The sequence below is a fragment of the Phascolarctos cinereus genome, unplaced genomic scaffold (assembly GCF_003287225.1).
Source record: "Phascolarctos cinereus isolate Bilbo 61053 unplaced genomic scaffold, phaCin_HiC Scaffold_1;HRSCAF=81, whole genome shotgun sequence".
NCBI classification, from domain to species: domain Eukaryota; kingdom Metazoa; phylum Chordata; class Mammalia; order Diprotodontia; family Phascolarctidae; genus Phascolarctos; species Phascolarctos cinereus.
This window is the reverse complement of record NW_027555514.1, coordinates 70,380,667-70,524,845: the sequence shown is the minus strand read 5'-3', so window position 1 is coordinate 70,524,845 and position 144,179 is coordinate 70,380,667. Positions and strand designations below refer to the sequence as shown.

Sequence of the window (144,179 nt, the reverse complement as noted above, 5' to 3'; positions counted from 1 at the left end):
AAAAAGAGTTTGTTCACAATCAGGAGCAGTCAGGATGCTAGAGAGGATCAGGGAGAGGGCAACAGCAATGTTTTATTCTTTATATATATACATATAAATTTACTTATTTTTAGTTTTCAGCATTTACTTCCACAATATTTTGAGTTCCAAATTTTCACCCCATTTAACCCCTCCCCCACTCCAAGATGGCATGCATTCTGAATACCCCTCTTGAAAATAATTTTTACTTTTTTAAAAAATAAATTTTATTAACATCTCTTTACATGTCCCCTCATGTCCTTACCCTCTCTCCTCCCAGAATCTAACCCATATAACAGATAATTTTTAAAAGGAAAAAAAATAATGAGCACAAAAATTAGCAAAATTGACCAACATATTTTAAAAAATCAGACAATAAATACAATTATTCATAATCATAGACCACCTATCTCTGCAAAATAATAGATGGAATTGTTTTATCATATCTCTTCTTTGGGATCCGACTTGTTCCTTATAATTTTTCATTTATTTTCAGTTATTTTGCGGCCATTTTTCTTTCCATTTACATTGCTGTGTTTATTATGTATAGTTTTCTTAACTGTGTTTACTTTGCTCTGCACCAGCTCATGTAACTCTTCTCATATTTCTCTATATTCATCATATTTCTCATATTCTTAAAGCATAGTAATATTCCATTATATTTATGCACCACAATTTCCTTAGTCATTTTCCATTCAATGGACATCTATTTTATTTCCAATTCTTTGCTGCCACAACATGTTGCTATAAATATGTTGGTGCCAATGGAGTCTTTCTTTTTATCAATGGCCTTCTTGGAATCTACACCTAGCAGTGGAATCTTTCGGTCAAAAAGTATAAACATGTTAGTCACTTTATTTGCATAATGCCAAATTCCTGTCTGGAATGGTTGTACTGATTTGTACCTCCACCACCAATGTATTGGTGTGCTAATCTTTCCATAATTTCTCCAATATTAGTTACCCCCATCTTTTCTAGTTTTCTGGGAGTGAGGAAAAACTTCAGGGTTGTTTTGATCTGTATTTCTCTTATTATTAGCAACTTGGAACATTGTTTCATATGATTATTAGTAGTTTGCAATTCTTCTTTTGAGAACTATTTATTCATCTCCTCTGATGAATAATCTATTTGAGAATCATTATTTATTTTATATATATATATATATATATATATGCATATATGTATATCTTATAGAGAAAGCTAACAGATATATATAAAAATATATATAATATACATAACACACATATATGTACATATATATCTGCTAGTTGTTTCTCTACCTTACCTTTATCTGAAAATTTCTATATGAAGATTTTTTTTAACAACTGCTTTCTTTCTTATCTCCCACATACTTTGTTTGTACAGATGATTTTCAATTTCATGTAATCAAAAATACCTATTTTATCTTTTGTAACCACCTCTGTCCCTGGTTTGGTTACTTTATATTCTCATAGTGTATTCATAACCCCCATTTGATCTTCCTACCAGCTCTGACAAGTAGGTGTTATCATATTAACATCCTTGAAAATACCATAAAATAAAGAACTTTGGTTACTGTGGGATCCTGATAATGCTGCATCAATCCTTAGATGTTCCTCTTTTATCCAGATGGCAGCTCAGGGTAGGGGGTGGGCAGGTACAAGAGTTCAGGTATGGAAGGTTGTTAGATTAAAGAGACAGTAGCAGTAGGCTCTCACACCCTAAACATTTTTAGAACTGTATCAGCTGAAAGCCAGGTCAACAGTTAGCTTTTATAGTCAAATTAAGAGCTTAGATGACCTATGAGAGAAAGAGAGTAAGAAGTACATGGTCTGAAATGGAAGGTAGTAAGTTATCTTTGTATTTCAATTTTTTTTAACTTCTAAATCCAATTGAAAGAGATTTTTTTAAAGAAAAAAAAACAAAAGAGTTTTTGACAACTAAAGGGCATTTTCTTTTCTAGAAGAACCAAATATTTTTCTAAAAGCAAATTTTATTTTCCCAAATATTTGACAGGAGCAAGCTGTAAAATTCTGAAGAAGTGTAGTCAGCTGTGCAGATTGACTTTTGAAGTGTAAAATAAACCTTTACTTAGCAGATGTCAAGATGAGACTTTGCAAGATAATGACAGTTTTTATAGTAGGTTGGTGGCAAGATTTCTGAGAAGGATGAATAAAGTTTTGGTGCCAAGTCTTAGGAAAAGAAAATGACAACATGATTATTAACAATTGACTGAATTCAGGAAAGCAAAAATCAGGGTTTTAATTTGTATGATTAGATGGCACAAATTGCTCAGTAAATAACAGTAGGATACAGTGATTTTTTTAAAGGACAGTCTTTTTTATCAGGTAGAAATTAGAGCTAATCTAAATCCCCAGCTTTTAAAAAATCACTCTGAATAAGAATGATTTAAGAGAAAACTCAAAAAGCTTTGGGCCAGGGAATAGAGAGCCATGGAGGAATTTTTAATCACCATGTTCAGAATCTGCCCCTCTGGCAGCAGCAGTGGAAAACAGAGAGGGATTCTTAGAATGTCAGGTCCAATTCAATTGGAAAATGCTTCAGACACTTACTGTGTGATGTTGAGCAAGCCACTTAACCATCATGACTCAGTTTTCTCATCTGTAAAATGAGGAGGTAGGATGCTAAAGTCCCTTTCAATCCTACTTATGAGCCTATAAGAACTCTGTCATCTCATCCGGAACTTCTATTGACTTTAAAGTTGTAATCCATTCTCTTTTTTCTTTCCCTGGAACAGTGAATCCCAAACCTGGTTTTGCAGCACCCTACAATATCTCTCATTGTTTCAGGGGATATCCAGAAATCCTCCAATCAAAGCTAACTGAGTCAGTTTAACTTCAGCACAGCGTTTTAGGAGGGCAGAGTTATCAACAAAAGAATCTCATAGCTATTAAAGCTGGAAATTCATGTCCTGGAATATCAGGGCTTATTTTCTCAAGCTCTTTTAGCTCTTCTGCATGAATCAGGTTCTAGATATTCAGGAAAGGATGTAGTTAGACAAGTAAAAGCTGGTGTTGATGGTTTCTAGGTTCAATTGAATGTTCAAGGCTTCTGCTTTTAACAGCACTTGCAACATCTTGCTGGTCAGGTACTTATAAATATCATGGAAGAAATATACTTTCATAAAAAAATCTCCTTATAATAACAAGACTAACATAGGTGGAATTTCAGCACTGATTCTATTGAAACTCATTTAACCAGAGCTTCCCCTATTAACCTTTCAATTGCCTTCTCCTTTGCATTAAAGAACACCACAATTATAGGATCATGGGATTTAGAGTTGCAAGGGGCCCCACAGATAATTGAGTTGCATCCCCTTGTTTTCCAGATGAGATGAAGTAACTTACACAAGCCCACCCAATCTGTTAGTTGAAGAGCTTAGGTTGGAATCCAGCTGTTTTGATTCCCAATCCAATGCTCCTCCAACAGCACCATGTAACAGCTGATTACATGGAATCAGGGTCCAAAAAAATGAGCTGAAATGTACTAAATCCATTGTAACATTAAACAGTGACAAATACAATGTCCTAAATTTGGGAATCCCAATAAAACTGTGCAAGTATAGGGTGGGGATGTTTGGCTAGAAAAGTTAACATGAAAAATATCTGGATATTCTCATTGTGTGCAAAAGTAATATGAGTCAATAGTGGAATAAGGTAGAAAAAAACAAAACACCAACAAACCTAACTTAAAATCATAGACCTGGAAGGAAAGTCAGAGTCCACCTGGTCCAGTCACTATCCAAATCATAAATTTCATTCACATAATGAGGCATCGAGGTGCAGGGAAGAGAGTGCTGAATTTGGAGCCAGAAAATCTGACTTCAAATCTGCCACTTACTTATCTCCGCCATCTTAAGCATATCATTTAACCTTTGTTTCTCATCTTGAAAATAAGGGGTTGGATTAGATAACTTCTAAGGTCCTTTCCAGCTTTAGATCTGTCTATCTATGACCATCCTTAAGGAGCTGGAATCCAGCAAGCTTAAATGCTTGCTGATTAAACTAGCCTCTGGAAGATGTTTGATAAGACTTTAATAAGATGGAAGAATCATTATGTTCCCTTTCAACCCCACCCCAAGATAGCCTATTCCATTTCTATTAGGAGACATTGCAGCATTAGGAGACAGTGTGGTGTAGTTGATAGAGAATAGACTTGGAAGTCAGGAAAGTCCGGGTTCAAGTCTTGCCTCTGATACATACTGGCTTGTGTGACCCTAGGCAAATCATTTAACCTCTCATTCAGTCAACAAGAATTTATTAAGTACTTATTAAATGTCAGGCATTCTACTAAGTGCTGGGAATATAAATAACTGTAGAAAGAAAAATTGCCCTCGACCTCCAGGAGCTTACATTCTAATGAGGGGAGATGGTACATAAAAGGAACCTGAAAAGGGAGAAAAGGAAGACAAAGATGTCCAGAACAGAGTGATGGTAGAGGAAGTCCAGAGCACAACCTGGAGAAGAAGGAGATATGTCTGGCCTATGGGCCTCCCTTAAATGGAGGTCCTGGGAAGAGCCATCCAATCAAAGAGAGGAAGCAAGGGCAAAGATTATTTCCAGCATGAATTCCAAAGCTAGAGTAAGGCTTCAGGATGAAGAGCTGGGCCATGTAGAGGGAAGTCTAGAGTACAGACTGGAGAGGTTCTAGGTAACTCAAGAATATACGTTGCAAAATAAAATAAAATAAAAAGACTATACGTTGCAGAAAATATGCCAACCTGCATCAGTGTAAGGAGTTTCTTCACCTGGGAGTTGTCTACACCAATGGAATCACAAGCCAGAATCACTATCCCTACTGTGGCGTAGTCTATCGAGAGCTGGCTTCAGAGTTAAGAAGATTGGGGGTTCCTAGTCCTACCTCTGGCTGGCTGTATGAACTTGGACAAATCACTTCACCTCCACTTAGTGCTCCAGGAAAATCACTAAGGCTAAAATTGCAAGAAGGTACTGACATGCATTCAGAGAGGGAGTTCTTCACTGGGAGCTTCCTAAATTAATTACAGCCCCCTTCCTTATTTAATACCCAAATGCCTTCATTTATATCACACTTTCAGTTCTTTGGGGTTTTAAGATATTGACTAAAAAATAGAAGGGATTCACAAAAAAGACAGTATCCACCAATATTCATCTCCTAATTGTTTTTCCTACTCAGCTACAGAAAGAATTTTATATGCATCAGAATCAAGGTAATGTGTGGCTATACTCTCTCACAAAAGAGTAGATGGGTGGTTTGAAAGTCCACACACATGCACACTCTGACTAGTCCAGTTGAAGTAAAATATGATGAGTGGCCCAAGGCTCTGCTCACACCTGTTTCTCTCAATGCTCTCCAGCAGGAAGAGGATGGGCTTTCATTAAGACTGATAGTTTTCACCACTTGGTGAACTGATACATGGCCACATAGACATATAGCTTAGAGAATACAGGTGGATACTTCTATGGGCTACCAGACCTCATATTATGGTGAAGGTATTGAAGGCCACAAAAATCTTATTATCTCTATCTCCGAAGCCTCACAACCGATTTCAGGAATTTGTATGAGATTGTTGGCAATTGAATGAATTCTGACAGACCAAGTTCTCTGTACAGTTTCCTAACCATGCATGGTTTTCTAATTACACTGTAGATAAAATCTCACCATTCAGAGTGAACTGACTGTTTCGGTGGGGAGTGGAGCCTTGCCTCAAGGAGAGAGAGTGATTTTTGATAATTTGATTTCAGCTGGTTGCAGTTACAAGAGGGTCTGAATGGCTAGATGGGACCACTTGTAACCAACTGCCCATAATTGTGTGCAGATAAGCAATGTTTCTCTGGGAGGAACAAGAAAGTCTCTTTTAAAGAAAGAGCAATGGGGCAGCTAGGTGGCACAGTGGATAGAGCACTGACCCTGAAGTCGGGAGGACCTAAGTTCAAATCCGGCCTCAGACCAAACACTTGACACTTACTAGCTGTGTGACCCTGGGCAAGTCACTTAACCCCAATTGCCTAAAAATTAAAAAAATAAAAAAGAAAGAACAACTACTACTAAAAGAGCAAGATCCCTAAAACTATCACTTGCCCACCTCTCCCTCCCTAACCTAGGGAAGGTTGTTTAAATGTATAATTTCTTATCTATAATCTTTTCATAGTGATGGTTCCCATCAGGGCCATATAGAAAACATTTTATTTTAATGGTCCCCCAAATAGTTATGGAAGCACATAGAAAATAAGATAGGAAACCACACACCCTCTTACCTTCCACCAATGTCAACATTGAACTGTCAACCAGCCTCAGGCCTTCCAATGGTGATTTAATTGGTTGCTATACTTTGCTTATTTGTCTGACACTGACAGTTCAACCAAAGAGTGACGTTGGTGAAAGGGGATAGTAACGGGGCAGCAGAAGAATGTGGGAAAAATCACACATCTCAGAGTTCTAGGTAAAGCTCTAAGACTATAAATTGAAATAAGGGGTTGGCCTGCACTGGTAGAAGTCCCCTCCCCTGGGAGTTCCCTATACCAATGAAATCTATTCACTATTCTAGTTTAGTGACAGTGAAAGCTGTTAGATGTCAGAAGAATTTACTGATGAAGGTTATACCACTTCTTTTCTACTTAAAAGCTAATAGAAAATTTTGCATCCCCCTCAGCCCTGATATACTTTCATATCTTTTTGTTTGTTTTTTAATTTTTTTATTATTTTATTTTGAATTATCAACAATCACTTCCATAAGCTTTTGAGTTTTAAATTTTTATCCCCCTTCCTCCCCACCACCCTCCCCAAGACAGTACACAATCTGATATAGGCTATATATATATACATTCCTATTAAACATATTTTCACATTAGTGATGTAAGTAAGAATTAGAACCAACAGGAAGAACCACCACAAAGAAGAAACAAAACTCAACAGAAGAAAAAAAATAACAAATAATATATTTCGATCTGCATTCAAACTCCATAGTTCTTTCTTCTTTGTGGATAGCATTTTCCATCATGAGGCCTTTGGAGATGTCTGAGATCCTTGTATTGCTGAGAAGGGTTAAGTCTGTCTTAGTCATCACACAACATGGCTGTTATTGTGTACAAAGTCCTCTTGGTTCTGCTCATTTCACTCAGCATCAGACCATTCAAGTCTTTCCAGGTTTTTCTAAAGTTAGCCTGTTCATCATTTCTTATAGCACAATAGTATTCCGTTATATTCATATACCACAACTTGTTTAGCCATTCTCCAATTGAGGGGCATATTCTCAATTTCCAATCCTTTTGCCAACACAAAAAGAGCTACTATAAATATTTTTTGTACATGTGGGTCCTTTTCCCATTGGTATGATCTCTCTGGGATATAGCCCTGAAGTGCTATTGCTGGGTCAAAGGGTATGCACATTTTTATAGCACTTCGGGCGTAGTTCCAAATTGCTTTTCAAAATGATTGGATCATTTCACAACTCCACCAACAATGCCTTAGTGTTCCAATTTTCCCACATCTTCTCAGACATCTATCATTTTCCTGTTTTGTCATGTTGGCCAATCTGATAGGTGTGATGTGGTACTTCAGAGTTGTTTTGATTTGCATCTCTTTAATCAATAGTGATTTAGAGCATTTTTTTCATATGACTATAGATGGCTTTAATTTCTTCATCTGAGAACTGCTGTTCATATCCTTTGACCATTTATCAATTGGGGAATGGCTTGTATTCTTATAAATTTGACTTAATTCTCTATATATTTTAGAAATGAGGCCCTTATCAGAGAGACTGGTTGTAAAAATTCTTTCCCAATTTTCTATGTTGCTTCTAATCTTAGTTGCATTGGCTTTTTTGTGCAAAAAATTTTCAATTTAATGTAATCAAAATTATCCATTTTGCTTTTTAATGTTCTCTATCTCCTGTTTGGTCATGAATTCTTCTGTTCTCCATAGATCTGATAGGTAAACTATTCCTTGTCTCCCAGTTTACTTGTAGTATCAGCCTTTATATCTAAATCATGAACCCATTTTGACTTTATTTTGGTATATGGTGTGAGATTTTGGTCTATGCCTAGTTTCTGCCATACTCTTTTCCAGTTTTCCCAGCAGTTTTTTCAAAGAGTGGGTTCTTATCCCAGAAGCTGGGGTCTTTGGGTTTATCAAATAATAGATTACTATAGTCATTGACTACTGTGTCTTGCATATTTAACCTATTCCACTGATCCACCACTCTATTTCTTAGCCAGTACCAAGCAGTTTTGATGATTGCTGCTTTATAATACAATTTAAGATCTGGAATTGCTAGGCCACCTTCCCCTGCATTTCTTTTCATTAGTTCCTTGATATTCTGGACCTTTTGTTCCAAATGAATCTTGTTATTATTTTTTCTAACTCTATAAAATAATTTTTTGTAGTTTGATTGGTATGGCACTGAATAAGTAAATTAGCTTAGGTAGAATTGTCATTTTTATTATATTAGCTCGGCCTACCCATGAGCAACTGATGTTTTTCCAATTATTTAGATCTGATTTTTTGTGTGAAAAGTGTTTTGTAATTGTGTTCATAGAGTTCCTGGGTTTGTTTCAGGAGGTAGACTCCTAAATATTTTAATGTCTACAGTAAGTTTAAATGGAATTTCTCTTTCTATCTCTTGCTGTTGGGCTTTGTTGGTAATATATAGAAATGCTGATGATTTATGTGGGTTTATTTTATAGCCTGCAACTTTGCTAAAGTTGTTTATTATTTCAAGTAGTTTTTTACTTGATTCTCTAGGATTCTCTAAGTATATCATCATGTCATCTGCAAAGAGTGATAGCTTTGTTTCTTCTTTGCCTATTCTAATACCTTCAATTTCTTTTTCTTCTCTTATTGCTAAAGCTAATGTTTCCAGTACAATATTGAACAGTGGTGATAATGGACATCCTTGTTTCACCCTCAATCTTATTGGAAATGCTTCTAGCTTGTCCCCATTACATATGATGCTTGCTGAAGGTTTTAGGTAGGTGCTATTTATTATTATTAAGGAAGACTCCATTTATTTCTATGCTCTCTAGTGTTTTTAATAGGAATGGGTATTGTATTTTGTCAAAAGCTTTTTCTGCATCTATTGAGATGATCATGTGGGTTCTGTTAATTTTGGTGTTGATATGCTCAATTATGCTGATAGTTTTCCTAATATTGAACCAGACCTGCATTCCTACCTGGTCATAGTGTATTATTCTTGTGATAAGTTGCTGCAATCTATTTGCTAGTATTTTGTTTAAAATTTTTGCATCTATATTCATTAGAGAAATTGGTCTATAATTTTCTTTCTCTATTTTGACTCTTCCTGGTTTAGGTATCAGCACCATATTTGTATCATAAAAAGAATTTGGTAAGACTCCTTCTTCACCTATTTTCCCAAATAGTCTATATAGTATTGGAATTAATTGTTCTTTAAATGTTTGATAGAATTCATGTAAATCCATCTGGCCCTGGAGATTTTTTCCTAGGGAGTTCATCAATGGCTTTTCAATTTCTTTTTCTGAGATGGGGTTATTTAAGTATTTTACTTCCTCTTCTGTTAATCTGGGCAATTTATATTTTTGTAAATATGTATCCATTTCACTAAGATTGTCAAATTTGTTGGCATATAGTTGGGCAAAATAATTTAATTATTGTTTTAATTTCCTCTTCCTTGGTGGTAGCTTCACCCTTTTCATTCTTGATACTAGTAATTTGGTTTTCTTCTTTCTTTTTTTTTAAATTAACCAAAGGTTTATCTATTTTATTGTTTTTTCATAAAACCAGCTCTTAGTTTTATTTATTAGTTCAATAGTTTTCTTAATTTCAATTTTATTAATTTTTCCTTTGGTTTTCAATATTTCTAATTTGGTGTTTAGTTGAGGATTTTTAATTTGTTCTTTTTCTAGTTTTTTTAGTTGTATGCCCAATTCATTAATCTCCTCTTTTTCTATTTTATTTATGTAAGCATTTAGAGATATAAAACTTCCCCTAAGAACTGCTTTTGCTGCATCCCATAAGTTTTGGTATGTTGTCTCATTATTGTCATTCTCTTGAATGAAATTATTGATTGTTTCTATGATTTGTTGTTTGACCCAATCATTTTTTAGGATTAGATTATTTAGTTTCCAATTATTTTTTAGTCTATCTTTCCATGGCCCTTTATTACATATAATTTTTATTGCATCATGATCTGAAAAGGATGCATTTAATATTTCTGCCTTTCTGCATTGGATTGTGAGGTTTTTATGCCCTAGTACATGGTCAATTTTTGTGTATGTGCCATGTACTGACAAGAAAAAAGTATATTCCTTTCTATCCCCATTCAGTTTTCTCCAGAGGTCTATCATACCTAACTTTTCTAATGTTCTATTCACCTCCTTAACTTCTTTCTTGTTTATTTTGTGGTTAGATTATCTAGTGCAGAGAGGGGAGGTTGGTCCCCCACTAGTATAGTTTTGCTGTCTATTTCTTCCTGTAACTCCCTGAACTTCTCCTCTAAGAATTTGGATGCTATACCATTTGGTGCATATATGTTTAGTAATGATATTACTTCATTGTCTATGGTGCCTTTTAGCAGGATGTAGTTTCCTTCCTTATCTCTTTTGATTAGATCTATTTTTGCTTTTGCTTTGTCTGAGATCAGGATTGCTACCCCTGCTTTTTTTACTTCAGCTGAAGCATAATATATTCTGCTCCAGCCTTTTACCTTTACCCTGTGTGTGTTGATCTTTTTCAAATGTGTTTCCTGTAAACAACATATTGTAGGATTATGGTTTTTAATCCATTCTGCTATCCATTTCCTTTTATGGGAGAGTTCATCCCATTCACATTCACAGTTATGATTACTATCTGTGTCTTTTTTCCATCCTTTCCCCCTTTATGCTTTTTTCTCTCCTTTTCCTTTCCCCCTTCACTAGTGTTTTGCTTTTGACCACTGCCTCCTTCAGTCCCTCCTCCCTTTATTATCCCTTTCCCTTTTCTTCCCCTTTACCTTACTGCTTCTTCCCTCCCTTTTATCCCCCCTCCCTATTCTTTCCCCTTTTCCCTCCAACTGCCTATAGGGCAAGTTAGATTTCTATGCCTAATTGATTATGTTATTCCCTTCTTGAGCCAAATCTGAGGAGAGTAAGGTTCCAACCTTACTCTCTTTCCCTCTGCTCTTTTTGTGCCTTTTCCTTTAATGTAATTTACCCTTGTCTTCCTCCTCCTTTCCTTTCTCTCAGTATATTTTCTTAGATCAGATTAATCTTACTTGGAACCATTTAAACCACAAAGTCAACATATATCCATCCCCTTTATGTATACCTCTTTAACATGGCATAATAACAATACAGTTCTCAAAAGAGTTGCAAATGTCATCTTCCCTTGTAGGGATGTAAACAGTTTGCCCTTATTAACAACATATTGTATCTTTCTGACCCATTTACCTTTTTATATCTCTCTTGAGTCTTGTATTTGTTTTTTATTTGTTTGTTTGTTTTTAGGCAATTAGGGTTAAGTAACTTGCCCAGGGTCACACAGCTAGTAAGTGTCAAATTTGGTCTGAGGTCAGATTTGAACTCAGGTCCTGCTGACTTCAAGGCTGGTGCTCTATCCACTGCACCACCTAGCTGCCCTTTGAATCTTGTATTTAGAGATCAAATACAAGCTCTGGTCTTTTTATCAGGAAGGTTTGGAAGTCCCCTATTTCACTGAATATCTATTTCTTCCCCTGAAAGATCATGCTCATTTTCGCTGGGTAGCTGATCCTTGTTTGTAATCCAAACCCCTTTGCCTTATGGAATATTATATTCCACACATTACGGTCTTTTAACATAGAAGGTGCAAGGTCCTGCGTAATCCTGACTATGATTCCATGATATTTAAATTGTTTCTTTCTGGCTGCTTGCGGTATTTTCTCTTTGACCTGGTAATTTTGTAATTTGGCTACTATATTCCTTGGCATTTTCAATTTGGGATCTCTTTCAGGAGGTGATTGGTGAATTCTTTCTATGGCTATTTTACCCTCTGGTTCTAGGACCTCAGGGCAGTTTTCCTTTATGATTTCCTGAAAGATACTGTCCAGGCTTTTTTTTTTTTTAATCATGATTTTAGGTAGACCAATAATTTTTAAATTGTCTCTCCTGGATCAATTTTCTAGGTCCGTTGTTTTACCAATGAGGTATTTTACATTTTCATCAATTTTTCTTTTCATTTTTAGTTTCTATTTGACTAATTCTTGTTCTCTCATAGAGTCATTAGCTTCCATTTGCCCAATTCTAATTTTTAACATATTGTTTTCTTCTATTAGATTTTGTACCTCCTTCCTCATTTGGCCAATTGTATTTTTTAGAGACTTGTTTTCTGCAGTGTACTTTTTTCCAATTGGCCAATTGTATTTTTTAGGGACTTGTTTTCTTCAGTGTACTTTTTTTCCACTTGGCCAATTGTATTTTTTAAGGACTCTTCTACCTCTCTCATTTGACTTTTAAAATCCTTCTTGAGCTCTTCTATGAAGGCTTTTTGGACTTCATACCAGTTCATATTCCCTTTTAAGGTTACAGATGTGGGTTCATTAACAATGTTGTCTTCTTCAGAATTTCTGCCTTGATCTTCACTGTTCTCATAATATGAATCTATGGTAACTTTCCTTTTACTCATGGTGTTTGCTTATTTCCTGGCCTTTGAAGAGATTGAGCTCTCCTGCTAGGGAGCAGAGGGTACTGACTGATCCAAACTTCTTGTGTTGGAAGCCTTGGGCCTGGTCTCTGGTTTGGTGTGCTGGGGCCTCCAATGTTGGCAGTTGGAGGCTGTAGGGTTCTGGCAGCTTACCTGGTGTTGGGCTGGAATCAGCACTGGAACTCTAGAGTTGGATTGAGTACCCTGGCCCCTGGATGTTGCTTGCTTTTCCTTTCCTTTCGCTTTCTTCAGCTCCTTTCAGATGGATGTTGCAGGATGTTTATCCACCTGGGGCCCCTTGGAGCCCTTCACAGATTTTGGCTGAGGCACTAGGAGACTGCTATAGAATGCTGAAGCACCTGGTGGTTTTCTGAGCTGGTTTCCACCAGTTCCCCCACCCTCACTGAGGCACTTGGAGGGTCCAGGTGTTGGTGTTTGCCTGTTCCACCACCTGGGCTTCAGCATCTCCTCCTGGTATGCTGAAGTGGGGCTTTCTCAAACTACCGGGGCTACTGGACTGCTGTACCCATCTTTCTTCAGGTTCAGCTGTTCCAGGGTTTTTCCTGGGGCAATATTTTCTAGGCTTTCAGAGATTGATATGGGAGGGTGAGAGCAACTTACTTTTTACTCTGCCATCTTGACTCCTGGAAGTGGAAGTCTATACTTTTATATGTCTATACTTTTATACCTTGATGAAACATAAGAAGGGAGCAGGAAGATTGTAAACAGGATTTTCCATAGCAGACCTCATTTTCACAGTTGGAGTTGACTAACTAGAGCATACCAATCTTGCTGTACCTATCTCTTATTAATGCCAAAAAAGCAATTGACTCAGTAGAACTTAAGCTGTTTTAAAACAGCTTAAAACTGAGTTTAAGATCTCCTCTTTAATAAAAGTGTACCTACACATATGCTAAGTCCATGCAACACACTAGGTGGCACAGTGGGTAGAATGCAGGGCATAGAGTCAGAAAGACCTGAGTTCAAATGTGGCCTCAGACACTTACTTACCAGCTGTATGACCCTGGGCAAGTGACTTAACCTTGTTTGTCTTAGTTTCCTCATCTATAAAATGAGCTGGAGAAGGAAACGTCAAACCACTCCAGTATTTTTGCTAAGAAAGCCCCAAATGGGGTCATGAAGAGTTGGTCACGATTGAAATGACTGGAGAACAAAAGCCAGAGAGATGACTTTGTTTAATGATCTTTTCATTTACTAGTGGGTAGGGCATACAAACAATGGAAAGAGCACTGTGTCTTAGAGGAAGCAAATGGTAAGTGGTACAAAGACCCTTCCAGAGATGGGTGATGGGTGTAGTTGGGCAGCATATTATTAACTATCACTCATGTACAAAAAGTGAAATAAAGGCAAACATTAAGGACACAGATGACGAGAAGAGGAAACAGCATGAGGGATGGTTGACATTTCAAGTGTTACACTGGTATTTCAATAGCATTGGAATATTAAGAAACCTTGAGGAAGTATTTCCAGCCTACTGAATAGATACTGTCTGGAGAATTTAAGGAAGCACTTGAACAAAAGTTGTACAGGATATCAACGTTCAGATGAGGGGTGGTTTGCACCATTTTTTAAATTGATATTCTTGATCTTTTGTTCTTCCAGATAAATGTTGTTGTTATTTTTTCTATTATTTTTCTAAAATAATTCTTTGGAAGTTTGATTGGTATGGAACTGAATAAGTAAATTAACTTAAGCAGGATTTTCATTTTTTCATTTCATTTTTATTATATTGTCTTAGCCTACCCATGAGTAATAAATATTTCTGATTGTTTAGATCTGTCTTTATGTGTGTAGAAAGTGCTTTGTAAGTAAATACAATCCCTGGGTTTGTCTTGGGAGGTAAACTCCCAACTATTTCATGTCATCTACAGTTATTTTAAATGGAATTTCTCTATCTTTTGCTGCTGGGTTTTGTTGGTAGCCTGTTGAAATGCTGATGATTTACTTGGGTTTATTTCATATTCTGCAACTTTGCTGAAGTTGTTAGTTATTTCAACTAGTTAAAATGGATGGTTTATTTGATCATCTAAGGTTCTTTGAGTATGTCATCTTATCATCTGCAAAGAGTGATTGTTTGGTTTCCTCATAACTTATTTTTATTTCTTCAATTTTTTTCTCATCTTCTTGATACAGCTGGTATTTTGAGTACAATATTGAGTAATAGTCTTATCTCTTCTTAGCAATGCAAGGATCCAAGACAACTCCAAAGTATTCATGATGGAAAATGTTAACCACATCCTGAAAGAGAACTATGGAGTCTGAATGCAGATCAAAGCATATCATTTGCTCTCTCTCTTTTTTGTTTGTTTCTTTTTCATGGTTTCTCCCATTGTTTCTAATTCTTCTTTAAATATGACTAATGTGAAAATAAGTTCAATATGAATGTATATGTAGAATCTATATCAAATTTTGTGCTGTCTTGGGATGGGAAGAGGGGAGAGATGGGGAGAAAATTCAGAACTCAAAACCTTATGGAAGTGAATGTTGAAAACTAAAAATAAATAAATAAATGAAATTTTGAAATATTAAGTGATAATTATGATAAAGGGCATTCTTGCTTCACCCTTGATCTTATTGGGAAAGTTTCAAGTTTATCTCCATTACAGATCATGTTTGCTGTTGGTTTTAGATAGACACTACATGTCATTTTAAGAAAGGCTCCATTAATTCTTGTGTTTTGTGTGTTTTTAATAGGAATGTGTATTTTACTTTGTGAAAGTCTTTTTTGGCATCTATTGAGATAATCATGATTTTTTTTATGTTGTTATTGATATGGTCAATGATGCTGATAGTTTTCCTAATATTGAAGCATCCCTGCATTCCTAGTAGGAATCTCACCTTGCCATAGTGTATGATCTTTGTCATACATTGATACAATCTCTTTGTTAGTATTTTATTTAAAATTTTTGCATCAATATTCATTAAGGAAATTGGTCTATAGTTTTCATTCTCTATTTTGGTACTCCCTGGTTTAAGAATCAAAACCATATTTGTGCCATAAAGGGAATTTGGTAGGATTCTTTCTCTACCTATTTTTTTTTCAAATAGTTTATAGAGTATTGGCATTAATTGTTCCTTAAATGTTTGGTAGAATTCACTTGTAAATCCATCTGATCCTGGGAATCTTTTCTTAGGGAGCTCATCGATGGCTTTTTCAGTTTCTTTTTCTTAGAGTTATTTAAGTATTCTGTTTCCTTTTCTGTTAATATTGACAATTTATATTTTTGTAAATATTCATCCATTTCACTTAAATTGTCAGTTTTACTAGCATATAATTGGCCAAAATAACTTCTAATATTTGCTTCAATTTCATCTTCTTTAGTGCTGTATTCACCCTTTTCATTTTTTACACTAGCAATTGGGTTTTCTTCTTTTTCTAATCAAATTAATCAATGGCTTATTTATTTTATGTGTATGTTGCTTTGGTTTATTAGTTCAATGGTTTTTTTTTTTACTTTAAATTTTATTAATCTCTACTTTCATTTTCAGGACTTCCATTTTGGTTTTTAATTGGGGATTTTTAATTTGTTCTTTTTTGATTTCTTGATTGCATGCCCAATTCATTGATCTGCTCTTTCTCTCTTTTATTGGCATTTAGAGATATAAAAGAACTGCTTTGGCTGAATCTGACAAATTTTGGGATGTTGTCTCATCATTCTTTTTCATGAAATTATTTATTATTTTTTATGATTTGTTCTTTGGCCTATTCATTCTTTAGGATTAGATTACTTAGTTTCCAGTGAATTTTTAATCTGTGCTTCCATAGCCCTTTATTAAATGTAATTTTTATTGTAATATGGTCTGAAAAGGGTGAATTTAATATTTCTGCTTTTCTGCCTTTAGTTGAGAGGTTTTTATGCCCCATTACAGCTTTGAAAAAGGTATATTCTTTTCTATTGCCATTCAGTTTCCTCCATAGTTCTGTCATATCTAACTTTTCTAAGATTCTATTCATCTCCTTGACTTCTTTCTTATTTATTTTATGTTTAAATTTATCTAGCTCTGAAAAGGGAAAATTGAGTTCCCTGATAATATACTTTTACTATTTAGAGGCTAGGCTATTTGGTGCCTATATGTTTACTATTAATATTACTTCATTTCTACAGTTCTTTTTTATTTTTAACATTCTTTTCTTTTTAAAATTTGACTTCCTTATTCTCTACCTCCTTCTTAGCTCTCCCCCACTCACTGAGAAGGCAAACAGTATGATATCAATTATACATGTGAAATCATGCAAAACATATTTCCATGTAAGTCATCTCACCAAAAAAATAATGAAAGTTGGAAAAATTGTACTTTAATTTGTACCCAGAGTCCATCACTTCTCTTTCTCTGGAAGTAGATAGCATTTTTTTCATCATGAATCTTTTGGAATTGTCTTGGACGATAATATTTGAATTGCTTCTTTCTGGCTGCTTAAAGTATTTTCTGGCTGCTTGAAGTATATTCTCCTTGACTAGGGAGCTCTGGAATTTGGCTATAATATCCTTGGGAGTTTTGATTTTGTAATCGCTTTCAGGAAGTGATTGGTGGATTCTTTCAATTTCTATTTTATTCTCTTGATCTAAGATAGCAGGGAAGTTTCCTTGATAATTTCTTGAAACATGATGTCTAGGCTCTTTTTCTGATAAAAGATTTCAGATATTTTAATAATTCTTAAATTCTCTCTCCTCTATCTATTTTCCAGGTCTGTTGTTTTTCCAGTGAGATATTTAACATTTTCCTCTATCATTTCATTCTTTTGACTTTGTTTTATTCTTTTCTTTTTTTTTCTTGGTGAGGCAATTGGGGTTAAGTGACTTGCCCAGGGTCACACAGCTAGTAAGTTTCAAGTGTCTGAGACGGGAGTTGAACTCAGGTCCTCCTGACTCCAAGGCCAGAGTTCTATCCACTGTGCCACCTAACTGCCCCATTGACTTTGTTTTATTGTTACTTGAAGCATCATGGAGTCATTAGCTTTCACTTTTCCAATTCTAATTTTTAAGAAATCATTTTCTTCAGTGAGTTTGGCAAATTCTGCTTTTTAAGGAGTTATTTTCATTAGTGAATTTTTGTACCTCTTTTTACATTTGGCTCATTCTTTTTTTAAGGTGTTATTTTCTTCAGTATTTTTTGTGCCTCTTTTACTAAGCTGTTTATTGTATTTTAATAATTTTCTTCCTTGGCTTCTTTAATTTTTTCCTACATACTCTTATTTAATTTTAAAAATAATTTTTTTAGCTCTTCCAAGAATTTTTGTTGGGTTTATTTCTAATTCACTTTTTTCCTTTGAGGATTTATTTGTAGCCATTTTGACTCCATTGTCTTCTTCTGAGTTTCTGTCTTAATCTTCCCTGTTACCATATTAGTTTTTTTTGTGGTCTGTTTTTTTTTTATTATTTGATCATTTTTCCACTCTATTTCTTCATTTCAAAATCCAAATATTAATTCTGACTCTTTCCCCTTTCTCGCCCCAATCAAACAATGTTCATGTCTTACCATTTCTATATCCACAAAATATCTCACACCTATACCCTTCTCTGCACTCACATAAGCTATTACCTTAGTCCAGCCCTCCATTACTCCAGTTTGGGCCCTCATCACCATTCATCTGGCCTATTGTAATAACTATATAACTGGTCTCCCTGCCTCAAATCTCTCCCCAATCCCATCCAGCCTTCAACTAGCCACCCAAATAATCTTCCTTAGGCCGAATCCGACCCATGAAACCTCCCTGCCCAAAAAACAAAACAAAACAAAAAAACTTCTGCATTTCTCTGTTGTCTCTAAGATAGCTCATCAGTCTGACATTTACAGCCCTGCACAGTCAGGCTCCAGCCTGCCTTTCCAGTCTTATTTCATCTTAGTTACTTTCATGTATTCTGTGTTCAGCCCAACTAGCTAACAATTTTCTAAATTCAGTGTGTCAACATATCTCCTACATTCACACAAGCCAACCCCTATGTCTTGAATACACTCCTTCCTTCCCTCCAGTCTCTGAATCTTTATGTTCCTACAAAGTATAGCTCAGACTTCACTTTCTCTGTGAAGCCCTTCCTGATCTCCTCCAGCTGTTAAAGTTCTTTCTTCTCAATTACCTTGTATTCACATACTAAATGTATATTGTTTACTGGCTGTAGAATGTAAGCTCTTTGAGGGCACAACCCATTTTGTTTTGATCTTTGTATGCCCACTCTTTAGCAGAATGCTTTGTTTTATTTTGTTTTTTTTTAACTTACTAGTTGATTAACAGATGTGTTGACTAGAAGTGATTTATCTATCTTTGTCTAGTTCTACCCCTCCTGGTGGCAGATGGGCTTTCATAGCCCAAGGAGACTATTAGCTATGCTGTGCAAGGTTATGCAATATAAACAGGTCATAGTGAAGAGTTCTGACAAAAAGTGATCCATTGGAGAAGGAAATGGCAAACCACTTCAGTATTTTTACTAAGAAAATTCAATGGACAGTATTAAAATGATAGAAGATGTGACACAAGAATATGAGCTCCTCAGGTCAGAAGGTGTCCAGTACACTTCTGGGGAAGAGCAGAGGACAACCACAAGTAGCTCCACTACTAATGAAGCCTTTGGGCCAAAGCCAAAAGGAAGCTCAGCTGTGGATGTGTCTGGTGAGGAAAGTGTCTGATGCTGTAAAGATCAATATTGCACAGGAACCTGGGATGTAAGGTCTAGGAACCAAGGTAAACTGGATGTGCTCAAACAGAAAATGGAAAGATTAAACATCAACACCTTGGGTGTCAGTGAACTTAAATGGATGGGAATGGGTGAATTTAATTCAGGTGATCACAAGTCTATGTTCAAACCACTACTGCTGAAGAAGCCAAAGTTGATCAGTTCTATGGAGACCTACAACATCTTCTAGAGACAACATCAAAAAAAGATATCCCATTCATCTTAGGGGATTGGAATGCTAAAGTAGGAAATCAGAAGATAATTGAAATAACAGCAAAGTTTGGCCTTAAATGAAATGAAGCAGGGCAGAGACTAATAGGCTTTTGTTGAGATAACTTGCTGGTCATAACAAACACTCTTTTTCAATAAACCAAAGGGCAGCTCTACACATGGACATCACCAGATGGTCAATAATGAAATCAGATTGATTATAAGTTTGCAGCCAAAGATGTAGAAGCTCTACACAATCAGTTCAAACAAGAGCTGAAGCTGGCTGTGGCTCAGATCATGAGCTTCTTATTGCAAAATTCAGACTTAAGTTGAAGAAAGTATTCAAAACCATCAGACCAGATAGGTATGACCCAAATAACGTCCCTTATGAATATGAAGTGGAAGTGATGAATAGATTTAAGGAATTAGATCTGGTAGGTAGAGTGTCTGAATGACTACGGGCAGAGGTTCACAATATTGTACAAGGAGACAGCAACAAAAACATTTCAGAGAAAAAGAAGAGCAAGAAAGCAAAATAGCTGTCTGATGAGGCTTTACAAATAGCTAAAGAAAGAATGAAGTCAAAAGGGAAAGGACAAAGGGAAATACATACCCAACTGAATGCAGAACTCCAGAAAACAGGAAGGAAATATAAGAAAGTTTTATTAAATAACTGAAAAGAAATATAAGAAAACAACAGAATGGCAAAGACAAGAGACCTCTTCAAGAAAATTAGAGTTATCAAAGGAACATTTCATACAAAAATGGTAGGGACTTAACAGAAGCAGAAGAGATTAAGAGGTGTCAAGAATATAAAGAAGAACTATTCAAGAAATGTCACAGATAACCACAATAATATAGTTACTTATAGAGAGCCAGACATCTTGGAGAATGAAGACAAGCAGGCCTTAGGAAGCATTGCTAACAAGAAGGCTAGTGGACTTGATGGAATTCCAGTTGAATTATTTAAAATACTAAAATATGATGCTGTTAAAGTGCTGTACTCAATAAACCAGCAAATTTGGAAAACTCAACAGTGGTCACTGGATTGAAAAGATCAGTTTACATCCCAATCCTAAAGAATGGCAATGCCAAAGAAGGTTCAAATAACCAAACAATTGAGCTCATTTCCCATGCCAGCAAGATTATATATAAGATTCTGCAAGCTAGGGTAAAATAATATGTGAACTGAGAATTACCAGAAGAGCAGTCTGGTTTTCAAAGAGGCAGAGGAACTAGAGACCAAATTGCCAACATTCCCTGGATTATGTTGAAAGCAAGGGAGTTCCAGAGAAAATATTTGTTTCCGCTTCATTTAACTATGCGGATCACATCATAACATGGCAAGTCCTCAAAGAGAAAGGAGTGTCTAATAATCTTACTAAGAAGCAGCAGTTAGAACTTAACTGAAAGAACTGACTGGTTTAAGATTGGAAAAGGAATACAACAAGGCTGTATATTATTACCTTATTTATTTAACTTGTTTGTAGAATATATTGCGCAAAATGCTAGGCTGGATGATTCAAAAGCTGGAACTAAGGTTGCCAAGAGAAATATCAACAATCTCAGACATGCAGATGACACCTCTCTGAAGGCAGAAAGTGAAGCAGAATTAAAAAGCTTCTTGATGAGGATAAAAGAGGAGGGTGTTAAAGCTGGCTTGAAGTTTGATGCAAAACAACAACAACAACAACTAACATCATGACTGGTCCCATCACTTCCTGGCAAATAGAAGGAGAAGAAATGGAAGCAATGTCAGATTTTATATTCTTGGCCTCTAAGATTATTGCAAATGACAACTACAGCCATGAAATTAAAAAACACTTGCCCTTTGGAAGGAAAACAATGGCAAAGCTGTACAGCATACTAAAAACCAAAGACATCACCTTGCTGACAAAGGTCCATATAACCAAAGCTATGTTTTTTCCATGGCAATGTATAGTCCTGAGAGTTGGACTCAGGAAAGCTGAGCAATGCAGAATTAACTTTTTTGAATTATTGTGCTGGAGAAGACTTTTGAGAGTCCCTTGGACAGCAAAGAGATTGAATGAGTCAATATTTAAAGAATAATTCAGACTATTCATTGGAAGATCAAATATTGAAGATGAAGCTTAAATACTTTGGTCACAAAATGAGAAGACAGGAGTCACTGGTGAAGGCCCTAATGTTAGGAAATATTGAAGGCAAAATGAGAAAGGGATGGCAGAGGAGAAGATGGGTAGTGTCATGGAAGCAAAGAACATGAGCTTGGAGAGACTTAAGGAGATAGTGGATGATAGAAGGGCCTGCCTCACTATAGTCCATGACATTACAAAGAGTCAGACTTGATTGAGCTACTAAACAACAAGTCTGGGTTTAATGAAGTGAGAACTACATTTGCTCTCTCATCATCCATCTCTGAAGTCTGGAAACTTTGACAATCAGTTATTTAGGAGTCTTTTTATCTAAGCCCTTTTATAGCAATCCATTACAGCAATCTATCACCAGAGGTGCAAGGACAACAGCTATACACACCTCCCTGATTTTTTCTCTACACAAATATTTGAATATGTTTGAACTCATTTATGTGGTATACACTGGGTATACAAATATAAGCAAGCAAGACAGTCCCTGACCCTCAAAGAGCTTCCATTCAAATGGGGAAGACATAGCACATCCATCATCTAAAGCCCCTCTGAGTTCATCACACTTTTCTGCAGAGAGAATACTATGTCAGGGTCATTCTTCTCTCCGCTGCATTCTGACCTTATTTCAGATCTATCCTAGGGATAGATGGAAGAAATGAAGGAATTCATGAAAGGAACGAAGATTCATATACAATAGGAGTTTGAATTTGGAACTTGAAGGGTTAGTTATTGCAAAATAGAAATGCTTTATCCCACTAAGTGACTTTGGTGATAGAAGTCACTTGATGGAGCAACTTATCAAATGAGTTTGGAATATGCTATCCTTTAAGAAAAAGTAAAACTTTTCTTTTGGCCAAGCAGGCCTATCTGTCAGGAAAGGGGATAATGTTGGTTTGGTATTGGAGGGAAGAAGGAGGTTGGATGGGTATATTTACAAGTGAAATAACCACTCTCCTGACAAAATAGGAAGTTTTTCTAAACTATACTATTTTAAAATATTATCTCTATACTACTTACATTCAGTTATAGTGGACTTTTGGCTTGGCCAAATGCACTGTATTGGATTCTGGTCCCCGACTCTGTCACTAATTAGTTATGGGATCTTGTCCAACTCACTGGGTGGCCTTGAGCCTTAGTCTGCAAAATGGGAGAACTATACTAGATGGTATCCAAAGTTTCTTCCAACTCTAGTCGTCTATGAATCAATGATTTTACCAGATTGAAAGTGGAGAAAAGCATTTTGTTTGAAAGAACATGTGGAATGTGTCATTTTACCAACTGACAAAATAATTTTTTAAAAAAAGACATTTGTAGTGGAATGTGTACTTGTTTTAGGGTAAGAGGTCATTGGTTTTAAATTCTAATTCTTCTAATCACTACCTATAATACATCAGGCAAACTCTCTCGGCTTCAGTTCCCCATCTAAAATGAGCTGATCGAGCAAAATAGCTCAGGTCTCTGCCAGTTCTAAATGTATATTCGTATGAATTTTAAGCTTTAGAAAAGGGTACCCAGTTTGATTTTGAAATGCAGTTTTAAAGTGCAATTCAATTATTGCTAAAAACAAAACAAAAAAACCAACCTACCTTTGTGGAGCTATAGTCTGGTCTTGGCCCTCTAATTCACTCAAGAAACAGGGGATGACCATGTTTTGTCATCATTTCTAGCCCTGGAAATGGTTCCGAATGTGGCTGAACAGAAAGCGCTCATCAGCACCAACAGGTTCGTGAGCCTCAGGCGATATGATCCCCCTGCCAGTCATGGTCCTCTAATCTGCATGCCGTTTTCACCTCCACAAATGAGCACCACCGCTCTCGGGCCCCCACTACATCTGTTGTACAATCTTCAGATCAGAGCTAAAGAGTAGGAACCGATGCCACCCACACTAGTATACTTACCGCTTTGCCAAATGTTAGCAATTGTTCAGGGAATGTTTTCCCCTCTTTCTGAAGCTTTTAGTTCACCCATCAGTGGAACACTGGAGCTGACAGGTAGAGACAGAGATTTTTGCTGCCAAGCCTACTCCCAACCCCAGGTGCTGAAAGTAATGTTGTCATTCTTTGGGATACGGGAGAGAATTATACAAGGGAGGAGATATACACTCAATGACATTGATCCCCAGACACATTTTTTTATAATAGAATTAGAGGGCTAGAAGTGACCTGGATGGGCCAAATAATCTATTCACCTGCCTTTATACAAGGCTGTGCCTAAACCACTCTAGACAGAGGAGATACTACCTCATTTATGAGGACACCTATATAGATCTCCCATCCTCCATGCTGCTCTTTCACAACTCCTGGGCTGGGTTTAACTGAGATTAATGTCTGCCGAATCTTTCACCCAATAATTATATTAATTCTCTCTTTGTGCTATAGGTATTCACGGAGCTAGAGAAGGGAATAATGACCAGTCAGTATCTTTGATACCCAGTTAGGAGGCTTGGGGCTTGGGAAAGATGTTTAGATAAAGAGTTGGACAAAAAAGAGAATACACCGATTTTGCCCTTAAGCTAGTATGCTGCCATCCATCTCCACCTGTACAAGTTTGCTTTCTGTACCACATTAGTTTGCCACCATGTGGACTTGCCTTCATTGCCAAGAAATCTTTTCCAGTGTTAAGTCCCTCAGGCTATGATAGTTTGCCATATGTAGTATGTATGAAAGTGTCTTTCTAAACAAAGAAATTATAGGGGAATCCTGGAAACAGTTGTTAACCTAGCTGGTATGCACAATTCAGCCCTCTCCCAGAAGTGATCTATCTCTTCCTCTAAGAAACAATGAATGGAATAATGAAGCATTTGTTAAGTATTCAATATATGCAAAGCTCTGTGCTAAGTGCTAGGAATATATCACATATATATATACATACACATACACATACATGTATGTTTCTGATTTATTTTTAAAAATTTTGACTTCCAAATTCTCTTTCCTCTCCCCTCATTTATAAGGCAAGCAATTTGATATAGGTTATACGTGTACAGTCATGCTAACATATTTCCATATTAATCATGTTGTGAAAGAAAACATGGACAAAAAAACTAAAGTGAAAAATAGTATGCTTTGATCTACATGCAGTTTTATCAGTTCTTTTTCTGGAAGTGGATAGCATTTTCCATCATAAGTCCTTCAGAATTATCTTGGATCATTGTATCACTGAGAACAGCCAAGCTGTTTACAATTGATCATCATCGTACAATATTGCTGTTACTGTGTACGATGTTCTCCTGGTTCTTTTTTCTCTTTTGGAGGTTCTTTTTAAATTTAATTTGTTTATTTCTTTTTAGTTTTCAACATTCAGTCTACATATACATTCATATTAAACATATTTTCACATTAGTCATGTTGTAAAGAAGAATTAGGACCAATGCGAGGAACCACGAGAAAGAAGAAACAAAACAAAACAACAACAAAAGAGAGCAAATAGTACGCTTCAATCGGCATTCAGTCTCCATAGTTCTTTTTCTGGATGTGGATAGCATTTTCCATCATGAGCTTTTTTGCATTGTCTTATATCCTTGCATTGCTGAGAAGGGGCAAGTCTACGAAAGTTAGTTATGGTACAATGTGATTGTTACTGTGTACATGTTCTCATGGTCCTTTTCACTTCACTCAGCATTGGTGCATGTAGGTCTTTCCAGGTTTTTCTGAAGTCCACTTGCTCATCATATCTTATAGCACAATAGTATTCCATTACATTCATATACCACAACTGGTTCAATCATTCCCCAATTGATGGGCATCCCCTCAATTTCCAATTCTTGGCCACCGCAAGAAGAGCTGCTATAAATATTTTTGTACATGTGAGTCCTTTTCCTTTTTTTATGATCTCTTTGGGATATAGACCTAGGAGTGGTATTGCTGGGTCACAGGGTATTCACAGTTTCATAGTTCCAAATTGCTCTCCAGAATGATTGGATCAGTTCACAACTTCACCAACAATGCATTAGTGTTCCAATTTTCCCACATCTTCTCCAACATTTATCATTTTCCTGTTTTGTCATGTTAGCCAATCTGATCGGTGTGATGATACCTCAGAATTGTTTTGATTTACATTTCTCTAATCAATAGTGATTTAGAGCATTTTTTCATATGACTATAGATAGCTTTAATTTCTTCCTCTGAAAACTGCCCATTCATATCCTTTGACCATTTTTCAATTGGGGAATGACTGGTATTCTTATAAATTTGACTCATTCAGACTTTATCAGTTCTTTTTCTGGAAGTGGCTAGCATTTTTCATCAGAATTGTCTTGGATCATTGTATTACTGAGAATAGACAAGTTGTTCACAGTTGATCATCATAGTACAATATTGATGTTACTATGTACAATGTTCTCCTGGTTCTGCTTACTTCACTTTGCATCAGTTCACGTAAATCTTTCCACGCTTTTCTGAAAGCATCCTGCTTTTCATTTGTTATAGCACGATAGTATTCCGTTACAATCATATACCATAACTTATTCAGTCATTCCCCAATTGATGGGCATCCCCTCAATTTCCAATTCTTTGTCACCACAAAAAGAGTCGCTACAAATATTTTTCTTCATATACATCCTTTTCCTTTTATTTTGATCTCTTTAGGATACACACCTAGTAGCGATATTGCTGGGCCAAAGGGCAAGCACAGCTTTATAGCCCTTTGGCATAATTCCAAATTGAGAAGCTTTCTTTCTAATGGACAGAAATAACACATCTGGAAGGTTTCAGCTACAAGTCAGATGGAAAGGTCCAATGGTCCTTAGGGTACAGCAGCAAAGCACATGTTAATGCCATATCTGTAATGTGATTTCCATTGAAAAAATTATATCAGTTTGGAATGTTGAACTATTTTTCAATGTCAAGGACTTTCATGGCAAGAACTTTCTTGAATCTAAAAATTCTTAGGGAACTGGGTCTGTATCTTGCAAGCGTTTTTACTGTCTACCTTGTAATATAGTTATTTGTATGCATTTCCTAGTCCCCTTTATTGGACTGTAAGTGTTTTCATGGCAGAGCCCATAAATTCTTTATCTTTGAATCCCTCACAATGTCTTGCCCTTAGTAGGATATCAATAAATGATTTTTAAGTTTACATGAATTGGACAGAAAGAGCTCTGTGTATATATAGGGAGAATATAAGTTCTAGTACAAAGAAAATTCCTCAAGGGTAGAGATTGGTTACTCTTGTCATCACATTCCCAGAGACTGGCAGGTATAATAGGAGATTAATATATGTTTGGTAAATTAAATTAAATGATGGTGCTGTTATTTGTCATTGTCAACCGAAAAAAAAAATTGTTTATTCTGTGCATTGAGAGATGAAATATGTAAAGTCCTTAAAATCTATGTAAATGTGAGCTGTCATCATCCACAACTTCATCATCATCAACAGTGACCACCATCAATCATCGTCATCATCATCATCTTCATTATCATCATCATCATCGTTTCTATGTGCAAATTGGAGAGATCAAGCTAGGTTCTGTGGGGGAAACAGATAGGAATTAGACACACTCTCTACTCTAAAGATGCTTAAAATCTAGTTAGAGATTCAGGTCATGTCTGATGAAAAGATAAATACCTGAGAACCAGATGAGTAGATTAGCCAGGAAGAGCTCTAGGGATTTAAAAATGAAGCAATATCCATACCAAGCACAGATATCATGAAAAAATGCAAAACAGAATGAAAATCACCCATTGCACGTGAGCCTTTTTAAGGAGTTTTGGGTTTGGGTTTTTTTGGGCCTGGCAATGCATTCATAAGCAGATCCACTACAATAACAATCAGAAACTCTAAGCAATGTATCTTTCATCATTATCTACACAACATCTTAAAATAACCACAGACCAAGATCAGACAGTGAATTTGTACAAATGTGGCTTTCCTGTGGTGCATCACTGCCAATAACAAACATATCTCCATGCATATCACCTGTGACTAAGTCTGAGCCCAAAGTGGGAAGAAGTGGGAGGAAAACCAAGAGGATTCTCTTTCAGCAGCAGAATTCACTGGGGAGCAAGGCAGGTAATTTTAGGTCATTGCTATTGACCTTACAGTTGAGGTGAAGATGGGCCAGTAGGAGCCATAAGTCAAACCTGGAGAAAGTAGAGTTAGTTCTGCCCTTTTCTAGAGAGACCAGGATCCAGAGATTTGGAAACAGGATAATGGAGAAGAGACCAGGAAGTTGGAGAACAGCAACAAAGACAACAATGATAATAACTAGTACTTATATAGCACTTTAAAGTTTGCAAATAACTTTACATATAACATCTCATTTGATCTTCACAGTAACTCTGAGATAGGTGTTGTTATCCCCATTATACAGATAAGGAAACTGAGACTGAGAAAGGCTGAGGGATTTACTCAGGGTCACCTAACTAGGAAATGTTGGAAGCAGGATTTGAACTCAGATTTTCCTATTTCTAAGCTCAGCATTCTATTCACTATTATCACCCACCCAACCCCTTTCCAAGTATTCTTTCATCTCAAATGATATTACTTGCTGAATTTACATTTAGCAGAAATATTCAGCACTCCATCAACTGAATGCTTGATTCAATGATTCAATTCCCTCCAGCAACAGCACTACACTGAATGGCACTAACCACCTGCAATAAATATTAAATAATATAAGCAGCGGTATCCTTTTATGTCTATGAGTTACTTCAGACATCCTGTGGGCTGTCCATTTGAATGATGGAAAACAACAAGGTAAAGTCAGCATTATCTTGACAAGTTAGCCTTTGAATGCTTCAGTGCCCACTCAACAACTGAACTCTATAAACAGAATTAGAATGCTTGAGGGGGGAAGGGACCTCCCAAGCAATGACATCCCCAGGACTCTAGGTAAGCCTGTATCCAAAGAATCCTAGCAAGATCAGGCATCTGTCCCATTAGAAAAGAGAAGATTCCACTTCTGACCATCTCCAGTCATCCTGTTCAATATCTGGCCACTGGACCCAGATGGCTCTGGAGGAGAAAATGAGGCTGGTGACTTTTCACATCCCTCCTTCACTCAAATCAAAGTCAATTGCAAGTCACATCATCATCTCCCTGATGTCATGGTCCTCTTTAAAAATGAAGGACAAACCACATGGCAGTAGTAGTAAAATAAATTACTCTTGGATGGCTCATTTCTGATTCCAAGCAGAAGACCACAATCCTGTTTTTCTCCAATTTTTTTGCTTTTTTTCATAATCAGATTCTGAAATATCCCTGCCATTGTTCATACCTGTCCACTCTCATGTCCCCTCCTTAATTCTGGCCCTCATCCCTTTTTTCCTGGTGTCTCCTAATTGTCTCATTCCCCTCTGGTACATCTTTCACACTGGTGACAAAAGCATTACCCAGACCACTGGTCGGATCACATCACTATCTTCACAAAAACCTTTGTTAGTTTGCTATTGTCCATTGAGTTTAAAAAAAACCATTGGCCTGGTGCTCAAGGATCTGCACAATCTGGCTTTAACCCACTGTCCCAGCCCCCTTATGGGCCTTCTCTTCACGATCTCTAATTCCCGGCCAAGTAGACTCTTCATTGTCCCCTGATCTTGTCCTTGACATTATGTGAGCTAAGACCTCTGTGTTTGGAGAACTCCAATGCTCTCCTCCCCATCTATGCTTACTCATTCATTTCTCCTCCTTTCAATTCAAGCTATGGTGCCACTTCCTCCATAAGCTTTCCCTGATCTCCCACCATCATTCTCTAAGAATGATCTCTGATTCTACCTTCATTGACTATTTAAGCTCTGTTTGATCTCTTCTATGCTAACCATATTTTGCTTTACACAACAGCTTTTTTGTCTTTGGTCTATAAACTTTATCCTCTCAGCAGGCTGCAAGCACAGTCCATGAAGTATGTCATGGGCTGTGTTCTTTGCCATTTTCATTTTGCTTTTCCTGGCCATTGATTCCCTATAGAATAGCTCTTCCTTCTTAAAATAGTCTTTGTCTTTACTTTCCACAACCCTGCCCTCTCCTGGTTATCCTATTACTACTCTGACCATTCCTTCTGTTTCCTTTTTGCTTAATTATTCATCCTCTTCTTACCTCTTTAAATGTGAGTGTTCCCCAAATTCCCATGCTTGGCCCTCTCTCTTCTCCTCCCTTTTCCCCAGCCTTCTCCTCTCCTTACTACTCTCCACTGGTGATCTTTCAGCCCAATGCTTGGTACATAGTAGACACTATAGAAATGTTTATTCCCTTTCGCCTTTCACATGCCTTTTTTTTTTTTAGCATTATATCATATTATTCCCCATCAGATATTTTGCATTTCAACTGAGGGAGATGATTATTAATAACCAGTGATTTGGGGAGAGATTTCCTTCTTTTCTTCCTCTTATCCTCATTTCAAGACCTCAGCCTCTGAAGGTTGAGCTAATTTTCTTCTCTATCCAGATTCCACACAGGCGGGGAAGCCATTGTGCTCTACTCAGGTTTGGGTGCGGATAAATGCTTTGAATGGATTGCCCACGTCTGGGGGTAACTTAGAAGTAAATGGTACAATCAAAGTTCAGGTCCAGCCACTCATTGTAATATTTAGTCTCTCATTAATTGTTAAACAATCAGTTAACTGCCACCCTTGGGAACACTCCTCTTCCAATGGTCACATAAGCATAATAAGCCCACTGCCATGATTGTCTTTGGTGTTAAGAGAGAGGGGACCGAATGACTATTTTTTTATTAAAATGCTGGCATTATTACTAAAATGATTAAATTACCCAGAAATTATGTCTCTTGAACTTTTTTATTCACCATACAACCAAACTGGACTTATTGTGCACTTCCAATTTCTGACTTCCCCACCACATCCCTCGTTCCTGGTGTGGACTCTCCATCCATAAGTCTTTGTTGAAAGTCCCTTCTCCTCCATCAAGTCTCCCTCCCTATCCCCATCTAAAAGTGACCTCTTCCATCTAAAATGTTTGCCCAGACCATTCATTTGAATTTGTACTTATCAAACTGTTCTTTATATAAATAGCTCTTTATGTACATGGCAATTCCTCTTTTTTAGATTTTAAGTTCCTTAAATCAGGATTTGTACCTCATTTACCTTAGACATGCAATTCCTGAGCTTAGCATAGTGCCTTGAACATGGTGGGCACCTAATAAATTCTTGTTGAATTTGTATGCACCAAACCTAGCACATACTAGGAGTACAATAAATTTTGTGAAATTGAATTGAATTTGAATAACTGCTACACATAATTAGATGAACACACTATTTTATTTCTTTCCAGAAAAAGAGAAAAAAATAATATGACATTATTCAATCAATAAGCTTTCATTAGATGCCTACTATTTGGAGACATTCTAATTGCTGAACAAAGTCAGAAATGAAAAGCAATTCCTGCCCTCAAAGTCTATACATTCTACAGGAAGAGATCCTCCCCCTTTTATTAAGCTGAGCCTTGTATAGAGGTAGGTGGCTTCACAGACCTAAATGTTCTTCTTCCTTCTTTGATTCACTTTGCTGAGTAAATCTTGTTAATGGGCTCTAGGATCAGCTGAACAGCCCAGTAGCTAAGGCCATCATTAGCTATTTGCTTGGCTAAGACAGTAATAACCCCTAAATTGTCTTCATTATTTCCAATTACCTAGGAAAATATGTGGTATTCCAAAACCCTGATAGGAACAGAGATGATATAATGTTGATGGGAAAACCTGGCTCACAGTTTTCACCAAGCTCTTCATTAGGGGGAGTGGGAATAGGGGGACATAAGAAGTGAATAGGGAATATAAGAGGTAATGTGTTTTCAGCTTAGAAAGTCAGAGAATCATAGAATTTCAGAGGTGGAAGGAGCCTCAGAAGCCAGCTGGCTATATCTACGCCTATATAGGAAGAATATTACTCTCCAAAACATACCTAATTGGTTATCTGAGTTAAATTCAGGTAAACCTATTTCACCTAGGTAGCAAAGTGGATAGAGTGCCAGGCCTGGAGTCAGGCCAGGAGTTCAAATCTGGCCTCAGAGGCTTACTAGCTATGTGACCCTGGGCGAATCACTTACCCCCATTTGTCTCAGTTTATTCATTTTTTAAATGAGCTGGAGAAGGAAATGGCAAACCCCTCTGGGATCTTTGTCCCAAATAGCATGGCAAAGAATCAGACAAGACTGAAACAATTCAACAACAACAAAACTTAAATCTGCTTGAAGATCTCCGGTGAGATACAATGTAAATACTAGCTCTAGCATGAAAGCTTTTGGGTTCAATTACAACTTCTGAGTCTCTGCATGGCCCTGGAAACATCAGTCCCAAGGCTCTGTTTCCTCCTCTCTAAAATAGAGGAGTTGGATTAGATGGCTTCCAAGTTCCCTAAAACCCTATTACCCTTGCACTTGCAGATAGCACCTGGGCTTAAGGGGATCTCAGTTCAAATTCTAATTCCCTTGAATTCCCTTATCAGGGCTTCTTAGCCTGGAGTCTGTGAACTTTTGGATCACTGCGTTTGAACATACTTGGTCTCTTTTGTAATCTTGCATATTTCATTTTGTACATTTATAAAAATTTACTCTGCAAAGGTTTCACCAAACTGCCAAAGGGGTCCATCGTATAAAAAAAGGCTAAGAACTCCTGACTTAGACTACACACTCTTTTGTTGAAAGGGCTTACTTTTGAGTGCTTCAGGTAAAAAAAAAGGAGTACTGGCTCCTTAGCTGCACCGTTTTATCAATCAATTAATAAAAATTGATTAAGTGCCTACTGTGTGCTACTACATGATGACTTAATGACTATGGCTGACTTTCTAGTAGATATTTTCAGGTAGCAAACTTCCATAATAGGCTTCCTGAAAATAGCCCTGAGGCAAGTGGACTGAATACTGTGGATTTTTTTTTTTTGGCTCCTTATTAGAAGTCAGCAGAAATTCTTTCCAAGAGGCAGCTCAGGAAAAAGGCCCAAGGTGACCTGGTGCTGCTGCTGCTGCCAGCTTTCCCGAACCGTTTACACTACTGTTTGTTTAAGTTCTTTGACTTAACCACGGGCAAAGAGACTTGTTATTTGAGCTCTGGCTAGAAGGAAAACAAGGCTTTGTTATTTACTCTTTCCTTTCTCATTTGACTTCTCTGGTAAGCAGAGCTGTGGTTCTGTGCCTGGGTGGCAGTGGGCATTTGCCAGCCCACTCTGATCCTAGACAGTTCTGTGGCAGGCCCTCAGTGCCCCCAATGAAAGGCAACCAACCAGCTTTGTGGGTAGGGGAGGAAGAGCTTGCTGGTCCACAGGGCCCTGTAATTTTCCTGTAGGGGAAAAAAAAAGTATATTCAAGGCCTTATTTTTGGGAAGCAGAAGTAGCCAGTGATTATTTTAAGGACAAATTCCAGCAACACTGTGGAGACATCCCTGGGAGGTCAGTTCCTGAAAGCACTTACACCTTCCCCCATGGCCCCCACCCACTGAGAGGCATTTGGACTAGAGTGTGATCTTATACAAGTTGTGGACAAGTCAAGACAAGTAATCAATATTTCATTTCTATATTTATAACTGCCATGATGCAAGACTGATAAACTGAATGTTCCATTACTTTTTTAAGAGGAAGGGAGGGAAGGAGGGAGAAGAGAGAAACAGACAGAGATAGGGAGACAGAGGCAGACAGACAGACGGAGAAACAGAGGGGGAACCAATAGATGAAGGCCACTGTGTGCCTTCCATGACTTCCTGCATATATTCATGAAAATGAACTAAAGCCACATCCTTAGAAGGGTTCGTTATATTCAGGTTAGGCCTCTTCCACTTACTGAATAAAGTTCTTTTTGACCATCCAGCAATTAGTGGTGTGTCCAAAAGGTTATTAAAGGAGAATAGGGAAACCAGGAGAGCATCCAGCCTAGGCCAGGTGAAGAGATGCTGTCTCAACTTACATTTTCCCCAGCAATTTAAAACATTTAGAGGATAAATTATGGATTAGCCCTTCGTTTTGATTTACTAGACTTGAGATTACAAACTACTCCTTTTCAGAGGCTTCTGAGCTCCATCTTGGAGCTGTAATAGAAGTAGCAGGGGCTACCTGAGCTCCTGGCTTTTTCTGGTTTCCTTTTTAATAGGGTTTAGACAGCTTTCAAAAGTGAAAAATACAACATGTGTCAAGTGGAGTGGAGAATATACCAGGGTGCACATACTAAGTTTCCCAAGACTAGTCAGCTAAAAGATGTTTTTCAAGAACTTCTCTGCACCAAGACAAGTGTAACTTTAGATGGACATGCCTAAATTCAACTGGGCAGTTGTGGATTTGGGTGGCACCAAGAGCATAAAGGGTAGGTGGGAGAAGGACAAGACCAGTTCTCCCTTCTTTACAGTCCCTGCTCTGTGTCCATGTCCATGTCCGTATCTTTGCATGTGTGTGTGAAGAAAGTGAGACTTGGACATTTCAATAGTTTATCTAAAGTCACAGAGTTAGTAAATTAGCTGAGTCAAAAGTCAAAACTAGGCTGCCCAACCCCTAACCCATTGCTACAAATCCACCGACTTTCTTTTCTTTCTTTCTCTTTCCTTATTTTTGGTTTGGTTTTGCTTTTGAAATGTATATGGTTGTTTGCATTATTCTGTCTAGTATTTCTCATCTGAGATTCTACGCAGAAAGCAGAACTTAGAAGAAAAGTGTAGACATTTCAGGGAAGCTGATTTAGGCTTGATGAAAGAAAATACTTCCTAACATTCAGAGTTAACCAAAAGTGAAATGGGATGTCTCAGCAAAGCCTGAGTCAGAGGTATTTGTCAGAGTTGATTTTACAATGGATTCCTCTTCAGGTAGGGATCCAGGGGTGAGGAACCCATGGTCTCAAGGTGGCCCTCTAGGTCCTCAAGTGCGGATTTGTGGTGTGAAGTTTAGGTTCAGTCAGAGGACCACACTTAAGGACCTCTTAGAGGGCCACATGTGGCCTCATGGCTGCTGGTTCCCCAACCCTGGCATTAGACTCTAAGGCCTCCTATGTCCCTTCCAGCTCTGAGAGTGTGGTTCTTTTTCCATATTTCCTCTTCTTTTGCTCCTTTAAACATAACGCTAAAGTGAAAGCCCCCAGATTTCTTCTTTTTACCATATCTGAGTGGTTCTTATATTCTTTCTGTCTATCTGATATGGAAAAGAGATACTCCCTCAAATGTGGCCAACATCTGGCAGTTAGGTGGAATGGTGGATAGCACACTGGGCCTGGAGTCAGGAAAAGTTCAAATATGGCCTCACTTACTTCATGCCTATGTGACCGTTACCTTCTGTCTACCTCAGTTTCTTCAACTACAAAATGGCAATAATAATAGTACGTACCTCTCAAGGTTGCTGTGGAGATCAAATGAGATAATATTTGTAAAGCGCCTAGCACAGTACCTAGAATATAGCAGGTGCTTAATAAATGCTCATTTCCTTTCTTCTTTCTTTCTGACACGGAATGAAGCACCTAGCCAGCTGTAGGTAGATGCCCGAATGATTCCTCTAGCTTTCCATCCTCATTCTTACCCAACGCTATCCTCTTCCACTTGGTTTTCCTTCTTCCTTCCTGCCAGCTACTCCCTTGTGAAGCTGGTTCTCAGCATTCTTTAAATTCCCTTCAACACTAAATGGGCTCCAATTTCCCACACTGGACTTCTGTGGCTGGTATATTTGGCTGTAAATTGAACAGCTCCAAATAATGTTGCTCTTAACCTAAGATGGTGCAATCCTCCACTTCAACAGAATGAGAATAACAGGACTGAGAGTGGAAAGGGATCTTAGAGGTTACTTTGTCCAAGCCCCACCCCCAACCCTTATTACACCCCCTCCCTCATCATTTTCTATATAGGAACTAAGGCCTGGAAAAGAAAGCAACTTGCAGGGCTTGCACAACTTGTTTTATTGCATTGTTTCATTCATGTCCAACTCTTCATGACTCCAGTTTGGAGTTTTCTTGACAAAGACACTGGACTGGTTTGCCATTTTCTTCTCTAGCTCATTTTACATGTGAGGAAACAGGTAAACAAGGTTTAGTGACTTGCCCAGGGTCACACAGCTAGTAAGTGTCTGAGGCTAGATTTCAACTTCTGACTGCACAACCTAACTGCCCCTTACCTGGCTAATAACTGGGATTGTCTGGATTCCAACACAGGTCTTCCGATGCCAAATCCAGTGGTCTTTTACCAGGTTGCCCTTCACATTGGAGGGCTGTTAGGCCTAGGCATCAGAATAGGATAAGAGAAATATGTCTTTTTTCCCTCTTGGAATACAAAGGAACTTCCAACTAATTTTTCATATTTACAATTACATAAATCAGATTTGGAAAGGCCTTATTAAGCCACCCTGTCAGCCTCGCTGAGGGCGTTATTGCTCCCTACCATGCATCCTACAGTGCTTTATCCAATACTGCTTAGACCTTTCAGACTAAGTTTACAAATGAATTTTTAAGCTGGATCACCTCAAGATAAATTTCTGTGCTCAGGGAGATGTTAGCAGCACATTCTTTGGGGGGTGTGAAATGGGAGTTTAGTGAGGTTAATTTCTCTCTCCCCTCCTCTCCTTAGGCTAATGATGGAAGAAAGCATTTGCAGACCTGGGACTCCTCATAACTCATCCCTGCCTCCTGCTCCTCCAGAGTGGGGACTCATAAATCTCTCTTCGTGACCACATAATCAGTTGCTCAGGAGTATGTACAGTGTTGCCAGCTGAGGATTACAGCTGCAGGCAGCCGGTGAACTTGGTTGCATTTGGTGAGTCAAAAGCCTTTCTTTTGTCAGGGAACCCACTCTAGACTAGGGTTAGCTACAGCAGCAGCAACCTGGAGACAGAGGTAACTGTCCCACTGGGCCAGTGGGGGACATTTAAAGACAGGATCAAAGGATTGGTCTAGATTCTCATCCAAAGTGAAGGTGTCTCAAGAGAAAACCTGGACTTAGCAAAAGTTAAACTTTACATGGACTCTAATCTCAGAAGTTCTGGGTTCAAGTCTTACCATGAATAATTCCTATCTCTAGGACCTTGGGCAAGTTATTTATCTAAGCCTTAGTTTCCTCATTTGCCAAATGAGGGGGTTGGTCTAGAATCAGGGGTGGGGCCTTAAGGCCACAGGTTCCCCACCCCTGGTCTACCTGGCTACTAAACCCTTCCAACTTTAGATTTATGATGCTAGGATGATAAAAATTGAACCTGGATAAAATGGCATGCTTTCTCTCCCTAAATGAATAGAATAAATACATTAAAACTTTGTCTATATCTCAAGAGAAAGGACAAATTGGGCCATTTTTTTGGTCTCAATTCTTGCTTAGTCCTTAGTCATTGAATGTGCATTGCCTCAGGAAAATTGAAGCCTGGGATGACCTTGATTTAGAAGGGCCAAGGCTATCCACTGCATCCTGAGTCATCACCAGTCATCCTAATTTTTGCCTTGCTACTGGACTTCAATGACTCTGGAAGACAGTGAGGCTGTTGATTTTGTGTAACTCTGCCTCACTTAATTCCAATTCATGTTCAAGTCAAGACATCATCTTTATGATATCATTGGTTCTTTGTGATACCAAAGGCCCAACAAGAAAATAAGAGAAAGGATGAGCAAATGAAGTAGAAAATATGCTATAGACTCTTAGGGACCTTAGAAATCATCTACCACAACCCCCATATTTGTCAAGTAGAGAAGCTGAGGCCAGAACAAGTTAAAGGATCTGCCCAAACTCTTACAGCTGTGACCACAAATATACACACACATACCACCACCACCATTACTACCACCACCACCACTACCACCACCACATCGAGTAGCATAGTATTAAGAAACAAAATAAAAACAAACCTTACTAATTAAGATTCTGACAATAATACAAGCATACAGGGACATATTTGCTTTCCAAATACCAAATTTCAAAGAAACACAAAGATGACAATAGCCATGGCCAATCTGTATTTTTACTTCTAGTGAGTCACATGCATAGCATATTACCCTGCCAATTTTTTAAACAACAAAAATTTCTTCAAATCAATTTTTTTTTTAAAAAACTATTTACTTAGTGGAAATGATGGGTTTTTTTTATTATTGGTAAATGATTTATTCATCAACACGAATATGCCAAGGATTTGTCACTGAATCCCTGTGGGATTCACCTAGTGAGATACTTCACACCAAATGTTCATTTTCTCCTTTACTTTTGAAAGTTTTCATGTTGTCACACTTTCACTTTAAAATTTGAGAAGTTTGTTTTTAATTTTACTGTTCTCTATTTGTAAATGCCTTTTTCACTTTTGCCAAGATATAGATATAGATCTAGATATAGAATGCCTTAAAAAATTTGGCAGGGTAATGCACCACACATGTGATTCACTAGAAGTAAAAATACAGATTGATTATGGCTATTATCATCTTTGTGTTTCTTTGAAATTTACTATGTTCCTGGATGTCAGAATCTTAATTAATAAGACTTTTCTTTTTTCTTAATGCTATACTTCTTAATTTTATACACATTTGCAATTAGAATTGACAAATATATATATATTTTATAATTAATACAGTATGTATACATATGCACACACACACATATATGTGTATATGTATGTATATATATAGTGAGGTTAGGAATATAAGTAGATACCAATTATCATGTATGAACAAACCAATTGTCTACTGATTGCATATAGTATATTATAGGGTAAGTTCAGGTATTTATTCTAGGCCAAGAAGATGGTAAGGTTTTGGTCAGGTGACCTATTTATGCCAGTATCCAATGACTCTCCCTCCTACCTAGATGTGCACATTATATATGGGTAATAGACAATCAAGTGGGCAGGTTTCCTGTGTGACCCTGGGGGTGCCCAAGTATGGGCTGCTTTATAAAGCCTAAGGATTCTATGGAATGCCACTCAGAAAAATCAGCATTAGGTGAATCTGACAGAAACATAGGTTTTAGAACAATCCTATTAATAAGAATGAAATCAGTGCTGTTAGAAAGGAAAATAGATCTGGACCCATCATTTTCACATAGAAAATGGAAAACAAGGTCTCCTTCAAGTAGCATATCTCAATGGCTGCATGCTCAGTTTCATCATCTGTAAAATGAGGGAGGTGGTAATCTAACTAGATGGTTGTCAGGTCATTTTTAGGTCTAATGTTCAATGATTCTATGCACCTAAATCCCTTGGATCTCCTTTCTGAGATAGACCCTTTTCCCACCCTGAGACACTATTCCTTTAGAACCTCAGGTAGTTACTAATGCTACACTTTCACATGGATGGGAAGGGAGGAAATGCTGTCTTAAGGGCCATGTATCTGGGCCAGGCCAACCTCACACCAATCCAGTGATTCAGGCTTAGGACTGGAAATGAATGAAACATTCAAGATAAATTTGCTCGCAATAAGTCAAAAAGGATAACATTTACTGAAAATAAATGTTGCCCCCTCCTCTGCCTCTCCATTTCTCTGGGCCAGACAGATGTACTGTAGGGTAGAGAGAACTCTGCCAAACCTTAGTAATACCAGTGCCCGATGGGTTGGAATTTTTACGCAATAGTCTTCTGAGCCAACCAAATCATAAGGACAACCTTTTCCCTTAATGGAACCCGTCTCAGTCTATCTGTGTAAAAAGTATATTCTACGTAACCCTGGCTCTGTTCCTCAGTTATTCCCTCTCTGCCACGGGTCTAATTCACATTGCTGCTGCCTGTATTTCACAATGCAGCTGTGACAATAAGTGTCTAACTGAATCCTTCATAGAAAGACTGTACAAAAATGGACTGCAACTGAGGAGTAGCAACATAGAACTAGCCAATAGTACCGGCGCCACCACCGCTTGGTCGTATGCGTCAACTCGGCTGACTGCAGCCAGTAATTAATCCTAGGTTGGCTCACCTCTGCCACCCCAGATTCATCTGGGCTCCTTTGCCCTAGTGGCAGTTGGTTTGTGCTCAGAGGAAGAAGCTAATTTTAATTTTGGCCTAAGTCAAACATAATTAGGAAAGTAAATCAGCAGCTTCTGCGAAGAAAAACATCCCCCCAGCTAATTATCAGTGATTTGGGGTTGAGAAGTGGGGAGAGCAGCCATTATCTGCTATTTCGGGTGCCTGGGTTAGCACAGGTAACTGAGAATCGACTGTAATTAATTTTCTAAAACCTAGAGAAAGGCTCTATTGTAGAATAAATCTTGGTTTAGTTTCTCTGCAGCTGGATGCTCTGCCCTCCTTCTCCCTCAGATGTAAACATTGTGGGTGAAAAGCTTCTCAGAACAGAAAGAAAAGCTTCCTACCATTTAGCACCATCTGAAAGCCCATTGAATTCTGCCAGGAGCTGGTGCATTCCCTGTCATTAAAAGGTTTCAAACAAAGACCAAGCAACCAATTGTCAGCTATGAAGCACAGTGGATCAGGAGTTGGCCTAGATTGTCCCTAAAGTCATTTCCAACTCTGAATCTGAGTGATTATATGAATCTATTTAAACAAGGAAGGAAGGGAAGGAAATAAGCATTTATATAGCACCTACTGTGTGCTATAGTACTGTGTTAAGTATTTGACAATTATTATCTTACTTGATTCTCACAATAATCCTGGGAGGTAAGTGTTATTATGATCCTCATTGTACAGTTGAAGAAACTGAGGCAAACAGAGGTGACATGGCTTGCCCAGGGTCACGCAGCTAGTAAATATTTGAGGTCAGATTTGAACCCTGGTCTTCCTGACTCTAGCAATCTATTGTACCACCTGGCTAAATTATAGCATGAACATCACATTGTGACACTTAACTTTAACATAGGATTACTAACCAAGAGCTTTACCTTAGAGGCCACCTAAAATAATCCTCTCATTTTATGGATGAGGAAACTGAGTCACAGGGAATTAGTTAACTTGTACAACTCAAAGCTAGTCAGTGGTAAGAGGCAGGATTAAAGCCTGTGGCTTTCAAAGCTAGAGCTCTTTTCAGTATCAGTAAAAAAAATAATCTTCATGCTCCCTATGGCCCCGGGGCCATTTCCCACCCTTAATCCTAGCTGGGCTCCATTCTCCCTTGGCCACGTGATCCGGATCCCAGGAATTCTGTTCACCCCAGTTTACTGGCCACTCCCTTCCAGATCTCCTTAGACCCCTCCTCCAGCCATCCCAAACTACTTGGCCACTCCTAGATCCCTCCCAGTTTTTCTGTATATAAGGTCCATCTTGTCTCCATTAAGGTCCTCAGATTCTTATAGTCTAGCCAATAAATAGCTTGCTAATGTTCAGACTCCTTAAGAGTCTGCCCAGTATAACAGATGTTCTAATAAACCTTGTCTTTGGCTAAGAATAATCTTCATAGGCTATTTGCCCAGTTTACCTCCCCATTTGTCAGTCAGGCTAAGTGTCCTGATAGGTATGGGGTTGGGATTGAGCAGAGTAAAACTAAGAATTCAGCACATCCTGACTCTCATCTGGCTGCCTCTTTCCAAGTTAGGAATCTCTGTACAATATAGGTGAGTGGGGTAGAGCGGGTGGAGAACAGGATAGGAGCACCCTGAAGAAGTCTGTCCTGGGACCAATAAGAAATGCATTAATTACCACATTCCCTACTGCCACATAGCATCTGAGCAGTTAAGGGCATTCCCTGCAAGGAACAGAGAGAAAAGCGGGTGCCAGGCCCAGGGGCCTGAGAGAGTCCTCTATCCGTAGATAACAGTGCAGCTATGCAGTCCCTCACTTCTAGTCTTGCCTTCTATAAGGGAGTGGTGACTGTTTTTATATGAAGAAGGAGAAATTAAAAGATGACTCAATAACGGAATTAAAATATTTCTATAGTTTTTATGAGAAATTCTGTTGATTCTCTTGAAATCTCCTGGGGATATGAGGCAATAAAGTTAAATTCAAGCCAGAAAGATTTAGATTAGACACAAGAAGGAACTTGTAGGAGCTATTACTCCATAGTGAGGTACATAGTCTCTTGCCTTAGCCATCTGTCATTAAATTCAGTCTCCTTCACCTACCTATTTGTCTGTCTGTCAGCATCACCAGGTTTAGGGGGAGGGACATGGGGAGAATGGTGCTCCCACTTTTTTTGGTGACTTTAATTCCAATCCTGTATTTCTGGTCCAGGGTAGACCATTCCAGAACAGCCTGCCCCTCTTCTCCTGCATCTTCCCCTACTCACTTTAGATTCCAGTGTAGGTCACTGTTGAGAGGAGCCAATACCATTTCCACTCCTACCCTACCCCTTACACACGTATTTCAAGCCATACATGTCTCAGAGGCATTAATTAAATTATGGAATTGTAGACAACCTGAAAAACTTAGCAACTTAGTCACCCCCTCATTTAACAGATGAGGAAACTGAGGCCTAGAGAAGTTATTCAGCCAGTTAATGTTGAAACCAAGAAGAGAATCCATATATATCTCTGGGCTCCTGGGCCAAATGTAAACCACAGTACTATATGAGTGCAGAAGAGTCAGATAATTCTGGGTTGGGCTAGGATTCATTTCATTCCCTGCTACCTGACTAGGAACTGATCTTCAAAAGACAGAGGGCCCCAAACCTCAGTTTCATTTTTGACAGCATGTCTCTGGAACAAGTTAGATATGGTCTGTGAGGAAGCAAGGGTTCTGTATCAGGTGGCATTTGGGGATTATTTCTTAGCCCTTTTCCACCCATACTACAAACTTATTCATCTCCCCTCGACTTTATGCAAACTCCCCCAACCTCATGGCCTGACTTCACCTAAAAATGTCAGCAGGAAAAAAGCTGGATGATAATGATAATTGGACAAGTACATATAATTATATTGTCTAAATGTAACTGAAAGTTACTTTGGGCTGGAGCCTATGAATGGAATTGAAATGTCCTCAATGAGTGACATCTGTATAAACTCAGACAAAAATTCACCGATGAGGAAACATTGAACAAGTGTCTGAGTCTTACATATTTGTTTGTAGAAATAGAAGGGTTTATGATGGAAATTCCTGACCAGGTCACTGATATGTGAAATTATACAAGGAGTCCAGACTGAGTGATTAATGCAGATTTAGGAAGGGGAACAATAAAAGCAGTGAAACATAGCACTGAAGTCTATAAACTTTAGCATCTACTAAATACCTAGGAAGATATGACATGGCGGCTAGAATAATTCATGGACTGACAGATGACGAATCACCATGCTACAAATATAGACTTCAAAATGTCCTGGAGAGTTCACCCAGGAAACTATACTGGAACAGGACCACTGTCACAGACCTAACCACTATCCACAATTACCTGGACACAACATTGATGCACAAAAACTGAAGAAAACCATCCATGCTAAATACCCATAATCTCCAGACTCCATGGAACAAAGCCTTTCAACCTGACAGAGGAGATCACAATTGTGTGAGAATTGGATGAGGTACACATCCTCATTGTTGTTCTGTCTACTACGGACATTGAAGGCTGCAATCTGGACTTTTCCATCATCCTGGAAAATCATGCCTCAGAATTGGAATTCATGCCTCCGAAGTACCTTCAGCCCTTGTGGCCCCTCCCTCTGATTGGATGGCCTCTCCCAGGACCTCCATTTCAGGAGCATACCCAGGCCAGCCATCTCTTTATTTCTCACTAGGCCATGATTAAACTCTTCCATTATGCCCTCTTGGTTGGTATCTTCCTTCCCCCATTCCTGCCCTTTTTTCAGCTTATTTTTGTGGGTTGTCTATCTTGTAATGTAAGTCCCTGAAGGGCTGGGACTATCTTTCCTTTTCCTTGTAGCTATATTCCCAGTGTCTGGCAAATAGTAAGTACTTAACAAATCCTTGTTGAAAGTTGACTGACTGAATGCTTTATAATGAGCCTACAAAGGAATGTCTCAATACTTGTATTTAACTATAAAAAGCAGTTATTTAATGAACCTGTGCAAAAACTCATAGAATATTAAATGAAAAAGAACTATAGCAAGATAGTCATTTATTCCAAGGCCATTTCTATCAGACCCCCATCCAGTTCAAGATGAGAATGAGGTGAGAGAAACAATGGAGTCTAACCTAGTCTCCATACTTGGGGAGAAGGGACCCATTGGTGAGAGCCCTGGCTTTTGAATGGAGAACACCTATTCACTTAACCTCTCAGTGCCCCCAGGCAATTGTTTAAGACTGTAATGTGTGGAAGGGAAAGTGGACCCAGAAGCAGTGGACAGTAGTAAGGAAGCATACCCACTGGAAACACAAATGGCCCAGGTAACTCACTTCCCTGGCAGGAAACGGTTGTGATGTTCTTTCCTTTCTTGTGCTCTCATTCTGCTCCTCTTGGATATAGTTTGTCTTCAAGGCAACTTAGTTATCTGGCCTCCATGGCCCTGTTCCTCACCTCAGCTCAATTCCTCTAGTCCAGGACTGACTCCCTTCTCAACTCGCAGAGGTCACATTTCTCGGATCCCTCCTGCCTTGATTCTATAAGGCTTACACCCCTGATGGGTACAATGTCTTCTACTGATCAAGTAGATCCACTATAAAACCATAGCCAATGAGGGATGAAGAAGAGAGAGAACTCCTTCCTCCTTTCCTTGAGAAGCAAGTAATTATTCCCCCTCCAGGGATGGGTTCTTTTCCCAAAGCTTAGTCTCCTTTTTGATACCATAAGTGACATTCTGCGGAGCCACCTTATGCATTGGCTCTTCTTAGAGAGTTATGTTACACTTGACGATCCTTTGGACAGTACCAGCAACTGTCCCTAGGAGCAAATATTATTGTCGCCATTTTAAAGAATGAGGAAATTGAGGCTCAAAGTGGTTAGGTGATTTACCCACTATCTAATGAGTGTCAGAGATAGGAAGAATTTCAAATAAGTTTTTAATTGGTAGAATGTATGGAAGGAAAATTTGGAGAGGATGCTTGCCACATCTGCTCCCCTACGTGCATGCCATAAGGACAGGGATCAGCAACTCGGTGCCATTTTTGAAGGCCACAAGGAAGGAATCCCAGATAAGCAAGATAGCTTGCATTTATTATATTCTTAAAAAGAAAAGCAAGCTCTATAGAATTTTTATATTTATATATAATATATATATTTATATATTATATTATATATGTATAACATACATATATAGTTATATGTAATATATTTTTATATATATAATCCTGTTGGTTCTACTGCAGATATGGAATTGCTCACTTTATTTGATGTTTATTAAGTTTAGAATTTTTTTAATGGAAAATGAACATAGCTATTCTTTCCGGAAAGGTCACTAGCTCCTGTCCAAATGGGAATATGATCTACAAATGTAGAATGGGTTGAGAACTATAGAGAGCTATACATCTTAATATTTTTATAAAATGCTAATTTATGATGCAGAGTCTAGAACCTGCATAAGTCTGAAGGGGATACAGAGCAAAGGAGAGGATCGGGATTAAGTGAGTGAGTCTAGAAGGCTTCAGTGAACCAGGTAAGTTCTAAATCAGGTTTTAAAAAGTAGACAGGGAAATGTAAATCTGGTCCCTTTCCCCTTCAATCCCCACCAAACACACGTTTTATAAAAAGGCTGGGAATACAAGGAGAGACTGGGAATTGCCTATCAAAGGAGAATAGTGAAGCCAAGTTTACTTTGGGGTCTAACACAGTTCCTGGAAGCTATTTGCTTTGGTTACTAGGAGACAGCATGAGTTGTTTCTCCTTTCCCATTATGGCAACCTTTCAACTATTTATCACCCAATATACTGTATTAAGACCAATAAAATATTTTTGGGGAAAATGTATATAATATAATATTACATGATATAATATGAAATGACACACAATAAATTATAATATATAATATTATATACTATCAGTACTACTAGATCTGCCTGATACCCCTATGAAACACCCAAAGAAAAAAGGAAAAAGAATGGCTAGACTCTAGGCTCTCATCACATATTAGTATTTTATTTTAAAAAAATTAGGATGTGTGGTTCTCTATAATTCTCAACCAATCCCACATTTGTATGTATAATATATATTTATATACACACATTTCCCCAAAATATATATATATATATATGTATATGTATATGTATCTGTATGTATACATACACGAAGCATATTTTATATATCTTAATCTGTAGCTTAATCGGATTTACTCTATCCTAAAGAATAAACCACAGAAATAAAATGATTGCAGAAGCTGAACTTTACCAGGAAAGCACATGGCCAAGGGATTTACTGATGGACATGCATTGTAATGGAAGTGATAGGTAAACACAAATTTGCATATATTTGGATGAAGTTGACAGGAGCTGTTTATATTCAATATTCTCATTATCTCTTTTCTTCACACATTTGAGTCATCCTGGTCTGCTTGCTGTCTCCCCACCAAACATTCCATCCCATTTCTATTCCATTCCTTGGGTGGTCTCCCATTTCTGGAATGTTCTCCCTTCCTCACCTTTGCCCCTTAGAACCATCAACTTCCTTCAAACTTCAGCCCAAATACCGCTTCCCACATGAAGCTTTCCCGAGTCCCTTAGTTGTTGGGTCTCTTTTTGCCCCTTAAGTAAGTCCGAAGTGACTTTGTAAAATGCTTCATATTCATGTATCTATCTACCCAGCCCTGCCCTACCACCCACCCAGTAGAATATAATCTACTTTTATCTCTATTTCCCCAATGCTCATCATGATTCTTTGTACATAAATGTAAGTTATTGAACTGAATGAATTCTACCACCTTCTGCCCTGCTGTCCTTATTCTCTGATACAATGCTCCCTAATATTTATCCGACAAGCAAAGTAAATATTCCTTTAATTATCTTAGTGTATGACATGTTAGCAGCAAATATTTTAATAAGCTGGGACGGGAAGGGGGGGACCTCAAATATGAGGAAGAATCCTAATCGAACAGTCATTCACAGACTGTGTATGAATCAGTGCCTACCAGTCCATTTGAGCAGATTGGAGGGAGGACATGGACCCAAGTTGCACAAGATGGACTATGATAGGCCTCATCAGTGGGAATCTCAACTCTGATGAGCTCATAGTTCCATTGGAGCACTGGAGTAAATTGTAAGTGAAATGAAAAAGTGTATGCAGACAAGGGTTAGCATGCAGGAAAGGTTTAATGAGAACATATTTATGCTTGGGCTATAAAGACATGGTCAACTTCTATAAGATACAGCTTGTCAGCGAATGGAAAACATACGGATATTTGAATGCATTTCCATAACAATAAAAGAGGGTTGTCAGAGACAAGGCCTACCCAAGTAATCTTCAGCCAACAGGAGAAGAAAATATTTTAATATCATCCCAAGACTGAAAAATGAGCTATAAAATGCAGTTTGGGGAACACTGGGGGTAGAATGCCATTAACATGAAAATAACTCAGAGAAGCTATAAATATCATTCTCTTCGTGTCCTATATACATAATGTGATATTACCTTCTAGAGATGTGCTACTGTTCATACACTTCAATCAATCAACAAGCATTTTTTAACCACTGTGTGCCATGTACTGTGCTAGATGCTAAAGATACAAAAGCCAAAGTAAAACACCTGTGACCTTATAACAAAGGAGGCAACATGAATATACATTAGAATTATGTAAAATAAACATAGAGTAATTTTATTTTTATTTAATTTATGTGGGGAGGGCACTAGCAGCTGGGAGGAGGGTCAGGGAAGGCTTCACATAGAAGATGACTCCACAGAAGTTCTAAATTCAATATATCCAATTGTTAATGCTAATGACAATATAGTATGGTGGTGTAATGGATAGAGCTTGGAATCAGGAAGACTCATCTCCCTGAGTTCAAATCTGGCCTCAGACACTTACTAGCTGTGTGACCCTGGGGAAGTCACTTAACTCTGCCTCAATTCCTCATCTGTAAAATGAGCTGGAGAAGGAAACGGCAAACCACTTCAGTATCTTTGCTAAGAAAACCCCAAATGGGGTCACAAAATGACTGAAAAATGACTGAACAACAACATGGTGGAAGTCACAGAGAATTGGAAGACAAGATACTTGAGTTCTAGTCTTGGCTCTACTAACGATCTCTGTAAGCTAGGAAAAGTCAGAGTCTCAGTTTCCTCTTCTATAAAAAAAAAGGGGGATCAGACTAGATCAATGGTTCTCAAATTGGGATGGATGAGCTTGGTTTTTTTTAAATTATAACTATTTTAATGTGATTGGTTTCCTTTGTAATTCCATGTATTTTATTTTCAACATTTAAAACATTATTCAGAGAAGGGGGTCCATAGGCATCACCAGACTGCCAAAGGGGTTCACGTTTTCTAAAAAATGTTTAAGAACTTCACAACTAGCTGACCACTAAGGTTCCCTTCAGCTCTGAAATTCTCTGATTCTCTTGTTAGTTTTGGACTAATTCATTACAGTGATTTTTTTCTCACTGATTTTTTGTTAACAAATGTAAAGAAATCCAAAGTATAGAATCATCTCAGTTGTTCTATTCTCCTAAATCCCCATGGAAGCATCCAAGGGCATGCTGGAAGGCACTGAATTACTTGTTCTTCAGAAAGAGTGGAGGGGGAAGCAGGCTTAGGCCATAGACATCCCTAGACTGAAAAAAAAGATTCCCTAGATTTTACTGGGACTGCTGCCCAAGGTCTAGACAAAGTTTACATATGCCCATCAGCTCCTTCTAGGACCCTTTAAAAAGTGACAGCAGGGGGAAAAGCAAGAGTATCTTGTCATAGAAATTGTATCCTGAAGTGCCCAAAATAAACCCGGTTTTAAGCCTGTGAAAGTTCAAAGAGTTTCCAAGGGTTGGGACTATAGCCTGTGAACCTCGATCCCTAGTTGCCTTGGGAAGTCCCAAATGTACTTACAAAACCAAGGGCAGATTGACAGGCTATTTGATGAAAAAGCCTGAGAGACACTGCACTCCGCTATTGCTTGGTATTTATAAATGCTTCTCTTCCAGCACACAAGCAGCAGTGTTGGTTGGATGGGGAGATGAAAGAGGGACAAAAAGCTTTTCTTGCATGAGATGTGGATGAAGGGTGGAGGTATGGCAGTCTAATCCAATCAAACCAACATTACAACAGGGTACTGGACCAAGAGAGAAGCCCATTAATCACAGGCCTGAATTCAACTTCAACTAGCCAAAGGGATGCCTACTGATGCCTCTTGACAAAACAAATGTAAAGGGTGGCATTGTACCTGCGGTAGTCACTTTAGTCAAAGTTAAGGTCCTTTTGCAGAAATTCAATTACTTTAAAATTTAGAATCTAGTTAGAAATTCAGCCTTTGGAATTTGCTTTTACTAGATGTCGGGTACAGTTGTTTTTTTTAAAAAGGGGTGGGGAAGGGGGCTTTTTAACACTTTGGTGGTGAGAACTTTGCCTGTGGCTTTTGTTTTGTTTGTTTGTTTTTTTCATTTTTGACCCTTCACTTATAAACCATAGCCCCTCCCCCACTTTGAGAATGTATGAGTGTATACGGCTATATGTGTTTGTCTTAGCATCATAGATTTGAAACTAAAAGAGATATTAGAGGCTATAGAGTTTAGACTTATAGTAGGATTTGAACTCCAGTCTTCAAAACTTGAAATCTAGCACTCAGTCCACCATGCCATCTCTGTATGAAGATGTTGTGTGAGCTCAAGTTAGGAACTGTTAGAATGTGCCTTTAATATTTTGGCCTCAAATGCTCTTGACTGGCTTCCAGTGCTCATAATGACTGAGCAGGAAGGGACGCTATCCAATGAAGAAAGTTCCAGAATTCAGGGACTGTATCTGGAGATGAGAAATTGGAAATAAAATGGAAGTAGGCAGTTAGGGGACCATATGGAAAGGGGAGTTATGGGGCATTCCCAATATTCCAAGGGCAGAGTCAAACTAGGATTATTGTGAGACATTATCTACTGAGTGGAAGATGCCAGTGCCATAGCCTATGCTTAGAGAACAGAAATTCAGTCTTCAACGAAGAAATCTCTGCTGTGGGTAGAAAGGATGGACTGTTAGGAGCACACTAGCTCTACCAAGGTAGATGGTGTCCATTGTCTTTATTCATATGGGAAAATATCACGAAATTTCAGAGCTGGAATAAATGAATGATTGAATGAATGAATGAATAAACTAGTATTTATTAAGAGCTTATCTGTGTATGAAGCACTATGCTAAGCCCTGGGAAATCAAATGGAAAAGTAAAAGTCTTGATTACAAGAAATTTGTATTCTCCTAGGGGGAGATGGCAGGCAGGGACCTTAACAGCTATCAGGTCTAATCCATTCTTTAAGAGAAGTCCCTGTTGCAATATGCTTAACAAGTGGTCCTCCAGCATGCTTTGCTGTTGTTGTTGAGATTTCAGTCGTGTCCAACTCTCTGTGACCCCATTTGGGGTTTTCTTGGCAAAGATACTGGAGTGGTTTGCCATTTCCTTCTCCAGCTCATTTTACAGATGAGATGAACGAGGCCAACAGAGCTAAGTGACAGGAGACCTCTAAAGAAGAAAAGCTTGTCATATCTCAACACAATCCATTTTCCTTTTGGACAGTATTAATTGTTCTGATCTCTGGAGGCAAATAGAACAAATTTAATCCTTCATCTCTTTCAAATTCTTAGAGACAGCCGTCCTATCTACCTGCCCACCAACTCCCACCAAATTTTATCTTCCCTACATTAAACATCCCTCCTTCTTTCAACCAATCAACCAAACTGAGTTTGGGTAACCTTTTAAATCAGGACGGTGGAATCACCTTAGGAGTCAAAGGAGAATAAAGACCATATAAGCAGGCTAATTCTGAATTTATCAGAATTCTTTGGAAACTAGATAGGAAGAAATCACTAGCAAAAGATTGGGCATGATGTAGTCTGGGGCACCTTGCAGATGAGAAGCCAGTGCCCAGATCCGTAATAAATTATGGTGCACACCCTGCTTTAAATAGCCCCGCCATTACTGAATGGTGCCCGGCTGTCCTGATCACTTCTCTTCTCCACTCAGGCCATTGCTACCCTTGGCTCACTATAGAATAAATAGCTTTGCTCTGTCTGAGGCCAGCCTTGGTGAAGTTCCTCATCACCAAACAGAAATAAATGTTTCTCTTTCCTACTCTGCCCAAGTTCATTCAAAAAATGTAGGGAAACTGGTCAGGGGCTATTTATAGACAATCAGACTCCAATTGTGTGAGACAAAGCAGCCAGGCTCTGTGAGAAGATAACTGTTTGGAAGTGCCTTTAGGAACCACAATACAAAGCCCTCTGATTGGCGGACACTGATTTCCTACCCTCTGCTGACAATCCCCAGTTCTGCCTTTGTTCCTTGTTTTCCTTATTTTAATGTATTCCATCACACAATAGTAATAAGGTACCCAAGCTGTGCGTTTCAGGGTCATTACTGCAATTCTTGGGAAGTTAAAACCCCCAGCCTTTGACCTTATGCTTTCTAACACCACCTAAGGTGTGGCATAATTGCCCACAAATGCACGGTCTGTCATGTCTTATTGCTTAAATGAAACCCACTTCCACAGCCGGCTAAGAAGAGAGGGGGGTAGATCTCCTGCTATTTGCATCAGCACTTATCCTTGGGAAATGCTGAATCTGGGCACTGAAAGAAAGTGTAAAAATGATGAATTTGTCACCTAATATGGACCACTGCTCTCACTAGACTGCAACTCTGTACATTAATGGAGATTAGGATGTAACTTTTTTAATTTGGAGCCTCATTACACAGTATAAATAAAAATAGAGCCCCAACTATGTCATCTTTAATTGCCTTTAGACAGAGTGCTGATTGTCTCCCAAATCTGAAATCGTGTGTTATCGCCGAGCCAGAGGGTTTGTTCTCTACTTCAAAAGTGAAGTCACAAAAGATATGTGGGTATCATTAAGGGAGGGCAGGAGGTTGGGTGGTTATGGGCCTCCCGGCTTCCATTTCACCTAAAGACAATGGACAAAGGCTGTCTTGGCCAACTGAGGAGATGTCTTCTCATAACACCAAGTTTTCTCTCATTTGTTTTTTCTTTGGGGGCCAGAGGAGAAGGAATAGTGAGTTGTGTATGCACTCATCTTAATGCAAGGATCTCTCTACCCCCAGCTTAGCACTCCTGTTACCTAAGATTTGACAGCATCCTTGGTGCTAACTCGCAGCCTGGCAGAGACCCAGAGAAAGATGCTGATAGTCAAAGCTGCAGCTGCTGAATCTTTTAGCATCCCTTGATACAACTGATTAAAGCAATTGATCAATACTAAACTTTGAGGGGGGGAGAAACTAGTGTGGGTATGTTACAGACGACATCCCATGAATAAATAACTCAGATAATGGCATTTATCTTACTATAAAGCTCATCTATAATTTAGTAGGAACAATTCCCATTAAAAGAACACCTAGCCTGATCACTGCCAAAATAAAGAGTTAATTGGTTTCTATCTTCTGGGAAGTCTCTCAAAATAAGATAAGGAAAGGAAAGTAGATGCATACTGTATATAATGAATGTAAAGCAGCTCCCAGAAATATATACGTATCTCTTTGTCTGCCTGCCATGATTCTTCCTTCAATAGCTTTTCAAATGGCATCTTCTGCTCCAACTTCTACAGCTCAATAGAAGCCCTTAGAGAAGTCTTTTCTTTTCCACATTGGGATCAAATCAGTATCATGGAAAAAAATGTAATTTGCCATGCTTTAAATAACTGTTTTTGCTGAGCATTAAGTATAGAGAGTGTAAAGTTCTCTTGGGGTTGCAATGTTTTTGCAATATAAATGAAGCATTCTATTCATAAGACACTCCTTTTCATCCCCAGTGGTGTAGAATGGGGCTATGAAAGACCAGGGATCTGGGCTCACTTAGACTGGTGCCAGTCAGTGAACTGTTTGTGGGAGCCTGACTTTGGTGGAGAAGTTACTAGGGGCCAATTGCAGGACAGCCAAATCTTGGGTGGGAACCCTGGAATGGACGCAGAATGGGTAGACAGGCATAAAGTCAGAGAGGAGAAAAACCTTAGGATTGAGAGTTGGAAGGTCAAATCTCCTTGTTTTATAGATGAGAAAACTTTGTCCCAGAGATAAAGATCGTATAGCTAATATGTGTCAGGGCCCTAGAACTCAAGCCAAAGACCTCCGGACCATTGCTCTTTTCTCCAGACCAAATGTGGAATAGAGTGAAGCGCATCCCTCTAAAGTGACTGTTCTTATTTTGCAATTAGAGAAAATGAGGCACCGACAAGCTACATACTTTAGCCAAGATTGATGTAAACAAATCAATGTCAGAGTGACTTGTTAACTTTGGCACTTTGTAGGGATCAGACTAGCAATAGGATGTATTCTATTGAGATACTCTAATGATTTACAATATCAAAATAATTTGACAGTTTTGTTAGATTATCAAGTGGCATCAAACTTTCCCTTCATTGAGCAGTTTGCCAGCAGATTCCCCTGAGCACTTTAAAGTTTGGAAATCATCCTGGAATCGTACCCCCTCCAAGGACTCACTGGGGGCAAAGAAAGAGTCTTTGACATGTTATTCACATGTATACCGATATGGTAATTATCTTAAATAAACTGAAGTATTTTACTAACGTCCTCTAGAAATGCTAAGTACCATTCGCTCGTATTTATGACCGGCGATCAAACTGAAGTTATGGCTATAAATCATTACTCTGAATACAATATTTTTGTTTCATGAAAGTCTAAGCCTTCAACCCCAGAGCAACAAATCAGTTCTGTCCTTATTGAACCTGTCACAGTCCCATCCTTGAGTAGGAGCACGTTTATTACCACTGTCAGCTGCATATTGTAAGACAGTAGGACAGAGAAGAGGGGAATATAAATATAGAGCGAAGAGTGGATGTTTTGGAGGGACAGCTGAACTGAGGAGGAACGTAACACAATGTGGAGACTTTCACCTTGAGGTCACTGGCTTGATGGCCCATGTCTTGACATGGGGATCCAGTTTCTCCATCACCAAGAATCTGGCAGTTAACTGTCACCCTTGTTGAGAGATGCAACAGAATGGGGAAGAGACTCAGTGGGAAGGAAACTGAACTCTCACCCTTTCAGCTGACCCCTAAATCACTTTCAATTTCTCTGAGGACAGGCCTCTCAATGAAGGAACTGCCTCTGATTATCTTCTAAGGAAAGACACCTGAGATGGAGGCCAAACATTTGCTTGCCTGCTGCATAGAATGGGGACGCCGTAACTCCCACTGCTGCATCTCTGATAGATTTCAGAAACCCCTCAACAAATTTCACATCTCAAGAGGGAAAAATGCTACTTTTTTTAAACCTCACAGGGAAAATCTCCATCAGAGCATAGCCTTCCATGAAAGGAGAATTCCCATGGAACAAAATGAAAAAGTGGGGTTTCCAATACAAAAGTAAAGTGGAAATTTGAAACCATGACCTAGAGAATTCAGGGAAGAAAACAACGACGCGGTTTTCATGTCTCCTTGTTGGAAATAATCATCAAACAGTGTTGATGTTTGGTTTTTATGGCAGATAAATAGGTCCTTAATTCCTCTGTCTCAATTCACTTTGCCAATAGAGGCCTGGTAAAAGAATAGGGTTTGTCTTCAAAGACTAGCTGAAGGAATCCTTCCCTGTGTCATTGACCCATAGCCATGGTGCAAGACTCACAGGGAACTAGACTGGATGTTGATGCTGTCTGCGTCCATGAATCAGATCTAGTTCAGGTCACAGTATCACAGAATTTGAAAGGTCGAAGGACTCTTTGTGGCTATGTGGTCCAGTCTACATACAAAGGGAACCCTGGTCATAATATATCTGACCAGTAATCCTCCAACCCCCAACTGAAGAACTCGGTGGAAGGGGAATCCCCAACCTCTTGCAATCACGAGGTAAAAGCTTGGTGCTTGTACCTAGCTTCTTCAGCAGCAAGCGATATCAAGCACCAATGGACACACAGTCCTTGAGTGTGCTAGATGTGAGGGTCCTCAGCATGAACTAAACAGGTGCCTTCCTGCTGTCCCTGGACCTATGAATTAAGGTGGACAATAATAAATCATGCATGCTGTTTGTCATGGAGGTGTGTCATCAAGAGATGAAAATTTTCGGAATTGTGAAACCTGAGCTGTTTTTTGTACTTCCTCAACTGGCCTAATTGAAATCCTCTGTTAAAAGGACAGGGGGAAGAGAAGGATTAAGGAGCCATTAAGTTTCATGCCTTTTAAGGGTTGTGCTCCAATTATCTGTTTGGGATTCATAGATTAAAAGGTAACAGCCAATACCAAAAAAAACCAAATGAACCAAGCCCTTTCAATTTGCAGACTTCTTTCTGATTTTTGCTTCCACATGGTTTTAATCTCTACATTTATAACTTGGTGCCCAGGGCTGACCCCCTCTAGCTGTATTAAAATTCAAACACCATTTATGTACTTATAAAACCCAAAGCCAACATCTTACTCATTCTAATTTGACAGAGAGGATTTCTGTGGCATTTCTCCTGAAAACGAGTAGAGGCAAAGGGCTGGAGTCAATTGAAAAATGGCCTCAGAGGAAAGATGCTGTCCTTACCATGGGTTTTTTGCAACGTTAGCACAAGTCCTTCACTCTTGCCGCCTATGCCTGAGCTTCTCCCCTTGTAATTGAGGGCAAAATACTTTATGGGGATATTTTATGGATTAGTGCATCAGTCTATGGCATGTGAAAACCACAAAGTAATCCGCCCTTTACTCTCAACTTTGTGTAGGCCTCTTACTGGAGCACTGAGTTTAGCTTCAGGCTTGGGGACTGAAATAAAATAGGGAGAATTTGGAAAAGGTCCAGAAAGAACAACAAAAATGAGTCAAGGGTGGGAAAGGGGCTCCATGAGAAAAGGTTAAAGGAAATGGAATTATTTAGTTGATGGAAGAGAAGGCACATTGAATCTAGAGTCAAATCTCTGAGTCTAAATCTCTCCTCCGAAACCACCTACGTAACCTGGGATAAGTCACAATCTCTCCGGGGCTCAGTTTCCTCATTTATAAAATAGGTACTTGGACTAGATGCATTCTGTGGTCCCTTCCAGCTCTTGACCTATGTGATCATTATACACAAACTTAGTATATGGGAATTCAAATTTACAGAATTTGGGTCAAAAAACTACCTGATGATTCATTTTACAATGATTTTATCTATTCCCCAAGTGGTATGTTTTAATGTACATATTCCTAAATTTCTTCAATGGATGTTATTCAGTTGTTAACGCTTTGTGCCTTTCACTTCAGCCCAAACTGATCTATCAGCCTCTAAAAATCATCAGCTTTGGGGCAGCTAGGCAGTGCTGTATGTAGAACACCGGCCCTGGATTCAGGAGGACCTGAGTTCAAATCCGGCCTCAGACACATAACACTTACTAGCTGTGTGACTCTGGGCAAGTCACTTAACCCCATTGCCTCACCAAAACAAAAACAAAAACAAAAACAAAAAAACAAAATAAAAACCGTCAGCTTCTACAAAGTGCTAAGACCAGTACCAAGCAACCAAAGAAAAGGGCATGTTCTCCTTCTGTTTAAAAAATAAATAAAAAACTGGGGCAGATTTTAGAGAAGCAAAGTGACTTTTTAGCCTGGTGTCTTCCGCTCAGTTAAGCTGTCACTGTTTTTTTCTTTGACTCTTCAAATACAGAAACAAGTTATTATGAGCTTTATCACTGTTGCTCATTTATAGTTTCCTTTAATTATTTTTTGCATTCTTAAGTGAAATTTGATCATATCTTTGAAGTCAAAATGTTTTCTAGAAGAATGCATCTACCATTCTAAATTGAAAGTCAGTGGGAAAATTCAGAAATTCCATTTCCAGGCAATTTGTCAGAAATAAATCTGTAATTGACTCAAGGGAGTTCACTGACCACATTGGCAGACTTAAAGGGTCCTGCACCTTTGTGTGGGACTTTAATTATGTCTTCTGAAGGAGGGGTTAGAATTAACCTTTGGTGCCTACTGAAGGGTGGAATTCACTGATGGAACTTATCTCAATATGAACTGGTTGGCTTTCACTGTTATAGAATGGATTTCGGGGGGAGGAGCCATACCTTGGTATCTAGAATCTAGATGAGAGCTTACACTTTTTTTCCTTCCCTTTTTCCAGCCTCAAAGTAGCATAAAGGTAAGAGTGGACCTAATTCTTAAGATGGAGAAGGCAGTAAGATTCCCTGCCCAGGGGCAGGGCTGCCTAAGGAAGAGCATATTGCAGAAGCAGATATGCTCACCCCCATGACCTGAAAGGAGAAGTCATGGGCAAGGTTGAGTCCCTGGACCCAGTCTTGGATAGGTAGTGGCATAATCTCTCAATCACATAAGAACCAAGGAGAGGGGAACCAAGGGCAAAAGGGTGTGAATTCCTCATGATTGTCCACTGGAGTCCCAAGCTGAAGAGTTCTAGAATCTGGCCTTCTAGCTGGAGAATGGAAATTTCCTAGGCAGCGTGTTGCCAGAGTTTAACCTTTAAACTAGAGAAAAGAGAGTTTCTTGGACAGCACCAGCCTCAGGATTGTCTCAAGAACAACTCCACGTTACAGAGTCTTAAGAACTGGTCTTCTGTAGAGAGGAGAGTACTTTCCTAAGTTTCACACCTCCTGTAAACAGAGGACTATCATACATCTGGCCCCCAGTGACAAAAGGAAGATCAACATGTCACTAAACCATAATATGGGGGAGCAAGGCCTGAACTTTCCATTCTGCTTTTATTGTGTCTTATTTGGATGGTATTGGTCTGATGAGGTTAGGATTTGCTTGTCTATCATCCCCAAGTGCATCTCCATTCTATGGATTCCAAACCATAGGGTAGCGCTCTGAGTCTAGGATTCTAGATGGGATATATAGAAAGTAAGATTCAGTGAGGGACAGCTAGGTAGTATAGTAGATAAAATGTCAGGCCTAAAGTCAGGAAGACTCATCTTCCTGAGTTCAAATCCAGCCTCAGACATTTACAAGCTGTGTGACCCTGGGCAAGTCATTTAACCCCATTTGCCTCGGTTTCCTCATCTGTCTAATGAGCTGGGGAAGGAAATGGCAAACCACTCCAGTAACCTTGCCAAGAAAACTCCAAATGGGGTCATGAAGAGTTGGACATGACTGAAAAAAATGACTAGACAACAATAAAAGATTCAGCGAAATGTCAGAGGTGTTGATCCATAAGTTACTTCAAATTCATTTCCCTCATGAGGGAAATGCTATGACTTTGGAGGACTTTAGGACCATGTGAAAAGGGAGAAGAATTGTGTTGATTTGCTGTGGGTTATTCTGACCTCTGTGCATTAAGAGCCCTTCTATTTTTTGCTTGAATTTCTAAGGGGCAAAATAAAGGCTGTCCTGTCTGAGGTATGCATTAAAGAGAGCTTGTATGGGATCTATATAGACCTAGGCACAAACAATATCCAGAGATTTTCCCAGATTCGCTCTACATAACAAACCAAAGAAGAAACGAAATATTTTGCATAGCCCTAAGAACTGGACCAACTTGTGTAAATACAGAACTTGGGGCAACGATCCACGGTCAGTAACATCCATGTATGCCATCTTTAAACTTGTTAGATAATAATGAACAGCTTTCTGTTTCCTTTATATAGGCCCAGAGGAACACTTAAGATAAACTTTGCCACTTCACAATTTTCCTTCAGTCTGACCTTAGAAATAGGGTTACAACATCCAAGTATTAACTGACCCCCAACAGCTCCTAAAGTCCAGTCAATTCTGTTTACCCCAAACCACACCTACAAAAGTAAACTTCAGAAAGCTATGCAAAGGGCAAGGACCTTCTCTATGTGCTGTTAATATGAGTATGTTTTGAATACTGCCTAGAAAAGAAAGAAAAGGACCTTAGCTTTAGGGTGGTTGAGTAATTAAAGAGACATTTCTTTAATAACATACATTTATATAGTGTTTAATGGTCTATAGCACTTCAAGAATGCAATACTTAATGGTCTGCCTGCTCATTTGAACCTTGTGACAATCCTGTGAGATAACTACTTCAGGTCTGATTACCCCTGTTATAAAATGTAGAAAATGAAGCTCAGAAAAGTCAAGCCATTAGCTCAAGGTCACACAGCTAGTGAATGTCAGAGGCAGGATTTGAACTATACTGCCTCTTAAGAACAGTGACTGAACTCTTCAGATTTAAATTGCAATCTCAAGTCAGTTTTTGAGAGAGCCAATGAGAAAGCACTGGAAAGCTTTTGAGAGAGCCTGTTATTCTGAGACTGCCAACCTTGGTAAAACATAGCCAAGAACTCTGGAGAAGGTTTGAAGAACTTTTAATGCCACTCAAATAAAAAGTTAAAAAAAAAAACCAACCCTAACCCTCCATACTGTCATCATTGTCTACTGGAGTGTGCTTTCAGTCAGTCCCAGAGAACCACAGTCTTCTATGTGACACCCTCAGCCACGATGGGCAACAAAGATGGTGGAGAATGGAAAAGCTCACACGACTTCTTTTTGTTCACGTCTCTTTCCAAGAATATTGGCCCATTCTTCCTTACTCACATCATGTCTTTTTTCCTTGTCTTCACAGTGCTTGTGCCTTTCAGAGGACAAAATAATGAATCAGTTTGGTCAATCAATTCAGTCAAACTAACTGGCAGCTCAATGTGGGAAAAATCAAATGAACTGTTTGAATTGACCAGTTGTTTCACTTACTTCCCCAGCAGACTCAGTCAAATCAGGAGCGCCATGTATACACAGTATACATCTGCTATTTAGCCTGTGAGTTCTTGGGGGCAAGGATCTTTCCTCACTCTGTTTTGTTTTCTGATTTTTTACCTAGGTTGGAGTTGGTGCTCTTTGAACATTAAGTGATAGTGATCGTCCAGACCTGCTGTAATTATGACTTATTCTGCCTAAAAATGATGAGAGTATTATTTGCTAAATAGAATTGTTTTCTGTTGCATGTTTACATTTACCCAAAGAAATACAAATAGGTTTGAAAGTACATGTTATCTCCAGGGACCCTCATGGAAATGAAGTGCTGTGTGTCACCAAGGCACTCTTGGCAAATGTAATTTGTAAAACAAAAAAATAATCCATATGGTGCACACCATCTCTCAAATGAAAAAAATAAGGCTTTCTGTGCTAAAGAGCCTTAGGGGATTCTAAAGTCAAATTGCAAGGAACAAATGTGCTATTTTAATTTTGGCCTCAAAATTTCGTTTCCTGGATTGGTCTCAATCTTAGCTAAATAGCAACCTCCCAAACAGACAGGGTGGCTCTTTGCTGCTTTCTTTGCCTTCTAAAAACTCAACAGGACCCTGGGAAAGATTTTCAACCCCGGGCCATCATGACCTTGAAGCAAGACAGGTGATCACACAGTTAAGTGCAATGGAAACCCAGAGTAGTTCAGCAGGTAGGCGTAAACTTCCCACTGCTAGTGAATAGGAAATTTTTCTGCCCCTCCTTTGCCCTGGCTTCTTTGAGGCACCTGCTCCCACAATGGAAGGACCCATTATTGTTCAGCAGATGGTACTGTAGATCACCATAGACTTCCCAACAGCTGTGAAATGTGTATTTCATTCCTGACGCTTAGTATGGCAAGGACGTTAGTGAAGTAAATTGAAAGCCTGCATCCAGCTAAGACAATTTGTCAGTCTTCATTATAGCAAGCTGTGTGGTAGCACCGCTGGAGTTAAGGGTCAGTGTGGCTTCCAATTAAAACCCCCTATTTAAGGCGGATTTATGTTTGGTCCATTTCAAAATACACCAGGCTGCAACTTATCATTTAGGCTGTCAAGTTAGAAGTCTTTTCTCTTTCTTTTTTTTTGTGCAAAGGGCTTAAAGGCCATTAATTTATTTTAAGATGTAAAAGTATTAATGAATGCATTAAAAAAAAAACCAACGAAAATGAAATAGCAACCTCATCCAGATGTTTTCCCAACTTGCTGAACACATTCAAAAAAGTGAGTAAGGTTTAGAGAGTTTTTGTCCCACACGTGGGGTATTTCTACTTTTAATATGTTTACCATGGGAACACTGTGGTGAAAGGAAAGGACAGACTACATTTTTAGAGGACACTCAAAATTCACGTGTTGGGAATTTTGAACAGAGCCCAAGTCGTTTGGTGGGAGAGTTCCGTTAACTCAAGGCAAAACATGACTTCCTGTTCTTGAGACAGGAAACACACACACACACACACACACACACACACACACACACACACACACACACACATCCTTATCCATGTATTTGAAATACATTCAAATCTCATGTGGAGCTTAAAAGCTTATATGCATGTGAGTTATTATCATTGTTATTATTGTTATTGATAAAGTTCAAGGACCTTGGACATCAAAACGGTCTCTAGATGTAACATTTGAATGATGTAAGCACAGATGAAGCAATAACATATGGAAGAAATTTCCCTTATCATACCTGCGGTTTCAAAAATTAAAGAGAAAAGGGGGAAAAAAAGATATTGGTAAAATGGATCCAAGGTCTTCTGGCCAAGTTAAATCAGAGGGGAAGGCCCCGAGATAACCTTTGCTTTACAAATGAGAGCAAGAGGGAGGGGAGAAGGGAGAAAAAAAACAGGAGAGGAATTTGTCTCCTGCCAAGGGGGACCTAAAAATATCAAATACAAAATGTCTTGACTAACAGATCTTTTGTTAAGATCTCTATCTTTGGCTTCCCTTTAATCTTTTTTTTGTTTGTTTGTTTTCACAAGGGTCATTGGCGGCTCCCAGGCCAGGTTTGGAGAACAATAAAAAGCACCCAGTGTTCCTTATTTCTTTTTTGATAACCTTATGTCCCCTCTCTCCACCTCCTCCCCCACCCTTCCTCTCAGCTCACCCAAGAATTGAAGTGTTGTTAGGTCATATACCATCCACTTTGGTATATGCATTCAGTTGGAAAGCTAGCTTTGCCAGAGGCACTGTTTCCCTCCGCCATTGGGATTCAGGGTTCTCCTAGGAGTTGTTGACCTACAATCTAAGGTGCTACAATGCCTCCCCAAAGAATGTAAACTTCTCAAGTGAAGGAATTGTTACACTTTTTTTAAAAAAAATCTTCCTCTTCCTAACTGCCTGGCCTATACTAAGCCCTTCATAAGTACTTGTTAACTGATGTGGGAGTCGTAAGTCCCTATCACCTCTAGGATCAAATATCAGCTACTCTCCAGGGAGCTCAAAGCCCTTGCTAACCTTTACCCTCCTTACCCTTTCACTTTCCAGTCTTCTGACACTTTCTTCCTCCCACTTCAAGCCAGCCTTTCTTGACACGGGCCTCCTTGCTTTTCCCTCCCTCAAGGTACTCCCTCCATGTCCCGAAGCCAGGCATTTTCCCTGACTGTCCTACAGGATTGGAACTCCCCCTCCTCATCTCTGCCTCATGGATTCCTTGGCTGACTTTAAATTCTAGCTAAAACCCCACCTTTTTCAACAAGCCTTTCCTGATCCCTTTCATGCCAGCGCCTCTCCAATTTATCCCAAATATATCTTGTTTGCACATACTTGTCTCACCTTATCTCCTCCTTTAGATTCTGAGCTCCTTGAAAGCAGGGTCTGCCATTTTGCTTTTCTTTATATTCCCAGTACTCAGCACCCTTCTTGGCACATAGTAGGTGTTTAATAAACACTTGTTGATGGAGATGACAATGAAAGAATCCTAGAAGCCAAATCCCTTAGAAGGAGACTGGCCGGGAGATTTTTTTGTTTTAGTATTTGTTTTGGGCCAGAGGTGATCTATGAATCCAGACAATTTTTATGGTGTCCTTCATCTCTGTTTCATTCCCTAACACTAATCAATCAATCAACAAGCATTTATTAAGCTTCTACTGTGTGCCAAGCACTGCGCAAAGCTTTAAGGATACAACCCAGAGCTTACATTCTAACCCAGGGATTGTTAACCTGAGGTCCATGTAGTCTGTGGACACATTCCTTAAGTCTAGTATGAGAAAAAAAAACCTGCAGCTTTATTTTCATTAACTTCTCACTGAAAGTTAGCATTTCTGTCAGTCAGGAATGGAGGCTACAAACCACCATTGTGAGAAGAGGCTCCATAGGTTTCACCATGCCACAAAAAAGAAAAGAAATGAGTGGATGGAGAGAGAGATAACAGAATAAAATTTAGAGCTCCTGATCTAAACCTTGGCATGGGCAAGAGGGCAGAAAGAGGTAAAGGGGGCTGAAAGAGGCTCCTCTTTTACTTCCCAGCTGGAAGCAGAGTGAGATAATCAAAAGAACAATGGGCTTAAAGTCAGAAAATATGGATTCAAATCCTGGCTTTGCCACTTAGAAGTAACCTCTCTGAAGCAGTTTCCACATCTATCAAATGGGTCAGCACTTGCACGACCTATATTACAGGGGCTGTGGTGAAAAACAAGCGTAGAAATAGACATTAAGCACTTTGTAAACCTTAAAGTTGTGTATTCGTTGTTGTTAAATCACTTTAGTTGTGTCCCACTCTATAGTGACCCCCATCTGGGATTTTCTTGGCAAAGATACTGGAGTGGTTTGTCATTTCTTTCTCCAGTTCATTTGACAGGTAAGGAAACTAAGGCAAACAGGGTTAAGTGACTTGCCCAAGGTCACACAGCTAGTAAGTGTCTGAGGCCAGATTTGAACTCAGGAAGAGGAGTCTTCCTGACGCCCAGTCCAGCGCTCTATCCGCTGCACCACTCACCAAGTCTTCAAGACCTCCCTGGCACTTACATACGGCTTTAAAGTTTGCACAGCAAAGCACTCTATAAATATTAAAACCTCATAATGACCCTAATGAGGGAGATGCTGTTATTTTCCCCATTTTTATAGATGAGCAAACTGAGACTGGGAGAGTCTCAGTTTCTAAGTGACTTGCCCAGTGTCACATAGCTGGTAAGTATCTGTAGTAGGATTTGAACCAAACTGTAGCCACTGAACCACCTAGATCCCCAAACCATGACGGTCTATGGGTATAAAGGAATTTCAGGTCATCAAATTCATCCCCTTCCTCTTACAGATGAAACAGCTTGGGTCCAGAGACGTTAAATAACTTGCCCATGGTCACCTAGGTTATAAGAGGCAAAGCCAAGATTTAAATGTAGGTCTTGGGTACATAGGTGGTACAGTTGATAGAATACTGGCCCTGGAGTCTGTGAGCTCAAAATCCAGCTTCAGACCCTTTGTGACCCTGTTTAACCTTGGGCAAGTCCCTTAACCCTGTTGGCTTCAGTTTCCTCATCTATAAAATGAGCTGGAGAAGGAAATGGCAAACCACTCCAATATCTCTGCCAAGAAAACTCCAAAAAGGGGGTCATGAAGAGTTAGAAACACTGAAAAACAGCTGAACAACAGCAAGAAGGACTAGTGATTCTTAGTTCAGCATTATTTCCATTGTAACATCCTGTCTCCCAGATGAGAAATATAGCCAGAGAAATCCAGCAGAGAAACTAGCCACGCCGCCATCGATAAACCCCAGGGCCGAGCCATGAGGTATTCTGTAGAAGAGGTCTGCAAGGCTCCTAAAATAGGACACACGATTTCAAAAGTCTGTTCTCTTTCTGGAAAAGGGTGTTCTGGCTCTCTGACCGCTTTACCATGAGAACATAAATGTGTTAAGTAAGCAAATATACACAAAGAAACAGAACCCAGCCTGAGTAGTCTTCAGGACTCAGGCAATTCTCAGGGGTCATTACAGCATTAGAAGACTGTGGGCAACAAAACCCTACCTTCAGGACGCTGTATTTGCAAAAGCCAAGTTCCTTGGCCAGGGAACAGAGGGAAACGTGAAGAATGCTGGGAAAGTGTGTGTGCGCGTGCATGTGTGTTGTGTGTGTGTGTGTGTGTGTGTGTGTGTGTGTGTGTGTGTGTGAGAGAGAGAGAGAGAGAGAGAGAGAGAGAGAGAGAGAGAGAGATTACAAAATGAATCTAATTTTCCTTTTAAGGTGAGGTTTTGCATTAACAAAGTCAATCAAAATAAAACTGAGCTCCACCTCTAGCCAGTGATCAAAGGACTTTATCAAATAGAAAGAGTTGTTTTTTTTTTTAAAGTTTGTCACTAAGTAAGGTTCTCAGTCAGAACTATCTTACTAGGGAGTTGAGCCAGATACATTCAGTAAGAATAGAAAGTGCTTTGGCCAGTCAGTCTTTTTTTCTTTCTGTCCAGGCAGAGGAAATGAGTCAGCCGATTAGAGGTACAGAAGTGGAAGACGTCGTTGGCATTACCCTGCCCAAGACCCAAGAGAGCAGTTGGGTTTCTGAGTTATCAGCACCAAACTGTCTCATCAATCTAGGTTTTAGCAGGAATTCAATGGCAGGACTGCAAGATGAAAGCAGGAATGAGGCAGGGATGCCTGTGGCCCAGTCTTCACAGTGACTAGGAGGACCAGAGAAGAATGAGGCATGTTGGTAATAAAAGAGCTTGGAAAAGCTGGAAATGGGCTCTTCCTATGGCATGATCTTGATAAACAACCCAGATCATTGTCCTTATGTCTGTCTCGGATTGATAAGTGTAATTTGAGAGTGCACTTCAGAAGATAAAGCAGCAGCTTTGCTAACTACAGCATGTGATCTGTGGATCACACCAAACCATTCAGGAAGGCCGGGGGGGGGGTTCTTACATAAACACTTTCCCAATATCCTTCACTTCTTCCTCTGTTCCCTGGCCAAAGAACTTGTTCACCAATAAGGCCTTCTGAAGGTAGGGTTCTCTTACCCATGGCTCTAGGATAACCCTTGAGAACCATCCCTTTAAAAATAAAGGAAACAGAGGAAAATTCCCAACTCCAACCTTGTATTGACTATCAGAGGGAAATGTTTACACTGGGGTAGGTGCTGGGGCCTCAGGAACAGAGGAATACAGATCTAATAACCAGAGGGGTTGGACTTCAAAGGCCATCTCATGTCTGTGACTCTCTCTGTCTATCTCCAAAGAAATAGTTATTTCAAACATATAGCAAGAACAAATGTTCAAGCATTTTTTTCCCCAAAACCCTGAGAGAGGGCAGGAATAATCTCCCCTTATGGGACCTTCATCTCAGGGAATATACTCAAAATTTGGCTTAATTCCTACAAAGCATTGATTCCACCAAGTTCATTTCCAGATGTAGCAGTCCTGTTGGATAGGTCCTCATCTCACCTCTGGTCCAGGTCCAAAAGGTCATTCTCAAGGTTCTTACGACACTGGTGTTGGATTGGCTACCAAATCCAGCCTGGATTCCCAAGTCCTGTAGCTCACTCCTCTGATGTTTCAAAACTCAGAAATCAGAGACTCCAATTCATTGACCTAAAAGAGAAAACAACAAACACAGAAGTAAAAGACAGAGTTCCATTTTTTAGGGCTTCATGGCTTCAGTGAGGAGAAGACCCCAAGGCTCTCTCCCTTACACTGGACACCATGAGTGAAGGAGTTCAACTGCAGAGTATCCAGCAGAACTGAGGCAAGAAAAAACTCCATCTTCTCTTTTTACAGATAAAGATACTGAGGCCCAGGGAACTTAAGTGATTTGCTCAAGGTTGAAAAAGAAGTGACAAAGAGAAGATTTGTGCCCAGGTCCTCAGGCCCTTTCCAAAGTTCAGAGCCTTAGCCAAACTTTTCTAGGAATAGAGATGTAAGAGTTACATTTAAACTGCTTTTCAGTATTCATACCATTGGTCTCTGATTCCTCTGTCAGCACAAGAGTGAAGCAAGAATGTGGAAGAATTAAGAATTTTATAGGTGATTGGCCTCCTACATATATCATGACTTCTTCTTGGGCTGGTTCCAGTTTTGGAGGAAGGTCCATATTGATGATTTAGTAACTTTGATCCAAACCAGATTTCTCTCATTGGGATTTGGCTTGGCAAGATTTATATCCTACAAGGAAGGATCTGGAAGGTTGTGGTTTTTTTTTTTTAGCTTAAAGAACACTGTTCAGACACGGGAAATAAAGTAGTAAAAAGATAATAAAATACGAATGGTAGAAAAGGTAAGCAAAGTCATCTTAACAGACTGTTCCATGAGCAGAGCAGGAGAAGGCTGTTTGATGACTCATAGCCACATTTCCAAAACTATGGGAAAATCCATTCTATTTCAATCCCAATACCCAGACGATCCTACAAATTTATATTATGGTGGCAAAATAAAAGCCTGAGGTCAGGGTCCTTGTTATTCTGAGGATTTGATTCTATTATTCAGTCAAATCATCACTGCAAAGTACAGTAGAAAGAAGACTGAACTTGGATCCATAGGACCCCAGTTCAAATCCCAGCTCTACATCTATAACCCAATGTTCCACAAAGATATGAAGACATCATGGTTCTTTTCTACTCCTATAGTTTTAATTATCACATCTATGCAGATGATTTCAAAAATTTTCACCCTAATCCTGACTGGAAATATCTTTTCTTCCATTTCTAATTACCTGCTGGAATTTTCCATCTAGCTGTCAATCAACAAGCCTTTATTATTGGTGTGGTGGATAGAGTGCTGGGCCTAGAATCAGGAAGACTCATCTTTGTGAGTTCAAAATCCAGCCTTAGACACTTACTAGCTGTGAGACCCTGGGCAAGTCACTTAACCCTGTCTGCCTCAGTTTACTCAACTATAAAATGAGCTGGAGAAGGAACAGTAAACCACTCCAATATTCCTGCCGAGAAAATCCCAAATTGAGTCACAAAGTGTCAGATACAACATTAAAAAAAGCTGAACATATTATGTGCCACTTATTGTTCTAAGTAGTGATAACACTAAGAAAGACAAAAAAAAAATATAAAAATCACTGCTCCCAAGGAGCTCACAGTCTACTGGGGCTGACACCACAGAAACCAACAAATAAGACATGTACAGGATAATCCCCTCCCCCCCCAAAAGGGGAAGCACTAACATTAAGGGGGATCAGAAAATGCTTCTTGTGAAAGGTAATATTTCAGCTGGGACTTATTGGAAGCCAGGAGAGAGACAAAGAGGGAGAAATTCTAGGCATGGAAATGCTTAGAAATTCCAGCCAGTAAAAATGCCCACAATCAGGAGATGGAGTATCTTGTTCAACTGACAGTAAGGAGGCCAGCGTCACTGGATCTCACATTATATGGAAGAGAATGAGGTGTAAAAAGATTGGAAAGGTAGGAGTGGGCCAGATTATAGTGGACTTTGATTGCTAAACAGAGGATTTTATATCTGATTATGGTGTCGATAGGGAGCCTCTAGAGGGGTGGCATGATCAGACCTGCTCTTGAGGAAGATCACTTTTCCAACCAAATGGAAGACAGACTAGAGTGTGGAGGGGATTGTGGCCTAGAGATCAATCAGTAGATTGTTGCAATAGTCCAGGTGTGAGGTGATAAGGGTCTGCACCAAGGCAGTGACAGTATCAGAGAGAAGGGGGTGTAAGAGAGATAGTATGAAGATAAAATTGACAGGACTGGGCAGCAAATTGGATATGGAGAAAGAATAAGGAGGAGAGAATAACACCTCAGTTATGAGCCTGGATGACTGGGAAGATGGTGGTCCCCTTCACAGTAATAGGAAAGTTAGGAAAATGAGAAGACTGTGGGGGAAAGACAATGAGTGTTGAGTTTAAGTATACTACCAACACTTCAAATATTGGTACATCCAAAAATGAATGTATTATCTGATCTCCGTGCCTCAAAATTGTACCTCCCCCTTCAATCCAATCAACAATTCAATTCAATTAAACCAATATTTATTCAGTACCTACTATGTGCCAGGCACCATTTCTATATTTCTCTTGACGACACCATCTTCCTCCGATCTGCCTTCTTTGACTTTTCCTTATTCCATACTCCACACACACACACACATCCCATCATTTGTCAAGTTCTATTGATTCTTCTGTCCTTCTTCAATGTCTCTGAAATCAAGCTCTCTACTTCCACCAAGGCTTTTCAAATTACGGTAAAAGTCATCATCTTTCTAATCATGTCTGTTCCCCATTCAAAATACCTTAGTTCCCAATGCCTACCAAATGAAATCTATCCTTCTTAGCCCAGTATTCAATGTCCTCTAGTTTATATGTGTATAGACATACATATATCTGTATGTATGTACGTATGTATACATAAACATATGTATTAATGTGTGTATGTATGGGCACAGGCCATTAAACTTTACCTTTCCTTTCTTTGAACTCCAAAATCTACTCTTCCAAGATTAAGGGCGTGTATCAGTCTATCCTCAGGTTTCAGCCCCTTGATGTTTCATGAATTCTAAAATGGAATAATGAATTCTTCCCAAATTTCTCATCATTTCTACATCAGTGAGTAACTCTATCTCACTGATAAGCATCAAACCCGGAATAGCAGAAACAAGGGAAAAAACATATTATGCAGCAGGCAGGCACTATGCTAAGCACTCGACTAGTATTATCTCTTTCCTTACTCCATTGCTTCAAGGATCAAGATATCACTAAGGTAAATTAAGAATTTCAGTTGTTCTGATCATAATAGAGTAACAACAAATGTATGGATAATTTGGCCTACCCATCAATACTGTATATGATCCGTTTGTGTATTGTCAGATACTAACAGTACCCTACAACTCTTAAGTACTTAAATATTTATTGAATTTAATGCATGGCAGCCAGGTGGCACAGTGGATAGTGTTGGAGCTGGGTTCAGGAAGACTTGAGGTCAAATTCGGCCACAGACGCTTAATAGCTATGCGACCCTGGGCAAGTCATTCTACCTCTGCCTAACTCAGTTTCTTCATCTGTAAAACAGCAGCACTGTCCTAGGGTTGTTGTGAGAATCAAATGAGATAATATTTTTGAAGTATTTCACCAATCTGAATTTGCCAGATAAGTGCTAGCCATTATTAATAGCTAATTGACTCTCTATTCTCTAAAGCCTAAATACGTCTATAAGTACACTGGGAAGCTTATATAAAGCCAAGGAACATGCTCAGCAGTAGTCATTTATTTCTAAAACTTCTAAATGACTTTCAAAGGCTCATGTATGCTATCTGACAGAACCCAGTATGGAGTGTGAAAAAAAGAAATAATTATCACTAGCATTTGTATAGCACCAACTGTATGCCAGGCACTATGTTAAGTGTTTTCTAATTGGCCTCACAAAAGCCCTATAAGGTGGGCATTATTATTACCCCCTTTTTACAGACAAGGAAAATGAGATGAACAAAAAGTAAGCAAATTGCCTGAGGACACCCAGCCAGTAAGTATGTAAGGCTGGATTTGAACTCTGACCTTCCTGACTCTAGGCCTGACACTCTATCCACCCCACCTCCTAGTTGCTCTGCATATGCTGTTATTGGTCAGTTGTTTTAGTCACGTCCAACTTTTTATGACCCCATTTGGGGTTTTCTTGGCAAAGATACTGGGATGGTTAGCCATTTCCTTCTCCAATTCATTTTACAGATGAGGAAACTGAGGCAAATGGGGTTAAGTGACTTGCCCAGGGTCACCCGACTGGTAAGTATCTAGAGGCCAGATTTGAACTCAGGAAGATGAGTCTTCCTGACTCCAGACCCAGTGCTCTATCCACTGTGCCACCTAGCTGCCCCATCTACGCTTTATATTATATACTCTGTATATAAATGTTAGCTATTGTTATTATCAGTATTACTACTACTACTGCCACCACCACCACCACCACCACCACCACCACCACTACTTCTACTACCACTACTACCACTACTACTACCTTCCTCACAGGATAACCACGAGGAAAGCATTTTATAAACCTTAAATTGCTGTGTAAGTGAAATGCTATCGTTTCTACCTGTGTGTTTCCTGCCTTATGAATACTCATCTGGTTTAGAAATCCCTCCTTGGCCTCTGTCAGTATGTGTGTAATCTCTAGTTACTGACCTTATGCCCCATGTCTAACTTAGCACCCTGTTTAAAACTTCCCCTCCCCCCTTTTTTTAAACTCCCAAGCCTTGACTTTCTGTCTATTCCCATGGTCCTCTACTGGCCATGGTGCCAGAGTGCTCCAATACTCTGACTGATCTGTGATCTCATGAATCCATGTCATCTCAACCAGATGTTCCCATCATTCCTCTATAGGAGGTTAACCTGACTTACTAGGAGACTCCTAGTTCTTTTGATAACTCCTGCAGATCACTAGAGAAAACAACGGGAAAAGCATGGATTAAGTGCCTCCTGTGTGCCAGGCACAGTGCTAAGCACTTCGTTAATATTATCTCATTTAATCCTCATAATAACCCTGCGAGGTACTGGCTATTTTTATTCCCATTTTAAAGTTGAAGAAACTGAGGCATATGGCAGTTAGTGACTTACTCAACATTATATAGTTAGTGAGCATGTGAGTCCAAATTTGAATTCAGATCTTCCTAACTCCATGCCCAGCACTCTACCCACTGCATCACCTAACTGCCTCCGTCATGCATCATTCACAGGTTATCCTTTATTCTTGCTATGTGACTAACCCAACTTTTCTTTGTCTGATCATACATCTCTCTGAAGATATCCTATATGCCAGTTATTTTGAGCACTTCGTAAGATGCTGCACCCTAATCATAAGCATCAATCAGTTAGAAAAGAAGAATTCCTTAAGTACTTCTTATATGCCAGGTACTATGCTAAGTGCTGAAGGTACAAAGACAGGCCAAAGAGAGTCTGAAGAAGTCAACAAACTCCTTTCTGTGGTTCTCTAGGTGCCCTTTAAGTGGTATTCTTCAAACACCTTGGCATTCTATAACATTTGGGGGGGGGCAGGCAATGGGGTTAAGTGACTTGCCCAGGGTCACACAGCTAGTAAGTGTTATGTGTCTGAGGCTGGATTTGAACTCAGGTCTTCCTGAATCCAGGGCCGGTGCTCTATCCACTGCGCCACCTAGCTGCCCCACAGCATTCTATAACTTGAAGCCATACAGCTTCTCTAGGAGAACATTGTTCAAAAAAGCAACACAATTTCTTCCAAAGCAATCCGGCCTGTCCTCTTCCTGTTCATCTCTTGGCCAAGCTCTATGGCAATGTCTATTCAATATGTGTATTGATGGACTAGCTCTATGTGTTATGTCATCTATCCAATTGCAGATCATCGTTTGAATGATGGGCATTCTTCATTCATTTTTTTTTCTGTTAGGGTAGTTAGGCCAATTTTTTGGTAATTATGGATATGGGAAGCAATCTGGTAGAGTAGAGAGAGCCTTGGACTTAAACTCAGGAAGACTTGAGCTTGAATCCCATCTCAGGCACAGTAGTGTGAATTTGACCAAGTCACTTCATTGTTCTCAGTCTCAGTAGATTAGGATGACAATTCAGTTATTCCTTCCACATCTGCTGGGATGTGGAAAATCTGTGTAAGTTTTTTTTGCCCTTTCTTTGTACCAGAGAAGAAGTCTGAATTATTACGGTATTAAAAGAGAAAAAAAATGTTGATATTATACAATACTATACATATATTTTATGCATTTATGAGTTTCTAAACTTTTTCTGTGTCATCTGCTGGCTTTTCTGTGTCTCCTGAGGCTTCCACAAAACTCCCACAAAATTCCCCTTTAATTTCTTATGCTGACCTGGGAAAGTCGTGATGTGGAAGGGATAATTATAGAGCTCTCTGATGGACCTTTTCCATGATTGAGAAAAACATATTTAGTGAACATGCTTCTCTCTATTTTATGCCTCATTTGATATTAATAATCAGAGGGTTACTAAACAGAGTTATCTCTGTTGTTATATCTCTAAAGGAATCTTGCGTGATTTTGACACATGCATAGCAGACACATTGTTGGAAGAGAGCCTTTAATTTGATGTTCGCTTTACAGAATAAAATGCATTTTTAAAGTCAAACAATAAGTACAATGAAATCTTGTATTCTCTAAGTCTTTCAGTCATCTGTAACTGTAAAGATGGAGACTGTCAGCATGTTTTCTTTTTGCTAAAACTTACCTGTTTCCTCCTCTAATCTTCTTTAAGGATGCCATGAAATCATATATAGGTGAGACATAAATATTTTGCAGCAATGGGAAAATAGGCATATGGGTCAGCAGTTATCAATATTCTTTCATGGGACAGAGTCTAGGTGCAGAATAAGTCATATAGTTTTTGGACAACATAGGAATTCGTTTTGCTTGACTATGCATATGATAAACTAATTTTGCTTTTTTTTCTTTTTTTCCTCATGGGGAGGGGGGAAATAAGAGGGAGAAAGAAAATAGATTTGTTATCTAAAAAAAAATAAAATTTTAAAAAATTCCCTATCACTTTTTTTTTTGAGGATTACACCCTGAACACCCTGGTGATCCATTACAGATCCCTGCTCTGTGTTCTTGGTCCACTCCAGCAATGGTTCCCATTTTTCCTTACTTTACTCCCATTTCCATTTTTCCATATATCACAGTGACAACTGCAACTTTCAAGTTTAAGTTGTAGTTTAAATTCAAGTTTAAGTTTAAAAATTTCATTGATGGTGAAAAAAGTTTGTGATCAAAAAAATCTTGTGATAAATGTTGGAGAAGATGCAGTAAAACTGGAACACTAATGCATTGTTGGTAGATTTGCGAACTGATCCAACCATTCTGGAGAGTAATTTGCAAATATGCCCAAAGGGCATATAAAATTGTGCATACCCTTTGATCCCACAATACCACTGCTAGGTCTGTATCTCAAAGAGATCATTAAAAATGGAAAAGGACGCACATTACAAAAATATTTATAGCAGCTTTTTTTGTGGTGGCAAAGGATTGGACATTGAGGGGATGCCCATCAATTGGAGAATGGCTGAACAAATTGTGGTATATGAATACAATGGAATACTATTGTTCTATAAAAAAATGATAAGCAGGCAGATTTCAGGAAAACCTGGAAAGACTTACATGAACTGATGCTGAATGAAGTGAGCAAAACCAAGAGAACACAGTATGTGGCAACAGCAACACTGTGCGATGACCAACTTTGATAGACTTAGCTCTTTTCAGCAATACAATGATCTAAGACAATTCCAAAAGACTTATGACAGAAAATGGTATCCACATCCAGAGAAAGAATAGAATGCAGATTGAACCATATTATTATGTCTTTTTTTTCTTTCTTGCGGCTTCCCCCTTTTATTCTGATTCTTCTATCACAACATTACTAATGTGGAAATATATTTAATATGATTGGACATATATAACTCATATCAGATTGCATGCCATCTTGGGGAGGGGGAGGGCAAGGAGAAGGAAAAATTTAGAACTCAAAAGTGAATGTTGAAAACTAAAAATAAAGAATTATTTTTAAAAAGTCTTTGCTGACTTTCTGTTTTTTGTTTATTGTCCTTTTCCCAGTTTCATTCTTAAATGTCATGGGGATGACTTTCCTTAGTAGCTTAGTTTGACTTTAGAAGTATAAGACTGAGTATCACTAAGGAATAGAACTTCGTTTCTGCCCAAGAATAATGGGAATCAGAAGGGTTGCTTTCATCTTGGATTACGTTGATCTTGTGCACTGGAAACTGCCCTTTCTACATATTTCCTTTACATTTTTTTCAAAGGTAACCATGTCCTTCTTGTCCCTGAGTTAGATTTGGAAATAATTTCTTTTTGCCTACACCCTACAGAGCGTAGGAGAGTAACGAGGAAGATTCTGGGATATCCGTGGTACCGGCAAGTGTGCTCGATTTCCCAGCCCGTTACTGAAGATCTCCACTACCACTGGGTAAAGCCCAAAAGTGTTTTCTGGGGTCAATCTGTACTACTACTAAAGAACTAGAACGTCGAATGTCTTGATCTAGAGCGCAATACCTGAGGCCAGAAGAGACTTAGCATCAATTTCCAATCAGCTGATTGACTTTTCAACCAGCAAAGTGAGCAGGATGGAAGCAACTTAGGCTGGAAAAGAAGGCTTCAAGTAAATGAAGCCCAAAAGTCACAAGAAGTTGTAGGATGGCTCCCCAGTAGGGTGGCAGTGGTAACTAAATGAGCCGATTATTACTTCTGACTAATTCTCCTTCCAATATTCTAACATCTTTCACCCTGCACTAAGGAAACAAATATGCCCCAATACTTTCATTTTTTAAAGAATGATACATTTTGTTTTGGTACAATGGACACTTCCCAACAATCAACTAAAAGAAAACATTTTTTACAAAGCACGTTCCTTGAAAAACAAATGATCAATCATTAACAGAAATAAAGTGTGTGTCCTTTACCCTTGTGTGGTATTAACATTTTTCATTGTATTTGACCAGAATTTTGTTTCCTCCCCCCACTACTTTTATTTGCATTGTCATAGTTATTTGAATACATTATTTATTTGAATCTTTTCTTCACTCTGCATCACTTTATACAAGTCTTCTCTTGTTTCTCTGAAATATCCACATTTTTTAGTTCCCCATGGAGCAGTAATATTTTATTACATATACATACCATAAGATTGGGGGGTTTGTCTTTTTTAATCCATTTCCCAGGCATTGGGCACACAATATTGTTCTAGCTTTTAGCTAGATAATGCCACTATAAACATTTTCATAATATGGGTGCTTTTTTGCTGTCAAAAACTTGGGTTATAGTCCCAGGAAAGGAATCTTGGACTCAAGAAGTATGAACAATTTCAAAAAATTTCTTGCATAATTCCAAATTCGTTTCCAAAAATGGCTTTAACCAAGTCTTAAATCCATCATGAATGAATCCATGTCTTTTCTTGGTCCTCCTAATTTTCTCAGTTTTCAAGATCTTTGCTGGTATTTGTACATCTCCAATTATTAGTAATTGTATGCAGCTTAAAAGCATTTATTAATTGATTTCTTCTCTTGAAAACTGTTCATGACTCAATCTTATATAGGGATTGGACTTGTGATTGCATTGATGTAGGAGATGCCCAGGTGAGAAAGATACCTCTGCTAAAGCATGTTAGCAACTTCCTTACTACCTATAGTCTTAGAGAATTGCCTCAACCATTGAGAGGTTAAATGACTTTCTCAATGTCACATAGCCAGTAGAATCCAATTCATCTTCCACACAACTATCAAAGTACTTTTATGCAGTGCAGACCTGCCCATGTTAGCCCCCCTTTATAGGAGACCTTTTCTAGCTCCCAGTTGATGGACCTTTCCCTCTCTGGTTTCCTTGTATCTACTCTGTATCTTGCATATGCATGCATATTTACATGTTGTCACCTCAATTTTAATGTGAGCTCAAGGGCAACAACTACTCTAATTTTTTTTTTTAATATCTCCAGCACTTGGTTCCTGGAACATAATAAGTGCTTAATAGATGTGTGTTAATTGTTTATTTTTTTTTCATCAGTATCCATTATTGATATTGGTCTATACTTTTCTGTGGTTTTGGTATAAGGACCATATCTTTCTCATAAAGAGTTTGGTAAAGTGCTTTGTGAAGAGTTTATGTAGTGGAGTTTAGTTGTTCTTTAAATGTCTAAGAGAATTCACTTATAGAACCATTTGGATCTGTTATTTTCTTTAGGGTTCATTGAAGTATTTCTGAATACATGTAAGAAATTGAGTTTTTAGTTCCTATTCTGTTACTGAGTCTTTTTTTAATGTATTCATCCATTTCAATTAGTTTTTTTTATTTTGTTGCCATATAATTGGGTATAGTATGTTCTGACAATTATTTCATTTTCTCACTTGTGTGCATTTTTGCTACTTGTTTTTCATTTTGGTAATTTGGTTCTCCTCTATTTCTTTTGATCATATTTCCTAATAGATTCTTAAATTTATTGATCTTTCCAAATACAGCACAGTATTTTGATTGACAAGTCTTGCTTTCAATTCTTTCTTTCCTTTCCTTTTCAAAATTTCTACTTTTTGTCTCATTGGGAATTATTCATTTGATTTTGTAAGTTTTGGGAGATTGTTTCCTCTGTTCATCGTTTTTCCCTTTTATTAATTTTTAAGTATAAGAATTCAAAGAGATGACTTTTTGTGTAAGGACTGCATTAGCTATGTGACACAGATTTTGATATGTTTTCCTCTTGTTTTATTTTCTTTAATTATTATTCTTCTGATTTACCCTTTGACTAGCTCTTTACTTAGAATAATATTATTTAGTTTCCATGTAAGTGTATGTCCTTTGCTCATGTTTCCCTTGTCTACTACAATTGTTATTATATTTTGGCACATTTATCAGGTTTTTATAGCCTAACAAGGGATCAGCTTTTGAAAAAAGTATATTGTGATGCTAAAAAAACAGTTATACTCATCAAAGTTCAATAAATGCCAAATTTCTAGTACATCTAATTTTTTTCCGATATGTGTTCTGGTCCTTACTCTACTTTTAACTTATCTGTTAAATTTGTACGAGTTTGAAAGAGGCACATTAAAATAATCTATCATTATTGTCTTTCTATCTAGGTCTTCAATTATATTTTCCTCCATGTATTTAGTTGGCATTGTATGTAGTACACATGTATTTAAAATTGCTATTTTTTCATTATGTAAGATGCATTTTAGCTTAATCTAATTTTACAGCTTATATCGCTCAACCATTATAATATATATTTTAATATTCCTTTGCTGAGGTCATGATGACCATATCTACTTTTCTGAATTCAGTGAAAGCATAATAAATTCTACTCCAACCTGTCAGCTTAACTCTATGTTAATCTTTCTTTTACAAGTCTTCCTATGTTCAGGTCATTGGGTTAGGCACTGAGGACACAAAGTTGATAAAAGGACTATAATGTATAATGTATGTGGGGTACGGGGTGTGTACACAGACAAGTATATACACATAGGAAAATGAACAAATGCTTAGAACGGTGGTCAAAAATAGCATGATAGGAGAAACTCAAGGAGGCATGGAGTACTTCTATCTAGGGAAAATCACAGAAGATCTCATGGAAGATCTGAAATCTTTTGTCCATTAAATATAAATTTAACAAATTCCATCTCAGGCACTGGAGATTATTGGGGGAGAGGAGTTCTATGGGTATATAACAAACAGAAACAGGAGAATTTGGGACGCAATTGGGGAAGGGTAAATTGTCTGGTCTGACTATTGTGCAAAGTGCAAGAAGAGGAGAATACCATGAAATAAGAATGAACTGGGAAATTTAAAGCCAAATTGTTTCTTTTTCATCTTTGCCTTCTGCATAACACAACAATTTTGTATGTAAAAGGCACTAAATATATATTTGTCAAATGAATAATAAATCAGTTTAAAAGTACATAGGAGAAGAAATGTGGTGTAGTAGATAGAGAGCCCTCCTCAGAGTTGGGATGTCTAGGATTTGAGTTTACCACTCAAAATCACTCTGCAAACGTGGGCAATTAATTTGACTTATTGGTACCCTAGGCAACTCCAAGATTAAAAGTTACAAACTAGATGCCAGTTTGCATTAAGAAGAAGTTTCCTTACCAAGACTTTCTGACATGAATGAAATCATAAATTAGTCTGACCTGAAATGAAAAAAGAAAAAGAAAAAAGGAAAAAAAGGCCCCAAGGCAATTTTTGATTTTATGATGCTACACCACATTGCTCCAAGTCTTGTGCTAGAGTAGTGAGTAGTAAGTCAGGCTGAGGTGCTTGTATGTCCACTAACCTCAAATGGTTCGATGTCGTCAGTGGGGACCATGAATGTACAAGTAAAATCAACAAGCAACAAAGCACACGTGTTCATTAGATATTACAGGATGAGTGGAATAGTCAGTGGAGTGGGGGCACAAAGTAGGACCCTTTGTAATGGGCAGGGCTGCATTGCCATCGCAAAAGTAGTATCCAGGGAATCATGGATCATAACATCATAGATCTGAGTTAGAGGGAACCTGAGAAATCATCTGATCCAACCTCCTACTTTCACTGGGGAAGAAACTGAAGCTCAGAAAACTTTGGAGAAGGTCACATAGGTATTAAGTGGCTAAAGCCAAGATTTTAACTCACAGCTACCTCCCCTAACACCCAATGTCACTCTTTCAAGTCTACCCTTCCTTTTTCCCTCTGGGGAAATCCCTTGCATTGACTTTAAAGAAGTCATCTAAGTCTTAAAGGGAAAACCTGACAATCAACTTGCCAGGGTAAGAAACTTGGTCTATAAAATGAATGAATGAGTATAGACTGATTGTCTGTTGAAGCAATTGCTGAGAAGCTGGCCTTTTGGCTTTTAGAGTTTTCAATGTGTTTTGGATTGATTAGAGTACTTTGGCCTTAATGCTTACAACAGGGCTCCAATGAATCATTTCCAAAGAGCCCTGACATTCTGTGTATTTGAACTCAGATTCTGCGGACAACATTACTGAACGTATATTCCAAAGTGCAAGGCAAAGATGTTTCAGGGGGCAAGCTAGGCTTGCCAAATCTCTATAATGAAGGTATAGTCTATACCAAAGAGGCCTTTAAAATGCATCCGGGAGAATTTTTCCCTCATGAGTGATGCCTTGCAGATCTTTGAATATTTTTGGCTAAAATGTCAGTCCTAATCATGAGGACCTACATTGTGATTTTGTTGATGTTGTACTGTTTGAGCCTGCCCCTCTCTCAATTACCCTGACATCTCACTGAGCGGTTGCATTCCCCTTCCTTAATGAAAATATATGGGCCCAATGTGTCCCCATGGCATCTTTTGCCAGGGGGGGCTGGCTGACACGGCTTCCCCTTGTGTCTTCCACCCTCGACTCTACCCCTTTTGCCCTCTGCCCCAGCACTCCACCTTGATTCTTGCTTATAGTGTGAAGTCAGAAGGGAAAAGTATGGTTGCATTAAGAGATCATTCTCCCAAATTCTACAGCTGCTAGCCTTCAATAAACATGTCTGCAGAACCGTTTTATAATAGTGGGTCTTGGGCATGCACAAGGCAGCCGCTAATTCTCATTCAAATTAAACAATGAGAGCGAGTCTGTTGGCCGCTTTGTTAGAAGTAGAATCACTCAGGCATGGCATTCAGCTTGGGTCCAAAATGAGCTATCTCAAATGGAGTGGCTCACTTTAGCCTGGTAAACAATGACCACCTGCTATTCTTTCAACTGCATCCAGAGGATAAGGAGCACTTTATTATTTTAACTAGCATGTAGCCCCCAGTGGCTGTCCCAGCGGCTATCAATCACTGAATTTACAGCTTGCAATGATATCAAGTAGGATATGAGAATGTGGCATCTTAAGAGTCCTTTCCATAAAATATGAAGTCAAATTGAACTTTAATCTTCAAGGCAAAGAAAATGCATCTTTGTCCCCTGGGGAATTTTTTTTTTAATGTGAACAAATTGTAAGTGACTTTTAAAGTATACAATACAACTGCCAGTCCTATTCACGGGCAAAAAAATAATTGGCACTTTATGTCAGTATTTTCCATGAATTATTTGAAAAACAGATAAAATGTGTCATTTATATGAAGCCATGTCCCACTGTTCTTCAAAGCACTGTTCTACTGAATAAGTAATCGCCCGTCATTGGTGATTGGCATATGTGTCTAACTCAACCCGGCAAAATATGCCAGAGAAGTCAAGGGGCTAGTTTCGTAGGCAACGTATCCAAATTCCTTAAACGAAAAGAAAGGAATCAGAAAACAAAAGATTCGTTGTAAGCCTGTTACTTTAAGGTTACAAATGGAAGTTACTGTCGTCTCTCTAGTCCTTTGAATTCTGAGTACCTGGTAAAATTACTTACAAGTGGCTCCTACTTTTGTTTGCTTTCTTCAACTGCTCCTTTCATTCCAAGATGCCTAATGAACAAGTATGTATTACCTCTTGCAGAGTTCTACCTGCATTTTCAATGGTGGCCACTGATGGGGGCTTCAATCCTTCATTCTTACTTGAACCTGGAATTTTTGCTCATTTCAGCCCAAGTTAGTGAAATGCTTCTGCGACGTTCATCCTTTTCAAAGAAGATTTAAAAAAATCTTGGAAAAATTAATTTACTATGGATGTTCATCCAACTTCTTTGTATTTCTTCTCATCTTGTTCTTATATCTGAAACTATTAGCTTTTTCAAAAAAAATCCTTCTTGTATTTGTCTTGTGAAATGTTGCAAATTTTCGTCAAAAGCTTACCTTCCTCTGATGAAGAGAAATAAAGATATTGAGAGATCTGCCATTGTAAATGTGGCAGATTGAATATGGAAAAGAGGTAAAATTTCTTAGAGACACATTGTGTAGCTACTTGGCAGAAGTGTCAGGAGTGGGTATATGAAGTTAGCATCTCGAATTCTGTTTCTAAATGTTTCCATGCCCTTCTTCTGACTACCACGTGACAGAAAAATCTTCAGCAAAACAATCAGATGCGTAAAATGTGTACTACATTCATATGTTGACAGTCTTTGGGTACCATCCCCTTCATTATGCATGAAAACTAGCCCAGCATGTAGACTTATGTTTCTAATTCTAATTCATACGACTAATTCTAAAAATTCTTCAATGTATTTTTTCCTTAGGAATTTTTCACAGATCTTAATAATTCAGAATCTGAGACTTGCCAGTGAAGGTGAAATTAATCATTTATTTGAATTTATTTTAGGAGGTAGAGGGTTTTTTTGTTTTTTTTTTTACTTTTGTCTTCTTATTCTGATCATGGTAGTAGCACATGTGGGGCCTGATTGTGGTATATCACATTTTGTTTGATTGACTTTTAATCTTACTGAGAAAGACAAAGTAAGATGTCCTTCAAAAGAAAGCATTTGCATTAAAATTGAGAGTTCCTTGAGAGAAATGACTGTTTTTTGCCGTTCTTTGAATTTCCAGTGCTTAGCACAGTGTCTGGCATATAGTAGGGGCTTAATAAATGCTTGTTGATTAGTATTTATTTAGCACTTACTATGAGCCAAGTACTATGTTAGGTGCTTGGGGATATAAGTGAAAAGAATAAAATAGTCCCTTATAAGGACCTTACATTCTGATGGTGGGACAAGTACAGATGCAAATTATATATATATATATATATATATATATATATATATAAAGGGCTTTACTCTCCACTTCAGAGTATGAATATGAATTCTATAGCTATTTCTGTCTGCTTACTGTTTGCCTCTTTAATTGACTGCTGAAATGGAACTGAGGGTGGATGCAAAAAAAATGGGGGCAAAAGAAGGCAACTTATTCTCTTTCCTGCCTAACTACATTGGAGTAAGGAATATGAACTCCTCTGGGCTCCCAACATTTGCTATCTTCATCTTTTTGTCTTATATTTTATATTTCATAGGGCAACTATCTCAATCTATTATATCTCAAATACAGGAGGTTTTCAGTAAGATTTCTTGACTAATTGAAGTCCTATCTCCAATATCCTTTCATATTTATCATTCATTCAACAAGGATTTATTAAGTAGCTCTGTGTACTGAGCATCTTTCTAGGAACCAGAGATCCAAAGACAAAAGGTGAAGTAATCACTGCCTTCAAGAAGATTACATTCAATCCATTTCTTTTCCTTTAGTTTGTGGGATTCCTCCTTTGTGGGATTCCAATAGGATCTCGCATGAAGGGGCTATGTAGTCATGTTTGCCACAACCCAGGTCTTCTAAAGAAAACTGCACGATACCATCACAACACCGTCTCACCAGTTAGCATTTTGTTAGGATTCAACGGCCAAAAAGGAGCTTATAGCGCAAATACCTTTATAAAATCCCCAAAGATAATATAAATAATTTTTATATTAGAAATTTGTTCCATAAGATGTAAACCACTAGTTGAATCTGATGGGGATGGGGGTGGGGGAGGTGGGTTCTGTTAAACACATTTCCTTGCAATATAATATTTTGCAGTAGATTTGGCCTATGTAAGTCATAATGGGTAGCTTAGAAATAGCTCTAAGTGTTTTGAAAGAAAAAAATGACCCAATTCAGTCTGTCTGGTATCCCCTTGAAAGACTAGAACCAAATTGGTATTCTGAAGTTGTTGCCCCAATCCAGCAATTTCATTTGGAGGCTTCCCATTAGCCTTGGACTTTGGAAAAAGTTCATTATAATTGAGGTTGGAGGGTTAGTTCCTACACTTCATTAACTCCTGTGCCAAAAAATCTCTTCATGTTAATTATATCTCCACCTAAGATATGACATTTTTTTCTCTGAAAATTATTGGGCAATAAATGTATGAACATAACTCACGTGATACAATAATGAAATTAATGTAAGTAGAGATGTAATGGCTCCTCTGATGGATTCTTGGACAACTGAGTCGACTGAGAATATAGTACCTTTTAATTAGACAGAGGAACAATTTTCTCTTCCAAATATTAGTGCTTCTGACTCTTGTTACACCTAGCTACAGGTGATTATTGATTATAGCCTAAATGGAAAGATTTATCTGGAAAACAAAATTCTTTATTTTAGCTCACCCGCCTTTTCTGGAAGAAGTGTATAGCATGATATAGTGTATAGAGGAAAGACTTTGGAATCAGGAAGACCTGGGTTCAGATTCTACCTCTAATATATGCTTATTCCTCTAACATAGTTGAATCATAATAGTCAAGTCACTTAACCCCTTCAATAACAGTAGGCAATTGGTTAAGATTATGAGCTAGAATGTCTTCTTAGGAAGAATGGTTGATATGACCTCAGGAAAACCTGAATTCAAATTCAAATTCAAATCCTGCTTCAGATACTTATTAGTTGTGTGATTCAGTTTCCTCATTTGTCAAATGGAGATAATTATAACATCTACCTTACAGGGGGAAGGTTCTTACTAGTAGAGCTTGTTTCATGTCTTATATTTGTTTCCCCAATGCCTAGCACAGTGCCTAGAATGTAGTAGACACTTCATAAATACTTGATGGACTGTTGTGAGGATCCAATGAGAAAATATAGATGTAGTGGTTTATAAACTACAAAGGGCCATGTAACATTACCTATTAATTTACAGATGTGCTGTCAATTTACATCAGGGGAATGAATTTTCCATACTAATGAAATCAGAAGTCTGGACATCCAAAACTGCAGAAAGACCTTCCAAGGCATTAAATCAGCCCCCCTTTTCCCCATGCGCATTACAGAAGAGATTCTTTTGCCTCCCCCTAAAAAAAATCTCGAGTCCATCTCTACCAAATATCGTGAGCACCAGCACTATCTTAATGCTTCTGATTCCACTCTAATTTTGATCACAGACTAGAGCACAATTAGAATCATAATCTTTAACCTAATGGCTTGGCTTTTCACAGAAACTCCTTATATCTGGTTAGTTTTAACCACGTGAATTCACCTCCCTCATTTTAAAATGGAATACCACATTTCCATATTCCCAAATGTTTTAAAAGTTTAACATATTCTTCCTCCAGAACACTTCCATGAAGTAGCATAGCAATCTTATTTCTCTTTTGTAAATGAGGAATCACAGGGACCAAGGGGACAGAGAGGTTAAGGGACTTCCCCATGTCACCAAATGAACTGTTCGAAAAGGTTGGAGTAAATCTCTGTTCAATGCTTAAGTCATTCAATCATGTGTATCCTTGGTAACCTGGTGTCTGCTTGCAGCTGTGATTCTAGAAACATATTGGGAAAGCAGGGAGGCAAATTCTGAGGATGCCAGGCTATTGGGAACAATGTTTACTGAAACCTGGGGATGATGAGTGTTTGGCAATTGGAAATGGTATATTTGATGTGGCTGGCATGGGGGTTATAGATGGATGAGAAGCTGACAGGGCCACCACAAGTTGGGTACATGGGAAAATGGTACAGGGTGGCAGTTTGAGAGACAGCATCGTATGATGGGGGGAACAAAAGACTTAGAGTTTAAAGGGGAAAAAACCCTACTGAGTTCAACTCCCAGGTCTTACATTTTCTACCTGTGTGACCTTGGGCAAGTTATTCAGCTCCATGGGCCTCAGTTTCCTGATCTTTAAAATGAAAAGTTGGAGGGCAGAGCCAAGATGGCGGAGCGAAAGCAGTGACTTGCTTGAGCTCTCCCCCAAACCCCTCCAAATACTCATAAAAAAATGGCTCTAAACAAATTCTGAAGCAGCAGAACCCACAAAAAGACAGAGTGAAACAAATCTCCAGCCCAAGACAACCTGGATGATTGATCAGAAAGGTGTATCGCGCCGGGCTGGGAGCGCAGCACAGCGTGGCATGGGTGTGCAAGCCACAGCAAACCTGGAGCAGGCCTCAGAGGACTGAATCGTGGGCAGCTGTGGAGGTTTTCAGACTCCTCAATCCACAAATGCCAAAGACAACTTAGAAGGTCAGTGGGAAAAGTCTGTTTCTGTCGGTGGTCAGAGAGGAAGGCGGGGTTTCAGCTCCATTCCCCAAGAGCATGGCCTTGGGGGGGAGGCAGCTGTTTCCTGAGCTTCAGGCCCACAAACTGAGGGGGAATCCAGTGGCTGATCAGAGAGGGATTGCAGGGATCTCTTTGCCAGTGCTGAGGCAGGAATCTCTTGCTTTGCCCATGTGTGGATCTGGGTCACAGTTCTAGGCGGCGGTGCTGGGGTGAGGAGGAGCGTTGGTGTGGAGGAGCTTGTAGTGACTGGGGAGAGGAACCCCTCCTTAGAGTTACGGGACAGAAAGGAATACTTGTGGTCACAAGCCAGGAAAGGAGTAAACACCTCGTCCCTTATCATACCACCTTGGAAGAACTGAAAATTTACAGGTCCCGACAAATATCTCTGAAAACAGCTACACAAACCCCTGAAGCTTGGGACAGTACGTCTCCACATTAGAAGCAGACTCTTCCTTAACAAAGAGTTTAAAACTCAAGTAATTGGCTGGGATCATGAGCAAGCAGTGCAAAAAGAGTCAGACTATATTATCTTACTTTGGTGAAAAGGAAGATCAAAATATACAACCAGAAGAAGACAACAAAGTCAAAGCTCCTACATCCAAAGCCTCCAAGAAAAATATGAATCAGTCCCAGGCCTTGGAAGAGCTCAAAAGGGATTTTGAGAAGCAAGTAAGAGAAGTAGAGGAAAAACTGGGAAGAGAAATGAGAGTGATGCAAGAAAATCATGAAAAACAAGTCAACAGCTTGCTAAAGGAGACCCAAAAAAATACTGAAGAAAATAACACCTTAAAAAAGCCTAACCCAAATGGCAAAAGAGGTCCAAAAAGCCAATGAGGAGAAGAATGCCCTAAAAAGAAAAATTGGCCAAATGGAAAAGGAAGTCCAAAAGATTACTGAAGAAAATACTTCCTTAAAAATTAGAATAGAGCAATTGGAAGACAGTGACTTTATGAGAAATCAAGACACTGTAAAACAAATCCAAAAGAATGAAAAATTAGAAAACAATGTGAAATATCTCATTGGAAAAACAACTGACCTGGAAAATAGATCCAGGAGAGAAATTTAAAAATTATTGGACTATCTGAAAGCCATGATCAAAAAAAAGCCTAGACATTATCTTTCAAGAAATTATCAAGGAAAACTGCCCTGATATATTAGAACCAGAGGGCAAAATAGAAATTGAAAGAATCCACAGATCTCCTCCTGAAAGAGATCCCCAAAGGAAAACTCCTAGGAATATTGTAGCCAAATTCCAGAGTTCCCAGGTCAAGGAGAAATATTACAAGCTGCCAGAAGGAAACAATTCAAGTATGTGGAAACACAATCAGGATAACACAAGATTTAGCAGCTTCTACATTAAAGGACTGCAGGGCATGGAACATAATATTCCGGAGGGCAAAGGAGATAGGATTACAACCAAGAATCACCTACCCAGCAAAACTGAGTATAATCCCTCAGGGGAAAAAATGGGCATTCAGTGAAATAGAGGACTTTCAAGCATTCCTGATGAAAAGACCAGAGCTGAAAGAAAATTTGACTTTCAAATACAGGACTCAGTGGAACATGAAGAGGTAAACAGGAAAGAGAAATCATAAGAGACTTATTAAGATTGAACTGTTTACATTCCTGCATGGAAAGATGATATTTAACTCATGAGACTTTGTCAGTATTAGGGTAGTTGAAGGAAAAAAATTGTATGTATGTATATAGATAGATAGATAGATAGTAGATAGAGATAGATAGATAGATAGATAGATAGATAGATAGATAGATAGATAGATAGAGGCACAGGGTGAGTTGAAGATTAAGGGGTCATATCTGGAGAATAAAATTAAGGGATGAGAGAGGATGATACTGGAGAAGAAAGGGAGAGGTAGAATGGGGTAAATTATCTCACAAAAAAAACAGAAAAAAAGTCTCTCAGTGGAGGGGAAACAGGGGAAGGTGAGAGGGAATGAGGAATCTTATTCTCATAGGATTTGGCTTAAGGAGGAATAACATACACATTCAATTGGGTATGGAAATCTGTCTTACCCTACAGGAAAATAGGGGGAGAAGGGGACAAGAGAGCAGGGGGGTGATAGAGAGGAGGGCAGATTGAGAAAGGGGGTAATCAGAAGTAAATACTTCTGAGGAGGGACAGGGTCAAAAGAAAGAATAGAATAAATGGGAGGGCAGGATAGGATTAAGGGAAATAGAGTTAGTTTTTCACAACATGTCTACTAAGGAAGTGTTTAACTGCACATGTACAACCTATATTGAGTTGTTTGCCTTTTCAATGAGGGTGGGTGGGGAGGGAGGAAGGGAGAAAATTTGGAACTCAAAAACTTGTGGAAGTGAATACTGACATCTAAAAATAAATAAATTTATATTAAAAAAATAAATAAAATGAGAAGTTGGACTAAATGATCCCTTGAAGTTCTGTGGTTCTGTTTTGGAGTGTGTGCTATATACAACAGAGAGAGACAGAGAGAAAGAAACAGAGAGAGACAGAAGGAGAGAGAGAGAGAGATGCTACCCTTCCTACTCTAGTTCTTTTTTCAGAGAAACCTCCCCCACTCCATCCTTAACATGTAGACAGCTAGCTATGTGGCACAGTGCATAGAGCGCTGGACCTGGTGTCAGGAAGACCTGAGCTCAAATCCATCTATTTACTAGCTATGGGTCCCTAAGCAAGTCATTTAACCCCCATCTGCCTCAATTCCCTCAACTGTTAAATGGAGATATTAATAACACCTACCTGCCAAGGTTATTGTGAGGATCAAATGCGACAACATTTGTAAGGTACTTAGCACAGTCCTGGCACATAGTAGGTACTTTATAAATGCTTAGTTCTTTTCCTCCCTTCCCATTTCCCTCAATCAGGCATTGTGCTACTAATAATAGCTGATGTGTGTTGTTTTATGGTTTTTAATTTTTTACATTGGTATTATTTTTATTTTTTAAAATAAAACCTTATTGATATAATTTGCTTTTCTATTATATACATTCCTCAATGTGTCATCACTCCTCCCCCCTCCAGAGACCCATCCTGTATTCGCTAAATAAAATGTTATTGATATTTTTTGGTTTTCTCTCATATATACTTTTCAATAAAGCTATCACTTTCTCCCCCTTCCAGAGAGTCACCCTTTATTACAAGGAATAAAAACAAGAGGAAAAATATTTAAATAAAACCAAACAATAAATCACAAAAAAAAATACGTGTAGTGTTCCATACTCATAATCCTCTACTTCAGCCAATAGAGGGGAGCTGGGGTAGAGGGAGATGGGGAGGAAGATAGATGTTTTTTAGTTCTTTGTGGGGGGCAAATGTGGTCATCATAATTTTGCAGAATTCAGTTTAGATTTCTTTCTTGTTTTTCTTTCCATTTACATTGTTGTAGTTATTGTGTATATTGTTTTCCTGGTTGTAGTTACTTCATTTCATATCAATTCATATCAGGCTTCACAAGCTTCTCTGTACTCATCAATTCAAATACTATCTCTTCCATAAAGTCAGTAATGACTGTAACCCTCCTTGGATTCCCCATACCTCTTTTATGTTGTTATCCTATATCACTTTGTGTTCTGAATATTTGTCTATGTTATACAACTCTACTAAGCAATAATTTACATGAAATGAGGGACACAAATTCCTTCCTAAGTGAGAGACAGGAAGATCTGGGTTCAAATCCTGCCTTGTTATATACTCACTGTGTCACCCTGGGCAAGTCACTTAACCTCTAAATGCCCTGGGTACTCGAAGGCTATAAATTACAGAGGATTCATGGTTCTGCATTAACGGAGAGAATTTTGCCTTTCCTGTTGTGAAATCACAAGTCCACTCCCAAAACAAAACCAAAAAACCAACAAAAGAAATACTATGACCTGACTAGGGTAATTCAACTCAATGCTGAGCCCCTTCCCTGTCTAGTCATTGTTATCCTTGGAATTCTCTTCCTGGTTCTTCTGAACCTCTCACTGGTAGCAGTAGTAGATGTGTGTCTCTTCACCACCATTTTTCTGGGCTGAACCACCTGCAACTGGTAGAGAGCAGGAGGACAAGAACACTGCTCACTTGCAGGCAGCAGGTCCTGCTGGCAAACCACACTTCTTTACAAATAGTGGTACCTGGCAAACACAAAGAAAGACCACCCAGCCCCTGAGCTACAGGCAGCCAAGACCATTTCTGTGCCAAGTGAAAGAGGCCCCTTCAATGCCAGCTGAGGTCTCTTAATGGATTTGGCAGTATCTGTGGAAAAGAATAGGAGAATGGGGTAGGGAGGTAATACTTCTCCAAATCAGTCAAAACCGGGAGCTTAGTTTTCTTTCAGGACTAGGGCTCACGCTTGCCTCTCCATTTTCCTCTGAATCAGATCACCCGTCCCTAATTACTTTTGAAACCTCCTCATTTGAAGACATTATAGCAGCATTTAAGCATCACTATATTTAAAGGGTTGCCACTGTCTTATAAAAATCTGCATGTAGAATTGTGCTCAAAGCCACAGTTATTTGACCTCTGCTATGCTAAGGGCTTCATTTGCAACCTCCCAGAAGCCCAGTGGCTGCAGTTGATTTGCATGGGTATTTACATAAATCTACATATGATTGGTCTGCAAGCATGGAATATGAGTTGATTATGTCTTATTTGCTCTAAAAGTTCAGTCATGAAAATAATAGGTGAAAATTACATCTAACCCAGAGAGGGAAAAAAAAATAGTTGTTGTCCAAAGTTTTGTTTAACAGTCATCCCTTGAATATTTCTTTTATGAAAGAGGTTGTAACTAAAAATCTAGCCTTAGAAATTGAGAAATAATACACTCTTAGAAGTAACTTGGTTCACTGCCTTCTGCCTTTAGCTAGACCTGACCAACACCCTTGCCAGAAAGCTAGGAGAATCTGGCATTAGTTCATTCTCCATCCTGTGGCATACTATTGTCATAGAGATATCCTATAGGCCAGGTCACCCTGTGCCCTCTCCAGCAATCTCTTCCATCATCAGAACTAAGAGAAGCTCAGAAACCTATGACTCAGACATGTTATGTGAGATAGAATCTGATCTTGTGGCCTATCATCACCATTTTCTTTGCTGGCATCTTGCTGCATGAGAGCAGGGTATGGACAAGGACTCAGATAGCACCCTGCCTCCAATGTAGTCCCTGTCTCTGTGTCTCTTTGTTTCTGTCTCTTACTCTGTGTCTCTAATTCTGTGCCTCTATGTCTCTGACTGTGTGTCTCTCTCTGTCTCTGTCTCTGTCTTCTCCCTTCCTCTACCAAATTCCTCCCTCAGATAATACACAACTGAGTTATGTTTGCTATGTATAGACAGCCTGCATCCCTTGCTCTTCCATATAATCTCACTGAAATCACTATCATACTGAAATCTCTTCCCCCTTTAGCTGCCCTTCCCAACACTTTCTCCTTGTTTCTAATCCACCCACGAAGTCAAGCCTCTGAGGCTCTGTCATTTTTCCCACACTCCCTCAATCACTTCTGTGCGGTGGATTTTCTCCACCAATATTAGCTCTGTTATTAAGCTCCCTGGATCATGACTTCCAGGTCAGTCTCCAACCATTCACAAGAATAATATAAGCCCTGAGTATAGTCCTGATGCTCTGAAATAGAGCCTTAGAATTCTAGGTAGCTTCATTCCATTCCTTGGCACCTAATTGCTTTTTCCTTTACCTACCAGCCCCCAATTACAAAACACGGCTTTGGAGAGCCCTATCATGCTTCCAGACCTCCTCTTCCTTCTCTACCCATTCCTTCCCTATATATCTTGTTAGCTCTTTCTCTTCTTCCCAACTCCTTGAAATGAATGTCTCTGGCATTTCTGTCTTTAGTCTTCTCTTTTTCTCTCGCTACTTTATTTCTCATCATCATTATTCCTAAGATTTCAAGGAGATGACTCTTAAATCTGTATCTCCAGTTCTATTTCATGATCTTCAGGATTGTATAGTCAACTGCATTCAGGATAGCTCTACTCGGATGTCCCACCAACACCCCAAATTGAGTAATATTCAGATGATTCCTATTAAATACATCTCTCTAGCACACAATTATGGAATTTCTTTCCTTGATGGGAGGGACTCTCTTTTGCCTCTTTCTATCCCCAGTGTTGTACAATCCCTGGCACGTAGTAGGTACTTAATAAATCTTTATTGATTGATCGATATGTCCAAAACAAAGCTTATGTCTCTCCTTCAAAAAAAAATGTTCCTTCTTCTGATTTTACTACTTCTGTCTGTGGTACCTCCATTCATTCAGTCTCTCATGGTCTCCATCTTCATTTTGTCTCTGTGTCTTTCTCCTCAGTCATCTCATATTATAAATTTAATTTGTAGGTTCAATCATTTCCTTTCCTATAATATTTCTTGCTTCTGTCCCTTCCTTTCCATCCATATGTTAGCACTCTAATAGAGGTCTTCAGTACTTCTAGCCTAAAATATTACAATAGTCTTTTAAAATAAATATTCCACCTATACTCTCTCCCACTAACACTCCCCAACCATCCTTCACACCATCTTCCTTGTGAATATATCTGGTCATATAATGTTATAAGAACATTTCATTGGATCCCTATTTTTTATTGAATAAGGTTCAAACTCCTTTGGTTGACATTCAAGGTTGGAAAGAGAGTGGGGCAGCAGATTGTGGTGAGCCTTGTTCATATTCTATGTTCCACCCACATTGGACTACTTCCTAGCTTTGGCTTACGCTAACTCTACCTGCTACATACTCACCACCCCCTACTTCACTGAATCCCTGTTCATCTTTTAACACCCAAGACAAACTCTACCTCTATTAAACATTCCTTGTTGGCTCCTTCCCCCTAGGACTTTACATAGCATTTTGCTTGCACCGTTCTGATAAAAGTATCCTGTTTTATTTTATAATCAATCAACAAGCACTTATTAAGCACTTACTATATGCCAGGCACCATGTTAGACACTGGGGATAAAAGTGCAGAAGTGAAACCCTATCTGACCTCAGAGAATTTACATTCTTTTGAGAGGGTACAACACACTCATAGATAAATCTAAATATGGGATATAAAACAATTTTAAGTGACTTTTGGAGGGAGCATTAACAACTGGGGAAGCCAAGAAAGGCCTTTAGAGAGAGGAAGCACTTGAGCTGAGCCTTGAAGAGAGCCACAGCTGTATATGTGTATCATGTATGCCTATTAGACTGTAAACTCCATGACGGTCAGAACTATGTCTAATACAAGGTTTGTGTCTCACCAGTACCTGGTATGCTGCTCTGTATACAGTAGGCTATTAACCTTTAGTGAGTTGAGCTGAATTTATTTTGTTTTGTTTTGTTTTTTGGTTGGGCAATGGTGGTTAAGTAACTTGCCCAAGGTCACACAGCTAGTAAGTGTTACGTATCTGAGGCCAGATTTGAACTCAGGTCCTCCTGAATCCAGGGCTGCTGCTCTATCCACTGCACCACCTAGCTGCCCCCAAGTTGAGCTGAATTTATTGAGAGGCTCTGACTTGCTTACTTCATATGATAGGTATTTCAATTTGGTCATTTTTCAGTCACGTCTGACTCGTTGTGACACCATTTGGGGTTTTCTTGGCGAAGACACTGGAGTAGTTTGCCATTTCCTTCTCCAGCTCATTTTACAGATGAGGAACTGAGGCAAACAGGGTTAAGTGACTTGCCCAGGGTCACACTTCTAGTAAGTGTCTGAAGCTAAATTTGAACTCAGGTCTTCCTGACCCCAGGCCCAGAGCTTTATCCACTGAGCTACCTAGCTGCCCCAGTGCGGTATATGAAAAAGAATTTTAAGATGTGGTCCCTATCCTCAAGAAGCTTATAATCAGTTCTGGGGAAACAAAGCCAATATGCATAAAACCATTAAAAATAGATACAAGAACATGCGTATCTAAATCCTAAATTATATTGAATAGTCCATTAGAGACATAGGATTTCAGAGATGAGTGAGCATTGGAGTGGGCTTTTCTGGATCTGGAGCTAGGTCTTGCTGGCTGTCTGGGATTTGCATAAAGGGAAGAAATTTTTGAGGTAATGAGTAACACACCCACAAACACCAGAAGAAGGCAATGAGTAGGATCACTGAGTCCACAAGGTTGGAAGTTACCTTTGAGGCCATCTTGTCTGACCTGCACCTGCATGATACCCCTCTCTACAACATAGCAGCAGATAGTCACTGCATATCATGGATGAGACAATGAAGAGACAGACCTGAGAAGAGCAGAAGGCTCACCTCTTTAAAACCTCCCTTGGCTCAAGTCAAAGGTTGTTAAGGATATCCAACAAAATGGGAAATTTTCTGCGTTCTTCCAATAAATGCTTCAATAAATTACATATGGTTCCATTGACAGGGGGACACCCCTTCATGTTAAAAAAAAACCTAATTTCCATAAAATTTGGCTGTATATGACCTGAAATTCTCTTCCCAGCACATACCTAAGCCTATTCCCCATTCCAGCCTTTCAAAAGTATTCACCTCACATTTAATTTCCTTTTGCTCTTTTCTCAAGGCAGATGGAATAGGCTCTAAGATTGTGCCTTGTATGCAGTAGGCATTCAATATGCGTTGTTTTATGGTGATGGTAACAGCTGGTCACCAACTTATTCATAAGCTGTTATGTTGGTAGATCCTTATGGAGTCATCCTTCAGCCTTCTGTTCTCCAGAACACATCATCCCAATTTGTTAATCTTTCTTCCTGGGTTCTATTTTCTGCCTCTGAATGTACTTGATTCCAAATCAAGCTTCTTCAGTTGCAGGCCTTCAGATGACTTGAAGGTGCCTGAAACACATTCAGGGTCTGCCTCTAAGGGACATCATGTGCTGGTTTTTTTTTTCATGGATACACATACATGCTAGTTAAAAAACCATATTTTGGCATATGGACATTTTTCTTCCATTCCCCCTTTCCTGCCAGGGAAATTTCATTCCACAGTTAAGTGGAACAACATGGGGTGGGGAGAGGGGCTGTAGGATGCAGAAATTTACAGATGCTTGTTAGAAGGCAAAGCCCTATAGTGGATAAAGTAGATGATTAAGATTTAGATGACCTAGGTTTTAGGCCTGATTTGGCCATTATGTGAACAAGGAAAACTCACCTAACTAATTTCTCTATTTCACTTTTTTGTTTTCTAAAATGGAGCTGATTCTAGTCTCTTCTCCTATTTTATAGAGATGCTGTGAAGATGAATGAAGGCATAGAAACAAAAATGCTCAGACCGTTTTCGAGGAACTGCTCCCTATACTCCAACAGGACATTTTTTTTCTCTTATTTTTTTTTTGGTTCCATCATCTACTTCATCCTCTATCACTTCATGGCTATTAGTGTGTATATTTTCTGCACGAGGAAGAAGATTGATCCTTATGTTATTTTATTTCACTTAAACTCTATATGGTCAACAAGGACCTCTCTGCTGAATTCCAGAGTTACATTTCCAACTGTCTGCTAGATGGCTCCGTTGGAATGTACCTCCAAAGCCACAAATTCGATACATCCTAAACTGAACTCAGCATACTCCCAAATCTATCTCCTTGTGACTTTTCTATTTCTGGCAATGGTACCTTCATTCCTTCTGCTGCCCAGGCTCAGTGTCAACTTTTCCTTTCCTCTTTTCCTCACCATTGACATCTGTCTATAAATCCTGTTGATTATATCTCCAAAATATTCCTGGAATCTACTTCTTTTTCTCCATTTCCACAAGATTTCATTGTCTCTCTTCTGGCCCATTACTATAGGTGCTGACCTCAATTCCCTGTATCCAATATTCTCTCTTTCCAAAAAGCATCCTGTATTCCAATTCTGAATTAATTTTCTCAATGCACGTGTCAGATCATGTTATCTGTCTGCTCAAAAAACTTCACTAGAACTTTATGATCTAGCTAATAAAGTCCAAACTCACTTGCCTGGTAGTTAAATCCCTCAATTAAAAAAAAAAATCTTTGCTCACTATGTGCCTTTTGACTGCAATGCCCTTTCCCCCCAGGCCACCTTCATAGTTCTGGCCCCCTCCTTCAAGGCCCTGATGCGCTGTCATTTCTTCAATGAAGTCATCCCTGATTCCACTACCTGGAAAAATCCATCCTTCTCTGAATTCTAATGACACCTCATATCCCTTAGTCAACTTCCACCTTATTCCTTATATCATAATTGTTTGTGTCCATGTCTTTTCCCTCCTAAGTTGTCAGTTCCTTGAGGGCAGGGAATAGGTCATGTTGCTCTCAGCATTACTCACATCCCCTGGCAGAATGCTATGCATACACAGTAGTAGATTCTAAATAAATATTTGTTGAATTGAACTTCTCACTGCCCATAATTGTCTTTCTCCACATGTCCTCTTTCCCCTGCTGCCTCCAGTTTTCTTTCAAAATGGAAATGTGATCTCTCTCCTCAACACTTATCTTTCAGACCCAGCGTTAAATGAACATCCCGGAGCTGTAGTAAAGCTAGGCTTGGTTTGGCATGAGACCAGGAAATTCACACCTAGCCATTTGCCACATGATGGGAGAGCACTCCTACATACTGGCTCATCGAGAATCAACTGCTGGCTCAGAAATGGAGCTCATGGTTGTATGTCTCCAGGAAAGTCCCTATTAGGAAACAGCCCTTCTAATGACACACAAAAGATAATTATGACAGCACTTGTTGTCCCTAATCTACCTCTTTGAGTTGCTCACCACTTTTGTGTTATCATGAGTCAGTGGGGAAACGCAAATCTTTAGGAAGAAACCACTACTTATTTATCCAAGTCAAAAAATCTACAGGAATGGGAATATGTCATTGCAGAAATCATCCCCTCTCATGTGGAAGCCATTAATTTGCCCTAATTGAATTCATTCATTCAAGAAAGGAAGAATTTCTTCAGCTAGGGTTGTAGGATTTAGGTTGGCAGGGTCCCTAAAGATCATCTAATTCAAACCTTTCATTTTATAAATGAGGAAACTGAGGTCCAGATGGGAGAAGTAATTTGTCCAAGTCCTAGCCTACTAGACTCAGAAGGCAGATGGATACCTTAGGGAGTCTGTGTGGTACAATGGAATGGGCACTAGTTATGGAGTCAGAGAACCTCGGTTGAGATCCCAAGTCTAGAGGCAACTAGGGTTGGGGTGGATAGAGCACTGGGTCTGGGGTCAGGAAGACCTGAGTTCAACTATGGCTTCCAATATTCACTAGCTGAGTGACCCTGGGCAAGTCATTTAACCTCTGTTTGCCTTAGTTTCCTGAACTATAAAATAGGGATGGTGATAGCGCCCACCTTGCATGGTTTTTGTGAGAATCAAAAGAGACAATATTTGTAAAAAGTACTTAGGATAGTGCCTGGCATATAGCAGGCACTATAGAAGTGCTTATTCCTTGTCTCTCTTCCTTCTGATGAACACTACCTGTGAAACCTTGGCCAAGCCTTAGCTTCTCTGGACCTCGGTATCCTTATCTGTAAGAAGAGGGCTTTGACTTTGATGCCTCTACGATCTGATTCTGCTCCAAATCTGTGATCCTTAGAGCTCACGTCAGTCAAGGGACTCAACTTCTTCGTGATGATTGCAGATTTTCTCAAAAGCCCAGCCACAAGTGGAAATACTGGCTGATGTTCATAAGGATGTGTGAATAAGGAAAATCTACCTTAAATTCAGTCTGCATCCCCTTTAGTATTTCACCAGAAAGTATTCAGATCGTAAGTCCATATTTAAATAGATATCATTATAGTGACTCTCATGAAGCCAAGAATCTTAGAGGTGGATGAGTCCTCAGATGTCAATTAGTTATATCCATTCCTGAAGGAATATGGACAGTATCCCTGACAAGTCACCCTCCACTCACCAATAGCACCCACTCTTTTCCAAATCAGCACATTCCAGCCTCAAATAGCTTTAAGTTGGAGGCCATTTTGCTACTCATACTCCCTGCAGTGTAGAACACATTACTCCTAAGACCAAACAATCCCTTTAACAAGTAAAACTCCTTCTGATATTTGACTGTCATTCTGACCCTCATAGGCCTTTTCTTTTCAGTTCACTCTTTCGATAAATCCTCACGTGGCATGGCCCCCAGTCCTCTCATCTCATTATTGCTGCCTTCTTCATGAACTCTAATTTGTCAACAACCTTCCTAAAAAAGAGGTACCTAAAACTGAACACAGAAGCCAGATATGGTCTGACCAGGACAGTATACCGGGACAGTAAGACTCTCCCTTCATTCTACATGCCATCCTTCTTTTAATAAAATCTAAGGTCACATGAACTTTTTTGGCTGCAATGTCATTCTGTTGACTCATATTAAATTTTATGTTCAGTCATTTCAGTCATGTCCAACTGTTTGTGACCTCATTTGGGGTTTTCTTGGCAAAGATACTGCAAGTGGTTTGCCATTTCCTTCTCCAGCTTGTTTCACAGATGAGGAAACTGAGGCAAATAGGGTTAAGTAATTTGCCCAGTAATTTGCCACACAGCTAATAAGTGTCTGAGGTCAGATCTGAACCCATGAAGATAAATCTTCCTGACTCCATGCCTGGTATTCTATCCACTGTGCCACCCCACTGCTCCCCATATTAAACTAGCATTCATATGAACTGTTGTCTATCTATCTATAACTGTATAGCCTATATTGTTTTTGGATCTTTATTCAGTCATTGAACATACTAGCTATCCCTTCCAGCTTTGTATTCCAAAAATTTGACAAATATACCTTCATCAAAGTCACAAAAAAAAGTTAAATAGCACAGGACTAAAGACAGACTCCTGGGGCAGTTTAGTAGAGACCTCCCTCCAAGCCAACATTGACACATTAGTGATTACTCTTTGGGCCTGTTCATTTAACTGCTTCCAAATGCACCTCACTGGAATATATCTCTTCATCTTGTCCACAAGAATATCATAAGAAATTCCAACAAATGCCTCGTTGAAGTCTTGCTTCCCTAATAGCCTACTTCTTATCTGTCAATCTAGCAGACTTGTCAAAAAAGAAATGGGGTTATTCTGTCATGACCTATTCTTTTATCTGTTTGATTTATTTTAAAATATGTTCTATTAATGACTTTTGTTTCTACATCAATGTCATTAGCCACCCACCCCGTAGATTGAAACATTCCTCCTGACAGGGAAAAAAACAACGAAGCCAAAACATCCCATAGGAGACCTTATCTGACAATGTAAACAATATTCTGTCCTACCTCCGTGCATAAGGAAGGAGATGTGTTTGCCTTATCTCTTCCTTAAGACCTTCATCAGTTTTTCCATTACTCAGATTTCAACTTCCTTTTCATGACCTTTTCGTTTATATCTTTGTTGTCATTGTGTATATTGTTCTCTTGGTATGTGGCCTTTTCTGAATGAATAGATTCATTTGGCAAATTTTCACCAACAAGCCCTAGAATTTCCCCAGGAATTAAACAAACTATAGTTTGAATACTCCATGGTTTTCCACTCTTTTGAAAATTAGGACAACATTTGCTCATCTTAAAGATATCAGTGGTTCAGTAATCACATGCCACTATTGGTGATGATGGTGTTTTTATTGTTTTATAGTACTACAGTCTGTAGTTTAAAAGATCTGATGGTTTGGACTCATTGAGGACAGATAGGTCTTCTCTTGCCATCTACTCAATTATCTTAAGCTTTCACGGTTCTCTGTCAGCCGTTTTGTTCCATTGTTGCCAGTATGGATATCTCCTACTCCTCTCTAACCTCTTCTGAGCCAGGGTAAAACAAAATAGGAAAATCCGTGAGCCTTACTGGTTCCTGCCTTAGAGGAAGGAAGGAAGGTCTGTAATTACTGGAGTGAAGTGGTCGCCTAAAATAACCTGGCAGCGCAAGACATCAAAGCTTGAGCCTTCAAGTTGAGGCAGTGAAGTGGACCTCAAGTTTTAGAACCCTCCCAAATCACGTTGTATATACTTAGTGCTCATATGTTATATCCCCTTGTAGAAGGTGAGCTCCCTGAGGTCAGGTGTTTTTTGTTTTGTTTTGTTTTTTGTTTTTTGTCTTTTTTTGTCTTTGTATTCCCAGGTCACAGGAGCACAATGCCTTGCATTTGGTAAATGTTTAATAAATGTTTGTTGAATTAAATTGAATTGATTCCAAAAAATTCCACACTGTATTATAGCCTTGCATTGTCTATTCCAATAATAACATTCATTTTGTTTGAACAAAGCCTCTCTGTGTCCTTTATCTTAACAGGAGAGGCAATAAAGTCTACACACTTTTAACATTTTGCCTTCACTATAGAGGCAAAACTAGCAGTAAAAACACCAGATTCACTTCTGAGAATTAAACACATGAATAATGCTGAAACTTGTTTATAAAACTGGAAAGGCAATTTCATGCAAAGGCCTAATGGGAAAATTGGTAGCTTTCTTCCTTCCTGGAATCCCCAAACAAACTTTCTTTGATGCTTTCCTCATTATTTTTATAATTAGACGTAAAATGATTCACACTTTAGCCATCATTTTAACAGATCATTGTGGTTATTTCCATTTAAGATGAGTATTTCTGCATATTGCAGATAAGCAGTCAGTCATATGTGGCATAAAGCTTTTCTTTAAAAAAAATAAATAATTAGGCCTGTGAAATGATATTTAGAATTTCTCAAACTGTCTGATGAATAAGGGATAATCAAAAATTCATAAGAAATATAAAAATCTGTTGTCAAAGTGATGAACCTAGAGGAGTGTGAAGCTGAAATTAAAATATCTTCTCTGTGGAAAGAAAAACAGAGATACATGTGTCTCAGTGCCAGGCCTTCCAAGTTTGGCCCAACGGTAGCCAATACACAATAGCATTTTGCTAAATGAGACAAAACCAACAATAACAAAACCCACAACAATTTAAGAGCTGAGCCCAAGATTATCTTTTTTTAAAAAAAAATCATTTCATGTTATTAGGGTTGCAGTTCTAAATACATTCAATCACAGGCCACTAGAGCGGATGATAAGCATTTTAGTATGTGCAAGCTTTTCCATGCAGAACAACTCATGACCAGAAAATCATAAACTTGCATAGTCAAATGATAAAGGCTATTTGTATATTGGTTATTGAGACAGGAAGCAAGCTTTTATTGCCTCTTTTCATTTTTATTACAGGAGACAAATTCCCTCTCCGTGGTGAGTAGGGAGGCAGATAACTAACTGTCTGGTGTACAGGCGTGCTAATGACCATAACACAGAGGCCAAAAGACTGCTCCCGGGGGCCATGTGATGGATTCAATCTTTTACCTTCTTCCATCCTTCCTGCTCCTAACCTTTGCCTGAGAAGACTGACCTATTGTTTGGAATTATCAGGGCTCTATTTAAATTGCCCAGGCCTCACTAAACAAGTAGGGATTAGCTATCTGTATTTCACCTTAAATACCTGTTAACACCGAAAACATGCATATAGAACTGTCTGAGGTGTAGATTCAGGGAGGGCATGGGGTTTGGGGAGAAGTGCCCCAGAACACTTTGAATGATTGTTTCTTTAGACCCCTGAGGATTATTTTTAAGAAAGAACATGGTAGAAAACACGCTCATAAACAACAGCACCTCATGATCTGGGGTGTGGAAAGATCTGCATTTGGGTTAAATGTTCAGACTATCTCTCTGTGGTTATTAAAAACTATTTCTTGGCTTTGGCCAGCTTTCTGAACACTTTCTCCATCTGCAAGCCAATTCAGGCCATGCTGTTAAACCAATTCAGTTGTTGCAATATCCCCAAGCACCGGACCAATTTTCTTTTTGTTGCATAGACACGATGTCTCTGCTGTGTGTCTCAGTCATGGGATTTTTAGCTCTTTGGGCTCGTTCTAAGAGCCTTTTACCTTTTGTCTTCTACTCTGCACGGTGCTTGTGCAATAAGGGTTGGAGACGGAACCAGGGTCTTCAGTTTGGGAGTTCAGAGGGACAAACCTTCCATCCTAGGGACCTGGTTTTTCCTCCGCTTCTCACTTCAACTCCCAGGACTGAGAATGACAGATGGGGAATGTACGCTCAGGCTATGACATTTTAGATATATAAACAAGATTACAGGTCATGTTGTTGTTGTCGTTGCCGTTGTTATTTGTCCTTCATTCTCGAGGAGGACCAATGGCATAATGAACACGATGTATTGACTTGTGTGTGAACTGGATTTGAGTGAGGCAGAGTCGTCAGCCTCACTCTTTACTCAGGAGTCATCAGAGTCCAGGGGCAAGACAAAGGTCAAGATGACTGTCCGTGGCCCAGGATGCAGTGAGTTACCTTGGCCTTTCTCAGTGAAGGTTTTTCTGACACCATGCCCATTCAATAGCCAAGGGCTAGGTAAGAAGTGAGAAAAGATATCAGTCTGGGAGGGGAAGACTCTAAGAGTTTCTGGGATAGGCCACATGATCTCTTTACAATCTCTTTGACTGGGTCAAAAGGCAAACAGCTGATTGGCTAATCAAACAAATTAACCATAACTTTGAGGGCTTTAAATAGAGGAAGCTCAGCAATTGACCAGTCAAGAAGTGGGCCAGTAAACAGTAGAAGAATTCTAATTGAGAATTTGTCAGCTGGAGAATTGGCATGAGAAGTGGAGGAAAAACCAGGTCCCTGAGGGGGAATGATTACCCCTCTATATTCCAGACCCTGGGGTGCCAGTCATTTCTCAAACCTCTGTTATATTTGGTTCATTGGAGCTGTTCAGTAAGTATTTGCTTGGTTATTTAGAACCTAGCAAGATACTCAGAATGCTATGAATTTTTTTCTTTTTCTTTCCTCCCAAATAACTCTGTGAACCTCATTTCAGCCTGTTTTTTCTGATAGTCCCAACCTAGGAAGTAATTGGTAAATAGGAACTCCCTGCTAAGAAAGTTCCCTCTACCAATACATATCAAAACTTGTTCTTAGGTTTAGCATCTTAGTGAATTGTGTGAGTCACTGGTACCAAATTCAAACAGAAATAGAGCTCTGCCTGGGGAGAGAGAGACTTACAAAACCACAAATTAACATTACCCATGTTGTACTGTATTTTCATTTATTTTCTTAAACATTTTCCAATTATACTTTAATCTGGTTCCTGCCCCAGAGATGTTTTGCCAGTTTGACACCCTCTGGCTGGGGTACTAGGCTAAGAAGTTAAGTGTTTTGTCCAGGGTCGCAGAGTGTCAGAGATGGGATTAGAACTCGAGTATCCCTAACTATGGTGGCTTTCTATCCACTGTGGCGGACTGCTTCTCATAATAATAAAAACAACAATGATAACAAGTTATAATTGTTAGTTATAGAAAAAATAACATAAGGAGAAGAAGACCTATGATTTTGTTGATATAGGGAACTCCTACATAAAGGAAGTCCCTATATTAATGCAAGTTGGCACTTTCTCTAGAAGTTATAATATTAGAGACTTGCCCAGGGCACTGACAGGTTAAGGAATGTACCCAAGGTCTCCCAGTCGGGATGTGTCGGAGACAGAGCTTTAAACCAAGGCTTTCTGGCTCCAAGGCCAGTTCTCTAGTCACTGTTCTGGGCTGCCTATCTTTTAAAACTATGTATTATCTTGTTTTACACAAAAACCTTGTACACTGTAGGCATGTCACATGTGAAGGACACCAAGTTTATCATTGGGCTAACTCCATTAATACCTGCTTGGCTATGCATGTGTTCATGCGTTGAGTTATGTTTGCTTTTTACTTTTATTTTACCTTATTTATTTCGCTATTTTTTTTTAAACCAGATTAGCTTCACTTGGGTCCAGCTGCCTGCTCCCAGGGTTAGAACACCCTGACTTTCCTGTTGCAAGCTCCTCTTATCTTACTGCATCGTCTTGAGTTGCTTTGCACAAGATGGCCCCAGGGAATGTCATGAGGGTGCAGCCAATATTTTTTTTTTCTCAGACTTCCTTCAGGTTAAAAAACTACTCCATGCCCTAGAGGACCCTGAGCACTCAGCACGAAGACTGAAGGGTCCCAACCGCTGCCTGCACCTTTCCTGGTATGGGACCTGCCAAATACAAGCAATCTGGAAGTTGTTTTCTGAGAGATGGCACGTTTTATCGGGCTGTCAATTTGGAATATGCTGTGGCTGTATCCTTTGGGGAGTGGGGTGGTGGAATGACACCTACTCCAGTGTGTCCCAATAAATCTAGAGTAATCGCCTCCTGTACATCTTAATCTGAACTGGAGCACCCGATTGGCTTATCCATTGTTGATAACACCAGGTATTACTATTCCCGTTTAACAAATGATGAACCAAGACTCACAAAATTTGAGTGATTAAAGCAGTCACACAGATCTCAAACAGCAGAGCTGGAAATATAACCAAGTCACCTAATTTCAAGTCTAGGACACTATCTGTATATCACACACACACACACACACACACTTTCCCTCTTTATGCCCTTTAGCCTCCTTTTTTCCCTTCTCTAACCCTTTCTAATATTTCAGACTCTCTTTTCATTAACAAGATTACTAAATGCCAGAGGGAAACATTAGGGCCTTTCTAAAACTTATGAGGGGCATGGAGTGTCACCAAACACCAAACGTCTCTGAGAAATTGTCTACTGGTCCAGGATTATAGAAGTTTATTCTCTTGTGTTTCATGGAAGTCTAACTCCATTCCTTAAATTCACTGGATGGTGCCATTGCTCAGCTGGTACTCTCTTTGCTCTACTACCTCAAGGATCATAATGTTCTCCAAGGGACTGTCCAAGTGGTTACCATTGAAGCTTTGTAATGGTCAATATTGCTTAAAGGAATTGGACATTCAACTGGGGATCAGACACCTTTATTTGAGGAGATCTTTCATTTTTAACATAATGTGCATTAGCATTTTTGCGAGTAGGACAAATGGAGTAGCCATGACAAATGGAGGACGAGGGTGGAGAGGAACCCAACCGCAATGCAGCTGCAAAAAAGGAGCCTTCTGGTAGCTTCTTGGTTTTACTGTTATTCTTTCTGATTAAACCCTAAGCTCATTTTGTTTAAAAACTAAAAAGTGCTTACAGTATTCTCTAAATTCTGGTATCCAAGGCAAAGCTCTAATCACCCTGAACTAATTATAGCTCTATTTTAATATAATGAGATGTGACCTGCACTTGGTTCTTCTTGCCCTGGAGTTAACTCTGGACCTCTGTCTCCTATTCTCTTATATCTTGTATTTGAATGGAAGAATCAGCTCAACTCCTCCCTTCAGATCCAACCATACCAGAAGCCAGTCAGGAATGTGTCCTGTGGCCTGGGAGTTGGGCTGTTTTTCAGGGAGAGTAGAAACATCAGGAAGCTAATGACCTAGGAAACTAATGTCGAATCACCAAGAATCATGGGGGTTTGTCCAGGTTATTTCATGGAGAGGGTATAAACCTGTTGCCATTCCACCTCTAGTCAAGCCTGAAATTTCTCAATGACAATGTGGGGCAAAGTCTTTTCTACCTCCCAGTATCAGGAGGAAGCTTATTCTTACCACCACTGACCTCTAATCCATGCCAACGTTGAATAAGCTACAAAGTATTACACATTAATATAATGGATTTTTTGGCATCAGCGGTTGTAGTTCCGGAGCTGATGCTATTTTATGTACATAGCTTTGAGACCAGTTGTGAATTGAATCCCTAAAGAGGCAAGCAGGCTTTGGACTCATTCAAAACTCTGAATTTCGAGCTGGCTCTGTAACTCAATGAGTCACCTCTGTCTGCTCCTCTATGATGATGGCAATGGAAATACTGGCCTACGTCCCAGAGATCTTCAGAGAAGGAAAGAGACGACTTTAAAGAGGTCACAAAATCTAAACTTTCCCCCCTCCCACTCCCATAAAAGAGAGGTGAAACGGAGAAGAGAGGGAGTTATTATCAAGGTGGGTCAGAGCATGATCATTCTCATGTTCTCTGACTTATGGGGAAGGGAGGCAGAAGAAACAAGTTCCCCAGTCCTCAGATAGAGGTGCAGCATCACCCTATATCCCTAGTCCATAAAGAGATCATCACTAAAGGCAGAAAGGGGAGGAGCCAATAGGTTTGTTTCTTTTTTTTTCAACATTCACTTTTTAAGATTTTGAGCTCCAAACTTTTTTCCTCCCTCCCTCCCCAAGACGGCGTGCAATCTGATATAGGTTACACATGTACAATTATATTAAACATATTTCCACATTAGTCATCCAATAGGTTTATTTTACCTTCAGAAAGTAAGCTGAATAAATCCGCATGATTCTTTGTGAGTAGAATTTTCTGGGTGATTGCATTACTGATGCTTCCACTCTTCCCCAGAAAATATCCCCAACTAGGCATATGCCTGATTGGTTTCTGGTGTAGCTGAACCTTGGAGTAGATTGATTTAGCTGATTCTCCTATTCAATAACTGTTCTTAGTAACCCAGTTGTTAGGGCCCCGCACCATTACCACCAAAAAAAAAAAAAGCAAAAAAAAAGTCACTGTACTTAGTCTGTACATAGTATGTATTAATTTGTTCTTCCTACCCACCCACCCCCAGCCCCAGCCTGAATGTCAAATCCTTGAGAATAGGGGTTCTTTTCTTTTGGATTTGTACATCCCTAGTTTCTAACATAGTACCGGGCACGTAATAGGCACATAATAAATGTTTGTTGAATTGTATTTCTCAGGTACCTTTTGAGCATGTTGAAAAAACTTCATGAATATGTCTTGAGCACTTTGAGCTGGAGGAAAGACACTGCTTAGATGAGGGTTATGTTGTCAAATAGCAGTGGTGGTCCTCTCTTCTGTAAGCAATACGACCATTAAAAGGCATTTGGCAAAAGCACAGAGATTTACTGCCCCTGTAGGATAAAGCCGACAGTGCCAAGTACGCTCAAGGTCAAATAGAAACTGTCGTGGTTGATGCATTTTCATGCTGTTTCTTATGGTTCAGTAGGTGCCCGTATTTCAATTGCTGTGTTCTCCATAATCGGGGGATTGCTCATTACTATGTTCGGGAAGGTAAGTAATTATTAAAAGGTTACTGGGCCCCCTTCTTCATTACTAGTAACCCATTGCAGGAGCAGAAGATGACTAATCTTTGCTTCTAAGGAAGAGCCATTATTTTCAGCTGGACCGAACCAGCCTCTGACCTGTGGATGGCTGGAGTGGAACAGAGCAGGCCAGAGATAGGAAGTCAGGAATCAAACAGAGGTTTAATTTCAGTTTGAGGGAAATGGCTTGCAAGCAAGGACACATGTGCCAGGACCCCACCCCTAGTGGGAGGACCCACTTTAGTGTGGCCAGCCCTGACAATGAGGGGTAATAGCAACAATGAGAAAAGTTTGATTCATAGCAGGGCTTCATGACCAGATCATGGATTCAACAGGTGTTTGTCCAAGTTCAGATAACACCTGGTGCTGGTCAAAGCAATACAATAATTATATGATACAGTTCTGGGATTTTGCTGTGGCCGAGATCATCCAGAGGGTAAGTGCAAAGGATTGTTGTTATGCCAGGCTCAGGGCACAGCTGCTTGCTGGGCCTTAGCTCTAGAAAATAGGGTATCTCCTACTATCTCAACAAGCTTTACCCAGGAATAGTGGCAGTATTGAATTTTCCTTGGCAATTTCCAGGTTAATTCATAAAGAAATCCACTATAAGAGAAAGGCATTCCAAACTATTAAGGCAAGTTATTGCCACAGAGAGGGAATTTTGAATTTTTGTTTTAGGAATAAAATTAAAGGGGCATTTGGCATAATATGACTAGACATTAGGGTGGCCTCCATTTCTTAGAATGCAAATGATTTGATTACAAAGGGATGGCCATGGTTTACAGCTAACCATTTGCAAATGCTGTTATTTTCCTGTGCATCTTTACACTGATGTCAGTGAGACCTGTGCCTATGTACAGCCTGAAAACAAGGTCCAGAAGAAATACTAAAATATGAGGTTGAAATAAATTGGAGAGTGATGCAGATTTGAATTGGACCACTTAGCATCTGGAGGCTAATTTTCAAGGTCACTAGAGAACATTCCCTTCGAGATTCTAGTGACTCACAAAACAACTATATATACAACACACGGTGTTTGGAGAAGGAAACATTCTATGATTGATTTATTTGTAACTCAGAGCCACAAGCCAAGATTCATGTCCTGGTTCTTACCGATCACTATGAATTACTTTTAACTGTTATGTTTCTCTTTTTCATTATCTGGCAAATACTATTTGCTTGGTCATCTCTAGAGGGGGAATATCGGGACTAATTAGTTCATGTTTGCCAAGAACTCTGAAGATGAAAAGGTCTGAATTAAAACTTAAGTATTATTACTCTTGTCAGAAAACTCAGAGGGTCTCAGAAATGTATCCAATACCTAGATTTCCACCTTCTTGACTGCTGAAAAATTGAAATTGAAGTGTCATGCTATTTAAATGGGAGTCAGGAGACTAGAGTGCTAGCTCTTTCTTGGCCATGAACTCATTGTATGACCTTGGACAAGTTATTGCAGCCCTCTTAAGTCTTAGTCTCCCCATCTGTAAAATGAGTGAGTTGAATTAGGTAAGCTCTAAGCTCCATTCCAGTTCTTTTTTTGATTCAACTATGCAGATTCTGAAGATTTGTGGGACACAGAATGGAAGGGACCCAAAAATATACTACCATATGAACCACAGGCCAAAATGTTAGCCTGGTCCCTGATATAGCTAGAAATAAATAAATTAGCTGAGTGGCTTCTCCTATTTAGTGACTACTTCTAACACTAGTAGTGTTAACCTGACCCATCCTTATATACATTTTGCATGTGTGTTTCTGTGTACATCTTGAGTCTCCCTAGTAGACTATAAGCTCTTTGAGGGCAGGGACTGCTTTCATTTTTATTTGTATATCCCTAGTGCCTAGCACAGTGGCAGACACATAGTAGGAACTTCAAATGCCTGTGGAATTGAACCATGAATGATTATAAAATAATCACTTACTCCTATAAATCATTTCACAAACAACTTGATAAAAATATCACTAAAGAGCTGTGTTCCTGTGTTTGTCTCACTTAACATATTCAGTTCCTGATCTGTTTCTTTATAAGGAAGAGAAAAGTGCCATCACCTAGAGAGTGTGATTGGCTTGTAGAGATAAACCACGCGGGAGGATGATAAGCCAATGCTAGCAGCCCAGTAGTTAGCAATAATCCAAGAGAAAGTACTGGAGAAAACAGAACACTCCCTTGTAATGATTGTAAGCTTAATGTGGGAAGGGGTTAATATATGTGTATATACAGACACACATATGTGTATATCATTCACATATATGTGTATATATCACACATATGTACACGTATACACACATTTTATATGTGTGTGTATGTATATATATAATATGTATAGATATAGATATATACATACACACACACACACACACACACGTACACACACACACACACACACACACACCCCACAGGACCCAGCACAGTACTATTCACTTAATAATAGCTCACATTTTTATAGCATTTTCCTCACAACTACCAGCAGGCAAATGCAAATATTGTTATAATTCCCACCTTTCCGAGAGGAAACAGAGGTTCAGAGACTTGCCTAAGATTTGTTGCTCAGGCATATCAGTTGTGTCTGACTCTTCATGGCCCTATTTGGGGTTTTCTTGGCAAAGACACTGAAGTGGTTTGCCATTTCCTTCTCTAGCTCATTTTACAGATGAGGAAACTGAGGCTGCTCCTCATACAATGGACATAAAGACAGTCAGTTCATCCCTGAGTTTTTAGCCTTTCCAGCCTGGTGAAATCTGCTACAAATTGCATTCTCCTGCCTTAGCCTTTGAGAATCTGAGGCCAGTTCTACACCATGCTGTGGACTTGGAAACAGATATCATCAGAAGTAGTAGAACTATTTTTCCTTTAAAATTTTTTTCCATTAATTTTGTTCCAGTAAATACGTTATTGGCTATAAGGCACTTTGCTCCCATTCATCATAGATGTTTACAATATCATGATAAAACAAACCAGACATAAAATCACTAATTCTCTCTGCATTTGACAATCTTTCCTCATAACAAAATCATCTTTCCCTTAAGGACTTGTATAAGACAAATGTCCATCCAGTTCACTTCATTTCTGAACCAAAGAAGGCATAGTGGGTTAACAATTAGACAAGTTTTCCCCTGCTTTATCTTAATCTATAAACACAGGTCTATGTTTTGATGAATATTGCACTGAACACAAGCCAAGATATATTGATATCATGGGCTAAGTGTTTAACATGATGCCTGGAAGATGTATACCCAAAGCTAATTAATCTAGACATGTTTGTATCTGGAACCCTGGGCCTGCCATGTTGTGGCAGTCTAAAAATATCCTCCTAGAACTCTGGAACCAACGATTTCTTTAAAAAACAAAAAAGAAAGAAAGAAAGAAAGAAAGAAAGAAAGAAAGAAAGAAAGAAAGAAAGAAAGAAAGAAAGAAAGAAAGAAAGAAAGAAAGAAAGAAAGAAAGAAAGAAAGAAAGAAAGAAAGAAAAGAAAAAGAAAAAAAAATGCAGGAAGTCAAGCAAGGAATTTTACATTTCCCATATGTTGTTTTTTGAAAGAGTCTCTTTTCCTTGCTTGAGTTTCTGCTGAGTTTCTCTGAGACCTTTAGCTCATCTCAGCTGTTTCCCTCATACTCTCCCTCCCCAACCCCCTTAGTCATTTCAAGAGCATTTGCTGTGGGGAATGTGGGTGACCTGCTGCTCAGTGGTGGTGTCTGTGCCCTGATCTCTAGAGGAAATTGCCAAATGACCATCCTGCCTGTTTTCTCTAAGTCTGTCTTGGTTTGTTTGTTGTTTTTTTTTTAATGTATATCATTTTCTATTTGAACCGATCATTCAAGTCTTAGCACAGGCATTTAAAAAAAAAAAGGAGGGCTGGGAGTGCAATCTTGGCTTTAAAGAAACTTCCTTACAGTGAATTTCAAGGAACAGGATAGAATGCAGATTTTGAATATGGCATAATGGTGTGCCAATTCTTCCCTAATCTTAGACCTCCACCTAATGCCTACTCAGTCTCTTCATGTCCTAGACTTCCTAAAAGGGTTTGGTATCAGGGAAGAATCTTCCCTGTCCCTCCTCCATATCTCACTAGCCAAGACGGGGGGGTTGCAAGTTACAGAGAGTCGAAAGGCAAACAATGAGGAAGGGGAAAAAATGAAGGAAGAGAAAGATTAAAGAGAAGTAAGATTAGCAGCAGAGAGCCAGCTTCCTTCAGCCTCTCCCCTGCCTGTTTTGTTCTTCCTGTTACCCTCTCTAAGAGGGAGTGAGGGGTGGGGGTGGAGATGCTGAAGGGATGTGGGGTGGGGTGTTGCTGGGGGGAGGAAGGATGCAAAGTCAAAAAAAATTCCAAAGACCCAGCAGAGAAAATGGAAAAGCTATAGAAATGGATAAGTGGAGAAAGAGATTGGCAGCGGTGGGGGAGCTTTTGTGAATGGAAGAAACCACCATGATGAAGGGAGGTAAGAAGGACAGGTGTGATGAGATTTTGTCACAGAGACAAATCACGTCTTCACGGACCCAGGTTTTAGCCTACGTCAGTTAGCAAATGGCTGCTCTGTGCTGGGCTCTGTGAAATGCCTGGCAGTCCTCTGAAATTCTTTCACCATTCCTGGTATTTCAGTAGATGCTTGCCATACACAATATTTCAGTAGAATTGCTATAAACTGCTTTCACCAAGTAAGGAAACTTCCTTCAAAAAAAAAAAACTTTCCAGAGTACCCACTCTTCCAAGCTCTATGTATGGAAAAAGTGATAAACATGGGGACATTGTCATAAAAAAAAAAACCTCTGATGGGAAGAAATCTAGATATGTTCAAAGTTTAAGCATAGATGTTCCATCATCTTAGAATGAGACACAGTCTGCATGTAACAGCATCTTTCACAGAAAGCTGCATGCCAGTAGTAGGAAGACTTATATCCTGGTTAGTGTAAGAAATCACACATAGCAAGCCTGATCTTGCAGTCCATATGTATGTGGAACACCCATCAGAATCACGGGAGCTCTTACAGCAGAGATGTTATAATATTGAGCCCAAGTGATATTCTTTAGCCTTCGTAACTACCACAGGGTTTGTCTTGAGCCTATGATATATTCTCTAACAAATGCCGTATTATCAAATAAAGCTTCTCATATTCACTTTCTCCTCTACTCCCCCTGACAGTCACACAAAGATGGTGAGCTGACCCATGTAGGCATACATCACAGGCAGAAGACGTCACACACCCAAGGGATTTATTTAAATACTTAATTTCTTATTAGACTGCCAGATACCATGGTATCTAGGTGCTCATTCAATCTGGGTTGATTTCAATTTCCCTAGTAAGGGAGAAAACTATTCCTATTCTCTTCCTTTCCTCTGCTGCAGCAATCAATTGGGGGGGGGGAACAAGCATTTATTAAGCACCTCTTATATGCCAAGCACTGTGCTAAATGCCTGATAGACATTATCTCATTTGATTCTCATAATGACCCTGTGCTATTATTTCCACTTTACAGTTGAGGAAACTGAGGCAGACAGCAGTGAAGTGACTTGCCTGGGGTCACACAGACAGATGTGGAGATCGCATGAGGTAATTTATGTAGAGTACTTTACAAATCTTAAAGCTACATACAAATTGTTATTGTATCTTGTATGTTGTCAACACAAGGATGCCACTTTATTTTTCCTCTCTTTTCTCATACACCAACACATATGAGAAGTTTGAGTGGCTCTTTGTCACTTCCAGGTTCAAATATAACATCTGTTTTAATGCACTTCACAACCTGCCTCCAACCTACCCTTTGTGTCTTCTTTCACCTTACTGTTCCATGCATCGTCCCACTTTCTGCCCTGCCTAGAATTCTTTACCTCCTCACCTCTGCCTCCTGGCTCAGATAAAATCTTGCCTTTGGCAGGAAGTCTTTTCTAGTACTCCTGAATGTTACTGCTTTCCCTCTATTGGTTATCGTTATCTCTAGTAGAAATAAATATTAGTGCACATATATGTAGTATAAATTAGTATGTATGTATATGTGTATGTATGTAGATAGGTACTATGTACGTATGCATACATAGACGTGGATATGTATGTGTACCCACATACATGTAATTCTGGCCCTTCTTAATCTTACTGCTTTCCCTGTATTAGTTATGGTTATCTCCAATATATCTTGTAGATACAAATATTAGTGTCTGTATATGTATGTATATGTATATATATATATATGTCTATATGTATAGTATATATAAGTGCATATAGGTAGATACATACATATATAGATGTGCATGTATATATGTTCCTGTATATATGTTTCTGATCCTCCTCAATGTTATTGCTTTCCCTCCACTGATTATGCTTTTTTCTAATATGTCACATATATAAATACATACACATATGTTATATGTATGTGTGTGTGTATATATATATTAGTAGCAGTGGAATATATATTGTTAGTAATACGTATAACCTTTCCTGTCTTTACTGTGTATGCATGCATGCATGTATGTGTATATTTGTGTACAGAGAGGTTTCTGTATGTACATATTGCACATAGTTGGTTTCATTTTGTCTCCTCCATTAGATTTCAAGCTCTTTGAGCGTAGGGGTTGTTTCTGCCCTTCTTTGCATCCCCAGTGCTCAGTAGTGTGTCTAGCAAATCGTGGGCATTCAATAAATGTTTGTTGACTTGACTGACCCTTTGAAATGCAGAGCAGAAAATGAGATACCAACTTAGAGAAAGATGGAGGAGAATTTGAGAGAGACTGGGGCCATCAGAAATGCTCACCCTAGCTTCTATTTGGAGACTAATGAGCTGGCTTTTAAAAAAGTCTTTACTAGACATTTTACTCCAAGAGATGCAACATTAAAAGGGAAGGCTACATTATCCTACTCCACTACTCACTCAGGTTATATGCAATTCAAAAAAGACTTAATAAATGCTTAATCCATGTCTGGCACTACAGAGGGTGCAGCATCAGCATAAAGTATGGCGTCCTCAAGAAACTTACAATCTATTTGGGGAGATAAGAGGGAAGACAGACATAAAACACTTAAGATAATAACCCAAGGCTATGTATGGTAACAGATCAAGATAAGAAGCATTAATAGGAATGGCTTGTAAGTCCAGAGGAGGGAATAGATAACCATGGGTTCCTTGGTTTAGAGAAGGCTCCATGGAGTTTATTAAAGACTTTGAGGAAGAAGAAGAAAGTTTCTTGTCCTCTACTTTTCACCAGCTCAGATGCAGACAAGTCCTACAAAGTCAAAATATGAAGATGGGATAATCCAGTGACCTTTGATCTCCTAAGACAGAGCGGACCAGGCACTGTGGGTCCCACGTTAGTAGATTCTCCACTGGGACCATGGCAATGGATATTCAGCTCTCCCAATATTAGAAATCTGTTCCTCAATTCAGATCAACAGTTTTGGAAAGTTGTCTTGCCTCATTATTTTATACTGGACATAAACCATGAAGGCCTCGTGAGTCTAAAGAGCACACTGGGGATCCTGGAAAGGCTCATGTGTCGGCACGGACTACAGTCATGAAGAAGAGATGCAAAGTTCTGACTCTGAAAAAAATGAACCCACAAAAACTCCCTCAGCACGAGGATCCAAAGTCTAAAGCCTTTGCGAGCAGTGACACTGAGCTTCTATTCTGGGTCAGCAAGAAAAGCTCAGCGGCAAAGAGGTCGCTGCTCAGCCTGCTTTTTGCCTTAGCAGTGGGCATTCTATGGGCCCTAATGGGAGGCTAGAGTCAGCAAGACCTCAGTTTGGATCCTGCCTCAGACATTTGGTAGCTATTTGACCATTGGGCAAGTTGATTTAACCTTTTGGAACCTCAGTTTCCTCATCTGTAAAATAGGGATAATAATGCCTGAAATACCCACCTCACAGGGCTCAGGTGAGAATCAAATGAAATGATTTATATGAAGCTCTTGGTAATCCTAAGAACTTGATATAACTTGTAGGTATGCCACAGAAGCACATGTGCACACATGCGCACGTATACACAGAGGCACACACACACACACACACACACATGCACAAACACACCCCTGAGTCTCAAGAGCCATGGCTTGTATTCCTAGCTCTTGGAAGTTTAAGTAATCCTTTTCCTCTTCTATCTCATCTGTCAAATGAGGAGGCTGTACTAGCCCAGGGCTTCTTAACCATTTTTTTTGTGTCATGGACTGTTTTGGAAGGCTTGTGAAAACCTTGGACTCTATCTCAGGATAATGTGTTTAAATGCATAAAATAAAATAGAGGATTGGAAAGGAAACCAATTATCTTGAAAATCCAGTATTTAAAAAGTTCATACACCCCAGGTTAAGAACCCCTGGGCTAGATTTTTCACAACTCTAATATTCTATAGTTCTAGGACTGGCTTATGTATGTCACCTTAAGAAAGGATGTTAGCACGGCATTAACATTTCAGTTAGCTCCTGTACGAGAAGGAGGTCTATCCAAGGAAGATAAGGCCATATTCTGCCAAAGATTCATTTTTCACTTTTCAACAAACAATAGGAAGACACTTTCTGAAGTGTCTTATCTCAAGGATTTAATTTAACCTAGTACCCCTGAACATCAACTACATCTGTAGCTGGGATAAGTCATGGGTGCAGACACTTTGCAAAAAGAAAAACCAGATTTTGTAAGGCATTTCTTTCTGAGCCAAATATATCTTGAATGAGCCATGTCTTAACACTCATTAATAATACCTAGAGACTGTTAATTTTTAGTGATTGAGAATTAATGAGCATGGTCAGTCAACCAACAAAAAGTAAAATGATATGTACATTTAAGCTAGTGACATCCACTTATCTGAACTTTGTCTTCATGCTAATTCTGCCATGAATTTAAATGTAGAAACATAGAAAGCTGGAGTGGGAAGGCATTGTAGAGACTATTTAATCCAAACATCCCGTTTGACCAATGAGGAAAATAAGACCTAATGAAATGAAATAACTTGTCCAAAGTTAGTGGCAAGGTTGATGCCAGAACCCAGATTCCCTGATTTCAATCCAATGTTCTTTCCACTAAACCATGCTTCTCACCATAATCTTTATTTTTTAAATACATTTCTATTTATTTCATTAAAGATCTGCCAATTATGTATTAAAAAAAAAACTTTTACCATTCTTTCATAAAAATCTAAAGTTCCAAATTCTCTCTTTTGCTCCTGCCCTTTCCCTACCCCTTGAGAAGGCAGGCAATATGATATTGGTTATACACGTGAAGTCATACAAAAAGTATATCCATATTAGCCATGTTGCAGAAGAAAACACAAATGTATACACAGAACAAGAAAAATAAAGAAAGTTTAAAAAAGTGTGGTTCAATATACACTCAGAGTTTATCAGTTTTCTCTCTGGAGGTAAATAGCATTTTTCAACATGGGCCCTTTGGAATTATCTCAAATCATTGTCTTGATTGAAATAGCTATCTTTCACAGTAGATCATCATACAATATTGCTGTTACTGTGAACAATGTTCTCCTGGTTCTGCTCACTTCACTTTGCATCAGTTCATATAAGCCTTTCCAGGTTTTTCTGAAACCATCCTGCTCATCATTTCTTATAGAATGATAGTATTCCATCACAATCATATACTACAACTTGTCCTTTTATTCCTCAATAGATGGGCATCCCCTTGATTTCAATTTTTTTGCCACCACAAAAAGAGCTGTTATAAATATTTTTGTGCATGTAGGTCATTTCCCCTTCTTTGGTCTCTTAGGAATACAGACCTAGTAGTGGTATTAGGATGTCAAAGGGTATGCATGATTTTATAGCCCTTTGGGCATAGTTCACAGTTGCTCTGCAGAATTGTTGCATCAGTTCACAACTCCATCAATAGGGCATTAGTGTCTCATTTTTTCCACATTCCCTCCAGCATTTGTCATTTTCCTTTTTTCATCATGTTAGCCATGAGTTGTTGGAGTTGTTTTAATTTGCAGTTCTCTAATCAATAGTGTTTAGAGCATTTTTATGTGATTATTGATAGCTTTGATTTCTTCTTCTAAAAACTGCCAATTAATATCCTTTGACTATATATATCAATTGGATCATGGCTACTATTTTTTATAAAGTTGGCTCACTTCCCTATATATTTGAAAAATGAGGTCTTTATCAGAGAAACTTGGTGTAAATTTTTTTCTTAGTTTCCTGTTTTCCTTCTAATTTTGGCCATTACCATAACCTTTAACAAACAAATTCTAATACATTAAAAGCAGTCATAAATTTTGGCCAAAATATCTGCAGCGAATCACTTACCTTGAATGTTGTTGATGACATACCACATCTTGTTTTCCTCTTTCTGCAGCCTGGATGTCCTCGGGAGGTTCTGTATTTATCTCTGTACCAAGCTGACTTTCACTTCCCTTTCTGTCTATGGTCTTATCACATCATTTCCAAACACTTTATCTCTGTTACAGAAAATAAATGAAATTCTCAGCTTTCGATGAAATGTCATGATGAAATGGATGGTCCCCAAATCTATATTTAGATGACTGACTCCTGTTTGTGGGCGACATGATAAATGTTTCATGCATATAAACTGAAAGATGATGGATTTAATGATCATACCTTAACTGGGGAATGCTATTTTGGAATAATTAAATGTTCCATCATTTGCAAGTCTAAATAGCCCATTGTTAGTTCCTGTTTCTGTCTGTCAACAGATCCTTCCATTTTCTAAGGGAAATTTATCATTAAAACAATTGAACTGATACGAACACACTAGCAGTGTGTGTTAGTAATAGCACTTTTCATGGGACCTTAATTCCTATCAGCAGTTTAGGAAAACCTAATTTATGTATGAGTCAGCTTCATGAATGACAAACATGACAAGTATTGTTTCAGGGCCACTGGGAGATATTTATCTTCAGGTATTGAAGAGAAACCATGGTGGAAAAATTCTTGGAGCCTCCTATCAGATGAAGAATTTTATGGCATCAAAGAGGTTTTAAAAGGTATTTCGTTAACTGAAACAGTCGCTAACAACTACAACATTATCCTCTTCTTGATAATCATTAGATTTTAGAAATTTTGAGACCCAGAGTCTTCTTTGGTGCATTTGTTATTCTCAGCTTTTATGAGATGATGTTGAATGTTCTATAATGTGTGCAAATTGTGAGTCTGAATAGTCAGAGCTATTTCCCAACCCCAAATACCCCCAAACAATTTTTCATTCTTTTGTGAAGAGGCTATAACAAGCTATGCCCCCAAATTGTTTCAAAAATACTGACCTCATAATTTGGGACCTAAAGAAATTGTAATGGGAATTGCATAGTTACTCTATTAGTAATAAATGTGAGCAATAAATCACTCATGCTTTAGGTTAATAGCAGCTTCACATATATCACTGGCAGTGTTATGTTTTGAATGAATTGCTTCCATGCACTCACCTGGGAAATATCTGGATACATACTTTGCATTAGACCTCTAAACACTCAATGAGTCTGGCTTATACAAGCCAAATAGTGGGACAATGATAGAATAAATCATAATATTCAGGCCACCTTAAAGCCCAAATTAGCTCATAGAATTATTGACATAGTTGCTACACAATTAATCATTAAGATAGTTGAAAATGCCAGACTAACCATGCCATGGTTAATCAATTTTGATCGGCTTTCATGGTATGGAATATCTATGAATATACATATACATATATATATATAATATGTATAATATTTATATATTTATATATATATATATACACACACACATACACGCATATATTGATACATACATGTGTATACCTACATGCACGTGTATTTGTATATACATGTAGATATAGTGCCCATATACAGTGCGTTCACATATACATGCATGAACATATATGTGTATATACATGCAGATGTACAGTGCATGTACACACGTGCCTACATACATTGCACATACATATAAATGCGTACGTGTGTATACGTGTGTGCAAAGAGATACATATTCCAGGTTTGAGCTGGCCTTATGCACCTATCGTAACTCACTTTTTATTATGGCTAGTTACATGTGTATCTTATTCCTAACATTATGCTATTAGGTTTTTGAGGGAAAGAATAATGTCCAGTTCTGTTTCAGAGCCCTCTTAATCCATAGCACAGTGTTTTTCTCATAGTAAGCTCTTTGTTAATGTTTGTTGAATGAATGAAAGAGCAAATGATCAGATGGAGTGGTATATTTCCTGATTGAGGACACTATGAATTGTCAGATGAGTCTCACTCAAGTTAAAGTAATCATTCCAGGACCTTCAAAACTAGATGTTATATCAATATATTTTGAAAGAGGAATATGTATGAACATCATATCAGTTGCTTGGATTCTAGTCTCAGCTAACTCATTGGGCGATCATAGGTCACTTAATTTCTGTTAGTCTCAGTTTCTTCAATTTATCACTTACTTAAGATAAGCAATGAACAAAACAAAGAATGTACAAAAATTCAGGCTTTAAGAACTAGTCTTTAAGGAGTTTGAAAGACAAAGAAAATCAATAGAACTGGTTACTTAGGTTTCTTTTTTTGATTTACTTATGTTAGAGCCAGTAGTCATTTTGAATGTTCCTATGATTCCCTGACCTAGAAAGGGTCATCTGGAAATGAGCAATCTTCTGGATATTGGCCATGATATTGAAAAAATACCAAAATCAATGAGCTGTGGCTTGGTCAGTTTGGTGCTTCCTAATATGTTAAAGGTCACTTGGACAGCAGTTCTCAAACTTCATTTTCTAAAATTTTAGCCTCATGTAATACATGACTTCTATTATTAAAGAGAAACTGAAGTCAAGCTATTTGTCAGTGAGGAGGTTTCTTAAAAAGCAGTGCTAAATTGGCCAGTGATTTAACCTTAACAGAAAAGAGGTGATACCGAAAATTTACTTATCCCAGGAACATAGCAAGATATCTACTTGATGGCAGAAAAATGAAACTGATAGAGAATACCTTAACAAACCTTTTTAAAGAGAAGTTGGAGAAAATGGACGAAGGTATTAGTGTCTAGGAGCAGAGGAGAAAGAGCAACTGACTAAGCCATGAGACAAATTGAATCTTGACTTGTTATGACCTGTTATATGATCTTATAAAGTTGATTCCACAGTATTGGAAAACATCAAGCTGGTATTTAGAATAATTCATTCGATGGATTAAATGCCTACTGCGTACAAGGCAGTGAATTTATAGGCTCATGGACATAGAGCTGAAAGGAGCCTCAAAAGCCATGTAGCCACTTAGCCCTTTTCAGCAATGCAAGGATCTAAGACATCTCCGAAGGTCTCATGATGGAAACTGCTATCCACATCCAGAGAAAGAGCTATGAAGTTTGAATGCAGATCAAAGCACACTATTTGCTCTCTCTCTCTCTCTCTCTCTCTCTCTCTCTCTCTCTCTCTCTCTCTCTCTCTCTCTCTCTCTCATTTCTTCTTTCTCATGTTTCCTCCCACTGATTCTAATTCTTCTTTATGATATGACTAATGTAAAAATGTTTAGTATGAATGTATATGTAGAGCCTATATCAGATTGTGAGCCATCTTAGGGAAGGGAATGGGGGAAAGGGGAGAAAATTTAGAACTCAAAATCTTATGAAAGTGAATGCTGAAAACTAAAATACATATATATAAAAGCCATCTAGTCACTTAGCTCTTCTCAGCAATACAAGAATCTAAGACAACTCCAAAAGACTCATGATGAAAAATGCTATCCACATCCAGAGAACTATGGAGTCTGAATGCAGATCAAAGCATACTATTTGCTCTCTATCTCTCTTTTTTTTTCCTTCTTTCTCGTGGTTCCTCCCATTGATTCTAATTCTTCTTTATAACATGACTAATGTGAAAATGTTTAATATGAATGTTATATGTAGAGCCTATATCAAATTGCATGCCATCTTGGGGAAAGGGATGGGGGAAGGGAGAGAAAATTTAGAACTCAAAATCTTATGGAAGTGAATGCTGAAAACTAAAAATAAATATTTTTTTAAAAAAACCATCTAGTCCACCTTCTCATTTTACACATGAGGAAACCTAGTGTGTTTAAGTGACTTGCCCAAGGTCACAATGGTAGTAAGCATCAGAAGCAGGTTATAAACTCTGGTCTTCTGCAGAGTCAATGTTCCTTCTGCTATACCATCCTAAAATGTTTATCCTAAACTCTTAAGAAGATCCTAAATTCCAAAGAAGTTATACAATTTTGATAAAAACATGCTCTCTACTCTAATGGATCTTGGAGTGTAGAAGGTAGATTAGGCAGGCATACACACACACACACACACACACACACACACAGAGTTTAACAAATACATAAAATTACTAGATTGGTGCATTTAAGGATTAAATAAAAAAGGGAGGATTATATGAGATTTGCAGCTCTTGACTGAGGTTGGAAAATCAAGGAAGGATCTTTAGGAGATTAACCATTTGAGTTAGGCTTTAAATAATGGCAAAGAGGTAGGGAGGATGTTTATGATATAGGAAGTTGTGTGGGCAAATGCAGTGAGGCCAAAGAGTGATAATGAAAGCATTTATCTTGAAGGAGGTTTTTTTGGAAGATTACAGGAGATAACACATGTAAGGCACTTCACAAACATTAAGTGCCATATAAATGCTAGCTATCATTATTATTATTTCCAGTTACCTGTCATGTTGATTCCACCTCCACAATATCCTTTGAAGACACTCCTCTTCATTCCCATTTCTACCTCCTTAAGATACAGACCTTCATTACATGTTTATTACAAGGGTTTCTTTGTTTGTTTTAACGACTGGGGGAAGAAAAATTAGGAAAGAAGGCAGATTTTCTTTATCTGAAAAATTTTAATTAAATGTACATCTTAATTTAATCAACTAAAAATAATAGTTTACATTTAGATAGTTGCTAAAACACTTTTCACACACTAGTTTATTTCAGAAAATCACACAATCTCAGAGTCAGAAGGAACTTTAAAAGCCCTCCAGCTTATCCCATACCTGAACAAAAATCCACTTTACAGCACCCATATGTGATCATTCAACCAAGCTTTATCTGAAGACCTCCATGGACAAAACACCCACAACCACCTATGACAACTCAATCCATTTTAGGTTAGCTTTCCTTTAGGATGCTTGGATAGATTTTATTTGTTTTGTGAAAATTGACTTAGGGTGGCTAGGTGGCACAGTGGATAGAGCACCAGAACTGGCATCAGGAGGACTCATATTCCTGAGTTCAAGTCTGGCCTCAGATACATACTTAGCCATATGACCCTGAGCAAGTCACTTGACCTTGTTTGCCTCAGTTTCCTCATCTGTAAAATGAGCTGGAGAAGGAAATGGCAAACCATTCTAGCATCTTTGCTAAGAAAATCCAAATAGGCTTGTGAAGTCAGACACAACTGAAATGACTGCACAACAACTAATTCCTGTACAGTTGGTCAGATCAGACTTGTTCTATGAACAAGTAGAGGAAAATATCCTGGACACTGAACCAGAAGACCAGGTTTTGATTCTCAAAGTACCCTGTGAGGTAAGGAGTAGAACTATAATCTCTATTTCACAGCAGTGGAAACTGAAGTTGCCCAAGGACACAGAGCTAATAAGTGGCAAAGATGGAATAAGAAAGCAGATCTTCTGATTTCTGAGTTCAGCAATCTTTCTACAGGAACAAATTGCTTCTTATAGGGCCAATCTACAGAAATGAGCTGGTCAATTGTGCAGAAGTTGGTTGTTAAAATGGCAAGCAAATAAAATAAAATTGACCCAACACCATTGATTTAGTGTCTGGATTTAGACATGGCTTTATTAGAGATTGCTTCTAGGTTACTTAGCTGACAGATGTTGAGTGTAGAGACATTTCATCTTGAAAATGTCCCTTTGCTCTTTATGCAAAATTGTATGATGCACCCAGGAGAATTTGGATTAAAGTAACCCAGAAAATATATAATTACTTTCATGATTATTCTACTACAGTAATGCTTTGTTATGTTCTTGGGTGCCACTTTGACTGTTACTTAAAATGAAGCAAGAAAGTTTAGTCAGATGAAGAAAATAACTCATTGGCTGGTAAATAAATAACTAGATAGACCCCCCCAAGACCTTTCCAAAAGAGATAATCATATCTATATCAGTTGAGGTGTTGACATGTAAGGAGGCAGGAGGATGGATCAGATGGATTTCTAGGTTCATTTTTAGTTCTATGGTTTCATGATTCATCATCATTTTTTTTTATGAAGAGACTTTCTTGGATATTTCAGTGCTTGATATGTAGGCTTATCAATGTGGACATTCCTTCCTCTGAAGGCAGATTATAACCCAATTGTGTTTTCCCCTCCTATTTAACTCTTGTACATATTCAGCCCTATATTCTCCACAAGAAGTTATTGAATATGCCGGGAGTCTTCCTCCCAGTCTCCTGTCAAATTGCAGATATGAAAGCAAGACATGTGATGTCCATTCCTTATCCCGTCACCTCTGATGTCCTCCTCTTATGTCACTTCTTGCATGTAATTCTTTGTTGACTGGGTGCTGTGGCCTACAGACACTTACTGTTTGCCTCAATTGGACTTTGGATGACCCACGACTTTAATTCTTTGGATAATGTGGTTATCTATGATTCACTGCCATGTAGCATCACTGGAAGAATACTGGTGTTAAAATAAGCGGGGGGGGGGACGTGAAGGGGCAGTGCTTCAAAGAGAAGCACTGCGTAATTTTCCAAGCGCAATCCAACTTGCTCTCTTCTTCCTCTCCAACTCTGGGCCAAGCTTTTTGTCCATCCACAGTGTCTGCTCAAGATATGTGTACTAAGGCATCAACTCAGTGGACTTTCCATAAATGCACTGCATAGTCTGGACAATAAACATATTGTGTTATTAATCCATGAGAAGCACAGTGGCCTAATAGAAGGTGTTCCAGACTTGGAATTAGAAGCCCTGGACCAACCTCAGAAGTTTCACCATTGCATGATGAATTTTCTTTTGCCTAGAAAACCACAAAGACCATGAGGTATTCTATGAGGTCAAATCAACAAATGCTATGCACTTGCTATTTTTCAAGCACTGTGCTAAGCTGGGGAATAAAGTATAAGCAAAAAGAAAGATATCCCTGCCCCGAAGGAGTTTACATTTTAATGGGGGAACACAACCAAAAGAGTAGGGTTCATGATCTGCAGGGAATCATGATCTCTTTCCAATTGAATTCAATTCACCAAATATTTCTTAGGTGCTTGCTATGAGCTAAAGGTAAAAAAGTTTAAACCTCAATAGTGGCTTCAGCTGTATCCTCTGTTGTGGTAGAAGTTTGGATTCTACTGGACATCATAATAGGAGCTTGGGTTGTATTTACCTCCATAACTCTTCTAAGTCTCAACAACTCTATGTGATCTATGATAATCATCAGTTTATAAGTCCAACAGCAACAGCAGAGAGGCCAATGGGAAAAAAAGCTGATCAGAGTAAAAAAGTATGTGTCAGAGGTACAAAAATTTAAAAACGATAACAGTCTTTTTCCTCAAGGAACTTAGAAATTAAGGAGAACTCCAGACAAACTTAAAAAGCACTTACTGGAACCTGAGCCAGTCTTTGAAAGAGGAGGGGAATTTCAACAAGTAGAAATATATTGTTCAATCATTTTCAGTCATGTCCAACTTTCATGACCCCATTTGGGGTTTTCTTGGCAAAGAAATTGGAGTGCCATTTTTCATCCTCCAGCTCATTTTACAGATGAGGGAACTAAGGCAAACAGAGTTAAGAAACTTTTCCAGGGGCACACAGCTAGTAAGTGGGCCAGATTTGACCTCAGGAAGATGAGTCTTCCTGACATCAGGCCCAGCACTCTATCCACTGTTCCATCTGAGGATTCTAGGCCACATGGAGGCAGAAGACTGCAAAAAAGAAATTCAGAAAAAGCTAAAATTCCAGTATGACCAGGACATGGAGGTAAGTTAGATAAACAGATTTGCAAACTTGGTGTGGAAAGTCAAACTAGTAGTGTCCGAGGACTTTCACTCTTTGGGCCTCTGCTGGAATGTCTCCGGGCTAAGAGCAGAGCAGCTCATAATTACCTTAATGATAATGCTTTTTTCTAAAAGATGGGGAAGCAATGTGGGAGATAATGTCAATAACCTGATTCTAACCAATAGGGAGAGCTAATTGTTTAAAAAGAAATGAGAGGAACCAAGGAACGAAATGATCATTCCATTTCAGAATTTGTGATAAAGAATAATTAAGCCAGATGTAGACTGATGACCACTGAAGATTTTGAAGTAACAGATTTCAGAGTTCTGAGAAAGTATGAACTTGGTATGTAGTAGGCTATGAATAAATATTTAAGGAATTCAATTATTTAAAATGTTTGGCATGCCCTTAAATGACTACATAAAAGTCATGCATTATCAGTATCATCATTGTTAAGATTACTATTATTATTTTTAAGTCTAGATGACTACTTGTTAGATATGTTATGAGGGAATTCTTGCTTGAATATGAGTTGAATGAGGCAGACCCCAAGGTCCTTTCCAACTGTGAGTCTTTGATTTTGGAGGGCTTTAAGCGACAGGAAAGCAATGCCATTGTCAGAAGTAGTCAAAATCCATAGAAGAAAGTCCAAGGAAGTCAATAGATAAAAGAAGCTTGTAACATGCTGAACAAGTGAAATAACATTGAAGAAGAATACTGTAGAAGAAAGAAACCTGGCAGCTGCAACAATATAGATGTGTCACTACCGTATGCACAATTACTGATAACAAAGAAAGATAGAATTGGTCAACTCTTCTGAGCTTCCTTCCACGCCATACAAAACAGAATAATGATCAACTACTCTCCCAAGTTGTTAACATCAGAAAGAACAATGGGAGGAAAAAAGGTTTAGTACTAACTCATATACAAAGCAAAGAAATAAGGCATTGGACTAATAAATGATATAATACAGGCAACTTGTACTGCCAAGAGAAGATAATCCAAACACATGGCCTACTGTCAGCATGGACTTTGGGATGTAGAAGAGCAGAAGTTATAAATGCCTACCAGGTAGTAAGGCAATCAATCAATCAATCAATCAATCAATAAACAAACAAACAAACGAATGAATGAATAGATAAATGGATGAATGAATGAATAATTAAATAGATCGATAGAGAGATAGATAGATAGATAGATAGATAGATAGATAGATAGATAGATAGATAGATAAGCAAATGGAATGACAATGTGGCCTTTCTTCATATCTTCTGTACTTTAGGTATAATTAGGAACAACTCCTATGCAATAGAATAGACTGGTATAGAGTTACTGGGGAGAGGAAGAAGGGGACATTTAAAAAGACAAACTGGTTGGTGGAGAGAATGATGGCAAGAAAAGATTATAGCATAGTCCTGGCAGCTACTGTTACCATTTTCTTCCTTTGCACCCAACCCCCAAACTTGTGCTTCCTCAACATTATTTCCTTGATTCAGCAGAATGATGCAATAGAAGACACACTTCATTCTTTATTGCTGAAGAGCTGATGAAAAATTGGAAAATTCGGGGATTTTTGGAAGGGAAGAATTTGGAGTCCATTAGGGCAGGGACTTGTTTTTCACTGTCGTTTTATACTCACTACCTAGCCAGTGTCTTATACATAGAAAATGCTTATTGAATTGGAAGAAATTAGAGTAAAAAATGAAGGAAAATTCTATGTAAAATGTACTTATCAGACTACCAAATTGAAATATTGAATGATTTTAACAAAACTAAATATTGACAAATTGTTGAATGGAATATAATAACATATTGAGGCAAAAGGATTTCTTTTTATGTGCTGTATGTAAGTGAAAGATTTCATAGATAAGTTCTTTCATTCAAGGCCTTTTAAAATACTTTTGAATACCATGAGTGATTTTCAGTTATATGTGGGGAGAACTGGTGAGATAATATTATTCTGGCAATTTCAAAAATCATCTATCAATAAAACTATTAAAAATAATTTTCAGGTCATGAAAATGAATAATTTAAAGGAATGATTTGCTTTAATAAGTTCATAAGGTGTCAGATTTTACAATTTATTACAGTTTCCTTAGCTAATTTGCTATAATTATTTTGAATAAAGAGTATTTCATTGCCTAAATATCCTGTTTATGTATTCCTTTTAAATGATGAAATAAAGTGACTAATTTGTTAAAGAAGCTCTTTAATTGATTCCAAAGGGAATACTTCAAAAGTAATACACTGACTTCGTACAAGTCTAGTTTCCCCCAACTCAATGACTTCTATCGTTTTGTTATGACAAGACAATATAAAAACTGGGAGTGTTTCCTCTTCACATCTCACTTTTACAGATTCTATGATCTGTCTTCGAAGGAGTAAAAAGATGAGTCAGGAAATATGGCCCAGTCCTTATCCTATCACCCAGGAGCTGTGTGACCTTGGTCATTTATCTCCTCTAATCCTCAGGTTTCTGGTACAATACAACCCCCCTAGCTATGTCAAAAGGCTATTGCCAGAATCAAATGTAATCTTGAAAGTGAAAGCCCCTTGAAGAGCTATATATTGCTGGAGTGATGCAGGATAATATTAGCACTGATGAATTTTGAGTTTTAAATGAAAATCCTAATGGTATTTGGCACTCGTAGCCTCTTTCATTGTGGTAAAACATGACATTTTACTATAAGGGCCATTACCATGTCCAGAAAAAGTACATCTCTTGACTTCCAATTATGTTCTATATAAAATGCTAATCCAAAAAGCATACTCGAATTTGTACTATTCAAAGTTGTAATTATGTAAAACATGCTCACAATGGAAATAGGCAGTGCGAATTTGAATAATGAGATCACTTCAGGGGGTTTATTATTTGCACTAATTGGGATCTAACTGTATTTCTATCAGGTGGTATATAGGAGACTGGAGGGTCTTAGACAACGTACAAAACCACAAAAAGAATATCAATAGTTTGCATTTATAGAGAGATTTAAGGCTTGCAAAGCACTTTATATGTTAGCTCATTTAATCCTTACAACGAAGTCTGTAACATATCTGTTAGTATTATCCCCATTTTATAGATGGGGAACTTATGCTAAGAGAAATTAAGTGCCTTTCCCAGGATCACATACCTAGTAAATATACCTTAAGGATTTGAACTTAGGTCTTCTTTTCTCCAAGTACAGTGCTCTAACCACTATATAACCTAGCAACTGAATTTATCAGTAGTAGTGAGAGGAACAGCTATCTACGGTACCCAGTGAGGCACAAAATGTAGAATTCAATAGTCCTTGACTGATTCAAGAGTGACTTGTGGATCTGAGAGTAGTGGTAGGTTACACAAATACGAACCTGCAAAGCGAGTCTAATATTTAGAAAAGAGTAAAATCGAGATAACAAGGATAAAGCAAAAGGCCTGCTAAGTCATTCTTTGACTCTACCTGTCAAAAAAAAAGAACCTTATTAATGTGTCCTGATAAGTTAGGAACTTCCCAACTCAAAAGCTATGGTCCAGAGGACAGAAATGAACATTATTAATGATTCAAAAAATAAGACCTACAAAGAAAAATTAGGAGAAAATGAAGTTATTCAATCTTGGAAAGATAATGCTTCATAACCTTTAGGTAGGTGATTTCTACAAAGAAAGAAAGATGAGAGACTGTGTGATAGATTGAATAGAGGGCTGGACTTGAAATCAAAAAGATCTGGGTTCAACCCTACCTTGAGTTTTTATTTGATTTGTGAGCCTGAGGGTATCACTTAATCTCCCCAATCCTCTTTCTTCATTTATCAAATGGTACATGTATATATGTATGTGTATATGTATATGATGAATATGTATATATGTGTGTGTATGTATACATATGATATAGAGAGGTGTATATATGTATGCTTATATACATACATACATATATATAATTTTTATTTATTATATACATTTACACATATATTGATAGTACTAAGCCCAAGGGTTTATTTTGAGGAGTAAATGAAACAATGAATATAAAGTACTTTCTAATCTTCAAAATATTGTACGTGTCACTTTTTTTTAAGAACAAACATTAGTAAAAAGTTCCTGGCTACTAAAATATTTATGTTTCCAAGAAACCTTAGAGAATCTCCTATGACAGAAATCATTAAAAGAATTGGCTGGGCAGCCAATCTACCTGAAAAGTCTCAGGATTATCACATCTCAGCTCCAGAGGTGAGGACCTGATGGCCCCTTGTAATATCTTTCAAATCTCTAAATCTTGTTCTTTTGTGTAAACCATGCCAGTTCATTTGATGTGGACAGTAGCCAAGGGTGCTATAAGGCTCAAATGAGATAGTGGATGCATGTAAAGTACTGGACAAACTTTAAAGTGCTCCGTAAATGCCAATCATTACTATTATTATCATTATTAGTCTTTTCCTAACTTTGTTTCAATTCTTGTGATAACTTCATCCCTGAGCCTCCTATGACACTCCTGTTAAGCACAAGCAATGTTTATGAAGCAATATTGGGGTGTCCTGGGGAATGATTAACTATTTGGGCTCTCTGGGGGAAAACAAAATGTATGCACACGTACTTTTAAGTTTAATCTGCCTTATCAATCCTTTCTTAAATCTCGACAATCAACAAAAGGATAAACTAAGCTCTTGATTTGTTGCATTTGATGATTTCTGAGGTATAGATAGATTAAAAATATAACACTTGGCTCTTCTGAGCTCCAGCACACCCCTGGTGTGTCTAAATATGTATGTCTAAATACTATACCCATTGCATCCACTGTAACCATTGTCAGACTTTGAGCTATAAAGAAGATTTCAATATTCTATGCAAAGCACTAAACTATCCTTTCCTGAGAGTGTGTTCCAAACAAAATCTATCTGGTACAAATGAGCTCATTTTGACAATCCTGTGTTAAAAAAAAAAAAATTCAATTAGTTTTACCCAAAGCCTTTTGATAACTTTGTCTCATGAGGCATCCCAAGCTCTCTATGTCCCAAACAGAATTCATCTTCTTTTCCTCAGGAACCCTCACCTTTTCTGAACTTCCCTGTTACTGTAGAAGGCACTACCACCCTCATAGTCACCCAAACTTGAAACCTCACTGTCATTCACTCCACATATCCAACCCTTTGATAAGGCTTGTCATTCCTACCTTCATAGCATCCCCTTCTTTTCCACTCACACAGATACCATCCCTCTAAGAGGTTCCCAACACCTCTTGCCTGGATGATTGCAGGCTGTAGGTCTGACCATGCCAAACACCTCTCTTCTCCCCTGGTCAATGAGCTCCAGTGGTTCCCAGTTCTCTCCAAGATCTAACATAAAGCCCCTTGTTAGGCATTTAAAATTCTTTATGAATTGGTCCCCTTTCTACCTTTTCCCATCTTACCACTTTGTTGCCCTCCATTCACTAGCTTTCTTGACAATTCCATCTCTGTCCCTTTACACTGATTGTCCCCATTCCTGTCTCCTCTTTTCTTCTTAATTTCCCTGACTTCCTTTAAGACTCAGCTCAAATTCTGCCTTCTAGAGGAGACCTTTCCTTGCTGTCCTCACCCTCCCCAGCTGCTAATATTGTCCCCTCCCAGATTACTTTCTTTTTATATTATATATCTCTTGTGTGTACCTAGTCATTGACACATGGTCTTCATCATTAGATAAACTTCTTGAGGGCAAGGACTATTTTTGCCTTCCTTTGTATCCCTAGAACTTAGCATAGTACATGGTACAAATTAAGTGCTTAGTAAATGTTTGGTAAATTGTTAATTGACAGGTAGCCTGCTGGCTGTGTCCTCTTCCTTCTACAGTTACTGAACATTCTCATTCCCTTGTTTCAATCACTGTCTCTCTCATTTTGTTACAAATATCCTTCCATTTAGAAATCCTGTTTAGTCACAACATAGTCATGACGATAACTCTAGTATTTAGCCATAGTCATGACAATAACTCTAGTAGTTGGCATTCATCAGCCTTCATCCTTTTTGTTGAACACTTCCCCAAATCTCAGTATCGTCCAACTGAGATCAAATGAGATAATGCATGTGAAAGTACTTTGGGAACTACAAAGTACTATATACATGCCAGGGAATATTATTTCTACAACTGAAGTTGGCTTGAATTTTAATATCCCTTCTCATATGTGTTTGAGACAATGAGATAATATACATGAAAGCTCCTTGAAAATTAAAGTATTGTATAAATGTCAAGTATAATTATTATCCTTGTATTTATTCTGCTTTATAATTCCTTAGATAGTAAGCTCTTCATGATTAAGGACTATGTCTTCTTTGGCTCATAGGTTCATAAATTTAGAGCTTGAAAAGATCTTAGACATGATCTGGTCCAACTACCTGATTGAACAGATAAGGAAACTAAGACCTGATGAGGTAAGTGATTTCCCCCAAGGTCACAAGGAGAAGAACTGGTATTCAAACTTAGGTCAATCTGACTCCAACACTCTTTTCTTCCTTTGTAATTTTATCCAATGTGTAGACTGTTGACTCACTGAATTAGACTTAAATTACTTCTCTTTCAGATAGACATGTAGCACAAAGGAGCTAAGAGCAATTGGAAGGGCCCAAGGGGACATGAGCAGCAGGCTAAAGTCTTACCTGTTGGGGAGAGCCAGTTCAGTGCAAAACCTCTAAAGAATTAAATATTCAGTATATGTAGAGACCACTGATGTGTGCACAGATATTGACTACCATTCATATATAACAGCAATGGCGCCCACTTTCATGTATTTCATCTACTCCAGATGTTTAAGTCCTGATCAAACCTCTTAATCCATAGGTCAAGTGTCCATTGTCATCCTTCCTCCTGCCCCTTGCCTGTAATGTTACAATCTTGAGATAAGAACAGAATGTCACTGCAGTCAACTCCCCATTATCTTCCTATCAAGTCATAGGTAAAGAAGGCTTCTGATATCATTGAGCCCCAGGCAACAGTCCGGGCACCAAGATTCATCACATCCATCTATCACTGACTCTTTTAACACAGAGAAGACAATCCAGGAGCACCTGTCAGCTTATGTCTAACTATGAGGCTCCATAATTGGAGCCTGCTCTTCGAGTTACATGGATGACAACCCTTCTCCCTTAATTCAGTGACCATAGCTCCTGACCCTGGTAAGGCACAAGAAATTCACTGCAAGGAAAGACACAATGGGTCACCCACAGTTTTGAAGACATACTACCTTAATGGACAATTACATTCATTGCCAAGACTAGACAACTTCAAAAGGTGTATATATGGAGATAATAACCAGCAATGGATAGGACCAAATTGTTGAATCTTAAAGAAAGATGAAAGAGGAGTCCCTGGTCTAATAGCTAACCTATTAAGAGCCTTACCTCTGCAGCACATAGCAACAACATCTGTGGCTATATGAATGGTTTGCTAGAGTGGTTAGAGCCATTAATAAGATAGCTCTAGCCATTACCAGAGTCTAATATCTTTAAGAATTGGTAGACAGGCTGTACCCTGGTTATTTCTGTGTATCTGTCCTCTGGAGCTAGCTAGTACCTAACAGCTCTGATGCCACAGTTACTTCATTGTTGACTTGTTAGTACTTATAGGAAATTAAATATCAGAATCGGGTAACACTCCCTACTAAGTAAGACTACCATAGATCAAATGGTGGGGTTGGGATGGCTGGAAAATGGGCTTTGAAACACCCAATTGAAAACCAAAATGGATGTTTCAAACAACTAGGAAGTTGGCCGAACCATGACCAGCTGTCCAAAGACCACTGATTTTATTCTGTAGTGAGACTCCATCCCTCATTCTTCAAAGTGCAGCATTAATAAATTGTTCTGGAAAACATCAAAGTTATTTGAAAAGGTCCATAATGGCATATTATTTCTTTATGCAAAATGGCTGTTTAACAAGATTGCCTCCTTGAACTTTTCACATGAATGGGAAAGCCAATCTCATTTACTAATGGAGGCTTTACGGCAGATCCTTTCTCTGCCCTTGTCTCACTTTACCATTATTTTATGGAGAATAATTTATAATTTGTGTAAGCTAAAGAAAAAAAAAGCCTATAATACTGGATGACATTCTCAGTGCTGCCATATGGTGTGTCTATCCCCAAGGTGCATTTTAAGAAATCCAGCTCCTCCCTTCTGTCCTGCAGCATAGCAAGAGCTGGAGGTTTGAGAGGTAGCATTTCCCAGTGTGGTGTGCATGAAGATTAATTTAATAAGCACTGTGGCCTTTGCTCAGAAATAATTTTCTTAGTGACCATGTTTACATCATTCATGTTAGGAGAGCAATGAATTCATAAGGAAACTACTCTCCCTCCCGGCACCACCCCCTTCCTCCCCAACCCCTCTGCTCATGATTTCTGTACAGAGAGGATGATGTGGGTAATTAGGCTTTGCTGCTGCTGGTGATCATTCAAGTGAGATAAGGGGATCCGAGAGAGGAAGGAGCTCACAGTCGGAAGTGTCTGAGGAGGGGAGAGTGCAGTGTATGGGAAACATACATATAGCACTGCTCCTACTGTAACTGACCAGAGTTTGGGTACTGGTCAGAAGTTGGCTGCCATTTCCTGGGCTTGCCATCCGTGGAAACCATTCACTTGACATCATAGGAAATGTTTCATGTTCTCTATTTGGGGAATTCCTGCGTAATTTTATGTTAAATGGATGAATTCCCTTAGGGTATCAAGCAAAGATGTTTTCAATTGCTTTACAAGGATGGAAGTGGGGGTGGGGGGTGGGGGAGGGAAGAGAAGGCCTGAGCTCCCTGGAGAAAAGAAAAATACAAGGCAAGGAGGTGGGACTAACTACAGGGCAGGAGGGAAAAGGGAAGTTGGGGAGGGGAGGGAGACGGAAATTAACTTTTTCTAAAAGTTAATTGTTAGCAGTATTTAAATGATCCTTGGAGTAGTTTAACCCCTAGGAAGGTTTATAATACAAAAGGAAAAATTAGGGAGGTTTTATTTTTAAGGTCCACTTTTATTCAATTCCCCATCCACACATGCAGAGTGACTGAAAACTGAACTCTGGGGAGAAAAATATTTCCAGTTTTAATGGAACATCGTGATTTTTATGAGGAAAAAAAATCAATGACACATGTGGGGAAAGTTAGCCAGTTTCCTAGTCAGTAAAATAAGAGGTTGGACCCGATAGTCATTAAGGTCCCTTCTAGCTCTTAGTCTTATGATCTTATCATCCTGAGGACGAGGAGCATTTTATTTTAAAAGGACCTTTCTTGAATTAAAAAAATTATAGGTTGCATCTTATTTTACTCTGATTATGAAAATTGTCAGTAAGCTTCTCAGAGACTCTGTAAAAGTAATGTCCTCATGTGTAACTAGGGAGTAAAATCTCACCCTAAATTCTTTTTATTGTTCAGTCTTTTCTGACGCTTTGTGAGTCCGTCTTGTTGGGGTTTTCTTGGCAAAGATACTGGAGTAATTTGCCATTTCCTTCTCCAGCACATTTTACAGATGAGGAAACTGAGGCAAACAGGGTTAAGTGACTTGCCCAGGGTCACACCTCTAGTAAGTGTCTGAGGCTAGATTTGAACTCAGGAGGAAGAGTCTTCCTGACTCCAGGATTGGTATTCAATCCACTGTGCCACCTAGCTGCCCCCAGAGTTCTTGGTGTGCCAGTCTTTTACTTGGGTTGCCTGCAAAGAGGTCAAGTTTATACCAATCAAAGGACAGCACCTGAACTGTCTTGGATACAGGAAAACTACCATCTTTACCACATCAACCACTTCAAACATAATTGGGCCAAAGGAAAGTTTTATTAAGTCTCTGGTAAGGTACACACAAAAATAAGCTAAATAAATTCAGCAAAGCAAGGTGTTGATCTTAAGTACAAAGTTAGCATCTGCATTAGCAACTATCACAGGACTCTGTTACAACTGCCGTGTATCTGTCTGCCTCTTCCTCCCAACCCAGACTGAGAGATCAGGAGGTTGGTATGTCTCCTCCTTTCAATTATGCAGAGTTCCTCTCTTAGCAACACAATAGTTGTTAAATTTGATCTTTTTCTTCTCTGTAATTATGAAACTGGCCTCCCACCCACCCAGGGCAGAAAAGCAGCATAAATAGAACTTTGACATCCAAACACCAAAAACAAAGTCTTTGAAATCTATTACCTTCTGGCCTCAGTTTCTTCATATGTGCAATGAGTGTTATAACTCAGAAAATCTCCAAGGTCACTTCTAGCTTAAAAGGGCTATAACTTAATGAACCTTTCCCTTGATGTCAGGGGAGGGTACACCGGGAAGATATTCTTTCTCTGTCATTTAATTATTTTAGAGAATGTTGATGCTTCCTGAAGCGTTGTGTTCTTGTTAAATCTGGAGGGTTCCCCCCTTTTTTTTTATTAGACTCTTTCAAATATATTAGGCTACAACATCAAAATGTATCAGATGTCTTAGAGCTATGAAGGATGATAGTTCCCAGCCTATGATTCTGTGGGACCTAAGATCAAAAGCTCTGAAAACATTTTGTGTGATAGACTTCTCTGGAATCTGGCGATTTGTATCTGGTGAAATCTACACACCCTTCTCAGAATCAGGTTTTTAGAGAAATAAGATAGAATATATTGGATTACAAAGGAAACCAATTCTACTGAATTTGCAAAAACAAAATCACAGACCCCAGGTTAAGAATGCCTGCCTTCGATATAAGCTCTCTAATTCAAAACTCCAAGTTTTACAGGAGATTTTAAGACCCAGAGAAGTTCAGAGATTTTCCCAAGATTATGCAGGTAGTAAATAACACAGTCAGGATTTGAATCCAAGGTCTCTAAATCTAAAGTATTCTGTCTACTCTCATCCAAACATAATTTTCTCTAGTCCGCTACCTTCAGCCATGCGTATAAGGTATTATCATCTCTATTTCACAGATTAAGAAACAGCAGACCAGAAAGGCCACAGGATTTGTCCAACGTCATACCGCTTGTCAGTGGGAATGGTTTTAGGAAGACAACCAATGGGAATTGTGGGGTCATGGAGCCACATGACAAACCTTATAAAAAGGGCAGAGAGAATATAGCAATGTGTACAAAGACTGGAATAAATAATTTCTTTGGCAAAAGCAGTCCTTGAAATCTCTTTACATAGAAATTCTATAAGGGATAGTGAGAGAGAAGAGAAGGGAATAAACATTTACATAACACCTCTTTCTTGCTAGGCACTATGCTAAGCACTTTACAAGTCATATTTCATTTAATCCTCCTAACAATTGTGGGAGACACATGCTGATATTATCCCCACTTTAAAGTTGAGGAAACTGAGGCAAACAGAGCCTTGCCCAGGGTCAAACAGCTAGTATCTGAGGCTGGATTTGAACTCAGGTCTATCCTGACTCCAGGTCCAGGCTCTATCCACTGTGCCACCTAGCTGAAGTGGGATAGGAACTAGATCTGTAATTTTATTAGTATAGAGAACTCCTAGGTAGAGAATCTTCCTCTAACCAATGCAGGTTAGCACCTTCCTTGTAACTTAATTTATTAGAGAGTTACCTAAATCAGAAGTGTCAAAAACCTGAGGGCCAACATTCCCATTAAAATGTAATTGGGGAATATTAAACAAATTAAATAAAAATATAATAAAACATAGATAACATGTTAAGTCAATATGCAGCCATCAGCGATCTTTATGCAGGGATTTGTTACTGAGTCATTTGTCATGTCCAACTCTGTGTGACCCCATTTGGGGTTTTCTCAGCAGAGATACTGGAGTGGTTTGCCATCTCCTTCTCCGGCTCCTTTTATTGATGTGGAAACTGAGGCAAACAGGGTGAAGTGACTTGCCCAGGGTCACACAGCTAGTGAGTGTCTGAGGCCAGATTTGAACTCTGGAAGATGAGTCTTCAAGGCCCTAGGCCTGGCACTCTATGCACTGTACCATGTTGGGATTAATGACTCCCATTTCTATTTGACTTTGACACCATGAGCCTGGAGCACTAAGTTAATCAACTTAGTGTGTATACAGTATATACTGGATATTCCAGTATCCAAGGCAGGAATTGAATCTGGGTCTTCCTGACTTTGAAGCCAGCTCTTTATACATGATGCTATGTAAATAAAATTAGAGTGATCATAAGGCAGGAGGATAAAGTGAAAACAAGCCCAGATTTGGAATAAAAAAAAATTATAGAAGTATGAGATACTATTTCTATTAGCTTTAAAAAAAACAGTTCTCTCGACCTTTCCTTGCAGGACTTACTTCCCATTCCTTTAATTACCTTTGGCTCTTCCTCTCAGAACTTTTTCTAAAAGTTCCATAATTCTTTTTATATATTGGTTACAAACCCTGATGAAAATCCAAGGAAAGCAGGACATAGCAGAGTTATTATTTTTTGGCCCTTGCAGATCTCATGGCCCTAATATTTCAGTCAAGGATGCATAATTTCATCCCTCCACTGACGCAGGTCACAGTCTCTTTTTGCCTTAACTCTTATTAGGTTTCTACAGCAGAGATAGTTATTCAGTTGGTGATGAACCTCCTTGAATGTAGCTTGGGGAGTTCATAGACAATAGACATAAGTTCGTTGCTGGGCCCACAATCAAAGTTTTGCAAGTTTAATTGGACCTGTTAGAGTTTGTGTTCCAAACTCAAGAACCCAAGATCATCTCCCCACACAGATGAGGCATTGTGGTAGTAAATTTTGTAAAGTAAAAATAAGACTTTTTCCCCCAACAGTAAATCATGGCTTATTCTTATTCAGATATTGACCAAATATGGCCTTACTCCTTAGATCCTTACTATACCGATTGATCAAATCAGTATCTACTGAACACCATTTAATCTTTACATAGGAAGACATCCGAATCAGTTATGGGGCTCATGGAGAGACTCCAGATGAGGGAAAGTGGGAATCAGGAGAGCTTTGAGGCATGATAATTGTAAGATTCTATGAAAATGGTAAAGTGGGAATTAGCAGAGCCTTGAGTCATGATAATTGTAAGGTTCTATATAAATGGGTAATGTGGCAATGAATGACACTCTGTTGGTTGAGAAGCAGCATGGAGATGAAGGCAGTAAGTACCACATGGTCTCGCATGGAGGTGGAAATTATCCACTTATGATACTGTAGGTGATAAGAACCTAATAATGATGAGCCAAACTTGGGTTGCCTAACAGAGAAAACTTTCTATTACTATACACAGATGGGACTTTATGGACCCTGAGCCAATCAGATAGATGAACATGAATCTCAGCTCTGAAATTTTACTCTGTATTTTTATCATGTTTAGCCATGGACCATTTCCTAGCAGATAAAGGTGGAATTAGGAAACATGATATCAGTTAAATGGGGTTTAGGGTGATATGGTATCCATCCGAGAAAAGCTTAATCTCTCAAAAACATGACATGCATCTATAATTTATAATTCATTTAAGTATTTATAATGATTTATAATTCATTACTTATAATACATTTATAATTCAAATACTTATTCAGCACTTACCATTTGTAAAGCACTATATTCATGGGTGGGAGGGAGAAAATGTCAAAGACTGATAAAGCATGCCTTCCCTGCCTTCATGGAACTTATAGTCCAGTAGGAGAATATTCATTCAGAGGCAATAAGCACATTAGAGAGGCACAAAACAAAGTTCTGTGTAAGGTCCAAGGGGGACAGGTTGTAACTGACTAGACGAGTTGAGGAATGCTTCATCTAATTGGTGGTATTGAAATGGGACCTTAAAAGATGCACAGGAATTTAATAGATAAAAAAGGGCGATGAACGACATTCAAGGAATGAGGAAGGATGGAAAAAGGCACAGAGTACAAGGGAAGTACATATTCAGAGAACAGAGTTGTCCAGTTTGGCTGAAGAGCATTGCAGATGGAACTGTTTATTAGGAGGTAAGTCTGAAATAGGAGGGTGGGACCATATTGTGGAGAGTCTCGAATTTCAGTCAAAGGGATCTGAATATTATAGGGTAGTAAATAGGGAGCTACTGAAAATCTTTGAGCAGAAGGGTGACAAAATGCAACATGGAGTGGAGGTGAAATAGGGAAGGCAAGATGACCTAGGAAGAGGCTTTTACAATGCTCCAGGTGAATGGTAATGAGGGACTATGCCAGGGTGGTGGCAATCAGAAGAGAGAGGAAGGGATGACTGGTACACTGTAGAGCCAGAATCAATGGTAACTTATTGGATGTAGGTGGGGTACAAAGAGTAGCAGAATTTTAAACATGGAAGACTAGGCAAATCGTGGTCATTAAGGGAAATCAGAATAGAGAATGATTTCAGAGGGGAAAATAATATGCTTCCTTTTAGAAGAAGGTAATATCAGGGAACTGATCCCCAAATAGTAATATGCAGAATCAAACAACTCAATTCTTCACAGGCTAAGAAACTATGAATCAAGACAATGACTTTAACTTAATTGTGTGAGGGAAACTATCACAATAAGCATTCACAGAGTATTGCTTCTGTTATCTGAACATTCTTTCCCCAAATTAACTATCTTACTCATTGCTAAGCATTCACTCAAATAACAGAGGAAAGGGGAAAAAAATCCTGTCTCAATAGAAAAAAAAATCCCTGAACTGGAGGGGAGGAGATCTGGGTACAAATCCCATCTTCAATACATGTTGGTAAGAGTTTGGGATTCTATGGGACCCACCTGGATACTGGTGTCAGCAGCTCCGCAGAAAATCTCCTCTCCCACTTCTCCCTTTCATGCTTTTTTTTTCCCCTTTGAGGCAGCTAGGTGGCACAATAGATAGAGCTCTGGGCTTGGACTCGGGAAGCAAGTTCAAATCCAACCTCAGTCTCTTTCTAGCTGTGTGACCCTGAGCAAGTCACTTAATCCTTTTTGCCTCAGTTTCCTCATCAGTAAAATGAGCTGGAGAAGGAGGCAGCAAATCACTCCAGTATCTTTGCCAACAAAACTCCAAATGGGGTCATGAAGAGTCAGACATGACTGAAATGACTCAACAAGTAAGTAGCCTGGCTGCTAGCGGCCCCAGCACAGCATATACCAACATGGAGGCAAACAATAATGAAGGTTATGAGATTGAGATTTTTGTCTACCTCAATTACTTGAATCATGGATACAAGTGAGTTCACCTCCATGTTCCTGTTTCTGAAAGACTAACTGAGTAAGCAGAAATCAACCAACCTCATACGGAATAGCCACCTAACTACAAAAGTCCCTTAACCTCTTGGAGACTACATTTGAATTCCAGCCTTGCCATTTACCATCTGGGTGACCATAGACAAGGCACTAGATCCCGTGGGGGCCTCAGTTCTCTCATCTGTAAAATAAAAAGCTTGGACCAGATGACCTCTCAGGCTCTTTCATCTCTAAATCTATGTTGAGTTTCCTCATGTGTAAAATGGGCACCACCTCCCTCACAGCGCCATCATGAAGAACTTGCTTTGTAAACCTAATCTATATAAATGGAAGGCAGCATAGGGCCCAGTACTAGCGAACCTCAATTTCTCCGATAGATGTGACCCTGAAAAAGTTGTGTTTAAACTGAGTTTTTTCCTATAAATCGTATCGTATGTTAAATTCACTCAGGAAGTTAACTGCTTAAAATGTTCCCTGTCATGCAACCTTTGGCAATTCCAAATTTTTTTTCTGAGTTAGAATTTGCATGTGTTGGGTTTTGTGTATGCTTTTAAAATCATTTACATTTACATTATCATCTAGCTGAATAATGACTTAAACAGATTTTTTAAAAGAAACACCATAATGCATTCAAACATCATTTTATCTTAATAAGACAGATATTTTCTTGAAACAAACAATACCGTACTCCTCCAGACTGTTTATCACAGGAACACCTCATAAGCAGCAAGAATTGGTTTTTACATTCCTTTCTCTCACATGAAACATAATCTGTCTTGTTTTGGGGTATAAGGAAAGTTCTGACTGGTCTTTAATTCATCATGTCAGACAGGACTTTTGTTCTAAAATTGTAAAGATGATAAAGACATCCAAATACATTTAAATTGTTATCTTATAAATGGGAGGCTTAGTAAAAGGAAAGGCATGATTTTTTTTCCATTTAAGCCTATGTAAAAACATTTATTTTAATTTGAAGAACATTATTGTAAACTGATTCTTTCTTTGATATAATGTTCATGGATGCTATTAAGACTTATATAACTGTATAATAAAACTCAACATTTGCTGTGTTTGATGAATAGAGATGTAATATCCAGGTAGGAATGTGTATAGTATTTTTACAATGGGGCTAAAAAAAGTATCAGAATGCTTTTCTTTCATTTATACTGATGGACTATGAAGGTCAAAAAGAGATTGATCCACAGAGGCTAGTAAAAGTTAGGAGTAATTTAATTAGAGTTGTCGAGATCTGAAATATCTTCTAATCCACTTATTGCTATTGGGGAAATACGTGTATCTATATTTGTCAGAAGCAATTATGTGTCTTCATAACCTGCAAAGAAACCTACCCAAACTCTTTTTCTATAAAGTCTGTCCCAGTGCTTACGAGCAATTGGGGGAGGGGGAAGATGGGTTCACAAAAGGATCAAGTAGTCCACTGATGCATACAGCAAGAGGCCTGTTTCTCGTCACACAGGAAAGACTTGAAGTGTGAAGAAAACAAACATGCAAGAACAGGAGCTTTGGGAAGCAGTGGCAAGAAGAAAAGGTTAGAACCAAAGCAGTCTCTGGGTCTCAAGTGGGCTAGTCTTCTGACTAGAGGGGGAAGAGGATGGGGAGCGTGAACAATGGTCCTTCTGAGTTGCTGCCTTGCCTTTGGTACATCCAGATCTCCAGAGCTCTCTGTCACTTTTCCTATTGGGTTGGAAGATAACCTGGGTTCTAACCCACTTCACGCCATGGAAGTAGCTTGAAGCAACTGAAGGTCATGGGTTTTATAAGGAGAGGAAAGGATCTCCCTCAGGAAAGTCTGGTTTGTTTCACATTTCTGCTGTCATAGGCAGGGAAATGCTAGGTCTGGGCTGAAGGAGGCTGAGAGGAATTAAATAGTGAAGTGCAAGCATGGAAAATGTTCAGGAAGAAAGGGCATGTCCAAATGTCCAATGTCCAAAGAAGACCCTACTTACTACAGAGTCTCAGGAGTCCCAAACCCCAAAGCTCTGGGACTTTTTGGACAATCATAGAGACCCCTGTCTTGCTTCTCTTTTGTACAAAAATGAAAATGGCAGCAATAAATGTTGTGTTATGGCTGTATAAAATAAGCAAAACAAAAGTCCAGGTCATCAGATTAGGGTGTTTGTGTGTGTGTGTGTGTGTGTGTGTGTGTGTGTGTGTGTGTGTGATTTTCTTTCTTGCAATATGAAGAAAACAAACTCGTTAGATCCATGTAGAAGATACTCTGTAGTCTTTGGATCACCCTGAGCAGGTCCCCTTCTAATGTCCAATTTCTTACTGATGGAGTTCAATTTCATTCTGTCAGACTAGAGTCAAAGTGATCCGTTATCCTTGAGGGCCGTGCAAGGGACATGTAAAGAGATGGCATTTTTAAACCCACTGGTTTATAGGGTGAAAGCCTGGCAACAAAGTTTGGGTCACCTGGCAAAGATTTATGTGCTGAATTTATCACTGCAGGGTCCAGGAGAGGTGACAAAGGGGTCAGGTAAAACAGAATCCTCATTCCCCATTTCCTGGGACGGAAAGAAAGTGGCAGCTCTAAATGACTAAATGGTCAATTGAGTTAACATCCTGAGGAACGAGTAGGAGGAAGAAGGGAGAGGTGCTCAGCAAACAATGGCAGAGGAAAATCCTCTCCCTCTTCCTTCTCTGCTTTTCAGTCCCTAGAACCCTGCAGGCCGTGTCTCTGGTTATGATTAGAATGCCTATACTTTGGTTCTACAAAGAAGCACTTTGTTCTTCAGGACTTTCTTTCCTGACTCTAATATCACTGAGAAGCTAATAGAAGGAATCATAATTAACAATTAATAAATAAGACTCCCTGGCAAGGCAGGCTCTCTTTTCCCAAAGGTTTCTGGATGAATTTCATGACTAATTGCACAAGCAGTTCTGTCACCTGTAACCTTGAAACCCAGGCTCTCATTATCAAAAGAGCCTCACAGAGTTCAGCAGTTTGCTCCATGAAAATGGTGACATTCAACCTCAGCCCGGTCTCTCAAAGCTTCCCGAGTGTCAGCCAACACGGCCCAGAGACACCCCCCCCCAGGGAGATTTACTTTACTAGAAACCACAGTTATTGATTGTTTTCCAGGGACTTTTACACCTCTAGCAATAACTGGGAATCCAGGCATCTGCAGGTAAGCTGGGTTGAGTAGGAAAGCAATTAGGTTGCAACATCAGTAGGGCAGAAGACAGCCCAATTGTAGGTATGGTTGTGTGGGGAGAATGGATAGCCCATCTCCAGGAGAGGCTAACTCTTACCTGCATGGAGGTTGAAGAGGAAAGTGAGCCCCAAGAGAGGGGTGCCATGGCAGCACGACTCTGGAGGTGATGGCCTGGGAGAGGGGGGTGGGTTATATCATGTGCCCCCATGCACTAGCATAGAGAAGCACAGCCTCGAGGAGGAAGTGGGTTATCTCCTAGTGCCTAGCATATTATAAGTGCTTAATGAGAGCAAATATTTCTTGAATGAATATCATATACTACCATATTGGCCCTGAATGAATATCATATACTACCATACTGACCCTGGGCAAGTAACTTCATTTTTCTGGGTCTCAGAGTCTTCATCCACAAAGTGAAGGATTTGAGCTTGATGGCCTCTGAAACCCTTTCAGCTCTAGCTCTGGGATCAATCCCAAGGATTTCCCTTGTACTAGTAATTGCTCTATTCACGTTTTATATTGAATCTTGTCCCTGGGCATCAGTCTTCATCTGACTTGGAGACAGAGTGATGTTTTGGGCTTATTTGACAAATTTCTAAATAAATGGTCCTGGGGAGCAAGTTTTCATCTCAGTCCAGTTGTCTATGATGACAGCTAACCTTCCTTGCATCCCAGGAAGCACCTGGACTCATTGGCTTCCCAGTGTCCAGATCACAAAGGCTGTGAAAGTGTAGTCACTCTTGGGAACTAACTTGTAAACCAAGTCATCATTAGCTTGATTTAGTTGAAAGCTGATCCAGGTTTTGTTTCCAGGAACAGCCACAACATCCACGGAGAGCAGTGCTCACGTGTTATTTGTCGTTTGGCTTCAGGTAGCTGGAAATCTGAGCCACTGAGGATCTGGAGTTAGGAAGACTCATCTTCCCCGAGTTCAAATCTGGCTTCTGACACTTAAATAGTGACCTTAGGCAAGTCACTTGACCCTGTTTGTCTCAGTTTCCTCATCTGTAAAATGAGCTGGGGAAGGAAATGGCAAACCACTCCAGTATCTTTGCCAAGAAAACCCCAAATGGGGTCACAGAGTCAGCCATGACTGAAAAATGATTGAACAGCAGCAGAAGTGGAAGTCAGGTTACTTTTTGAGTCAGATGGAATGAAATTTAGAGTTTGGGTGGAGGGGTGTTTTGTTTTGTTTTGTTTTGGTTTGGTTTTACTTGTTTGTTGTATGGTGTGATATGGTGGAAAGAGGTTTGGCTTTGGCATGAAAGGAGAGGATCTGAGTTTGAATCTTGACTCTTCTGATTACTAGCTATGTGACTTTGGGTAAGATATTTCATCTCCATGAATCTCAATTTCCTCATCTGTCAGATCAGAAGATTGGCTCAGAGGATCTCTGAGGCCCCATCCAACTCTACATCTATGATCTTAGGATTAGAAAAAGGAAAGCACAATCACAGCGATTAACATTTTAGATTGTTGTCTTATATGGTGAGCATGGGCTGAAAAAAGGAATACCTCATTCTTCAATATTTGTCATCTTCATGGAGAGGTCTAGCTATGACTTGCCTACATCCAGGCCTTGGGCTCCTGATAAATGATCGGTGCATGTTTAGGTATCATGTGTGACAACAGATTCAAATACCGCAAAAGTTATTATACACCACCTTTATGCAAGCACTGTAGAGAAAAAAAGATGACAGATTGCCTTGTTCTTGCCCTTTAACAGCTTACACTCTATTGAGCATGGAGGAATAAAAGGAAAAGACAGGCCCACAAATAAGCATGATACAAGGTGGCATGTTAAAGCAGGTAAAGGATAAGTCTAAGCAAGTTGCCAATAGAAAATATAGGTGGGATCAATTTCAGCTGAGGAAATTAAGACTTTATGGGAAAAGTACATGAGCATCGCTGTAGATCTGTGCTCATTCTGTATATTATCATGTATGCTACCTACACTTAATAAGGGTTTATTATTAATTACCACCACACTAAAATCCTACTCAATGTTGTCGAAGGAAAGAGTTCATCACATTACTAATGCTCACGTCGATCTCATCCCACCCCAGGTAACCCATGATTTGGGCAAAGGGAATAATGGTTGGGGGAGGGAGGGCCTCCTCTTTGAACTGTTGCCCACTATAACACAGCATAATAATTACATGTTTGTCTTTCCTTCTTCAGTCCCCATGTTCATTTATAGAAAAAAGATGTTACTTGGACCAAAGAGTACTCCGTGTAGGTGCTCTAAGAATTCTGATTTAATTCTGGGGTAGACATGCAGTATTAATGTATTAGAACTTTGTAACCATTGAACTCTAGGTAACCATTTTCTAAAGCACTGGGGCTTTCAGAATTTTCCCTTGTCAACATTTGCTTACCTGTCTCCTCCAGATTCCACTGTTTGCCAGCAGCCAGCCCCAACCTAGCTTCACATGCCACCTACCCTGAACATCTTGCCATCTTCCCTGATGCTGCTCCGCCTTTCTTTACCTAGAAGAGCACCCTCTGGGATGAAATCAATAGAAACCATGCTCTACCACCCTGGGGATATCACTCTACTCCAATTTGGAACTCTACTTTAGGCTTGAGTTGGGTAGATAATGACAAAACTCCCCTAACCCACCATTCTTAGTTGGCAACAGGCCATGCTTCCCATCCACATATGACATCTAACCATCTGCCTCACTTTTCCATCTCATCCCTACCTTGCTGTAAGAAGAGTAATCAGATGAATGCTTCTAGAAAAGTTACAACAATCAACTACTCCATTTGCACTACCTATGATTCACTAACCCAAAGCT

General features: G+C 38.8%; 1 long non-coding RNA gene across 1 annotated transcript; it reads right to left on the bottom strand.

Moving 5' to 3' along the window:
• Nucleotides 1-58,694: 58,694 nt before the first annotated feature.
• LOC110211205 (uncharacterized) lies at nucleotides 58,695-115,578 on the bottom strand. Its single transcript, XR_002325303.1, has 3 exons — nucleotides 115,501-115,578; nucleotides 65,467-65,613; nucleotides 58,695-58,945 (listed from the first exon to the last, which is right to left on the bottom strand). It is a non-coding gene; the product is annotated as an uncharacterized LOC110211205 (long non-coding RNA).
• Between the last annotated feature and the right edge of the window lie 28,601 nt (nucleotides 115,579-144,179).